Below are 114,630 nucleotides of genomic sequence, written 5' to 3'. Positions count from 1 at the left end.
TCATTAGTTTTTGATGTAGCACTCAGTGATTCATTAGTTGTGTCTGACACCCAGGGCTCATCACCACATGTGCCCTCCTTAATGCCCATCACCCGGATACCCCATATCCCACCGCCCTCCCCTCTGTTATCTTCAGTTTGTCTCCCGGAGTCCAGAGTCTCTCATGGTTTGTCTCCCTCTCTATTTCCTCCCATTCCGTTTTCCCGCCCTTGCCCTGTGGTCCTCCATGCTTTTCCTTATGTTCCACATATGAGTGAAACCCTACAATTGTCTTTCTCTGCTTGACTTATTTCACTCAGCATAATCACCTCCAGTTCCATTCATATTAATGCAATTCTCAACTTTCTAATTGTACAATACATTATTGTCAGCTATAGGTGCAACATTGTACACATAATTTCTAGGGTTTGTTCATCTTGCTTAATGGAAACTTTCTGCCCAGTGATTAGTAACTTCTCATTTCCCTCTACCCCCAGCTCCTGCCAACCACCATGCCATGAATTTGACTATTTTAGATACCTCATATAAATGGAATCATGGTGTTCATCTTTGGAGCTGGCTTATTTCATTTAGCATAATGTTCCCAAGGTTCATCCATGTTGTTGCATACTGAAGAATTTCCTTCCTTTTCTTTTCTTGTTTTTTTTTTTTTGAGGCTGAACAGTGTTCAGTGTATGTTATATACCACATTTTCTTTATCCATGCACCTACTCTCCATGTTTTTACTATTAATATCATTCTTTTATTTTTTTATTTTTGTTATTTTTTATTTTTAAAGATTTTATTTATTTATTTGACAGAGAGAGATCACAAGTAGGCAGAGAGGCAGGCAGAGAAAGAGAGGAGGAGGAAGCAGGCTCCTGCTGAGCAGAGAGCCCGATGCAGGACTCGATCCCGCGATCCTGAGATCATGACCTGAGCCGAAGGCAGTGGCTTAACCCACTGAGCCACCCAGGCGCCCTATTAATATCATTCTTGATCTATGTTTTTATCTTAATTTCTTGGGTTATAGTCCACATGAGAGAGAAAAGGAGGAGATGTGTGCTTGTCACTTTCAGTATGTATGTCTAGTTTTTTCCACAACATTTGAACTGCTTAACACATCTCCCAACTGTGAAAATGAGATCCTGTTTGGCTACATCGCTAACAAGAGCTTCTGACTTTTTAAATTTATTACTGAAAAGTGCATTCATTCCTACTGTTAAGGTTTTGCTTCTCCTATCAGTATAGGACACTTATGTTATGATGTAGATGCAGCATGCTTCCCACTTTGTTTTTTAATGATTATAAATATATACGCAAAGAAAAAAGACTAGGAAAGATAATGGCGATTCCTGGGTAGTAGGGTTCTAGGTAATTTTAATTTTCTTCTTTGTATTTTCTAATTTTAATTTTTTAGAACAAGTCTATATTACTTTTAAAATGGGAAAAATATATCATTAAGGGAAACCAAATACAATATACAGGGAAAAGCATATTTCATAGTAAGTATAAACTAATGCTTATTGAAACTAAAAGATAAAATATTTGCCCATTTTATACATTTTCCTTTTTTGTTGTTGTAAAACATAGGGTCATCAATGTACAGAAACCTATTGCATTTATATACACTGATAATGAAGCAGCAGAAAAAGAAATCAAGGAATTGATTTTGTCTACAATTGTACCTAAAACCATTAGATACCTAGGAATAAACCTAACCAGAGAGATGAAAGATCTGTACTCTGAAAACTATGGAACACTTATGAAAGAAATTGGAGAGGACACAAAGAAATGGAAAAGTATTCCATGCTCATGGATTGGAAAAACAAGCATTGTTAAAATGTCTATACTACCCAAAGCAATCTACACATGTAATATAATCCTTATCAAAATACTACCGGAATTTTTCACAGAGCTAAAACAAACAATTATAAAATCTGTATGGAACCAGAGAAGACCTTGAATACTCAAAGCAATCCTAAAAAAGGAAACCAAACCTGGAGGCATCACAATTCAACTTCAAGCTGTATGACAAAGCAGTAGCCATCGAGACAGTATGGTACAGGCACAAAAACACACATAAATCAATGGAACAGAATAGAGAGCCCAGAAATGGACCCTCAACTCTATGGTCAACTAATCTTTGACAAAACAGAAAGGGACATCCAATGAAGAAAAGACAGTCTTTTAAAAAAACAGTCTTGTCAAAGCTGGACAGCAACATGCAGAAGAATGAAACTGGACCACTTTCTTACATCATACACAAAAATAAATTCCAAATGGATGAAAGACCTCAATGTGAGACAGGAATCCATCAAAATCCTAGAGGAGAACAGAAGCAGCATACTTTCTGCTCTCAGTCACAGCAACTTCTTTTTTTTTTTTTTTGTTACTTATTTGTATTAATATATAATGTGTTATTTGCCCCAGGGGTACAGGTCTGTGAATCTTCAGGCTTACACACTTCACAGCACTCACCATAGCACATGCCCTCCCCAGTGTCCATAACCCAACCACCCTCTCTACCCCAGCAACCCTGAGTTTGTTTTGGAGATTAAGAGTCTCTTATGTTTTGTCTCCCTCCTGAACCCATCTTGTTTCATTTTGTCCTTCCTTACCCCCCACACCCTCCACTCTGCCTCTCAAACTCCACATATCAGTGAGATCATATGATACTTGTCTTTCTCTGACTGACTTATTTTGCTCAGCTTAATACCCTCTACCTCCATTCACGTAGTTGCAAATGGCAAGATTTCATTTCCTTTGATGGCTGATTATATATATATATATAATATATATATATATTATATATATAAAATATATAATATATATATACCACTTCTTCTTTATCCATTCATCTACCAATGGACATCTAGGTTTTTTCCATAGTTTGGTTATTGTGGACATTGCTGCTATAAACATTCCGGTGCACATGCCCCTTCGGATCACTACATTTGTATCTTTAGGGTAAATACCCAGTAGTGTGATTGCTGGGTTGTAGTGTGGCTCTATTTTCAACTTTTTGAGGAACCTCCATGCTATTTTCCAGAGTGGCTGCACAAGCTTGCATTCCCACCAACAGTGTAGGAGAATTCCCCTTTCTCCACAACCTAGCCAACATCTGTTGTTTCCTGACTTGTTAATTTTAGCCATTCTGACTGGTGTGAGGTAGTATCTCACTGTGGTTTTGATTGGTATTTGCCTGATGCCGAGTGATGCTGAGCACTTTTTCATGTGTCTATTGGCCATTTGGATGTCCTCTTTGTAGAAATGTCTGTTCATGTCTTCTGCCCATTTCTTGATTGGATTATTTATTCTTTGGGTGTTGAGTTTGATCAGTTCTTTATAGATTTTGGATACTAGCCCTTTATCTGATATGTCATTTGCAAATATCTTCTCCCATTCTGTCAGTTGCCTTTTGGTTTTGTTGACTGTTTCCTTTGCTGTGTAAAAGCTTTTGATTTTGATGAAGTCCCAATAGTTCGTTTTTGCCCTTGCTTCCCTTGCCTTTGGCGATGCTTCTGGGAAGAAGTTGCTGTGGTTGAAGTCGAAGAGGTTGTTGCCTGTGTTCTCCTCAAGAATTTTGATGGATTCCTGTCTCACATTGAGGTCTTTCACCCATTTTGAGTCTATTTTTGTGTGTGGTGTAAGGTATCGGTCCAGTTTCATTCTTCTGCATGTGGCTGTCCAATTTTCTCAACACCATTTGTTGAAGAGATTGTCTTTTTTCTGTTGGACATTCTTTCCTGCTTTGTTGAGATTAGTTGACCATAGAGTTGAGGTTCTATTTCTGGGCTCTCTGTTCTGTTCTGTTGATCTATGTGTCTGTTTTTGTGCCAGTACCATACTGTCTTGATGATGACAGCTTTGTAATAAATCTTGAAATCTGGAATTGTGATGCCACCAACTTCAGCTTTCTTTTTCAACATTGCTCTGGCTATTTGGGGTCTTTTCTGGTTCCATATAAATTTTAGGATTATTTATTCCATTTCTTTGAAAAAAAATGGATGGTATTTTGACAGGGATTGCATTAAATGTGTAGATTGCTTTAGGTAGCATAAACATTTTCACAATATTTATTCTTCCAATCCATAAGCATAGAATGCTTTTCCACTTCTTTGTGTCTTCCTCAATTTCTTTCATGAGTATTTTATAGTTCTCTGAGTACAGATTCTTTACCTCTTTGGTTAGGTTTATTCCTAGGGTTTGGGTGCAATTGTAAATGGGATCGACTCCTTAATTTCTTTTTCTTCTGTCTTGCTGTTGGTGTATAGAAATGCAACTGATTTCTGTGCATTGACTTTATATCCTGACACTTTACTGAGTTGCTGTATGAGTTCTAGCAGTTTTGGAGTGGAGCCTTTTGGGTTTTCCACATATAGTATCATATCATCTGCAAAGAATGAGAGTTTGACTTCTTTGCCAATTCGGATGCCTTTTATTTCTTTTTGTTGTCTTGATTGCTGAGGCTAGGACTTCTAGTGCTATGTTGAATAGCAATGGTGATAGTGGACAGCCCTCCCATGTTCCTGACCTTAGGGGAAAAGCTCTCAGTTTTTCCCCATTGAGAATGATATTCACTGTGGGTTTTTCATAGATGGCTTTGATGATATTGAAGAATGTATCCTCTATCCCTATACTGTGAAGCGTTTTGATTAAGAAAGGATGTTGTGGGACGCCTGGGTGGCTCAGTTGGTTGAGTGGCTGCCTTCTGCTCAGGTCATGATCCTGGCGTCCTGGGATCGAGTCCTGCATCGGGCTCTTTGCTCCGCAGGGAGCCTGCTTCTCCCTCTGCCACTCTGTCTGCCTGTGCTCGCTCGCTCTCTCTCTGACAAATAAATAAATAAAATTAGAAAATAAAATAAAGGATGTTGTACTTTGTCAAATGCTTTTTCAGCATCTATTGAGAGTATCAGATGGCTCTTGTTTTTTCTTTTATTAATGTAGTGTATCACATGGATTGATTTGTGGATTTCGAATCAGCCTTGCAGCCCAGAAATAAATCCCACTTTGTCGTGGTGAATAATCCTTTTAATGTACTGTTGGATCCTATTGACTAGTATTTTGGTGAGAATTTTTGCATCTCTGTTCATCAAGGATATTGGTCTATAATTCTCCTTTTTGATGGGGTCTTTGTCTGGTTTGGGGATCAAGGTGATGCTGGCCTCATAAAAAGAGTTTGGGAGTTTTCCTTCCATTTCTAGTTTTTGGAACATTTTCAAGAGAAGAGGTATTAATTCTTCTTTAAATGTTTGGTAGAATTCCCCTGGGAAGCCGTCTGGCCCTGGGCTCTTTTTTGGGAGATTTTTGATGACGGCTTCAATCTCCTTACTGGTTATGGGTCTGTTCAAGCTTTCTATTTCTTCCTGGTTCAGTTTTGGTAGTTTATATGTCTCTAGGAATGCATCCATTTTTTCCAGATTGTCAAATTTGCTGACATATTATTGTTCATAATATGTTCTTATAATTGTTTGTATTTCTTTGGTGTTGGTTGTGATCTTTCCTCTTTCATTCATGATTTTATTTATTTGGGTCCTTTCTCTTTTCTTTTTGATAAGTCTGGCCAGGGGTTTGTCTATCTTATTAATTCTTACAAAGAACTAGCTCATTGATTTGTTCTACTGTTCTTTTGGTTTCTATTTCATGATTTCTGCTCTGATCTTTAGTATTTCTCTTCTCCTGCTCGGTTTAGGCTTTCTTTGCTGTTCTTTCTTCATCTCCTTTAGGTGTAGGGTCAGGTTGTGTACTTGAGACCTTTCTTGTCTCTTGAGAAAGGCTTATATCTCTATATATTTTCCTCTCAGGACCACCTTTGCTGTGTCCCAAAGATTTTGAACAGTTGTGGTTTTGTTTTCATGAATTTTTTCAATTCTTTAATTTCCTGATTGTCCCATTCATTTTTTAGTAGGATAGTCTTTAGCCTCCATGTATTTGAGTTCTTTCCAACTTTCTTCTTGTGATTGAGTTCTAGCTTCAGAGCACTGTGGTCTGAAAATATGCAGGGAATGATCCCAATCTTTTGGTACCAGTTGAAACCTGATTTGTGACCCAGAATGTGATCTATTCTGGAAAATGTTCCATGCGCACTAGAGAAGAATGTGTATTCTGTTGCTTTGGGATGGAATGTTCTGAATACATCTATGATGTCCATCTTATCCAGTGTGTCATTTAAGGCCTTTATTTCCTTGTTGATCTTTCGCTTCGATGATCTGTCCATTTCAGTGAGGGGGGTGTTAAAGTCCCCTACCCCTACTACTGTTGTATTATTGTCAATATGTTTCTTTGATTTTGTTATTAATTGGTTCATAAAACTGGCTGTTCCCATGTTGGGGGCATAGATATTTAAAATTGTTAAATCTTCTTGTTGGTAGGTCCTTTAAGTATGATATAGTGTCCTTCCTCCTCTCTTATTATAGTCTTTGGCTTAAAATCTAATTTATTTGATATCAGGATTGCCACCCAGCTTTCTTTTGATGTCCATTAGCATGGTAAATTATTTTCCATCCCCTCACTTTAAATCTGGAGGTGTCTTTGGAGTTTCTTGTAGACAGCATATCGATGGGTCTTGTTTTTTTATCCATTCTGATACCCTGTGTCTTTTGATTGGGGCATTTGGCCCATTTATATTCAAGGTAACTATTGAAAGATTGGAATTTAGGGGCGCCTGGGTCGCTCAGTGGGTTCAAGCCTCTGCCTTTGGCTCGGGTCATGATCCCAGGGTCCTGGGATCGAGCCCCACATTGGGCTCTCTGCTGTGCAGGGAGCCTGCTTCCTCCTCTCTCTCTCTCTCTCTGCCTGCCTCTCTGCCTACTTGTGATCTATGTCTGTCAAATGAATAAATAAAATCTTTTAAAAAAATTATTGGAATTTATTGCTGCTGTATTGCCTGTAAGGTGATTGTTATGTATATTATCTCTGTTCCTTTCTGGTCTTTGCTTAGAGGACCTCTTTCAATATTTCCCATAGGGCTGGTTTGGTGTTTGGCAGTGCTTTTAATATTTGTTTGTCCTGGAAGTTTTTTAAATGTCTCCTTCTATTTTCAATGATAGCTTAGCTGGATGTAGTATTCTTGGCTGCATATTTTTCTCATTTAGTACTCTGAATATATCATACCAGTCCTTTCTGGCCTGCCAGGTCTTTGTGGATAGATCTGCTGCCAACATACAGTGTTGGAAATATGACCTCTTACCCTGAGCTGCTTTCAGGATTTTCTCTCTGTCACAGAGACTTGTAAGTTACTATTAGATGGTGGGGTGTGGACCTATTTTTATTGAGTTTTGGAGGGGTTCTCTGTGCCTCCTGGATTTAGATGCTTGTTCCCTTTGCCATATTAGAGAAATTCTCTACTATAATTCACTCCAATATACCTTCTGCCATCTCTCTCCTTCTTCTTCTTCTGGGATCTCAATTATTCTAATATTGTTTCATCTTATGGTATCTCTTATCTCTTGAATTCTCCCCTCGTGATCCAGTAGTTGTTTGTCTCTCTTTTGCTCAGGTTCTTTATTCTCCATCATTTGGTCTTCTATATCACTAATTCTCTCTTCTGCCTCATTTATCCTAGCAGTAAGAGCCTCCATTTTTTTATTACACATCATTAATAGCCTTTTAAAATTCAACTTGGTTAGATTTTAGATCTTTTATTTCTCCAGAAAGTATTTCTCTATTATTTTCCAAATCTTTTTCAAGCCCAGCTAGCACCTTGAGAATCGTCATTCTGAACTCTAGATCTGATATGTTACCAATGTCTGTATTGATTAGGTTCCCAGGTATCGTTATTGCTTCTTATTCTTTTGTGTGTGTGTGTGGTGAATTTTTCTGCCTTGTCATTTTATCCAGATAAGAATACATGAATGAGAGAATAAAATACTAAAAGGATGGCAAAGACCCCAGAAAAATGTATACTAATCAAATCAGAGGAGACCCAAAATGGGGGGAGAAGAAAGGTGGGAAAAAGAAAAAATATGTATATTAGACTGGTAAAGAGAATAGAGCCACCCACTTGATTGTGGGTGTATTCTGGTCTCTTAGAAGAAACTACCTCCCAAATTTTTAAGAAAGAAAAACTTATATATATACAAAAATAAAGGTAAACATGATGAAGAGATGGAATATGACTGTAAAGATGAAAATTTAAAAAAAATACTAAAAAAGGAATTGATAAGATAAGTTGGTTGGAAAAAGGAAGAGAAAAAAAAAGAGAGAATGTGATTAGGCTGGAGACTAGAACAAAGCCATGTGCCATATTTAGCGTATATTTTGATCCATTAAAAGAAATTGTATCCCAAAATTTAAAGAAAAGAAACCTATATGTATACAAAAAATAAGGTTAAATACAATGTAGGGATAAAATATGACTATAATATGAAGATTTTAAAAGACTTTTTAAAAAGGTATTAAGATAAACAGTTAAAAAACATTAAAAGAGGAAAGAGGAAAAGTTTAAAAATAGAATAGACAAAATTTTTTTAACTTAACTTTGCAAGACTAAAGGATCATGGGGGGAAAAGCCATGAATTCTACATGTTGCTTCCCCTAGCTCTGGAGTTCCTCTGTTTTCTTTGATCGAGAGCTTGGTCTTGGCTGGATGTTCTTGCTGATCTTATGCAGGGGTGGGGGACCTATTGCAGTGAGTCTCAAATGTCTTTGCCCAAGGCAGAATTGCACCACCCTTGCCAGGGGCCAGCCTAATTAATCTGCTCGGGTTCATTCTTGGTAGCTTTTGTTCCCCAAACACTTTCCATAGAGCTTTGGAGAACAGGAATGAAAATGGTGGCCTCCTAATCTCCGGCCCTATAGGAGCTGAGAGCTCGCCCTCCCCCGCCAGTGCACCCTCAGAGAAAAGTAGTCAATCCCTCCTATCTCCCTGGTCTCCGGCCACACTCTGTGCTCACCCAGCCTGTGATGGAGCGTTTCTATCTCTGGCACATGACCTCATTCAGAATCTCCAAACCCAGTGGATTCCTGCTATGTGCTCCCACACAACTCCTCCCAGAGGAGGAAAGAGGGGAGTCTCACTGGATCTGCTACTTGTGGGGTCCCTGCTTGAAGACCAGTGGCCTAACTGTGCCTTGGATCATGGTTTAAGGTAACCCCAAGCTGAGACCCCACTGCTCAGCTCCATCTCTGTAGCGGCTTACCTGTTCTGATACCTGGCAGCTCTGCCACACTCAGACACCCCTGGTCTTTCTGTAACCCTGCAGGTCCTGAGACCACACTGTCTTCATCAGGGCTCCACCCCCGCTTAGCCACTGGAGTGATGTCTGTCAGTGGAGCAGACTTCTAAGAGTTCTGATTTTGTGCTCTGCTGCTCCACCGCTTGCCAGGAGCTGCCCTGCCCGCTCCCCCCCACCCGCCCCCCGCCCAGTCTACCTTCCCATTGCTTTGGATTCACTTCTCTGCACGTCCTACCTTCCAGAAAGTGGTCGATTTTCTGTTACTAGAATTGCTGCTTTTCTTCTCTCCGATCTCCTTTTGAGTTTGTAGGTGTTCAGAATGGTTTGATAACTATCTAGCTGAAGCTCTGGAACCTGACATCATTTCAGTCTGCTACTCCTCTGCCATCTTGCTTCCTCCCCTCTGATTTTAGAAACTTTTGAAGTATGTTAAGTGTTCTTAGTAAAACGTTCAGTCCTCTTATTTTTATGTCATTAATGGTTTTCTAGTAACCAAAAACCAGTTCTGAGGGACTCGTCTCTCACTGTGCAACCTTTCAGTTGTCTGCTAATGTGCATCTATTCTTACTCCATTAACACCACCCTTTCATTTCAAACTGCAGCGCTACCAAGCAACAGAGATCTGATTGCCTTAGAGGTATTAAAAACCTCCCACACAGTTAGGGCCATACCCAGCAAGTGTTCCCGAATTTAAGTTTCAAGTTGTAACAAACACAGAGTTGTACTGAAGCTAAAACTAGAAGCAACCAAGGTGTCCCTCAATAGGTGAGGAGATGAACAAACAAATTGTGGTATTTCCATGCAACGACATTCAAGGATACAAATGAACTAAGAATCCACACAACATTATGGATGGATCTTGTAGGCATTTCGGTGAGTGAATGAAGTCAGACTAAAAGCCTACATAATGTAGGATTCCATTCATTAACAGTCTGGAAAAGGCAAAACTAGAGAGGTAGAAAACAGGTTTTTGATTGCCAAGAGTTTGGAGAGGAGGAGAACTTGGCTAGGGAGGCCCAGGAGATTTTTCTAGTGAGACAGAGCTAATCAATATGGCACTACGGTGGTGATATATGATGGTATGCATTTGTCAAAACCCTTAGAGCTTTGCAGCACAAAGAGTAAAACCTTAACGTATGAAAAAAGATTTAAAATTTTTTTAAAAAAAATTAAAAAAATTTTTTTAAAAAAATCAGCCAGGAAGTTGGAGGATCCAAGGGTGAAATTCAGATTGTGGGTAATGGATCGCACTGTATTATCAATGGATGATATAATGTCCCTGAAGGGAGTGTGGGGAAATGAGGCTGGCTGAAGTAACTTTGCAAAATGGTGTTTTGTCTGGTTAATAAAAAGCTAAAGACAAACCAGTACATAAATCCTCTACTCTGGTTGTTTCCCATGGAGGCACAGGTACAATTCTGATACTGCTGTATAGGTCTGCATGGAGAAAGGTAGTAAATGGATGGCAGATGGTGGGAGCCAGGTTCCCACCTATAGTGGGAGGTTGTAGGGGGATGCTACAGAGAAGCAAGGACAGGATGCTAGAATGACCCATGTGATAATGAATTGGAGTTGGAGATACCTGTATGAACTCGTGTTCAGCTAATACAGATAAAGGTGGATAGATACAGAAAAAATTACTGATATGTGTATGCATGGATTGGTATTCATGCAGATACATCCTAGCTCTGTTCACTGAAGGGGCCCAGAAACAACTGTAGCCCAATAGCAATGAACATACCCAATCCCGTGATACTGGTTTATAAGGCTATTCTCTAATCAAAGGAGCCAAGGCTCCTTGGAGAAATAGCTGATTCTAGGATGGTGGTAGGGAAAATCCAAGATGAATCTGGAATGGCTTATAGTGCTGGAAAGTAGGGAAATGCTAAAATAAATCCCCAAATGATGGGGGGGGGCGATATCCAAAGGATACAGGAGCCAATCTGAAATAGTTTCCAGTGAACAAAGGTGAACCAAATATGCAATGCTAGTGTTGGATTATAACCCAAACTAAAAAAGCACTATCTATGTGTCCATACTGATATACATAAATGATTGAATAAATAAGTAAATATGAGAGGAGAGAGACAAATCTCCCATGTGGAAGAATTCCAAATAATTTATGTAGATATCCTGCCCTTAAATAGGTGAAACATAACTCCCTACTCTTTAAGCACGGGCTGGGCATAGTGCAAGAGAGTGTGGTATGGAAAGGGCAGGTGGGGAAAAGTAATATTACAGTGAAGAAAGCTGTTAAACACTTCCTCCAGCCAGGTGACCAAAGTCAACATCAAAAGTGATAAGTTACATTGACGGAATGTACTCTAGATATGATGTGAGGAGAATGGGGCCCTTGACTTCTGTGGTGTTCCTCTCCCCACACCCTTTTATAAACTCATGTTTGAAAAAGATGATCACATGTGGGGGTGCCTGGGTGACTCAGTCAGTTAAGCATCTGACTCTTGATCTCAGCTCAGGTGTCAATCTCACGGTCATGGGTTCAAGCCCCACACTGGGCTCCATGCTGGACATGGAGCCTATTTAAAAAACAACAACAACAATAACAACAACAGATGTAAATCCAGTACAACTCCAACAAAATTTTTCCTTCACAGGTTAATTGTAAAATCTATACCAAAGAACAAAAGGCCAAGAATAGTCAGGATAATGACAAATACTAATGATACAATAATGAATACAGGATTGACCCCACTCCCCATGAAATCAAGACTTATTATAAAACTATAATTATTTTTAATTTTTTTATGGAATATATTTGACATAAAGTTATATGAAAAAAAAATCAGCTCTATCCCAACTATGGACAGGCTAAAAAATACCTGACTCTAAACTTCAAAACTATCAGGGTCTTCAAGGTCTTTCCTTGTCTTTGACAAGGAAAGTCAGGATCTGTCACAGCCAAGATGAGTCCAAGGAGGTATAATGACTAAATGTAATGTGCTATCATAATGTGATCTTAGAACAGAGAAAGGATAGTAGGTAAAAACTAAGGTATTCTGAATAAACTCTGGACTGTAGGGAATCATAATGTGCCAATATAGCTTCTCAAATTGTAACAAATGCCTCATTCCAGTGTGTGATGGTAACAGTGGGAGAAACATGGGACACCAAGGAGAGGAAGTTCAACCAGAAATCTCTGTACCCTGTAATATTTTCTCAACTCTGAAACTATTCCAAAATGAAGTTTATTTCAATAATGATTTGCATGTTTAGCATGTGTTTAGTTTTTACTGTGATTAAGGCATGGGAGAAAACACAGCCGTGGAGGGAATGGGGAAAAAAAAAAATCCCTGCCTCATGAACTAGACATTCGAATGGGGGTGGGCAGACAAGGAGCAAAATCATTTCCTGTATGAGCTGATGATGAATGATATGAAGACACATAGGTAGAAGAGATAGAGATAATGGGAATCTGAGATATATATATATATATATATATATATATATATATATATATATATATATATATTTATATATATATATTTAAAGGTTTTTATTTTTATTTGTCAGGGATAGAGAGAGAGGTAAGCAGAGGGAGAAGCAGGCTTCCTGCTGAGTAGGGAGCCAGATAGGGGACTTGATCCCAGGATCGTGACCTGAACTGAAGGCTTGACGCTTAACTGACTGAGTCACCCAGGAGCCCTAAGAGCTGAACTTTTTAAACAGGAGTATTAGGACAAGAGCAAGAAAGAGGATTCATACATTTTTCAGGGAAATTGTTTTTTAAGGACCCAAACGTAGTAAATGGTACATTCTCTCCTACCCTCCATTACTCAGAACAGGGCTCCCTCAGGCATGCCCAGTAGTTGGTTTCCCTGCATGGTGCAAAGACACGTTGTATATCTTTTACCCATTTGGGTTATTTTTCTGCCAAATCTGTGCTGGTACCAAGTGAAGGAAAAGAGAATTGTGTCGATATAAAGAAAGTTATGATTACCTCAAACTATTTTAGGATTCTCTTAACTTGTATATTTATGGTAAGTTCAGGAAAGTAAGTAAATGCGCCTTCAATAGAAGTACATATTGGATAACTCCTGAGTTTGCAAATCTGTTTTTGTCCCCTTTATTTCTCAGGGCATCTGTGGCCTATATTTAAATATAGCTTTCGTCCTCAGTTGGTGAAAACATTCTTAAGCATGATCAGATAACACCAGTGATAATAAAATGGGCATTTTCTATTTCTGTACGTTATTCATGAAATGCAGTGTAACTTGATTAGACGGCTAGAGATCATGTCATCTATATTAAGAATTCATTGGCTCCAACATATTAGTTTTCAGACTTTAGCAAAGGGACAACAGAAAGGCTAAAATAAATCAATAAGCAAAATCAATCCGCGTAAGAACAAGCTAATACACAATCAAGGACAAAAAAATAACCTGAACTCATGTATCTGATGAGAATAAGACCCTTGAAAAGCAATGGGGTAGAAAGACGAAAACAACAACAAAAAAGAGAAGCAGTGTGGTTGGAAATTAAACAAACCAATCTGTAAAATAGACATGGTCTCAGAGCATGTGGGGGCAGCCTGAAGAAGGGTCCCTGTACTTGTTGGGGGAGGCAGCTTGAGGAGGTCAACTCTGGGTGCTACTTCCTCTGTGCGTTGCCAGGTCTGTTGTATCCCGTTTGTGTATGCCCACCTTCATGTCTACCCACGAAGACTAGGAACTCTTTTTTTTATTATTATTATTAAGATTTTACTTATTTATTTGAGAGTGAGCATGAGAGGCGGGGAAGTGGGGAGAGGCAGAGGGAGAGGGAGAAGCAGACTCTCCGTTGAGCAGGGAGCCCCACACAGGGATCGATCCCAAGACCCCAAGATCATGACCTGAGCCGAAGGCGGACGCTTAACTGACTGAGCCACTCAGACGCCCTAAGACTGAAGACTCTTCCGTCTTTATGACTTCAACATCTTGGTATTTTGGCACACAGTAGATGCTCTCTCTTCCCTTCCTCCCTCCCTACCTTTCTCAGTCTCTCCTTATATATTTTAAATTACGTGTGTGTGTGTGTGTGTGTTTAATTAAATGGTAGTAAAAGATTAGAAGTTCTTAGCGTTCTGAGACCATATGCCTAACAAAAAGCTCAAAGCTCAGCAGGAATCCTGAGATGGCTAGGATTCTATTGAGGCTTCAGGACTGAGTAAGATTAAGAACTAAAGTCCCAGGGGCACCCAAATGGCTCAGTCATTGAATGTCTGGCTTGGACTGGGGTCATGATCCCAGGGTCCTAGGATCAAGCCCCGCATCGGACCCCCTGCTCTCCGGGAAGCTTGCTTCTACCTCTCTCACTCCCCCTGCTTGTGTTGTCTCTCTGTGTCAAATAAAAAAAAAATAAATTCTTTTAAAAAGAAGAAGAACTAAAGTCCCAAAGTTTACAGTAACTAAAAATTGTAGCACTTCAAAGATAAAAAGTGGCTGGAGGAAAAATCCTAGGGCGGGATCCTCTTAATTCAAGGTGAATGCGCTTCAGCTCTGAATTGTGGCCGGACCAGGTGGCTCAGGGCTGTGGTCAAGCAGGACGTGAGCTAGGATCTCCAGGAATTTAAGGGTAATAAGGGGCAGGAGACATAAAACAAGGACGAATAACTACAATACAGGTTAGAGGATCTGCCCACTGAGAAGCGAATGGAAGTGAAGCTAGATGAGATTTGCACCTGGAGACATGGGAGGGAGGCAGCTGAGACGGAACAAAAGGAAGGAGGAAAGGGCGGGGTGATGGATGCAGTTTATGGAGACGTGGCTTTGATATATAATTCACATTCCATACACGGCACCCCCTGGAAGTGTACAATTGAGCATTTTCTAGTATAGTCACAGACCTGTGTGTCTATCAACACAATCCATTTTAACGTTTTCAGTCCCCTTAAAAGAAACCCATAGGTATTAGCCATCAACACCGGCCCCTCCCCCATCCCTAGGAAGCCACTCTGTTACTTTCTAATTTTTTGCCTCTGATTATTTGTCCAGACATCTCATATAAATGGACTCATAGTATGCGGCATTTTTAATTCCTGGCTATTATGAATAGTGCTTCTATGAACATTTGCATCCAAGTTTTTGGGCGGATGTATGTTCTCTGTTTTTTGGGGGGTATATACCTAGGAGCAGCATTGCTGGGATATATATATGATAACTCTATGTTGAACCTTTTGGGGAATTGCCAAATTGTTTTGCAAAGCCATTGAACCACTGTCTATTGTCACCAGCAAGTCAGGAGAATCCCAATTGCTTCACACCCTCAATGACATTTGCAAATTACCTGTATTTTTCCATACAGGCATCCTAGGAGTGCGAAGTGGCTTCTCGTGGATGCTTTGACTTACATTGTCCCTGATGGGCTGATGGCATTGAGCGTCTTACCCTGTGCTTACTGGCCAATAGTGTAACTTCTTTGGAAAAATGTCTATGCAAATATTTTGGGCCCATTATTAAATTGAGTAATTTGTCTTTTTATTGGTGAGTTCTACGAGTTCTTTATATATTCTGGCCCCAAGTCCCTTACCAGAAATATGATTTGCAAATATTTTCTCTCCTTCTGTGGGTTGTCTTTTCTTGAAAATATCCTTTGAAGCATGAAATATTCTGATTATGAGGATATCCACTTGATCTATTCTTTCTTTGGTTGTTTGTGGTTTTGGTGTCATACCTAATGAACCATTGCCTAACCAAGGTCACAAAAGATTTATGCCTCTGTTTCCTTCTAAGAGCTTTATAGTTTGAACTATTACATGTAGATCTTTGATCCATTTTGAGCTAATTTTTTAAAGATTTATTTATTTGAGGGAGGGAGAGACAGCGAGAGAGGGAACACAAGCAGGGGGAGTGGGAGAGGGAAAAGCAGGCTTCCCGCCGAGCAGGGAGCCCTATGTGGGGCTGGATCCCAGGACCCTGGGATCATGACCTGAGCTGAAGGCAGACACTTAACCGACTGAGCTACCCAGGTGCTCTAATTTTTATATCCAGTATAAAGTAAGGACCCAGCTTCATTCTTTTACATGGGGACATCCTATTGTCCCAGCTTCATTTGTTGAGGAGCATATTCTTAAATTGTCTTTGTATCCTTGTCAGTAATCAATTGGCAATGATTTTCTAACTGGTATCCTCTCATTTCCCATCCTACCACCATCCCCCGCCCATTCAACCCCTACCCATGCTGACACTAGAGTCATCTTTGAGGTCATAATTCTGATGTATCCCCAAATCTAATGATCGTTGCTCTATCTTTTTCCTTTACCTTTTAGCAATATTCAACATGCTTGACCAAATTTCCCTTCATGAAACACACTCTTCTGCTTACTCTAGGAGAGCACACCCCTAATTTTCTTCACGCTTCCCCAACCCCTTATTCCGAGTTGCTTTTGCAAGATCCCACTGCTCTGCTCAATCTCGAAGTGTTGGGACTGCCCAGGGCTCTGTCCCTGGACCCTTGTCCCTCACAGATTCTCTCTAGAAATCGCCTCCACTCCCATGGCTTTCATTACTGTTGACACTGATGACCCTCAAAATTTTATCTCCAGAATTAACTTTTTCAACTGAACTTCAGTCCGTATACTTAGCCCTCTACTTGTGTGGCATCATAAACATAGGATGTCCCAAACAGTACTTTTGAATCTCTTGTATCTCCCATCAGGGCTCCCCGTTTTAGTACCAAGATGCTCAAGCCAAAAACCGAAGTCACCTTTGTTTTCTTCCATGATTTTACCCCCACCTGTCATCTCTTAGCAAGACCTAGTTCTTCGTCCTTCAAGACATAGCCCAAGTCCATTCACTTATCTTCATCTCAATCACCACTGTGTTAGGCCAAGCCACTATTATTTCTTTCCCAGGTGACTACAGTGGCTTCCTAACTGGTCTCTCTGCTTTAATTCATCACACACGTGCACATGCGCATGCATGCGTATGCGCACACATGCGTACACACACACACACACACACACACACACACTCCATTCTCCATACAGTGACAAGAGCAATCTTGTAAAAACATAAACCAGATCGTGGTATTCCTTTACTTAACACTTGTCAATGACCAGGGCACCTGGCTGGCTCAGTTGGTAGAGCACATGACTCTTGATCTCAGCGTCCTTTGCTCAAGCCCCACACTGGGTGTAGAGTACACTTAAAAAAAACTGGCAATGGCTTCCCCTGGCACATAGAAGAAAATCTAAATCTATCGTATCCTACATGCTTCATACACTGAGGACTCTGCCTATCATTATACCCTGATGTTATACCAACTCCCTTCTTGCTCACTGTGTTCCAGTCACTGTAGCAGGATTTCGGTGTCTGACACACATGGAGCACATTACGGTCATAGAATCTTGCTTCAGCTTTTTCCTCTGCCTGACAAACTCTTTCCCTCCACATCTTCCCGTGGTCAGCTCTTTTTTCCCATTCAGTTAGCACCTTAAAAGTCATGTCCTCAGGAAGGCCTGGCTTCCCAAACTAAATGAGCTCCTTTACTCAATTCTGTCACTATACTATCACTTGGTTACATTTTCATCAAAGAGCTCATCACTACTTGATATCTTCTTGTATATATACTGTTTTTTAAAAAGATTTTATTTATTCATTTGACAGAGAGGGATCACAGATAGGCACAGCGGCAGGCAGAGGGAGAGGGAGAAGGAGGCTCCCCGCTGAGCAGAGAGCCTGATGTGGGACTCGATCCCAGGACCCTGGGATCATGACCTGAGCCGAAGGCAGATGCTCAACCAACTGATCTACCCAGGCGCCCCATATATATATACTGTTTTGTTCATGTTCTCTTTCCTCTCCTCAAATTCTCAAGGAAGATTGATGAGATCAGGGACCTCATTTCTCCTTGGCAGCACCTAGGATATATAGTTCATAAATACTGGGCAAATTAACTCTAAATTAGTAACAAGAGTGAGAGGTACGAGCTAAAGAGTGAGAGAGAGAGAGATTTAGGAATATTCACGGGTGTAGACATTGACGATAGCAGGTTGGAGGGCTGAGTCTTGACTGATATGGGCCTCAACTGAAATATCATATGATGCATTACTCTGGGTTCTCCGGAGAGACGGGATCAATGATTATTTAGCATTGACCAGTTCCCAAATCTGCTGAGTGAGTTGGCAAGGTGAAGCCCCAGGAGGGCCTATGGTGTAATTTCAGTCTGAAAGCCAGGAGGCTTGAGACCCAGGAAGAGCTAATGTCTCCGTGGAGTCCAAAAGCAGGAGAAAGCTGAGGTCCTAGCTCACAGGCAGTCAGGCAGGAGGAATTCTCTCTTACTTAGGGGAAGATCCACCTCTATGGTCTCTGCAGGTCTTCAACTGATTGGATGAGGCCCACCCACATTAGGGAGGGTGATCTGTTTTACTCTGTCTATGATTCAACTGTAAATCCCATCCAGAAACACCCTCCCGGTCACACTCAGAATAATGTTTCATCAAATATCTGGGTAACCTGTGGCCCAATCAAGTTGCCACATAAAGTTAACCATCACAAATGATAACTTTCTTATGTATCATTGGCTATTTTTCAAAGAACATTCACACATTTCTTCCCATTGTCTTTACAGCCACTTTGTATTTTGGGAAGGGAGGTATTAAACCTAGGGAACACTGAGCCTCTAAAAGGATCACTGAGACGGAAATCCAACTCTCCAGATTCCCAACTCTATCCATCAGCTCCAATTCCACTCCCAAGGAACAGTGGACCATTAGACAGTCTCACAGAAATAATAGGGACTCAGGCGATCAGCATGGAAACTGAAGAAGGTATTCCCTAATTGACCAGACAGGTCCCCACAACTTGTACATTCTAGCATTGTCTGCCTGTGGTTTTTGCCCATATGTGGGCTTAGATGAGTAGCTTCAATGTTTTGCTTTGCAGCTTGTCTGGGGGATATAGAGGGCACTCAGTGCCTAGCTGCAGGGGAAAAAGAGAGTGGGAAGTGTGTATGAAAAAACTTGGGAGGGGGGTAGAGGTAGGAACAGAAATAGAAGACAGACCCACTACCTCAAGTGGCTTTATGCAACCAGAATTCAGTGGGAGGAGATTTATGGATAACCGGGAAAGACAAATAGAATCAAAGGATGTATTCTTTCCAAACAGCCCAGGATGCCCTATCTATCCAGTCAATAGTTTTTTGAAGATTTATTCATTCTTTTTATTTGAGAGAGAGAGTGCAAGCGAGGGGTGGGGCAGAGGGAGAGGGAGAAAGAAAGAAGCAGACTCCCCATTGAGCGTGGAGCCCCATGCAAGGCTCGATCTCACCATCCTGAGATCATGACCTGAGTCAAAACCAAAAGACAAGAGAGCTGAAATCAAGAGCCACCCAGGCGCTCCCAGTCAATGTTTTAATTCTTTAATCTTTTTTTTTAAAAAAAGATTTTATGTATTCATTTGAGAGAGAGAGCACAAGTTCGCATGTGAGCACGAGGAGGAGGGTAGAGGCAGAGGGAGAAGCAGGCTTCCTGAGGAGCAGGGAGCCCCACGAAGGGCTCGATCTCAGGACCCTGGGATCATGATTTGAGCTGAAGGCAGACGCTTAACAGACTGAGCCACCCAGGCCCTCCCAGTCAATATTTTAACTCTTTAATCTCTGCCTTTCCAATCTTAATTCCAACCTATGCATATTTTCTAGGGCTCATGATGTTACCATTCCTGAACACGGTACAGCGGTGAATGTCAGTGAGAGCATTCAGATGAGGGCAGAACCTCCCAGAAATAGACTTACAAGTTTTAATGCAGGAAATTATTTTCTCAGGATTAAAAGAAATAAATGCACATAAAATTCTGCCATGCTGCCTTACAGATGCCAGTCAGCGCAAACATCCCCTTCCTTCTGGGTAGTTTTCTTCTTGGACTGGATCGATTAGTTTAGTAAATTACATATTAAGAGAGTGGTACGGTGTAATGTGTAACCTTGGCTCGGTTATGGGACCTCTCTAAGCCTCTATCTCTCCATCCATAAAATGGGGAAAATAGAAATCTCCTCCTCTTGGCATTGTTTTGGGGCTGAAATATGATACTGCCTTTTGTGCTCAGCACAATTCCTGGTGCATGGGAACAGGTCAATAATATTAGCCCTTAGCGTTTAAGGTGAAACAAATGCCATTACAGAGGAAAGCAGCAAACTTCCGTTTATAAGATAAATCAGTCATGGGGATGAAAAGTACAGCACCAGGCACATAACCAATAATACTGTAATAATGTTGAATGGTAACAGGTGGTGACTCCCTTCTCCAGGGTAATGTATGGAACTGTCCAGTCACCAGGCTGCACATCTGACGCTAATATAACATTGCGTGTTACTGATATATTTCAATTTAAAAACATGTCTCTGAGGTTCTTAGAGGAAACCTGTAGAGGCTCCCAGCCAGGACTGCAGCCCTGTTCTGCCCGTGGCCGCAGTCTGCCGGGAGAGGTAGGGGACTGCAGGAGCCCCACCCCCCACCCCCCGCCCCGTGATCAGCCCGCAGAGAGCCTTGGCATCCCGCGCCAGTGCCATGCGTCATCAACGAGCCGCATGGGGCCACTGAGCCCACGCCTCCTCATCGACATTTCTGTTCCTGTGCTCTTTGCATTTGGAACACAAGCGGGTGCTTTGGTGGGGGGGGGCGCCCACACAATAGCTCTTTGATGACTGATTCTGGGACAATTAAAACATCCACTCTGATCTTGCCTTTGGCTTTGTGTGTGTGAACCAAGACGGAAGCTTTGTTCTTGGAGGAAGAAAAGGGGGGGGCGCTGCCTTTGGAGCCTGGAAGCCTGTCAATTTCGTATCACTACAATCTGGGATTGAAAGGCTATGCGGCAAATTGGTCATTTTGACCAAAATCGTCAAAATGACCAATTTGCCGCATAGCCAATGCAGTGGGGTGGGGTGGGGCGGCCTAGTCCAAGCACAACCAGCCCTGAAGTTGGCTTTCAGAGTCTGGTGAGGGGAAAGGTTTGACAACTTTGTGGAAGCTTGCTGGCAGACTTTTCTTTCTCTGGAGGAAAAAAATGAGAGAGAGAAAGAAAGATAAAGGAGGAAGGGGAAGGAAGGAAGAAAGAGAGACGTGCAATAGGAAACATCTTGATTAATGCCGTATTTCTAGAGAAAGAAACTAGCAAAATAGCCTTCAGTTTGAGGACTGGTCAGTTCCACTGGCTCAGGGTGTCAGAGTGACCAAGAGACGCCTACCTATAAGGGACATAGGACCTGCAGGGAGCCCAGGGGGGCACCCACGTGGCCAGAGTGTACTTTCTACTGACAGCAAGGAACAACATGGCTTTTCTAAATGGGTTGGACAAACCATCCCATTAGCATAAACTCAGAGAACCCTGGGACACCTCTGCCCTTAGCGGAAGTCTGACAAACAGAAGGGCGTAAAAGTGTAATCCATTGCTGACCACACGCTTAGGGCTGGTCCTTAGCTTTGAAGATGCAGAAATTAGATTGGGTCACCGCCTCCCCCGCCAGGGCAATGAGGTTTCCTCACTAACCAAACTCATAATAGACTGATTTCCAAAAAGCTTTCGAAAAATAAATTGGAGGCTGGACTTCATCGTGATTCACAACCTTTGGGTACTTACCATGGGACATGGACTCTGAAAACATTCTTTGTGCAGTTTATTTCATTTAAACAATTTCAATTAAACAATTTCATTTAAGAAAGTAATCCTGTGATACAGTATGAGGTTTCTCCCTCATGTCGTAGGTGAGGAAATGGAGCCTTGGGCAGAGGTAGGAATCTACACATGATCTGTAACAGATCTGCGTGACTCCCAGGCCTTTGGGACAATCTCATGTTATAAGAGTAAGAGCCCATTCCTCCAGCAGCTCAGGAGAATATGGGAGGGGAGAGAGAGAGAGAGAGGAAGGCCAATTATGTGGAAAACAGTCTCTCTCCTCCTGCCTATGACTCAGCGACAGCTGTGACTCACGGAAGACTGAAGGTCACTGAGCAAGTTGGAAACGACCCTGGACTTTAGTACGAGAGCCAACGCCTGAGTGCAGCAGCGAGGCTTGTTATCTATGGCTCACAGCCCCTCCCCCAGAATTCACCATTTTTCAGTCTTTACTCCTACGTGTTCTCAGCCAAATATGATCCAAGACAACAGATAAGGGACCCAAGTCTTCTGTGTGGGGGCTGCGGAGGGTAGAGGTGGGTTCCGAGACCCCAGGGGGAATTGACCAAGGAGCAACTTCCAGGGTCCAGAAAATGGTCTCAGCACAGGTGTGGTTGGCAAGGTTGCAGACTCTGGCCCCTCTGATGGGGCTGATGTTGATCAGGTGACAGACTTTCCTCCCACCAGCCACTGAGGAGATAGAATGTGTGTGTGTGTGTGTGTGTGTGTGTGTGTGTGTGTGTGTGTGCGCGCGCGCGCGCGTGCCTGTCACTCTCCTTCATTGTATGACCCAGACTGGAAGCAAACTTCTCTTAAGTCAAACCCCGTTCTTAGCAGCAGGTGCAAAATTAAATACCCGCCTTATATAAGGCTCTGCAATCCCCCACACTAAATGGAAGTGGGTTGGTTAATCTATTTACATCTGGCTTGCTGAAGTGTCGCTGGGATGAAAGAAGCTAATGGTGGGTGTTCATTTCCAGCAGTCTCTGTATTGAGCATCGGCTTTCTACCTGACACTTGGAGGCCAGCTGGGAACTTATGGTTGCTGTCATAGGTTGCGGCGTCGGGGAGAAGGAGGGCAGCAAGCGATGGAGCCACTGGGCCCATGAGCCCTTTTCACCTTGGCAAACCCTCTGGTCCCCAACCTCAGCCTGGTTTTAGTTTGGGGGTTGTGTGTGTGTATGTGTCTGTACAGGAACTTCCTGGTCTTGCTGTGTGTTCTTGCCACACACGTGGCTTTACTCTCAAGTACGGTGGGCTTGCACTCTCCTGCCCCCTTGCCTTCCAGAAAAAGGAGCCCCGGGCCCTCTTGCCAGGGTGGCAGATCCTCGGGAAATCACCCAGGCCAAGGAGCACCAGGCTTTTCAGACTTCAATCTTCGGCTTTCTGCTTTGTCAGGTTCTGCCCTTCTGTTTTTCCACCCCCAACCCGAAGACAGAGACCCAGCAGAGATGCTCTCGAACCCTGTACCCTTCCACCCTGCCCCAAAGGCCCTCCTAGCAACAGGGCAGCCTGATGTGACCTCAGGCATTAGTGAGTACCTACTTGCCTCCTCCTTGGTGAGTGGGTTGTAACCGTTGCTTATGCCAGTTACAGAACCATTGGTCAGCCAGTTCCCATAAGGCTCTTCTCTGACCCAGTTGCCCCCCATGATGTAATGATTTCATAGGCTCCGAGAGACACAGCTGCCAGGTTGCTATAGAAACCTTTGCTCTACTGACCTTTTGTTTCCCCCCTAGTAAAAAGTTTGTGGGTTTGTTTTTTTTTTAAGTTAAATTAACTCTTCAATGAGGGGTTGGGTAAACTTTGAGTATAATGTGCTCTTTCCCAGTGGGGAATGCCTGGGAGTCTTCTACCTCAGACAAACTCAGTTTGTCTCCCGGGGTTTTTGTTTTGATCCTGGATTTTTACATTTTCAGTCAAATCATCCTACAGAGTTTCCCGGAAGGGGAAGTAATCCGGGAATGACCCCTTCGCTGTACGTGCTGTGGCTCAAGGACTGACTTCCGCATCCTGCTTGGACACCACAGACTGGAAGGGAGTGAGGAAGAGACAGAGGGATTGGTAAGACATGACAAAGGAAGGTGGGGGCCAGCAGGAGTCAGACGAGGCTCAGGTCACATTCAAAACACTCTCAGGAAGGATTAGGCTCTTGACCCAAGGCCACTAAAGTTGCCACTGTATCTCAGGCTGCCTTCTTTGTTTCCAAGTCCTTGAGAATCCACGTTTACACAGAAATCATGTCCTGTCATGAGTATCCACCAGCCTTCACCACCGAGTGCAAGACAAGCTGGACAGGCCGGAGGGGGCGCATCCCAAGGCAGCTTCTGGATGAGGAATGAAAAAGGAGGACCTCAAAAAGAGGAACAAAGGGATGTAGGGAAGGAAAAAGAAAAAGAACTCCTCAGGCCGGGTGTTCCTCTTGCCAACACCTCGGACGGCCGGGTGGCTGGAGCACTGCTCAAATTTCCTGACTCCAAAGAGCCCCGAGACCACCCCCACTCAAACTTCCATGTCCCTGACACTCAGTACTGTTTGTAGTTGAGTGACTCTGAGGATACAGCATCGACCTGAATCATAGGAGTCAGTGGCCTCGATGAGAAGCCATAGAAACTATCTTTCACAGATCTAGGGAGAAGATGCATTTATGTATGGGTTCTTAGTAGCTCCCAGAGTCCCTGGGGGGAGCTAGGGAGCCATGTCCAGGTCAGAGCAAGCAAGAATGTTGACCAGGACACTGCAGAACTTACCCGCTCGGGACTAGTTCTGGGCACCCAAACGGCAGTCGGGCCCAACTGACACCATCACGGCTGAGCTGGGAACTTCTTCTTGATGCCCCCATCACTGCTGCTAGAGAGGCCTCACCTCCCACCCGTACTTGTCAAGGGAGGCTTCCCCAAGTCCCCCCAAGGAGGGGGTTTAGAGTTGGAGAAGGGAAAAAGAGGGACCGAGTGTGTTTGCTAGGGCTCCCGTGACAAAATAACACAGACTCGGGGGGGCTTACACGACAGAAATGGATTTTCTCTCAAGATCTAGGTGTGGGCAAGTGTGTCCCCTCCTGACTCTCTCCTTGGCTCGAGGAAGGCCGCCTTCTCTCTGGGTCCTCACGTGGCCCTTCCTCTTTTTTTTTTTTTAAAGATTTTATTTATTTGAGAGAGAGAGAGCAGGAGCTGGGTGAGGGTCAGAGGGAGAAGCAGACTCCTCACTGAGCAGGGAACCCAAGGTGGGGCTCGATCCCAGGACTCTGGGATCCATGACCCAAGTCTGAGCTTCTGAAGACAGAAGCTCAACCGACTGAGCCACCCAGGTGCCCTGTGGCCCTTCCTCTTATAAGGACACCTGTCAGATTGGGTCAGTGCTCACCCGGGCAGCCTGGTTTTACCTTAATTACTTTTAAATGCCATATCGCCAAATACAGTCACATTCTGAGGTCCTGGGGCATTAGGGTTTGCACATAAGAATTTTGCAGGGGACACAGTTCAGCCCGCAACAGGGACAAATGCTTATTCCCCAAACTTGGGGGAAATGGGTAAGATGGGGTTGTTGGAGTGAGCCCCGATCCCACTTCTCCAATGCCAGCTACTTTGGCTCCTCTCCCAGGTCGCTATCGAGGCCCCAGAATGCTTTGCGGCTGCACTTTCCCAAATTAAAACACCTGGAGTTCTTAAGCCTCCTGCTCCCATATTCTTGATGAACTATTAAGACTCCAAACTGGCACGGCTAGTGGCCCACTGCTTCAGTACAAGGATCAACTCGCCCCCTGAGGATCAGATGGGTGAAAATATTTAGGAACATTTGACTATCATGTTCCTCGAGACAAGTTCCGGAGACAATGATTCAGAACTCAGTCCTGCTACCCTTGAAAAGGTCAGAGTGTCTATGCATCACTGTTCATCGAAAAATGCCAGGGACAGGTATCAGGTTGTCATGATAGGAAATACACTATTTTCTTTCTGCAATGTACTTTAAGGTCAATGAGGAACACTAACCCAAGAATTATCAAGCTCTCATTTTACCAATTTCCACAATCCTGTTTTGTAAGCTGATAGCCTTTCATTTCCCCCGCACCCCGCCATGCATGGCTGTTGGTGGAACTGACCTAGCTGAAGGGCTGTTTGAAAAGAACGAAATGAGGTTATTTTGTTTATGAGCCCACACACATACGCCTCTGGGTTCCATCTGATGACCTCTTTCCTTTAGCCAAGTAGAAACAATGTTCTGTTCTTTAACTGCCCGGCAGTTAAGTGTGGGAGAGGTTGGAAGAGGCACCATGCTATTCCTGGCAATGGAGGGGTTTTGAACAGTGGAGGCCAAAAAGGGGAGAAGATAGTCAGACTAGACTTAAAAAATGGTCACCGTGGCTTTCTGAGTTGTGTTATTTAAAAAAAAATTTATTCTTGAAATATAGTTGACACACACGATGTCCTATTTGTTTCAAGTGTACAATACAGGGGTTTGACAATTCTACACATCGAGCTGTGCTCGCCCCACCAAGTGTGGTCTCCATCTCGGGTTGGGTTTGGTTTTGGCAAAGCTGAAATCTATGGGAGTCTTAAGCTCAATGCAAATATATGTTAGAAAGCTGTAATGAAACTCTTTGATAGAGTCAGGCGTAGCTGGTTTGTGGGAGATGCTGGGCCAGGCAGAGAAGGATCAGACATGCAGTGTTCGGAGGCTATTGGGGGAAGAGGGGAACTGAGACCAGAAGGACAGAACAGTGTCACAGAAGCCTCAAGAAAATAAGAGCTAAAGGAACAAGGGAGGGAAACGAGTGGAAATATGACTCTGGCTCCGAGATGAGAGGGCACAAGTGCAGTGAGTCAAGGACAGAGACTACCAGATGAATAAGACAGGAAGTGAATGTCCACATGGGTGTAGTCTAGACCCTAGAGTCAGAGAAGGAAAATTTCTAAGAAGGGCCCGGGTCGGAAGTCAGAGAGCAAATAGAGCATGTCGAACGATGGAGACCTGTCAGGGGACCGAGAGCTCCCAGGTACGTGCGCCCAACTATGTGGCTTTTAGCTGATTCTCAAAGGCAGAACAACTTAGATACATTTTCTCTTTACACAGACCAGCCCCAGAGAGATTTGATGAGTATTTGCATTTGTCTGTTTGTTAGACAATTCCACACTATAGTCCCACAACCAGCATGCCAGGGAGACTAAGTCAGAAGGAGGTGTGGCGGGCAGTTCTCGAACTTCTCAAACCGGGGAAGTTGGGAGTTTGGGTCAAGTCCAAATGTAACATATTGTCCTGAGGTGCTGACCCACCACCAAGTCCCCGGAATATAATGGGCTCTCAAGTTCGCCTTGGCGGTCTCAAACAATTACGGCTTAGAACTTCCTGTCAAAGATGGTGGACTTTGATATGAAGCAAGTTCTTATATAGATAATACATGAATGGACTTCATAGATTCAGAGGTCTGTAAACTGTATAGAGAGTGTAGTTTAAATAGTGTGTGTGTGTGTGTGTGTGTGTGTGCACGCGCACATGCGTGTCTGCGTATATCTTTTCCTAGAGACCAGATATATAAAGTTCCACATTTGTGTGTGACACAATCATGGTGACAATCAGCAAGTTATGACAATATAAAGAGCGATGAAATAAGGTTCAACCATTGGCTCAGATGATCAAAACGTCAGGACAAGATGGCATTGTCCTGGAAGATCTCTCAAGCTGGTGCGCCTTCTCTGGAAGTGATGGTGAGAGCCAGGGCCATAAAACTGAGTGGCACTGATGAATGCGAGTGACCCTCTGTCACCAGGAGCCATTCATCAAAGCACAACATGGGTGGGCAGCTGGGGCCGCCATCTGTCTTGCATATACCCACTGAGATTCACTCACAGGACTGGACGAAGCCAACATGTGTCATCCAACTTAAAGCTCACATTCCATTTCCAGAGCGTACAGCACATAGCTCAGTACAAATTAATTTTTACATAAATCCTAGCTTTGTCTTAGCCAGTATTGTTGAATACTTTGGGAAGGACTGCACAGTGGCATTGGTTGGGGACTTTTGCAGCTTCTGCAATTTTCTCATGCACCACTCAAGTTCAGCCGTCCGGCTAAGCCTCTACATGTGCCATGGCACAATGGCCAGGCAGAAGGGAACAGGTTGGTTAGAGGGAACCAGGGCTGAGCAAGGCAGAGCCACGGGGAGGGCCATGAGGACGGCTCTGATGGGAGAAAGCTCCCGGCTATGGTGAGGAATGATAGAGCCCTGGAAGCAGACTGACTGCCTCACTCATCTCTCCCTCCACTGCTCTTTTGCTGTGTGCCTCTCAGGAAGGTCCGCAACCTCTCTGAGCCTCTCATTGACTCTTCTATGAAACGAGGATGGTAATAGTATTTGCCTTATAGAACTGTTGCTGATTGTTAAGGTACATAGTAAGCATTCAATATACACTAGCTACTGCCAACTATTATTATTATTATTATTATTATTAATCCTTGTGTGGTGGTGGTGGTGGCGGAAGGAAACCTCTCTAGCCTGGAGTTCCTGGGTTGGGGACAAAATGTAAATCCATTCTGTCACGACCTCAGTGGGATGAATGGGATTCGGTGGCTTAACTTCACTGAAATCCTAAGCAGGGGAATAGTTTCAGCCTTGTGATGTGGAAGGATGACCTTAAGCAGAAGCGTTGGAGATCATAGTCTATCGTGTACATTTCAACAGCCTCTGGAAAAGTGAGTGGAAAAATCTCACTCCATCATCCCATCATGGTGTCTCCAGGAGATCTCTGCTAAAACACAGATGACCTCAGAGCCCAGACCGGAAATCTAGACTCCTGGCATTCTGCTTGTCCGCGTAAATTAGTTTTCAGGATGGCTATTTTCCCGGAGAACAGCTATGGGCATCCGAGGTAAGCTCAGGGAGGGAGAGAGGAGAAAGACCCAGAGCCGGTGGCGTGCTGGTAAAAATGTAGCCAACGGCCCTCTGGGAGGGGAGCCCTAATTTCTAGTGGGGTGTAAACACTCCCACCCTGGCTGATTTCGGCCACCGACCTGACCTGTCACTGGACAGGGACTCGGAAAGAGATGCTCAGTGGCGGGCCATTAGGTAGCCTTTCCACCCACTGGAGCCAGTACGACCTGAATAACTTCAAGAGCGTAGATAAGAGTAAAAAGTAGTATAGGGATTAGGACACGATAAACTTTGAGTATTTATTACTTTGGTTTTAATGTAATTTATTTAATTGTAAGTTGATACAACTTTTTTTTTTAAATAAAGGCTGTGTTTAATAACTGGCTTGTAATATTTCTGACGTCTTAACCATTGGCTCTCATTCCGCCAGTCCCTCCCTGTCCTCCTCGGGTCCAAGCCCTGAGGGGGCTGTTGGGCTCAGCGCCGGGGGTCAGGTTGTGCCAAGAGGGCTCCCGTGGCCGTTACACAATGAACCCTGACTTGGTCAGCGAGCAGGGCTCCCATTCACTAGTCTTTTCCCCCTCGCCTAGAAGCCTGCTGCGCAGGCCTCCCCAGGACCAGCTGGGGGTTCCGATTAGGATCAAACAAAAGCGTGAGAAACTGGGTCCCGTTTCCTATCACGCCATCCGCCCTGTGCTCTGCCAAGCTGAATTTCTCACAATTTTCCCTTTGTCTGGCCAGCCCTCTGTAAGACCACCAGATTCTTTCACAGGTTTCTTCTGCCTGGAATGTTCCTCAACCCCTTTCCGTTCCTTCATCTGGATAATTTCTCATCCTTCATGATGCAGCTCCGGCACCACCTCTTCCAGGAAGCCTTCCCTGAAGCCCTCCCCAGACGAGATTGGGGGCCTTTCCTCTAGGTGATGCTGTGTTTTCCTCCCGCAGTTGTGAGTCTCTCAAGGACATGGACAGTGTTGTGTTCCTCTCTGTAGCCCAATGCCTAGCATAGGTGTCCTGTAAACATTTGTTCCATTATTAGGTGAGCGAGTGGGAGGTATACACGCCCGTGGAGAGCCTGAAGTAGAAATTCCAAGTGTAGCCGAACCCTTATCTTCCAGGCGGTTCCTATAGGTGGAAAAGCCTCTGGCGACCACCCTGCCATCTGAGCTTTAAGGGGGATGTGAGGGCCAGAAGACTCCTTTCCCATTTCATTCCTTTTTTGAACATGGGCTAAAGATTTTATTTGACTCATTAATTAATGAGGGAACCAGTAAGATGTTACAACCTGCTCCGAGGAAAATTCAAAGAACCTTCTTCCACTGGAAAATAGTCGTTGTCCATGGACTTACAGCCCTGCCTTGCAGAGGGCCAACGAAACCCTCCGCTTCAGGCATCTGGCCTCTGGCAGGAAGGACTGGGTGGACGGCCTTCTTGGTGAAGCTGTTTCCACCACGGGCTTTAAGAACATTGAAGAAAGATAGAGACAGCCTAGGCACTTGCTGAGACCATCAGACCCACGAACCAACCCTGAAATCTGTTGCTTCCGGTCTTCCTATTAAATAAGATGGTAAATGTCTATTTGATGGGAGGGTAGGGATAGAGGAAGCTTTTTGATGACCTGTCCTCTGAAAAGCAAGTGTGTTTTGACGGCCTGCCCCAGAAGGTCGTATTTGGACAAATGTGAACAAGGACAGGAGATCATGAATCACCTTCTAGATCACAAATGCAGTAAGTAACAGCCGCAAAATTCTAACCTGAAGCGTCTGACTCTAGAGTTTGTCTCTCCTAAGCAGCCCTCAGTCTTGTGGGAGAGACAAGCTCCTTGGATAGAGAAGCAGTCTGAGGGGAACAGGTGAGGCAGTATGGGGTGGGGCAGGGCGGAGGAACCGGAGCGCAACCACAATCCCCCAAAGGGCCTTACCCAATAGGCTATAGCTGCTTTTACACAATTTGTTGCTCTTCCCCGTGAAAGTGCCATCTCCAAGATGCCCCCCATTGGAACATTCGTGGGGTGCGGTGGGGCAGCTGGGAGCACCACTAGTGTGTAGTGTGCATCCGATAGGAGGCTCTACATTGGCCTTGGCCGCCACCTCATGGAGAACAATACAGGCCGGAAGCAGGAAACTGAGCTAGAGGGTTTCTTAAGGCCTCTTCTGGTTCGGGGAAGGATGACTCTAGAACTATGGGGTTGCAGCCTCTGGATTTTCTTATTCGAATTACCCTCCGAGTCTCCAAATCTCTGTCTGTCTTTCGGTGGCAGAAGATTCTTTAAGCAGCGACAGGTGTAGGGTGGAGGAAGGGCGAACTGGGCAAGCCGTGGGGACAACCAGGGGACCCCCAGAGTTTGTAGTCACTAAAGAGACACGCTTTCATGGAGGAGTGCTCCAAAGACGGAAGAGGGGCAAGCCTTTTGGGGCACTAGAATTAGAATCCAGGAATCCAGGCCAGCCACTCTCCTCCCCATGGCTCAGAAAGAGAAAGCAACTTGTGGAAGGCCACAAAGCTGGGAAGCAGGGAGGCTGGGCTCGGAATCCAGGCTGTCTGAGCCCACAGTGTCCCCTCCTTGGTAAAGGGCGGGTGCCAACAGCACCTGCGTCGGGACTAAATCAGATCATGCTGAGCTCCGTGCCCAGCACGTAGTGCCCATTGGATACATGGGAGCTGCTGGTGCCGCTCTTCTGCTGTCGCTATTTCTGGAAGTTCCCCCCACGGGGTATCTGCAAGCTGAGTCACTCTCCTGGGTCCGTGCCACTGCAGGATAGGGGACTCATAGTAGCACTTGAGGGTGTGGGCTCTGGAATCAGGCCACCCAGGGTTTTCACGGGGAGGACCACAGGCAAGTGACATCACCAGCCTGTGCCGCAGTCTTCTCACCTATAACCTGGGAAAAGACATCTACTTTGTAGGTTATAGCGAGGATCGAATGAGAAGCTAAATACTTAAAAAAAGAAGAAAGAAAGAAACCCCTAGAAAAGAGCCTGGCATGTGAACATTCAACAGACATCAGCTGAGCTTGTGGATGCCTGGGGGTGTAGGAACAGGACTCCTTGTTTCCTGAGCACATGCCCACACTTTGGGTTTGGGCATAAACGGCCTCCCCAATCGGGCCAGAAGACCAAACCCAGTGACTACGAGAAGAGGATGCATGAAGTTGTGGCCAGGAGGAGGCGACTTGGGTCGTTCAGACTTCAGGAGCCACTCCAGTCATCCTGGCTAGCCATGATCGAGTGGACTCATCTGCGTGGACAGCCCCAGCAGAAGGGCCGGAAGCCACATGTGGACCCAGCGCTCCCCGTCACCGCTGGTCATCTTGTGAAAGAGCACGTGTGCACTTGAAGGACGAGCATGTGGCCCTGGGAATGTAGCAGCGTATGGGGGGTGGCGACCGATACCCTGATAGGCCAAAGAGGTGGTGATCTCCCCTGCCCACCCCCTGTGTCTGCCAGATATTCCCCTACCACACCTCTAAAACACAAGAAGCAAGCTTTTGAGAGCAAAACCAGACTTTGGGTGAGTGGGTTATTTCAGGACTTAATGTGTTATATTTTGTGGCCTCCAGAAATGGCCCCTAGGGACTCACGGGGATCGAGGCAGCGCTCTGCAGCGGGGGTTGGGGCCGGCACTTTAGTAAGTGGAGGAAAGCGGTTTTCGGGGCACTCTAACGCAACGATGCTACTTGCTAATGCATGTGTATCCAAGCGGACAGTAAACATGGACGGCTGGCCAGTGACAGCATAGGGCGGGAAGGGAAAGGCAGTCACAGAAAACCAGAAAGAATGGGAGAAAGGGGTTCGGAGATCCAGAGGCAGGGCTCCTGGGGGCCGGGACCCTCCTGCCTTGACCAGGGCCTGCCTTTACATTGGGCTGAGCATGGACAAGGCCAGCTGGGAAATTCCTGCATTTCTTGGAAGAAGCCAGCATCGGGAGTACCGACACCGGCCCCTTCCTGTCCCACCTCAGCCCCTCCCGGGAGCGATGAAATCCTCGCAAGAAGGGAAAGTGGAAGTATCTAGTAGCCTGTGGGTCTAGGGCATTTGTTCTTTCCTTCTCTGCTCTGATCTAATTTGGACACGGGGAGTTCCTTCCAGGGAGGCATCTTTGGCCGTAGAGAACTCACGGGAGTGGAGCCAGGGTGGATCCCAGAGGAGAGGAAGTAGAAAGTGTTGGCTTTGGCTTTGCCCAAGGCCGGGAGAGCAACTGCAAACCAGACCTTCCTTTGAGATGACCCAGTGCAGTTCTCCAGAGAGAGTTACGCAGGCATTCTGGCCGGGACCGCCTGGGAGGGAAGACTGTGCCTTTGGCCGGGGTGCGCTCCAACTCCTGACCACCAGACGGGGTGGACTGGGCCCGGAAGTCCAACAGAGCCAAGTGTTTCCTCTGGGATCTACTTGGCCAGGAGTTCTCATTTTTCTCAATTACACAAAAGACCCTGTTACACGAAGGTCAAGCCGAGTGGGATTTGCTATCATTTTCATTGTCCCACTCCACTGTGTTTTGTTTGCCGGGGGGAAACAGACCCTGCATAAAGTCTTCCGTGGCAGGAGACTTAAAACTGGTACTGAAAAGATGTTGCTGAGTTGCACTTGCCGAACCTAGCTCGGTCAGTATTGCCCACTGTCCCAGTTTTACCAGTTTTCCCATCAAAGGGTTCACGCTTTGGGCCTTAGCTTTAGCCTATCGTGGAGAAACAGTCTGACGCAAATAAAAACACATAACTTGCTTTTCACATTTTATTTTGGCAAAGAAAATGGTAAGTAGTGTATTCTGTTTGAAGCAAACCCAACAGATGAACGGATCTGCAAACAAACTAGGGGTGGGTTATTGGCAAAACACTCAACATAAGTCTTTAAATAACAAGATTTTTTTTAAACAATTTTTGCATTTTTGAAAGACAGTTTATGGCCAGGTTTTCAGAACACATCAGTCACATTAACTAGCTCACACCGGCCTCACTGTCAGATGCGTGAGAGCTTACTGTTTGAGTGAAAATCTACTTCCTTGAAAGATCTTCTGATCAAATGTATTTCAAGCAACAGGAACAAGACCAGAATAGATGGTCCAATAGCTTTCCCTTCTATTCAGCTTCCAACAAAATGATGACTTATTTAGGCAATTCCTGCCCAAAAGTTACGGGTTGAGCTTTGTTAGATATAAAGTGAAACGATAGGAAACATTTTTTAATGCATGAACATCTTTCACAGCAAAAGTCTATATCAATCACATTGTTATTACAACATAGAAGAGTTGAAACAGCATTTTGTACAGATTTGGAAGAAAGAAACCCATAAAGAGAAACCAAGCATATAGAGGTAGTTGAATAACAACAAGGGGGCGGGGAGGAAGCATTATCTTAATTTCCCTTCCAGTTCATTACAGCGGGAAAGTAAAATGGCTGCTGAACAAACAAGCGGGCTAACAAGCACACCCACACATTTGCCACTGTTTGCACGGCCTGCTTGAGATTTTAATCCTGGCAGGACTGAGCGCGGCCTGAAAAGATGGAGCTAGTGTATCTAAGATAAGCCTATGATGCCACATTGGCCTATTTGTGCTCCTTTTATTTTGCTGTTTATTGTTGTTGCTTTGACAATAGAGAAACATTAGGCGATTTTTAACATGACGCACAAGCTACCGTGTTGCTTTGTAAACTTCTGTTAATCACATTTGCTGCGACAAATTTTTAAACAGCTACAGAGTCGTGAAGCAAAAGCTTTAGAAGGACACCAGGAACGGAGATTACAGGCACTTCTCTCTCAAGGTTAACTTAGCGCATTGAAAAATAACCACTTGTAAGTGAGAACAACTTCATTTCACCTCTGGATGTGTATCACCAGGATTATTAAACAGTTGAACAGTGGGAGCTATCGTTCTAAGAGGAACTGAATGCGTACATTGTACGTGACTCCTTTTCCTTGTCTCCCTCTGCACTCAGAAAGAAGGGGCACACACTGTAGCCCATGCAGCTGGCCTGCTTTGCAGAACTGCTTTCAATCTTAAATCAAAACCTCACTCCTCAAGCCCCAGATGGGCTGAAAATCTGTCCTTTTCCATTATCTGGGCTGCCTTCCATTTGCATCCTTATACGCCTCTGCTACGATTTTGCCTCAATAAACAGAAACGGATGCAAAGTCAACATGTTGGGAACTCAAGTTCTGAGTCCTTGAATGAAGCTCCCAACCTGGAAATGGAGTTGGCAGGGGAGCACAGTCCCTGATGGATTCTGGTCTATCCACAGCATGCAATCTGTTTGACAGTAAGAGACCCCTGGGTGCTGTGAACCAGCCTCAGGAGCTCCACGGCTCTGACGGCCAGTCACAGGGGATTATCTGAGCCCAGGCCAGCCCCAGAGGCAGAGCTAGAAATGCCATGGGGCTAGATGCAGTCAGCCTTCAGAAAAGGCAAATTCTCAAAATAGTCAGGTCTCTCGGCCCCATTAAGTCAGGGGCAGGTGCCCTTTTCTCCAAGTTGTCTACAGAAAATTAGTTTAACATTTTTCATTTTCTACATTTTGCTGGGTATTAGCTAGCAGCAGTAGTACAGTACAAAGCAGAAAGGCATCATATCTGCTTGGTACCTAATATATATATATATGCACACATATATACATATATACACATATATACACACAGAAAATAATCTAGGTATAATCTAGGTTAAAACGAGAAAATTATCCAAATAAATGGCACAGTCTACCAAGGGGGAAGTCTTGTACTTCTGGCCTAGATTTAGCCTTACGTCTTTTCTCTGTACAATCTTCATACCCAAGCTTGGCAGCAAAATCAATTTATAAGTGGTGAAAATGGTCATGTTCAGCTGACTACCCCATTCAAGTACATCCCAAAGAAAGTCAAGGCTCATCAGCCTTGCATCTGGCCTCCAACCACTGCTGACACAAAAGCTTGCTAGAAAACAACTCAAATGTGTTTTTAGGCTATCGAGAGTACAGTGCAATTCTCCCCAGCCAAGATCTACATTTGTTGGAGTTAGGTTCTCATTTATCAACATAAAATATTCTATACTGTAGAATTTTACTTAAAAAAAAAAAACCTTCCCTTTCTACTTAGATTAAGATGTATGAGGTAACTGCATTTTACTTAACCCCCAACTGCCATTTGAATCATGAGCTTCTGAGGTGCACTTTCGTGACTTGGTTGCCTTGACTATCTAATAAAATTATGTGTAACAGAAACTGTCCAAAGTGTTAAAAATCTGCGAAGTAAGGGGTTCAAGATCAAGCTTGGCTATTAACTGGCTGTGTTATCTGGGCAAAATGTTAAACATTGTAGGGCCCCAGCCTTCTCATCTGTAATGTGGGGATGATAACTGATCTCACAGGGCTGATGTGGAAAAGAAACGATTGCACAAACTTGTGTATGTTCGTGGAACGAACCTGGAAGCACGTGGCTCGGTGGCCAGTACTTACTAGGTTCACAATAAACTTCTGTGGCAGCAACATAAAGAAATCCCATGAACTAATAATCACAAAAGTCAGATTGTAAAACTCGTCCACTCTGGCATGGCCAAGATTTTTAATATTCTTTGAAGAGCAAATGATGAGCTGGTTATTGAGCAAATGATGAGCTGGTTATGGAGCTAGAACTTAAGGCTTCCATTATATCAGAAATTCTAGACCTCCAAAGAGCACTACTTTTTAGTCCTATTGAAATAAGGAAAAATGTTCTTGCCCAGAAGTCTCCCTTGTCTCTAACCCTCATTTGTTCCCTAGCCTTTTCATTTTCCCAAACAGACTTGTCTCCAAAAGGAATTAACTGTAAAGCATCAAGTTATGTCCAAGAATCAGTGGTGCGGATCCCCCCAACTACGTTTCAAGGAGTAGATATGGGTCCTGTGTGTAAAGACAGTGTTTTATGCAAACATGGGCCCCTGATGATATTCTATAACTATGAATAACCTAATCAAAACTATTATTTTTCGAACCTCTCCTAGGCGCTAGACACTCTGCTAAGTGATTTACATAAATACTACCTTATATAACATTCATAACAACTGTATATGTGGCACTGAACACTGCCAATTCCTAGATAAGGACCCTGGGCCCCAGAAAGTGTTAAATCATAAAACAAGAACATCTACCAAGGGGAGATGCTTATGACATTTTCTTTGCTGCATTTGCACTAGATGATGGGAAAATATTTCACTAGAGTCCTAGTGCTACGACCTCGTGGCTGGGCACCAAGTGGGAGGGGGAGACTTTAATTTCCCTCTCCCTGAGCCCTGCAGAATTTGCCTGGGCAGTAACCACGCCTATACTTCCATTTTTCACTAGCCTGGTCTGGCCGCAAACATCATGCCTGGTAACATAACACTCTGACAATATAGCATCCATTTGGCAAGTGCAGAAAAGATCCTTGAGTTTCTGCTTATGTGAATCTCTGTTCTGTTGCCTTGGATCATCTCATTCTCCCTTCTCTGTTTCTGGATGGAGGTGGTGATGAAAGAAGCCAGAACGGTTCCTTGAGGCACTAAGCCCTCCTCAGAGGGGTGGAGGGACCACTGGCCTCACATCGGGTGATAATGCACACGACAGTGTGAATGGTGGGACTCACTTTTTGCCTGTCCTAATCTCTTCACCCCATTGTCATTGTGACACACCATCCTCAGGGCATTTTTCAGGTTCTCCCAGCACTAAAGGAATCACACTAGCACTAAGCGGGCTAAACAAGACCTCCCTCTTACCTTCTTACCCATTATCCTTCCCCTGTACCCTCTATCTTTGGCCTGTGGCGTTTGGGAGGGAAGGCAGTGCTTAGATAAAATCATGGATTCACTATTTCCTTTAAAGAGTTTTACAAACCGAAAAGATAGTTTTTCTGGGTTTTTTTTTTTAAGGGTTTCTACCTTTTCTACTGCCTTCATTGCATTTTAATAACAAAGAGCTCTTCTTCCTGTGTTTGCACGAGTGCTAGCCAGGTCATGATCCCCAGAACCCTGAGAAGAGGTGGAGTATGGAGGCTATGATGTGCCAGACTGAAAATCATTCCCTCTGAAGGGTTAAAAATCATTCTGCCTCAGAATCCCACTCCTAACTGTACTGGGGAGACATGAGGTACACTGTAATTAGATTGTTGAGATAAATGCCTACAACAGATTGTTCTGAAAGACACCCCTCAGATTCATCTCTTGGTTGAAAGAAAGTCATTCCTTCAGCCCTACTCCATATAACACAGAGAGAATGGGTTATTTTACCTCACCCTGGCTTATTCCATAATGTATGCCAAATCCCTTGCGTATCTTATATTGTTGAACCCAAACTGAAAGCCAAATGGAACCTGCGAAGATCAGTAATCTCTATGTGACCCTGAACTTCCTCTAACCTTCCAATGGGGTAGATCCGGAAATCGATCGAGAACTGGTTTAAGAATCACAGTTACATGTGATAAAAGCAAAAATGGCACATTTCTAGTACTGTTATTTCCCCCTTGGTACACGGTAAACCACGTTAATAAATAAAGTAACTGGCTTCTCAGTAACGTACACTTAAATAGTCACAAACACACATGTAGAAAAAAGGATACTGTAGTGCAAAAAATAAATTATTAAAACGGATAGAACGATGAACCTTATTTTACACAATGCTGTATAAACCCTGAACCATGTGGAATGAGAACTCAAGTCAGTGAAATGACACGACGTTATTAGTATCTGTGCGTCACATTTCAACCACACACTTAACTATGCAAGAAAGAAAATTAAAGCAAAACCACTTTAAACTTTCGGAAAAGTTTATGTCGAAATCAAAGGAATTTTTTTCTTCTGGGCTTTTAAACACCTCTGCTGAGCATGTCGTTGTGCAGCATGTCAAGAAGCATCTTAAGACAGAAAGTTTCAAACAGGTCCCATGCTTTTGGTCTTTCTACACATTTTCTCTCTGTGACCAACAGCAAGGAAATGCCTGTTTGATACTTCCTTCTGTTAAGATGTTATTGCAATTAGATATATTTACAAGATGACTCCCCCAAGGGCGGTGGGGAGGGTGGGCCTTCCTCTTCAGCAATCCACTCTCACTAGTTTTGGTTTCGGGATATAAAGGCCAGGACTCGCCGAATGCCGTTCAGTCTATCCTTTAAGGACCTCATAGCTAGGAATGGGAGCTGAGCTCGGCTTTCCAGTGGGAGAACCGCTAACGTCCACCAGCACCAGGCTGGGCCATTTGGGTTAACCTATAACAGAGAAACACATGGGTTCATCCCATTTTCACAGAAGTGAGCTCAGTCTGCAGGTTTCCCACACCGCACGGTAAACGTCGCAGGAGGAACTGCTTCTGTGTACGGCAGACGCTGCTGATCACGCCCAGGTCTAAGTCCCCTTATCCGAGCTGGGCGTGTAGCCACCCAGAAAACAAAGGCTGCCTTGAGCCAGGGGAGGCCACAAGACCAGGTTCTGGCTAATGAGATGTAAACAGAAGTTCTATGTGTAACTCCTGGATCATGCGCCGGGAACAGGTCCTGGGCCCTCCACCTTACTCTTTCTCTCCCCTCAGCTCCCGGCCAGAGCGTGAACATGGTGACGACCAGCCTTCTTCTATCAGAAAGACGGGGCAACATTCTGAGGATGGTAGAGATCTGCGATGTAGGACACTGGATCTCTGAATGATCTCATGGAACAGAGCTGCCCTAGCCCTCTATCTGGTTCAAGCCACGGTTATTTTTGGTAGTTGTTAAAGCAAACAAATCAATATCCTAACAGATGCCCTATACCTCCCAGCCAGTGTGATTCTGTGAGCTAGAATATCTACCACTCAGTCTGTTCCATTTCAAAGATTCTGTTTAGGTTCTTTGGACTGACACCTACCACCTGTGGGCCTTCAATTCCCACGATCCCTTGGGCTCGGCATGTCTCTTAACTCCCTTTATTTCCCTGCTCCTGGCTGAAGGCAATATAGTTCCCACATGCCATGTCACTCTACCAGGCCACAGCTAGCTTCTCCTCTGAAACCAAAGCCTATGATCCACAGCCCCAAAGCACAGCAATCCCACTCTGCAAAAATTCCAGTTAGAAAACACATTCACATTAGAAATGTATTCGGTCCCCAGGTTTCTTTTTTAATAACGACCCTTCCCATCCCACATGAGTCCTTTACCGAAATTCAGTTTGTCAGCAGCGTCTCGGGTACACGTTTTAGACACTGGTGACTTATTTCCTGTGAAGCCTGAAATGAGCTCTCGACTCGCAACTTCTAGAAGATGGGTTTAGGACTATACAGAACCCCACTCTGGTCAGACCACCTACATATTTGCCTCCAAATTGGTTCACCTGATTCTCCCCAAACCTTGCTGCCTTCTTGGCTTCTCTGTGCCTGTAGCTTCTGAATTCTTCTTTGCCCCTCACTGTGAGCTGTAACAGGCTCTCCCTCCTATTATTAGTTCTGGATATGAAATTGACATATTCTAAACTATCCTTCCCAGGGCCATTAACAAAGACATTTAAGGTGATGTTAATACTTGCAGCTATTTCTGAGAAATCTCCTCCCAAAGCTTAGAAAATTCTTATTAATGGGACCTCTGGGGCTGCAACACTGACTGGATCAAACTGGATGATTTTTTTAATTATTATTATAATTTTTTTGCTGCTGCCAAAGCAATATGATAATGGTTCTAATAAGAAAGGAAATGAGCCCAAGATTTCAGCTTTCTGTGTCATGGAGCCCTTATGAATCACTCTCTGGCATCTGTGTTTTTTCTTGAGGAAGATGCTGTGTCATTGCTGATTGCTACCTTCTGCCTGACTGAGGAAGAATGCTTTCCAAAAGGTGAAGGGGAACGTTACACTTGATCATGAGCTTGCTCATAGCTCTGACGTAGTCCTGAGTCACAGTGGCCCAGAGCCAGGAGCTGGGTCACTGGGAAGCACTGACTGGACTTTCTCCCTTCAACATTCATGCCTTTGCATGGGGGGGGGGGGGGGGTAGGTGGGAAAGAGGCACGTTTGTGGTCTGGAGAAAGTGAGACATTTCAGTCCATTAGGGAACAGACCGGTGTTTTACAGCCCCAGATGCAAGAAGAAGAGGGGACTTGGAAGACCTCCTCTCCCACCTCCCTCATTTCAGAGCTGGGAGAAAGGTTGAGAGAGGAGAAGGGACTTATCCAAGGTCACACAGCTAGAGTGGTAAGGACCAGTCTCTTGGCAGGGAAATCAGAACATACATATTCCAACTTACTACTGTGACAGAGTCAGGAACGAGTGAAAGCAAAGAATCAAGGAAGTCATGGAAGTGACGATGTAGGGAGCCAGCTCAGAATGTGGGAGAGGTGATCGTGGGCAAATATTTAACTAGCTTATCTCCAACCTGGTCTTAGAGAGAGAGTATTGTCTGATTTATACCAGGCAAACAAAGCTTAGAGAAACTTAACTATCTCCAATTTCCTGAAAAGCTTCTGATCTGCAGCTTGATCTCTCAAGTGGACCTGTCTCCCCAGGAAACAGACTAATCCAGTAGAACCTAATGAACTGCTTTCTAGTATAATTCAGTCAAGGGTAGATTTAAAGATTGGGTCTGTTTGCTCAGGACCTGCTCACCCCTGATGAGAACAATGACAAGGGTCTAGACATACGAGGCTAGGGAGAGAGGGACCCAGGTGTGAGAAGATTCCGGGGTTTGCAGTTCGAATCCTGTAAGTTAGCTGGTCCCAACTCCCTGCTCCTACAGCAATGGGGAAGAGAGTTATGGGGCTCCCCAGAACTGGAAACCTTTGGTCTCAGCTCCCAGGATACCCTTCTCTTAAGCCTGGCCTTTGCGTGAATCTTGTCACTCCCACATATTACTGTGGTGTGACTCTGGACCCTCACTCAAAGTTCTTCTGTTGATAGTGTTTGTGTTCTCAAACTCTCACCTGACTTCTCTCTCAAAACCTGTCTTGGATCCAAGTTCCTACTGCTTTACTTTACTTCTCCAATTCTGACTCGGGATCCATCTTCCTCTTTGTTCCTGGTCTGCCAAATGGCAACCGTGCACCCACCTGATCCCAAGCCCTAGGCTCTCTCATCCAGTGGGGGCAGTCCATTACAAAGAGCATATTCATGTACCTGGGGATCAGCATCTTTCTCTGGCATGGGACCGAAGTGACTGATTATCCGATTCTTCAGAGATGATTTGAGCGAATGAAACCACGATGACGCTTGCTCATAGACACAATTATGCAATCCCATGAGCTCAGCATAATCGTCTCCTTGAACCTGAAAGTACCAAAGTGGAAATGAAGCACTCTGTACCTTCTCCACCACTCCCAAGGCTGCTGCTGACACGAACTCCCTTGGGCATCCAGCCTGCCCCCCTAGGAAGGCTTGCCCACCCGGCCTTCTCCAGTGTGGTATGTGAACGTCTCCTCTGCCAGAGGATGGGCTGTGCATAACTTGTTGAGGGGCAGGAGGAAGGATAAAGTCTCCTCTGGGTAAATTAGCTGAAACAGCAAGACAGGTAGGAAACCAGAGGGGCACACTGGCTTGAGTGGAGGCATGCTGTCCAACTAGCTTACGCTGCTTTACGCCTCTCTCCTTTTCATGTTTTATATCTGGTTTCCCATTGCGCACTGGCAAAAGAGACATGAGTATGTCTGTGTCTCACTGTGTAACTCTATTTTGCATGTCAAATACATTCATTCACCAATCAAACATTTACTAATCTTGTACCATGTAGTGAATGTAAACATAAATGAACGTGGGATTATTTACCTTTTCTTCTACCCATTAGTCCAGAACACCAAAGATTAACTGGACATGTTATTTTTCTGCTTTATGGTACGATGGGATTTAGGGAAGAACTGTTAAGCAGGCTGCACGTTTAAAAATACAAATGTACGGGGGCACCTGAGTAGCTCAGTGGGTTAAGCATCTGCTTCGGTTCAGGTCATGATCCCAGCGTCCTGGGATCAGGCCCCATTATCAGGCTCCCTGAGCCTGCTTCTCCCTTTCCCTCAGTCTGCCATTCCCCCGCTTGAGCTGTCAAATAAATGAATAAAATATTAAAAAAAATACAAACATACATGTGAATCTACAATTATCTCAAAAGACAAACTTGGAAAATATAATTAAATTGATACATAAAATGCACAAGTGTAGCTCTCGCTCCTTATCTACCCCTTGACATCTGTGGCAGAGACCTGACTCCTAGGCTGAACGGGCCTCTGCGTGGTTGGTCTGGCTTGCCATTTCTCACGCATGAATAGGACTCAGCAGCTAGGCAGAGAAAGCCAGGACATGGAGCGCTCCTGGTGCCATTCTACAGCCAAACAGCAATCCAGCAGCATTCAGTGTCACCATAACAATTTGGTGAGAAATCCCAAGGCCCCCAACAGCGCTGAGAAATTCTTTTGCGAACATCTTTGTGGGCCAAGCTACAGTGATAGCCTGGCCTTGGGATTCGTGGCACTGGCCGTTCTCACCTTTTGGTCTTCAATGTATTCAATGTCAGCTGTATTGTAGCCATCTCGGTGGCCCTGATGGAGGACCCGGAATCGCCTCTTGCCTATGCTGTCCACCACTGAGCGGCCGTCAGCAAAGAACTGCACATTTCTGATCTCCAGGATGCAGCCGTATTCCGCGAACCTGCTTAATAGGGTATGAGTACAGACGTAAATCCTTGAGTCATTTCTGTGCCCTGGCCCTGAACCATTTCTGTAACCCCAGGCTGTGCCTCGAGGGACTTCTGCCTATTTGCCTGTGCTGGGGTCCACGGCGGCAACTATACAACAGGCAGTGTCTGTGCAAAGAAAAATGTTTATGCAATAACATAACTGCTCTCGTGTATGGAGCATACACTGTGTATTAGGTACTGTGCTCAGTGCTTTATGCACGTTAACTCGCCAACCCTCCCAACAAGCCCAGTGAGGTAGGCACTATTGTGCCCACTCTGCAGATAAGGACACTGAGTCACAGAAGTAACTCGTCCAAAGTCAAACTTGCTCAGGCTGGAGCTAGAATGTAAAGCCAGGCAGTGTGACTCCTGGGTCCACAGTCTTCCAGTGAAACAAACTGTAGAGTAAATGCCACTCGTTTAACAGACTAATCCTGGGGTTCCTTTATATAGGCAGCCTATTACATGGTAGGCTAGGGGCCAGGGAGACCGTGGTCTCTATGAACACTCACGGTCACGGACTGACTAAATCTCAGGAGCTGTGTCTCCCCGTCTTCTGGGAGCGCCCCAAAGTCAACCCAAATCCCTCTCCAGCCAAGCCTCCCTTCACCCTCCATAGTTCTCCACTTACCCTTTGACGGGATCTCCAAGGCACATGCCGAACTGCCTTGTGCCTGTCTCGATGCATCTACGAATCATCAGGCGGTAACAAGGCTCGAAGATGTGCAGGGGACAAGGGACGGTGGGATAGGCCATAGTACACACGAAAATAGGCACGTTCTTATTTAAGCTGTCAGGAAGAGCAAATGATGTGGATGTCTCAAAGCAATGGAGCAGAACACAGAAAAGTTGGTCAAATGTCCCCTTGTGGTTCCCCCACAGGAAGGCAAGGAGACCTCAAATTTCGATGGCTGATTAAAAAAAAAATCCTGAGATGCCACGGACACTACGGGCTGAATCCCATTACCTGGTGCAGAGGTTAGCCTAAGCACTGAGAAATTGAAACCGATATTCTATATGTTCTAATTTGCCTAAAGACGTCCTCTAGTACTTTCACATGGTGGGTGATAGCTATTCCTCAATCTTTTTTTTTTTTTTTTAATGCTCTCTACTCAAAACAATCTCTTCAGATGTCGTGCTGGTGGTAAAAGTGGACCCAGCCCTCCAGGGGGATGGTGGGAAAATCTCTGCAAGGTCTCCATCAGCATTTCAAATTTACAAAGCCCCCAGGAGACCTGCTGGGCAGACCCAGCCAGAAGGACGAGGGAGTAGCAGAGAGGTAAGGTGCTAGTCTAGTGATGCTCAAAAGCTCCTGTGCATCAGTCACCAGGGGGCCCTCAAACCAGACAGTGGGCTGCAGGACCCCTGAGATACTGATATATTAGCTCTGGAGTTAGGACCCAGGAGTCTGCCCTTCAACAAGTGCCCATGAAGAAGCAGACGCACAGCCTGATGGGAAACCACCAACCGGCCCAGCGCCTCCTCCATCACCGTTCTCTTCTTCGTCTGGTAAATCCAGTACTGGAACTTATCAATAGCTATAAGACCATCTGCCCACATCCCCGCAGTATTAAGTTTAGGACTTCTTTAAATAGATATCCCTCTAGTATACCCCAGTGTTTATTCATAAGACACTAAGTGATATTGGAGATAAGGGCTCAGAGAAACTCAAGGCAAATTTAAGAATCAGAAATAAAGATGCCCAGAGTAGATCTACTCTAAGTCAAGGAGAAAAACAAGGATTTAATTTCTAGCTTCTCAGGAGAACATATCATCCGAAGTGAGAGGGTCGCTCAAACGAAGCTGTGGCAGTTCAGAGGTGTTCTCTGTAAGGGGGGCACCTTTTGCCACCAGGCACTGGCCCCCAGAATGCTGTGAGGATTCTAGTGGGGATGGGAAGGCGGGAGGCAGCAGTAGAAGAGGCAGAAGGGAGAGACTGCCTCCCGCTTTTTCCCAGTGAGCTGCTCTTCCGGCGGAGGAGCCCTCCTTCCTTGCCCCCTCACCCTGCCTCCCCCACGGGCCAGGCAGAGGAAGCACCGAACAAGCAGCAGTCTCACTATTACCATTACCATCAATTAAGTACTTACTGTGCACTAGCTCATTTAATCTTCGCAAGTCCGTGAGGTAAGAACGGATTATTCCCAAGCTACAGATGAGGAAACTGAGGTCCAGAGAGGTCAAGGGACTTGCCGGAGGTCCTGAAGTATACTCGCTTTGTGGCAGAATTGGGTCACAAACCCAGGTCTGGTTGGCACCAAAGTTCTTAACCTCACAGAACCTGCTTAAGTATTTGCAGTCTTTTGTACACTCCATGAGTTCCCCTGATTAGCTACTCCAAATTTACTCCTACCTCCTACCAGCAACACCCAGGCACAAGTGCCAAGATGTGACCTGGTCAATGGTCTGTGGTGCGTGGGTAAGCGCTGAGCAACTGGCTTCTGGGGGAAGCTCTGGCTTACAGCATTTGCCAATTTCTATAGTGTAGATACTCTCACCAAGGCCAATGTCAAGCTACCAAAATGAATCATCAAGTGAAAAGTTAGGAAGAAATGTGCACATTCAGTTCTATGAGCCTCTGTGGGTCAAACTGAAAAAGAAAAAAGAGAAAACGTGCATATACATACTTAGAAAGTTCTTCCATTTCTTCTTCATAAAGCCTCCTTCGTTCCTTGAGTTCTTCTGGAAGGAATTTAGCTATTAGCTCTTCCATTATGACATTTTTGCTGTATTTTCTGGATGCCAAGCACTAAAGGGGGAACAGGGCAATGAAATACTAATCAGTCTTCAGAAAAACACAAAGCACGCCTGCTTTTGTCAGTAGGATAGTCGAATGACCCACATATTGGAGTAATTTGGACCCATGTATTAGCAGGTGATAAATCATACTGCATATATTCTCTGGATATTACATGTGACTAATTACTTTTATAATTAGGCAAAAATATTTTAACAAGGGAAAAAGACCTGTGTTGAAGTTCTAAAAATCTCATAGCTTCCCTAAAATGCTCAAATTGAGATTATGTTCTTGTGAAAAAGGTGGGAGGGCAAATCTTTCCCTTTCCTTTTCTGGTTACTGCATTTACAAGCTCATGAAAATGGTCTCCATCTGGGATATACTGAAAGTCTGGTCAAAATGTTTGGGGCATGAAAAAGCCATTTTCAAACACTGATCTTTTCCTGACCTGTCCCATACCCACGGCACCCCACCCCAATGCTCGGCTTCTGGATACTGTCAGTCTAAATATTCCCCCCGCCCAGCTTTAGCTAAAAACAAAACAATAACTAAATACTGGTGATTTTTTAATCTGTTTTTTAGATATATCATCTAGGTTATCACTGAAATTATGTTATAAACCATGATTTCAGAGCCAAACTCAGGTCCATTGGTCACTACTATCCTCGCAAACACCCCTACTCCATACATATCCAGGGATCCGTAAGCAATGGGAATTTAACTGTGTGAACCAGACAATGAGAGTTAAAACATCTGCGAATTGCTTGCTACGGACACTACCCATAGAGACCCAGCAGGGGGAGCTCCTGGGTATAAAATTGCTTGTTGGAGACCCTTTTTCCATTCCCAGTATGGGCTCTGTGTGTCTATTCTGCAGTGAACGTGATTGGCATAAAATATTTATCGCTCTTGGACACAGTGTAAGTGCGCCCCTGTGCCAATACACAGAGACAGACAAGAATATTTTCTAGCCCCTGAGTCTGGGACCCCGCAGCATCTGCTCTTAGGATGCCTTCCCAGCCCCTGCTACCGCCTAATGGCGGATCAGCTGCTTTGCCCAGTCCCAGTCTTTGGGGAAAAGCAATGACTCAGGAGGTTGCTAATCCAGACTCCACCGCTGATGCTAAAACAGAAACCCAGGAAAGGCACATACTGAGATGTTAACAGCGGTTTTCTCCGGGTGCTCAGCAAGAGCAGGTTCTTCTTTCTGTTTACATGAATGTTGTAGTGTTACCACAACACACGTGTATTGTTATGTATAAGGACCATGGGCTCCTCACCCACCATCAGGCCAGCAGATCCCACCCACTGATCTAGACGAGGTGTGACAGTTAGCCTCCCCTCCAACCCTACACACACCCCCAGGATTATCCTGGTTGATTATTTCACTCCATTCCCTTTGTTCAAACGTTTGGGTGTTGGGAAAGCTCAGCAGGTGACTTTTCTGGACCTACATTCACCTAGAGACAGCCTGGCATTTCTGCCCTCTCCTTGGGGACAACAAGGGTCAAGGAACTTTAAGAATGACTATAATGTGTCGTGCACAAGTCCCCAGGGGAGGGAAAACAAGATGGGCTCCCAGGTGCTCCTGTGCTACAGGAAAGTCCTCCAGTCCACCTGAAAAACAATGGTGGCAGCCTGTGTGGTTCCTTCCGGAGGACCTGGAAGCTGCAGAGCTTTTCAAGTGGCCAAATATCTGCTAATAAGTACAGCAGCTCACGGGGGTGGGGGTGGGGGGCATGGAACAAGGACTACACTGAAGGTCTGTGAGGTTTTTCTGGGGACCTGGGAGTGATACCTTCAAACCACAGAATAAACAAGGATGGTGAGAAGACATCAGCACTCATCTTGTCCAAGCCCAGAGAGGACAGAGGATTCACCTAAGATTGCAATGGCTTAGCACCAAGATCCCTGTTTGTCCTCAATTTAATCCTTTTGGTTCCATCACAAATTAGTTTCACTATTTACAGTTCATAAAAACCTAGATGTTGCCCCATTTTCCTGAAGGACTTTGTGAAGAGCAGAGGGGTAGCTCTAAGACAGGAAAAATAGATAGATGGCCTGAGGGAGTATTTTGCCCTAGCACAGTGCACTGGCTTGGGATCCAACAGGACACCATTTTGGTATCCAGTTCCAAATAAGCTAACACAATCAAGACAGAAAGAATGTCTTACCTGTGCAAGACCATCTTTGCACAGTGGACACTTTGCATTGTGATCTAGGCATCTTTCAAGGCATTTTAAACAAAATGTATGTCCACAAGGTGTTGTGACTGGCTCATAGAATAATCTGAAATTTAGGAATCAAAATGGAAGAAACATGCAATAAGATGAAAAATAAAAGACAGAGCTAGTCAATGTTAAGGTTTTACAGTATTGGAAAATTCTGTGTAAGGGGGGGGGATGTCTTTCCTTTTTAAAATAATTCCCTGCTGTTGCTGCACTTCAGAAAAGCATTTGCTTTTTTATTCCTGAGCTGGATTTTTTAAAAAATGCATTTATCAACATTTATGACATAGCTAGATCATTTTGTAACATCAGTTCTAGTCAGTCTCTTCTGACTGGCATCCAAAATGTTTTTCCCTGTCAGATCCCAGAAAAATAGAGATTAATGCCCAGAGTGTCTGAATAGATTCCGTTCTAAAATATTTAGCAAACCTGTTCACCTAAAGATATGTAAACACACACACAGATAAACACACACACTCTGTCTCACACATTTACTCATTTAAGTACTTAATATCATATGTACAGTGCAAAAAGACTTGGCTTGTTTGCTAACCTTGACTCCATTTTTCACCTAAGCAATGTTTACTGCCTGAAGGATCTCAATATTGCACCTGTAACAAATAGATGACTACCTTTTGTATGAATGGATCATTTTCTTAGAAGCAGTAGAGTAATACTGTCAATGTGTTTATTGATACACACACACACACACACACACACACACACACACATGCATATGCAGATCTGTCTCCATATACTTCAATTAGATCCCACTTTAATTGCTTTGCAGGAGCTGGATATTTTCAAAGCAATCTGGGGAATCTTTTAAAAAAGCTGTTCTATACATTCAGAGATTCATGGATTTACTTTGCTTAAAAAGAAAGGCTCACCTGCAGCAGGACCACTGGGTGGGGGCAGCTGAAGATGGTGGTTCAGAAGTGGGGCCCGCGCTCACCAAAGGACAGACAGAAGGGAAAGACAGATGCCTGACCAGCCTCTTTTGACCTCACAGGAGTGTTCAGTTGAGAGGAAGAGGCAGCCAGCCGCACAGCCCCCTCGTGTGGCCAGGAGGTGCAACAACAGCCTGGCGCACAGAGCCAGGCTGAGCAGAAGGATCAAAATGTCAGAGAGGAAGAGTACCCAGAAAAAAACTGAACCCCCCCAACCAGAATGAAAGTGAGGTCCAGAGGGGAGGAAGTCGCTTCTAGTTGGCAGATCAAAGTCTATCCAATGTCCACCTTCCAGTGGCGTGCTCCCTCTGTTCAAACAATGATTCTCGACCACTGCTGTTTGTGAGAATCACCTGGGGAGCTTTTCCTTTAAACAGCTTTACTGATGTGTAATTGACATGCATGAGCTGCACATACTCCAAGTTTACAGTTTAGTGAGTTTTAAACTATGTGCACACCTATGAAACCATTTCCACGATCCAGGTCATGAACATATCCGTCACCCCCAAATACTGCCTCATGTTCCTTTGTAAATCCTACCTCCTGCTCCCCTCTCCCAGCCTCCACCACCATCTGGGGAACTTTTAAGCACCATACAGTTGCCAGGGACCACGCTTGCAGAGATTCAGATCCGTTGGTCCAGGGTAAGGGACAGGCATCAGGATTTTTTTTTTTTTTTAAAGCTCCTGGGTGGTTTTAATTAAAGTGCAGCCAGGATTGAAAATCACTGGATTCCACAATCTTACTAATCTCTGCACAGATGAATCCTGTACTGGTCTCCAAACTGAATTATCAGAGCCACCTGTAGAGCTTCAAAAACAGACACCGTGAAGCTCTACTGGGTCAAGTGTGCGATTTAGCGGGTCAAAGGGAGGGACAGAGATTTGATATTTTTAACAAGCTAGTGAAAGACTAGCAGCTGCTGGCACATTCCCCTCCTTCTTGATTAAAAAAATTCTAGTGGAATTTGAGGGAAAAGCATCTCGTGGGAAAGAAATGAATAGTTTCTTAAGAGAAATCAGTTTAAATTTAACAAGCTATCCACGAAACGGATTCTCACTTACTCATTTAGCAAACGTGCTCTGCGTGCTGACGCAGAACTAGGTTCTGGCAGTATGACAAGTACAAGAAGGCATCTGACTTCTAGGAGACGAGAGGACACACACTGAACAGGTCATTGAAAAAGTGAATTTAATAAGTCTGTACCAGTACAAATAATAATTTTTAAAGTGTTGAAATTAGAAAAAAAAATAAACAATCACATGAAGGTCTGGAGTAGGAGAGAGACTTTTGATAGGTTCACTTTTTCTACATTTTGAATGTTATATTCCTGTTTTAGAAAGCAGCTCATTTGTTTAACAGAATTAATATATTTTAGTTATTAAATTGGGCAAAAAGTTATTTGGCCAGTTATTAAATTGGCCAAAAAGTAAGATTAATTTTCAAAAAACACTATGATGGCGGTCCTAACCAGTGTACTAAGGAAGAAGAAAAAAAAAGTATGAGGATTAGAATGGAAAACACCAAATCTGTCATTATTCACACATGGTGTGATGGTGACCTGGTCAAATCTAAAAGAATCCACAGAGGGTACTGGGTGGCTCAGTCAGCTGAGTGTCCAACTCTTGGTTTCAGCTCAGGCAGTGATCTCAGGGTCATGGAATTGAGCCTCCTGTCAGGCTCTGCGCTCAGCAGGGAGTCTGCTTAAAGAATGACTCCCCCTTTCCCTCTGCCCTCCCTGGCTCCTTTCTCTAAAACACATACATTTTTTTAAAAACATTTAAAAATCTACAGACTGATTATTAGAATTTGTAAGAATTGATAGTATTAACAAGGATGTTAATAAATATACATACACACACAACTGTATTCTATACACCAGCAAAAAACATAAGAAAACCCATTTTTAAAAAGGCAACATTTACAGTCACATTTAGAAATCAAGTGTCCAGGAAGAAATCCAACAAAAGCTGTACAAGACCTATGATGGAAAGAACTATAAATACCTCATTGAAAGGAAGTAAAGAAGACCCAATTAATCCCGATAAAAATCCCAATGGCTTATTTCAGATGTTTGTTTTGACTTGACAAGTTGATTTCTAAATGGTATAAGGCAAGGCAAAGGGTCAAGAGGACCGAAGACACTTCTAAGGGCAGCACTGTGGGAGGACTGGCTCTACCAGACGTCAGACCTTATTATAAAGCTGTAGTGATTAAAACAGTATAGGGCTAGCACAAGGACAAATCCGTAAATAGACTAGAAAGCCCAGAAATAGACCCAGACCCAGATTCTTCATTTATGACAACTGTGGCACTTCAAAGCAGAGGGGGGATTTTCAGTACATGAGTAGCATTCTCAATAAATGCCATTTGGGATAGCGGGCTGTCTGTATGGGGAAATGAAGTTGGGCTGTTCTCACACCATACACAAAAATCACTTTCATGTGGGCTGGAAAGGTAAATGTGAAACAGTGAAGCTTTTAGAAGACATAACAGAATATCTTGATGATCTCAAGGTAAAAGAAAAAAAGATTTCTTGGGCAAAACACGCACAAGGAAAAAAAAGCCACTAACTATAAATGAAAAGATTGATAAATTTCATTGCATTAAAACAAAGAACTTGTAAGTTCTTTAAAGGATGCCATGAAGAGAGCAAAAAGGCAAGCCACAAGCAGGGGAAGGTATTTTTAGCACACATGACTAATGGGGGCTCGTGTCCACAACATACATAAAGCTCCTAGAAGTCGGTAACAAAAAGAGAGATAACCCAATCAAGATGGAAAAAGATTTATATGTACCAGCATACATAGAAACTTCTCATAGCAACGTTGTCCATAACAGCTCCAAACTAGAAACAATCCAAATATCCTTCTGAAATAGAACAGAGGAAGAAACTGTGGTAGATTCATACAACGAGCCACTATACATGAATGAAAATGAACAAACATCACCAGTATGCAGTAACGTGAATAAACCTAATACTGTGGAAAAGAAGCCAGAACAAAAAGAAATATGTTCTGGATAGTTCAATTTATATGAAGTGTTTTAGAAATAGGTAGAACTAAATTATACCATTTAGAGATGCATACATGGGTATGGGGTAAAACTGTTTTTAAAAAAGAAGAGAGAAAAATCAAGAAAGACAGTGGCTTCAGTGGGCAAGGGGCAAGGAGATGTGATCCAGAAGTGGCCCACAAGGAGGCTTGTGGGGGTCCTGGCCACATTTTATTTCTTGAACTGAGAAGGACTGTACGAGTATCCTCCCTACAGAATTTTGTTAAGAGAGTACAATTTTAATTTTATGTACTTTTCCACCATGTGTGTTTCACAATTTAGAATGTTTCTCACAAGTGTGATTTGCAGGCGGATTTGGAAACCATTGCCATGAGCTCCTGCAGCAGCCAAATCCAGAAAGTCCCACTTTCCCAGTAATTTGAGTCCTATGAATCTGAAAATTTGTTACACACCTTAGTCAATGACACTAATGATGATGACGATTGAGGAATCTGTACCTGCTGAACTGTTTTTTCCTGAGAACTTCAAAATCGGGCCTTTTGTAAAACAGCAGTGGCATCACTGGCTAATTCACTGCAGTAAATACTGACATTTAATGAGCAGATGAACGAAACAGACCCAAAAGGAAACAGCAACTCTCAGCAAGAACTGTGATTAAAATGCCCCCCGAGCTGAGTGGTCGCAGACGGGAAGGCTGCCAACAGACACTGCATAGTGACTGTTTTGAAATAATTCAAAGTTCAGATGCTCAGAAGATATCACCTTTTAAGACTCAAGTCGCTTCTATATTCGGGGCTATGCTGCTCCTCTCCAAAGAATGATGGAGTAAAGTGACAAGAGACAGAGGGAGTATATTTCTCTTGCGGTTCTTGGTGTGTGTAATACTGTTTTTCAAATAAATTAACTTCATGTATTACTACTGAGGAAATTAAGACTCAGACAGGTTAAGGGACTTGCCCAAGGTCAGACAGCTAGCTAGGAGGTAGCAGGGCTTGGGATGTGAAGTCACACCTTGTTCCCCAGCTCATCTTCCTTCTCCACTATATGACACAGCAGCGACAGCGTGCACACCTATATCTAGAACAGACATCATCCATCCGTGTGTAGACATACCGACAACACAGTTCTCTCTCTCCCCATTCCAGAGAGAGAGAGAGAGCGAGAACTCTGTATATAGAGATAGAGCTAGATATAGGTATATACTTGAAGTCCTCTCCATTTTATTTACCACTAGGTAATGATTGCAGGAAACACTTGAGGGAGACATTTATAAATCAGAGTAGAGTCAGATTTTCTCACAAGAAAGCATTTTACATTGTCACAGTGGTGGAGTAAACAATAGTAATAATAAATGCTTTCAGTTACATGTCAGCCCAGATAAAATGCTTGGCTTGTCTAGAAATAGCTATCTTTTCCCACCAGTTACATCCTTGTATTGTGTTCTTTTGCTGCTATCAAAGGAGAGCGAAGAGGGAATGAGAAGGAGGGGGGTGGAGAAAGAGAAAGAAAAAGAGAGAGGGAAGGAAGGAAAGAGATGGTGGGGCCGACTCCTTAACACCCAGCTATTTGAGTAGCTAAAACTAGGTTAAATACAAAGTTTTCATTTCAGTTGACAAAGAGGTCACTGGGCCATTAGGTAACTGGTTCAAATATCAAGCATTCTTGTTCCACATCTCGAAATATCCTTGTCACCCCAAAGGCGATGTTCCACAACAGCCCCAGAGGGGGCCCCCACTGGCGAGATTCCAGCTGGCTAAATCTCAAGGGGTTTCCAGTCACGAAAGACTGGGGGACAGAGTTCTGAGGGGTTAGAATTAGGAAACAACTTCCCTCAACAGAGCTCTCCCAATTCAGCCAGGGGGACTTGGGAGACAGGGAAGTGTCTCATTACGACACGCTCCAATTCTTATCCCATTCAATTTTTCCACCCTTTTGCCTGCAAGATGTACAAGAGGCTCCTGGGTTTTCCTCTAGAGTCAGATGAACTTCGCACTCCAACTTGTCTTCTACTAACGCAGTGCCACAGGACTGGATTTCATTCTAGAGACTTGCAGAGGAGGTACAAATGTCTAGTTTCATGACCCAGTAGATGGTTTGAAAATATCTCAACCCTTAGACACCCTCTCCCCCAAAGACACATGAGGGTCATAATAGAACCGGACAATAATCCTAATGACAATAAAAAGGAAAAAAAAATCACTAGAGGTGGAAACAGGAACTTTGACAAGACTGTATTCAAACAAAGCATGCACAAGAAACAGCTTCTGTCAACATCTGATTTCTGCCTTACAGATAAACCCTGTTGGGAGGGTGTTTCTGACCCAGGACTATAGTTTTTTTTTAAGGTTTTATTTATTTATTTGAGAGAGAAGGAAAGAACACAAGTGGGGGGAAGGGCAGAGAGAGAGAGAGGCAGACTCCCCGTTGAGTGAGGAGCCTACATGGGGCTCGATCCCAGGACCCTGGGATCATGACCTGAGCTGAAGGCAGATGTTTAACTGACTGAGCCACCCAGGTGTCCCAAGGGCTACAGTTAAGAGCCTTGCGGCCAGAAAAGCTCTCTGGACTTGGCGGGTTCCTCTGCACTCTGAAGCAGCTGGGGTCCCCTTAAAAGTTACCAGCCTATATACTACAGCTACCCCAAACAAAGATGGGCTTTTGTTTTGAAGTCTCATTTAGAACAGAGGGGCAGGATAAGGGAAATAATGGCTTTTAAGCTCAGGGTGAGCAAACCAGAAGGGGGTCTTATCCTCTTGGTGTTTATTTCTTGGAACAAATTTCTAACCCTTCTCTGAAGCCCCCTGTTGAGATCAGGGACAAACAAGATGAAAGGGAGAAAGCAGAGGAAACAGAACAAAAGAACTCCAACCTCAGGATTCCGAGCCCTCGGCAAAAACACAAACAGGATGAGTCTGTGTGTTTGATTTTGCGTTGGCTGGATGCTGGGAGGAGTATTAAGGAGGATACGTCCAGCCAAAGACCTGGACTTTCTGAACAAGCTAAACCAAGTCTAGCAAAGTCTGACACCTGAAAGACTGTGGCTTAGAGGAATGATGGCGGAGGTCCCCTTCTCTGCCTGGAAGCAGACGTTCTGCCTCATATCCTGGCTCCTCCGTGACCCACCTGACGCTTTGTTGTGAGGGGGACGGGGAGCTGGTCAAAGGGAACTGGTAACATGACCCACCTACTCCACCTAAAACTCCCCGATTGTATCTGGAAGGCTTTCTTTTGGTGCTGCTGTATTCATCTGCCAAACAGTTCATTTTCAGGTCTGCCCAAGCTCAGAAGCAAATCTGACAATTCGATTTTTTTTTAAGATTTTATTTATTCATTTGACAGACAGAGATCACAAGCAAGCAGAGAGGAAGGCAGAGAGACAGAGAGGAGGAAGCAGGCTAAGCAGAGATCCCGGTGCAGGGCTAGATCCCAGGACTCTAAGTTCAGGACCCAAGCCGAAGGCAGAGGCCCAACCCACTGAGCCACCCAGGCAATTATTTTTAAGAGAAATTATTTTTAAGAGGGAGAAAAAGTACATGTCCAGGTAATGGGCTCCTTACTCATTTTTATGCGTACGGTAAAAGTCCTCCCAAATACAAAAGCACATGATTGATATGGAAGGCATACATGCTTGCAAAGGGCAAGAAAACACCCCAGGATCATTGGGGGTGGCGCTGGATCCCACTGTGTGGTAGACCACAGGATTTTTCTTAACATCTCTTGGGTCAACCATCTTAATAACTTTTATACAAATGTCTCAGCCTTCTTTTAATGCTATTTTGGGGGAGGGGAAGCACTTTTGAGAATCTACCGAAATCTGTGGACCTTTGGAAACACACACACACACACTCTCTCTCTTTCTCTCTCTCTCACACACATATACATTTTTACATACAACTTCAGGGAATTCACAGATCTTTTAGAATCCATACAAAGAACTTCCTCAGGGGTCCGTGGGCTTAAAGAATCTCTGGTCTAGAAAAAGAATTAACATACATGGAGTATTTATTATGTCCGGCACTATTCTAAGTGTGTTTTAAATAGATTCTCTCGATTAATCATAACAACCTCATAGGCTGGGTACTACTCTTCTCTATTTTACTGATGACAAAACAGTGGCAGAGAAAAATCACTTGCTCTAGGTCAAACAGCCAGTAAAGCGGCAGAGCCAGGGTTCAAGCCCAGGCCATCTGGCTTTGGAGCACCTCCTCACAGCCACAAAGTCACAGCTGTGAAAGGAACCGAACTAAAGTCTTTTTTTTCACACAGCCCGAGCTTGTACCAGCTTCCTTTTTCCCGAGGCGGGTGGGCAGGTGTGTGGATAATTCGCTTCCCCACTGGGTATAAAAGGGATGCCTGGCCAAGTGATATTGTTCTGCTACTGTTCAAAATGAAAACCAGTCAGGCCCTCCATTTGGCTTCCAAAGAACAGGCCTATGGCATTGACATTAGCCCTTGAGCTTTGGGATCTTGATCTAGTAGGCGAGACTGGTTCTAGGGTCATGAACTCAAATATCTACAAGGTACCAGGAAAATAATGCAAATATGAGACACAGGCAATTGAGAGAGAGGGGAACCATGGCCAACTAGAGAGTGTCTCTCCTCTCTCTAAACATTCACATTTAACAACAACCCCCCTCCACCCAAAAAAAATCCCATGAAGGCCAAACCAAAGACATTCAGAGTGTGGCCCTGAGTGTGAGCTCTGAGTAGACCATTTCCTTCCCACTCTTTAGGTATCTCCAAGTCAGGAGTGTAGGGAATATAACCTGTAAGCAAGGGACACAAGCTAGCCCACGTGACCAACAACAGCGTGATTTTCATTCTGTTAGAACCATGCTTTTCCGTGCTAACCAACCGAACATAGGTCACTAGCCCAAAGGTCCGGACTCCCCAGAAGAAGAAGCCTCGGGCAATAAGTGATAGCCCCCATCACATACCTCATACACAGGGCGCATTCAAGGTCAGACGCATCCACAAAAGATGGCAGTGGAGCACTGACAGCAGCTTCGGCCCCCTGCTCAGCCAGAGGATCTGTGATTTAGAAAGCAGTAAGTCAGAGATGGACCAACCTTACTTTCACAGATAGCACTTCTGAGGCAAGAGAACCCCATGGGTGTTTCAGCTTGCCGCTCTCAACCTGCCTCCCAGAGGGTAGATGCAGTGGCCACCCGAGCCACCGGGAGTGGAATACCCGGAAAGAGGCTTCGGGAGGCTTCTGGCAGCCCCACAGGAAGAAAAATGTGAGTCTGGGAATATCCAAGAGCCCTGGGGACTTGACTCCAGTGCAGCGGGCACCTCACTCAGCAGCAGCAGCAGCAACAGCAATTCCATGGCCTGAGCCAGGTCTTCAAGGCTGATACTGAATCCCGGCCCTGGCAGCCTGTCTTGGAAAGACATGAGGCTGCGGCTGCTGCTTCTGATGCCTACCACTGGGCACCCAGCTGGGAGGGAGGAGGGCAAGGCCTGGTCACACCACCCCGTGCCTCCATTCCTAGAATGGAGACGAGGGTAGGGGCAGGTGGGCCTGGGAAGAGGCGACACCGCCAAGGGCGTGAGGTGTCAGTAGTCGATACGGGCCCTGACCTTATGCCTTGGCTTTTCCTTATTATTAGTGAACCCCAACAGTGTGCTAACAACCATGTGGGCTCTTTCAAAGGCCTCACGGCACCCCGAGGTGGCACAGCTCGGTGCCAGAGCTGGGCCACACGCCCAGAGTTGGCAGAGCCCGCCGAGCCCCCCATGGAGGCTAAGTGACCGGTAGATGCCTGTGAGTCCCGGCCCTGCCCCCTCCAAGCCCCTTTCTCCCTGGGGAGAGTCAGTACCTGGCTTCAAGGCTTTCGCAGGCACCTCTGGATCTCGGGTTTCAATTTGACAATGCTTCCTTTTCTTTTCGTGGCATTTGCCAGCCTTGGTGGAGGCAGCTTCTGCAGAGGCCGAGTCCCCCTTCTCCGCCTTGTCTCCTGCCTGGCCTTTCTGGTCGCCTTGCTTCCCCTCCCCCTCTACTTTAACTGGGTTTGCCAGGCTGCTGCGGTCTCCCCCCGCCGCTGCTTCCTCCTGACTAGAACAGCGTGGGAGCTCCGGGTTGTCCTGGACGGAGAAAGAGCCGAATGTCAGTATCACCTTAGGACCAGCATCGTCCTCTGACACTGCTACCGACTGGGGACAGAGAGAAAACTACGGAGCCCTGATCACTGAGTAGACACACAGCTTAACTGGGGTGGGGGGGCAGTCAGAAGACATACTTCCTACTTCCGACCACCCAGAATCGGCAAAGAAGGCATGCCGGGCCTGGGTGAAACGGAAGAACTTCCCTAGGCAAGGACAGAAAAGCGCGTAGAGGACAGACACCTTGGGCTGTGGTAAAGGGGACAGATAGAGAGTGGGGCACCTTCCCCTCTCCTGGGCAAATCTTTCCCCAGTTACCACCTGAGGGAAACCAAGGCACGCAGTGAGCGTGGATCCTATCACCCAATCTCCTGCCGCTCTCTCTGCCACTTGAGGCTATCTGAGAGCCCCACCTCCAAAAGGACTTTCGCTAAGGCTTTGGCACAGGTGTGTTCACAGGCCTGCGGAGTTCCCTTGGGTTCCAGAGCTCTGCGTTATACCGGTCAAAAGAACTCCGTGTCATACTAGCCAAAAAACAAACTACTCTTTTGACTAGATTTTGAGTGAGATGTCTGAAAAAGAGACAAGTCACTTGGCAAAACGACCAATAATGTCTCTAGTCTTTTCAAGACTTTTTGTCCAGGAGAGGGCATTTGAAAATGGATCTAGAAATAAATCCAGTGACAAGGTGCTTGCAGATTTATCTGGAGAACCCTGAACCCTGCTCTAAATCCATAGTCCGCAAGTCCCAAAATGCTCATGTTGTTTTCTTTCCCTTCAACCCCTAGCTTCTCCAAATAGTAGACAGACGGAAAATGGGGAGTGTGTAGTCGGGAGAGAACGGTGAGATGAGGAGAAAAAGGATATGGGTTTTCTCGGTCTCTAACCTGGGGAGATCAGGGGACCTGCAGCCCCAGAGCCGTGTGGCACCCTCCACTTCCTCTATGCCGCAAGCACTGTCCACATGGGGGTACACTGCTTTGCAATGCAAAGTTTATGTGGAAGCCCAATTCCCCTTTCCCCACAACTGGCTCTCCCTGGAAAGCCAGGGGTGCTATTTTCCCTCACTTCTGATTGAGCTGCAGTGAGAAGTCACTCCAGGCACTTCTTCAGGCAGCTATTAGCGTTCTCAGTCATCTACTGATGATCTCAAACATTACTGAAATGCACTAGGTGTTCTCTGACTTCTGAAGATACTCGGTTCGGCCCCGTTTTTTGTTTTTGTTTTCTTAAGAAAGGCACGCCTGCATTTTATTCCTTTTTAAGAGCGGGGAGAGAAGCAGGGAAAAATATAAGTTTCCTGCCTGTCAGAGAACCCAAGAAGCCCTGGAGATCACAGGGCTTCCACACAGGGGAAGAACACACGGCAAGGTTTGGTGCGTGCAGGGAGACCATTGCCTCAAGGTGCCTGGGTTTTCAGGGCTAAATTCTGTCTTCAAGTCTGGACTTCTGAGCCCCAGCTTCTGCCCACTTACTCTCTGCTGAGAAAGCCAGGGCCTAGAGCCCATTCCTCCGTGGTGCTGTTTTCTTGTTCCCAAAGATGGGCACAAATACCCATCTCCCTCCCAGGGACTTAACTCTTCCCAAATTGCTTCCCTCTTCCCAGCTGCCACTATGTCCTGGAAGTCTACTGATGTGTAAGACTCCGTGGGGGAATATAAAATTACCTCTACTTGGGGATCAAATGGGGTTGTCTTTGCACAGGGAACTCAGCTGGTGCTCAAAGACCAGCAGCTTGAACAAACAAAAAAAGCAGGAAAGGAGGGGTTGTTGGGCCTCTTCCCAGGCTCCACCCCTAAGCTGATAAAGCCGCCTGGATTGAATGGTTCCAGGGGAAGCGGACCTACTCCTTTTTCTTTCTGTCAAATCTCTCAGCTGGATCTGATCAAGAACTGAAAAAATGAAGGTAATAAACCAAACCCCCCTGGGACCATGCCTGAAATCCGGTTTTATCTGTAAGAAATAACCTTCTAGCAAAGAACACAACCACTAGTGAATCCATTTCTTCCTTCTCAGGAACCGAAGGAGAGGTAGGGCTCACTCCCACGTTTGCCCACACAACAGCCAAACGAAGCATCGCGAGCGAGCTGGGTGAGTTGAGTTTTACCTGTGACAACTTTGGTAGATTATGACTGGTGCCTTCAGTAGCCATTGATTCTACGTGTTCCTTTAATCTAGGGTGAGGTGCCAACAACTTCAGGATATCGGGAAAATGTTCCTGAGAGTCCCCCGGGACTGATGGTGAAAAGAAACTAAGGAGAAGCTGTGACATAAAACAGAAGACTTCACTGCTTAAGTTTCTACAGGTGCTTGGGTGGTGGGGGTGGGGGAGGGGGAGGCAGGGGCAGGGGACACAGCTCGCAGGGTGAAACTCCAGGGAAGCAGCCTGGAACCAGACACCCCAATGTACCAGGGCAGGGGGCCTCAGTTTGGCGTGCGCCCGAGCTACCTGGGGAGCTAATGAACACCCCAGGTTCCAAGTTCCCACGCCTGGCTCCCCCAGGTCTGAAGTGTGGCCCTAGAATCTGGATCTCAAAATGGCATCACAGATGACTTTGTCATCCTAGCCAAGTTAAGAGCCATCACTCCCATGCTACCATTCAGTAGAAATAGCTGCAGTGGGAATTCAAGACCTATCTAGGAGGAAAGACACAGAGAGGTGAAGGCAGGAGGCAAACAACATGGTGGGGACCTGCAGTCACGTCCATAGCAGCCCCGTGGGTAGAAGCCTACACACATCCTCTAGGTTCCTCCATGTCTTCCCCCTACCAGCCCATTCTGCCTCCTCCTCCTCGGACCAACCTCCTTGGACCTTTAATCCCTTCCACAGTGAAGTGGTGGGAAGAGCAGAACCCAGCCTCTCCTCCCCCATTCTGGCCTTCACTCCTGGGTAACTTCAGGTACTGGAGGCGCGCAGGCTCCTGTCTGGGGCAGGTTTCCCTTGTGGTTGGAGAAGGTGGGGAGCAGGGGAGGTGGCAGGTGAAGACACAGAAGACCCAGTAGGGTCTGGGAGTCAAGGATATGTGTTCTCGTGCAGGCTTCCCCACGAGCTGCCCGCATTCTTGCTTCAATTCTCCCCTGTGCCAGCACGGGTTACAGACAGACGCGTGGACATACTGTATATAACACGAAACACAAGAAAGCAGCTCACTTGGCTTCCAGCACACATGGAAGTGTTTACCACTGCGCAGACGCTGCGGTGTCTGGAGACCCACTACAGGGCGCTCCACGCCCTTGCTCAGGGGAACAGGGTATGAACTGATCAAGGGAGGCTGACAGAGACTCCGACCAAACTCTGTCCTGTTTCATTTGTCCCCTTGCTGGCCCCTAGCAGTGCCTTCATGAGGCTCTTTGAGATGTCAGCACTTTCCACAGAGCCAAAGCCTGCTCAGTGTCCAGCGCCAGCTCCAGTGCCTCAGCTCGGGCCCCCCGATGTCACTGGTCCATTCGAGCTCTCTGCTGCACCATAACGGAGCGCCTTACACTGCTCGGTCTCGCCCGAGTCTCAGATCGTGCCACACACCTGAGTCCTTCTCCTTAACCAGGTGCCCAGCTTCTGGAGGCCCATGACCGTGTCCAGTACATACTCATCACCCCGGATGGAACTGAACTGAGACACTTATCCATCCCAGGGCCCAGGCAGAGGCCAAGCGTTCAAGTCCCAAATCCTCAGACAGATCGCAGTTTCCTTCCAGCTCTGGGAAACCCACTTCCCAGGTGGAAGTTGTTGCTGAAGGAGTGAGGCGAGGAGGTACTTACAGTGCCCCGGGGCCACAAATGCCAGCTTTCAGAGGCCCCTCCTCCCCAGGAACCAGAGCTGGCCTTCCGAAGCCCCCCTGAGGGGCCCAAAGGACCAACCACTTCTGAAGTAGTGTCCCTAGGATTCTCACCCAAAGAGCACGGGGCTTGCTTGCCGGGAGGAGCACCGGCTGATGTATGCAAGTGTTGAGTCACTGTGTTGTACACCTGGAGCTGATGTAACAGTGTGTGTTAACTAACCGGAACTGAGAGAAGAACTTTTGAAAAGAGAGCATGGTGCTTTTCAGTGGCAGCCGCACAGCATCCCAAGGGACACGGTTAAAAGGGCAGAGCATGGATGGGGGTGGGAAGGGGGCAGAGGGGAGAAATTGAAGGAGACAAGGCAGAAACAGCAACAGCACTTCGCTTCTTCCCTTCACTACCTAAGACTGCATTCTAGACCTTCCCAGAGGCTTTGGGAAACAAAACTTGGGGTCAACACTGAGTGAGAATAATCATTCCACACGAAAGAAAGTCATTTCCACTTCAGTGTCAGCCTTAGAAAGACCCGAATGGATCAAGAAGGGGAAAGAAAGAATCCGAGGTAAAAACAAACACTAAAAAGAAACCTAGGCCTGGGAGTGCCTAAGGGAGCCGATTCCTGCTGAGTGAACCTGGACCACCTTTGTCAAATCTTCAACCCTGAAACTGCAACGGGACAGTAAGTAAGAAAGGCCGAGGGCCCTCGGGGTTCGTATACGGCTGCCATGGCCTCATCACAGTCAGTGGAAATTCGCCTCTAAATTCTCCGCCCCGTTTCAGAACTCCAGGACACTCATCATGGGCATATGTGCCCTTGTGTTGTCTGGCATTTTTAGTGCACTGTATGACACATGCGGGGCTGGAGGGTCCTTGAGGACCGAGACGGTGGCTTATGCCTCTTTGGGTCTCCAGAGCTTAGCATGGCCCTTGCCCCTATCCCGTCAGGCGGTTGAGGAAGTGACACTAGCAGGTCTACAAAAGTGGCTGGCAAGAGAGGTCGACCCAGCTGACGACACCAGAGGCTCTCAGGCCAAGTAGGAAATGGAAATGGATGAACAGGAGTAGAGAGACCACTCGCCCCTGGATCTGACCCCTGCCTCTGCTGGCCTTTGCACGCTCTGCCCCCAAAGTCAAGATTCTTCTAACCAACCTTTGGCCATCCCCCGCCCCCAGAACCGGATGGTGCCACTGCTGCTCTCCACCCCACCCCCTCAGCGAGCACCAAGCCCCCTGGCATGTCCTCCTGGGACAAAAGAATGGTGGAATGGCTAAGAAGGCAGACCCTGGAAGCAGATGGAGTTGGGTTTACATGCCTTTTCAGCAATCACCAGCTACATGATCTCGGGAAGTCATCAAACCTCAGCTTCCTCATCTATCTCCTCGGTAACGTGGGGGATAAGTAACCGCAGCTACCCTCATAGGAATGCTGTGGGGGTCAAATTACATCCTCCACAGAAAGCCCTAGCATAGTGCCTGGTACACTGGAAATGCTGGATAAATGTTAGGTGTTGTTATTATTATTATTATTTTTATTTACACCATGGACCACACTTAAGATTCACAGCCTGGAGCAATTCTTGGCCACCAGTACTCCTCTCAAGGACACCCTGTCCACTTTTAAACCAGGCCAAAGCAACCTTCCAGAGAAGAAATCTGTGCAAGGTGCAACCTCCAGAGCTTGGCTTCTCCTAGTTCACTGATGATGCTAAAGATTCCTTTCTGGAACCTTCAGAAAGCAATCCTTCTCTTGCTCCCTTTCTTTACCCACGGCTCTGCCAAACCTCGCTGGGACAGAGGCACTTGAGACAGGTGGTGGACCAGGGGGAGGAGCACAAGGAGGGCAGAGGCCACCACTGACTCTCAGCATTCGACTTCCGGGCCAGTTAGCCCCACCGTGAAAGCACACTGTGGAACAGAAAGCACTGCGCTCCCAGAGCTGGGGACGCTTGAGCCCTTCAGGAGGGTTAATGTTTCGTAAATTAACAAAACGAAACAAAACCACCACATTCTCCGGGGATTCAAGAGTTGGAATGACGGCTTGGATTATATCGTCATGGTCCCTGACTTACATTCATGAGACAGTGTGTGTTCTATTTCTAGTGAAGACTGAAGGCTGGAGTTCTGCATATAGCAGGGGAGATGGTGACCAGCATCCATTCCTGGCGAGGAGCTCACCCGGTGGGGCGGGTGAAGCTGTGACAGCCAAAGCAAAGTTCTACAACTCTGGGCAGCCCCGCAGCCCTGACCTCTCCATCAACAGCCAGATCCTCCTCAGTGAGCCGCCACCCCCATGTTAACTTGCCTGGTTTGCTTTGGGTGGTTTTCCTACTCACAACCCAGACCCGGACTAGAAGAAGCAAGAGTATTCCTCGGAGGCTCCTCCAAAAATGCGGGAACGGCTCCATCGGATTGCACATGCCAAGAGGATGGTGTTTCTAGGCAATTGGCTCTTGTGTCTCCTTCCTGCCCCCTTAACCAAGGGAGCCACCCACTCAGGGCCCTAAATGCCAGGGACGGCAGTTCCCTCACTTCCCTCTTTGGAGAAGACAGAGAAGTGGGAGCCCACTGGGCAGCTGGACCTGACATCATCTCAACTCACCCTCTGGGCTTCAGATCTTGCTCTTTTGTTCTTTCCATCCAGGGACACACAATACAGAAACTCCCTTAGTGCTTCCTCCACCTTGCCTAAGGTGGCTAAGGCTTGTGCTTTTCTGAAGTGTGCCTGGAAGAAAACATTAGCATTCAATCTTGTTCTTATTCACCTACCGACTTATTGACCCTAGCCGAACACTTAATGAGCAGTCATTACTGTGTGAAGGGTTTTAGAAGGACTGCCTTTCTACCGTCCTATCGTGTAGGCAAAAGTTCTGAAGCCCATTTTACAGATGAAACCGAGACCCAGAAAAGTGACTTGCCCAAAGGTAGTACAGCTAGTAAATTGTGGACTCAGGGTTTAAGTCTGGGACTGGCTGATACCAAAGTCCAGTTTCTTAACAACTGTGCCAAATGACCTCCCGCTGCCCCACTGTTGTAGTGGGGGCACTGCCAAACACAGCAAGAACCCTCATTTAAGCACGTACTAGTCCAGCTTCCAAACCCACCCAGAAAGGCCTTTCTATTAACTAGTCTGTCAAGCAAAGACCTAGTCCGCATTACTGGCTGAATGATCGCCTATCCTTGCTGATCATTTTTCAGAAGAGGCCCAAGGAAAGGACATGACCTCCCCAAGACCTCAAGGTATAATTAGTGGCAAAGCTGGAACTAGAACTGGGGTGTAGGACCCCCAGAATGCTCTTCCCCGCAAAGCTGATTTCCCTTCAGAGGGCCAACCAGAGACTGAGCAAATGCTTTCCCTCCTGTGGGCTCAGCTCACTTCTGTTCCCTTCCCACACCTTTAAAAAGTATAAAGAAGATTTGGGGGCACCTGGGTGGTTCAGTTGGTTAAGCATCTGACTCTTGGATTCGGCTCAGGTCCTGATCTCCTGGCTTGTGAGATCTAGCCCTGCATCAGGCTCCCCACTTGGTGGGAGTCTGCTAGAACATTCTCTCCCTCTGCCCCTTCCCCCCACCTTGTATGGGCGCGCTCTCTCTCTCTCCATCTAATAAATAGACAAATATTAAAAAAAAAGTATAAAGAAGTTTTAGGGCTCTCAGAGGTCTCTGCCCAACTGTCTCAGCAGAGAAAGTCTTGAGGTAGCAGAAGAGCATCCTGGGGAAGAGGGAGGAGCAAAAAAAGAGGTGAAAAGATGGCAACATTCTCTCCATGCCTTGGGACAGGTGGCCGTTGCAACTTGGCTGGGAGGGCGTTGCTCTTGAGTCATCTAGGGTGCCCTTCGGGGGCCTGCTCCCCACTCTCTTGCCTCTATGGCTGACCCTGAGTCTAACTTAGAGAAGAAAACGATCCAGGTTGCACCTGCTGGGCACTCCCAGCTTCCCCTCCTAACATGCTTCTACAGACCCTGGGGTGGTGTCCTCTGGCTCTGGCCTGGCTACAGGCTCCATAGGCAGGGATCTGCCTTCTTGAGCTGTGGCCTCTGCTCCAAACCTCTTGAGGTCCTCTCCTATGCCCCCCACCCTCTTCCTGGAGCCTAATCTTGGCTGATACCTGAGTATGATGATACGATGATGGCTTCCTTCGTTGCTCCTCCCAGCACCATTTGCCAGGGGTCCCCTGGAGAAAGGCTTGTATGACATTTCAGGACAGCTAGAGGGGATAAGTGTTGGGAGACTGGAGAGGCCTCTAGGACCCCTCCAATCATACCAAATAGCAGCCCACATATTCCACTTGCTCGGGACAGCCAGCCCACCCACTGAGAGCTGTGCCACCTGCAGGATAAGTTGTAATACCACCGCACCTGGCTGGACTGGCTGGACTAGGGCTGCAGGAGGTGTACCTCGCCCCTAGGGGCATCGTACACAGAAATGATGAGAAGTATGCAAATTGGGGTATGGGCTGGTTTTGAATCATATGGATCAGTTCAAATCTTCTCTCAACCCTCAAGAAAATACCATTTGTTCTCTGCACTGCCTCTCCGCTTACCCCAGCAATTTGGGGAAATGAAACTCCTGTTTACAACTTCCACCAACTCTGATTTCACTGGGGAAGTCACTTTTCCCATTTCATCTTAAATGGTCCGCTACTCCTTAGCCCTGCTTCCCACTGCACCATGAAGGCTCCCACCCTTAGGCCCTAGGTTTAGGGTGGGAGCAGAAGAAGCTGCAAGGGAAGTCTTACCCCCCAGGCAGCTTCCTGACCTGCACAGCTATAAAGCAGATATGTTCTCACTGAAGCTCCTTTGGGTCAGACACTGGTGACTTTTAGTAAACCGTAAATCTGTCCCTTGGGAAGGAGCACATACTACTCCGCCATAACCCATGAAAACCTTCTCATCAAAGTACGTAAGAGCTTCCCTCTGACACTAACGGCTCAGCACGCAGGTCCACAAATGCTTTATCTGAGGTTCCCAGTTCCAGAAACAGTCTGATAGTTCAAAGTTTCACAAGCTCGGCATCAGAAGTTATTAGGTGGCAAATATATATGATATAGAATATGTCATAGTCTCCATCTCATTTAGTGTGAATTTTCATGTAAGGTACGGCAGAAATATTAGTGTGTATGACTGTGGGATGTTGTCCAGAGCTCCCGGAGGGTGCCACCTAGTATGTGGTCTTTCTGAAATCAGAAATATTCTGGACCCTGAACACTTCTGGCCCCATGGGATTCAGATAAGGATCACAGATCGGAACCTGGGTAAGGTGGGTTTCTGAGGTGGCATCCTGGGGGCTGTGTAGAGAGAACATTGCACCAAGACCTAGCAAACGGCAGAGCTCCCAGAATGGCCTCTCGATCACGCTCACCTGTGACCCTCACACCACATTCCCCAGGAGGCAACTGGGGAGAGAGCAAGAGCAGTGCTTTGCAACCCAGGACCCTTGGGGTCCAGAAAGTGAAGCGACTTCTCCATGGCAATTTAACTTGCAAGTAGTAGAGCCCAGGCTCAAACCTAATCTCCTAAACAAAATATGGATACGTGGCTAAGGGCCAGTCCTGAGGCCAGAGATACAGAAAGTGACACTTTGCTTCCTAGCATCCTGAGAGGTGTCTAGCCTTTCTCCAACCACCCTTCGTGTGACCTAGATGTTTGGGGATACCAGCAGGCTGATTATATGAAAGACTCGAAATAACACAACCAGCCAGCAATACTTCTCTCACATTCCTCTTTCTACTGTCCCTGAAAATGACAGACCATATAATGCTATGTGCCAGGCATTGTTCTAGGCATCCTACATATATTAGCTCATGTAATCCTCACGAAGGAGCCTGTTAAGTAGGTGCTTTAAACACCCCCCCTCATTTTATAGATGAGGAGATGAGGCACAGAGTGGTTAAGTAATTTGCCCAGGGCCACAGAGCTGGTGGAAGGAGCAGAGCTGGGGCATAAACACAGGCGGTTTGACTGCCAAGTTCATGTGCGAAGAGTCACAAAGCCTAAGCTGCTCAGCAGGCCATCAGGTGAAGAAGTAAAGTGGGGAAGAATCCAGTTCCCTTGCAGACCTCTGAGTCACCCTTCGCCAAGGGATCCCCAGCTCCTTAGCAGAGCCTTTTCCCTGCTCTGTTTGAGCTCTAGTGCCCCAAACCCTCAAGAAGGCAGCTGTTCCTGCCAATTCCCATCTATAGCACAGCCCATTCCCCAGCCTTCCCATTCCACTCACCTTGAAACCCAGTGGGCGGAGCTTACATGCTATTTCTGCATCATGCAGCGCGTCCTCATGAGACTCCAAGGTGAAATAAATTTGAGACCGGTTGCTATAAAGCAAGTGGTCATTTGGAGCTGCCAGAATGAGGAAAGAAAAAAAAAAAAGCTCTCATTAGTGGTCCCAGGGCAAAAACTAAGTCCTCTACTGAGAAAGGGTCTTGAGCAAATGGCAAGTTATCTAGGATTTTTCTACTGGGGATCCAAAGGGTTAGGCTCCATTTCCAGCCCTGATGTTGCCCTGCCACACTACCCCCTGCTTCCCAGCCACTCTGGGTCTGAGCTTTCCCAACTATACAGAAACAATTTTTTAAGTATGTTTACTTCCATTTATTTATTTATTTATTTATTTATTTATTTTGACAGAGAGAGGAGGAGCAGTGGGAGAGGGAGAGAGAGAATCCCAAGCAGGCTCCACACTCAGGTCTCCATCTTATAACCCTGATATCATGACCTGAGCTGAAATCAGGAGTCAGATGTTTAACCAACTGAGCCATCCAGGCACCCCATAAAGAAGTGATTTTTGCTTCTTTCTCAAGTGGTTCTTTAGTGGGCCCGTGGGGTCAGCGATGCATTAGCCGCTCTGACATGGGCCAACCCTGGCCCCCTCCATCGCGACTATGCATGGCTACCCACGGGCAGCCTGGCTTCTGAGGGAGGTATCACCCATGAGGAAATAGGCCAGGGAGGAGAGAAAGGGAGGTGGCCAGATGTGACCCCCAGGCTGCCCACCAGGAAGACAAGTCCAGGTTAGTCTACTCATGACATTAGCAACACCTGTCTACCAAGCCCAGTGCCTATGACGTTCTCTGAATGCACTTGCAAGGCTTTGTCCTCTCATTAGATGGCCAAATGTGAGTGAACCTGAACAAGGCTGCTGGGAATGAAGTGAGCTTGGCTCTCACTAACACTTTGAATCGCTAGATGCCAGGGCTGGACAGGCCTTTAGAGATCGCCTGATTCAACCAACCCATTCTTCAGATGAGGAAAATCAAGCCCAGGGAGCAGAAGGCATCTGCTCCGAATCATACAGCTTGCCGGTCAGACCTTGGAAGCGTTGAAGTTGGGGCGGGGGACATGTTCCTTTTTCTGAAAGGTGTGCACTACGCAGAATAATAAGGGGACACTGGCCATCTTTCAGCGCAGAGATACTCACCTACTGGGGAGGCCCCTTACCTCTTAAAAAGGTAAGGCTGTCACGATAGTTTTCACCCTGATGGCTCAGATTAACAGAGGTGAAGGAAGAAACTCCCAGTGGAAAAGCGGTGGCAGCAACAAAGGGGGAGGAAGACAGCGGGGAGGGGCTTTCCTGGCCCTTGAGGTATGGCTAAAAAGAATGGAACCTCCCTTGGAGATCTGGGTTTAAGTGACCTCCATTGTCTCCAGGTTGCCCCGCTCCTGCCCAGGGACTGGGCTCCAACACAGTTCGCGAGATTTTTCCCCAGGGCCGTGCAGAGGACTTCCTTGGGTCCCCATTACCCGCTGTCCAGACGTTAGCAGAGTTTAGAGTGTATGCCAGCCCCGTGCCGGCTCCCACCGCGCCTTGCCTGCGCACAGGATGTGCGTGGGGTGTGGGGGGGTATTACCTCGTCTGGCAACCTTGCACCGCCAGCCCGCGCTCCTCCCCCTCCCCTACTACCTGTTGCAAATTCGGGTAGCGAGTCAACACGTGGAGCCTCAAGCCCTCCCCCACCTCCACCCGTCGGAGTTGGGCTCAGGGCGCCCTGGGATCTCCAGAGCCCGGTCTGCCCGGCCCTGCCGCCTCCTCCCCGGCTCGCTTCGCCGGACGCCGCGCCCCGCCCCGGCCGAGCTCCGGGCGACCGGCCAGAGCTAGGCACTACCCGCCCGCGGCCGGCAGCCACTTCCTGGGTTGGGACGCGGAGGGTCGGCGGGAGCGGCTCCTCGAGGAAGCTCGGGCGCCCCGGTGCGGCCAGAACCGTGGGGCTGCTCACTTTGCCCTTGAAGCCGCCGAGCCCACCTGTCCGTCCTCCCGCAGCGCGCGGCAGCAGGGGACCGAGACACGCCCCCCTCCATGGCCAGCCCGCGGTCCCCGGGGATTCCCAAGCACTTGCGCCGCCCGGTCGCCCGCCGGGTTGGCGGGGTAGGGGTGCGAGGAGAGGGCGCAGGCGGCGGGCGGGCGGAATGGGGGGGGCATCTATTTCAGCCAGGGATCGTGTGATAGGAAGCGGTGACAATGAGTCACAGGGCAGCGGGGCACGAACGCTCCCCTCCCCCCGCACACGTTCGCGGGATGGTTTCCGAGGCGAGCGTGGCCCACTTCGGTTACCTCAGCCGTTACACAATCCCGCCCGCGCGGAGGAGGGGCCGCCCGGCCCGGGCCGCTCGCGGCCCTTATGCAACCAGTGCTCTCCTGACCTAATTCCACGCCGGACCCACCCCACCGGGAGCCGCGGCCCCGGAAGGGCCGATTCCCGCCATCGCGGCGGCCCCGGGCCCGGGCGCGAGCCGCAGACGCCCGCGCCGACCGAACGTCGCGGGCCGGCCCCGGCGCCAGTGTGGGCAGGGTGAGAAGTTCCTCCGCCCGCGGGGAAGGTGCGGGCAGGTGCAAGAGGAGCCCCGGCGCGCGGAGGGAGAGGGCGGAGGGACAGACTCTGGCACCGCGCGACCCGACGCAAGGAACGGGGCGGGGTGGGGGGAGGAGGGGGGGGAACACAAAGATGCGAAAGGCCCGCTAAAGAGACAGAGAAACGGTGACCCTGACAAAAGCTGACGGAGAGACTCGGGAATCCAACCCACGGGGAGACACAGAAAAAGACAAAGAGCGACAGGGACAGACAGGGACACAGAAAGGGCGAGAAATGGGTAGCGACCCAGACCAAGTTAGAGTCCGAACTCCAGACACCCCTCCCCCACTCCAGTCACGGCTCGTTCCCCCCCACCCACCCACCTAAGGTCCCCCGCGCCCCCTGGGCCCCGGTCCGCCCCCGCAACACCCGCCGCGGTCCTTCCCCCCTCCCCCCCCACCCCCCGGCCCGGCCCCGCGACGCCGCGGGCTCACCTAAGCGCACCGCCTCGTTGTACTTGAGCAACGCCGCCTCCACCTGGTGCTCGCGGTACAGCCGGTTGCCCTCGTGCCGGAGTTGCGACGCCCGTGCGGGGCCGGGAAACAACTTGCCCAGGAGGCCGCTGAGCACCACGTTGACCCGTAGCGGCGGCGGCGGTGGCGGCGGCGGTGGCGGCGGCGGCGGCGGCGGCGGCGGCGCGGCGTCGGCTGCCGCCGGCGGCTCAACTCGCCGGATCGCGCGAGCCCTCCCGGCGGCCACCATCAGCGCCGAGAGCTTGACCCCGCACAGGGCGCAGCGCCGGTCGGCTGCCCGGCCGCGCTCCAGGCACAGCTTACAGAAGGTGTGGCCGCATGACAAGGACACGGGGTCTGACAGAAACCCATGGCACTTCCTGCACTTGAAGCCGTCCCACACCTCGGTGGCGGCAGCGGCCGCTGGCGCCCCTGCCTCTCCCGCCGCCGCCTCACAGCTCGCCGCTCCGCTCCCGTCCGGGGGCGCCGGCGGCAGCACCTCGCCCTGCGGGACGTTCTGGGCCAGGCAGCGCACCAGTTGTTCCAGCTGCTCGGCCACCAGCTGCTGCCGCTCGGAGAGCTGTCGGTACACCTCGAAGGCTTCCCGGAGGCGGCCCCCGGACGCCAGGGCGTCAGCCTGCTCGAGCAGGACTTTGTACTCGGGGGTCGAGGGACTCGGAGGCGGCTCCTCTGGCTCCGGCTCCCGAGCGGCCAAAGGTGCGGAGCCTTCCGTAGCCGCCCCCGGCTGGGGGCCCATGCCTGCGCGGGTCGCGGCTGCCGCCGGCTCCGCCAGTTCTAAGTTGTTGCCGCCGAGCTCGGCGGTCACGCTTCGCATCTGTCCGGTCTGAAGTGAATCCATAGAGAAAGAGACAGGCGCGCAGGAAGAGGCGTCTAGGGGCCGGAGACCCAGAGCAGAGAGGAGGGACTGAAGAGAATTCGGACAGCCACCGCCGCGCTACCGCGCGCCGCTCGCTGCCGCGCCTCCGCGAGCAAGACGCCGGCCGCCTCGCGCCGACTGATAACTGTCCTGTCTCAGCGAAGTGTTATATAAAACAGTACCACGTGACGCGCCGCCACGCCGCTCATTGGCCGGCTGCAGGGAAATTGTTACAAAACCAGACAGTTTTGTAACAGTGTTGCGATTGCTTCTTTTGGCTTTGCTTTTCTTGGCGTCTTTTTGAGGCTGTTTGTGTTTATTCTCCTCTTTATTCCCACACCCCACGATGTGGATGCTTTTCTGAGGAGAGGGAAGGGGGGAAAAAAAAAAAACCCGAAGTCTTCTCTCGGGTTTCTCCGTCAGCGGAGCCTACTCGATCCCACCTTCAAAGCCGCGGGCAAACAGGTCTCCTCAGCCAGCCGTTCGCCGGCGGTCCCCCCGCCCCCAGCCCATCCCTCGAGACGCAAAGACCCCGAGCGGCGCAGCCCGCCAGATCTCGGAGACGCGGAAGGCTCGCCCGCCTAGGGGCTACGGTTGACGGTTGACGTCTGCGGAGGGAAGCGTGCTGGGACAGTCCCCGGGAAGCCCACACGCCCCTCTCTCTCCAGTTCCGGCCGCGGCTCGTGAGCCTTGGGAGCCGCGTCCCGGCTCACATTCGGGGTCCCTAGCCGCCTTCCCCGGGGAGTCCCCCCCCCCAAAGTTAGTGAGTGTGGTCATCCGAAGGCGCTTCTGTGCTGGGAGCCAACCGAAGCGGCGGGCCCGGGAGAGTTCGGTTGGACCGCGAGGGACCCGTCAGGAAGATGCGCTTGCCGGACGGGCCCCAGGGGTGGAGCCTCGCGTGCCCCGCGACTCGCGTCTTTCCCGCCAGCGCCAAAACCTGCTGCACGTGGCCCTGGGCAGGGGGATGGGGGGCACGAGAGGGGCTCCGGGGGGAACCACGAGGGGGCGCGGCCACGAGAACTCCGCGGGGATCGGCGGGTCCCCTGGGAGCGTAGGCGACCCGCAGGCGGGACCGGAACCAAGAGCGCTCCTCCCGGGAAAGTCCGCGCGTCCCGGCGCGCTCGAGCTGCAGGCAGAGCTGCCTCCAGCTTCGCTGCCCCGAAGCGCCGCGGTCTCGGCCCCGGCGCGCAGTGGGGAGGTCTGTGTTCAGGCCGGTGTGCTGGGCTCACAATAGCCGTGCTCCCTCGAGGATGCCCCGCTTCCTTCCAGAAGGCCCATGTGCACTGCTCACGCCATCTCTCCCCACCCAGAAGTTGACGGGAGCCACACGCGCAAAACGAAGAGTCTTCAAGACCTCAAGAAATAACGCATGTCCCCTGGGGTCTTGCTGCTGCGAGCAGGGGAGCGGGGTCTGGGCTTGCCTCTGGCTCCCAGAGCCTCCACAGCCTGCAGGCTCTGAGCAGTGCCTGGAGCCGCGCTCAGGGGCCCAGCGTCCCGCCCCCCCCAGCATCTGAAGACCTCCAGCTGGCTCCCGCTGTGGCCAACTCTTAATTGAGGGACCTTGGGCAAATGACCTAAACTCTAGGAACCGATATTTGGGGTTCTGAATACATGTCAGGGATGACCTTAGTCGGGATCAAGTCATGTTTCAGAGCTGGGCATCACAGGGCTCTGTCAGGGCTCTGTGTCTCTTTAGGTTGTCAATCCCTCCAAACAACACCAAAATTTAAAAAAAAAAAAAAAAGTACACCGTCGTGCAGGGATTTCTAGAGCCATCCTCTAGAGATACAGGACTGGGGAAAGGGTCAGAGGGGAGAAGGAATGCTGGGGACAGCGGGGGGGGGGGGGGGGGGAAGAGACCAAGAAAACAAACCAAGGAGCTCAGGATGTAGCCATAAAGGCATAAGGTGCTCAAAGGAAAACTTGGCTTGCAGCTCTAGCTTTGCCATGACTTGCGAAGAGAACCTGGGCAAGTCCTCCATTCAGGCCTTAGTTTCTCCTGATCATCAAGGTTCTCTCCAGCCCTCGCCTTCAGTGACTTCTATCCTAAGACTCAATTTCATGATAGCAACTCAACCACTTTAGTAAAAGACTAGTCCAGATGCTGGGGGTGGGGGGGTGTTGGTTGGTGGCTTGGACAAGGGGGTGAAGTCAGCAGTAGCAGAAGGGCGGGGGCGGCTAGACTCCTGTCCTCATCAGGGTCAGGCCAGAGCTAGATTTTTTTTAAGATTTTATTTATTACAGAGATCACAAGTAGGCAGAGAGGCAGGCAGAGAGAGGGGGGAGCAGGCTCCCCGCTGAGCATAGAGCCTGATGCAGGGCTTGATCCCAGGACCCTGAGGTCATGACCTGAGCCACTCAGGCGCCCCAAGAGCTAGATTTTGAAGATAGAGAAGTCAGGGGACTGGACAAGAGGGAAGGAGATGGCCAAGCCAGGCAGTAGAGGAGAAGCTGCGGCTCCCAGTAAAATACTAAAGGAAGCTCCTTTCACCCTTCAAATTGCTCTGCTGTTGAATGGGCTCAGTCTTAGTCCATTCAGGCTGCCATAATAAAATACTATATACTGGGTGGCTTATAAGAAACAGAAATTTATTTATCACACTTCTGGAGGCTGAACAAGACCAAGATTCCAGCAGATCTGGTGTCTGGTGAGGGCCCTCTTCCCAGTTCATAGACAGCCATCTTCACCAGCTGTGTCCTCAAATGGTGGAAGCCTGGATGTCTCCAGGCTCTCTTTCATAAGTGTGCTAATTCCATTCATAAGAGTGAGAGCCCTTTTGATTTAATCACCTCCCAAGTGCCACACTTCCAAATACCATCACACTGGGGATTAGGTTTCAACATATGAATGCGGGGGACACAAACATTCAGTCTATAGCAGGGTCCCCAACATTATCTGTCTGCTCCTTTTGACACCTTTGAGGAGGGACAGTCTGTAGGTAATGGGTGGGTAATGAGATGTAATGAAAGGGCCATGAGACGGATAATGATGAAAACTTAATTCAAGATCTTTCTCCCTTTGACAAGTTTTTAAAAAGATGTTGGTTACTGCCAGTTGTCTTCTGGATGCAGTTCTGAGATGAGCCTTGTTCCCTGGACCACCTTGATGAGTAAGCAAGCATCCTCTGGGTGAGAGATTTCCCTCCCTTGTCCACTGGGGTTGGAGGCGGGAAGAAGACCAAGGCAAGGCAGGCAGCAGGTTTCAGTCCAGCAGGCGTGGTGTAGAGATGCTCTCAACAGGTAGCCCCCTTCGGCATCTGTGTGTGCCTAAAGCTGACCATGAATTTCGTCAGGAACGTTAACAGCTGCCAGGGTAATGCCGGGTGCCCTGGGACCCAAACCAGGCAGCGCCACATACTCAATTAACAGACAGACTGCATAAGAGTTTTCCATTGTATCTGCATATCAGGACTGCCTGTAGGATAACACCAAAGGGGCTTCTGTGGAATTCTGGAAGACATTACGACAATGGCTTTCTTTCCTTTATTTAAAGTGAACAAACATTACCGCAATATACATTTGTGGACCAACTCAAAAGCCTCCTATTCCAAACTTCCCTCTGCTCTCACTACTTGGGGCTGCGTAGAAGGAGGGGACAGGGGAGACCGACAACATTTTTTCAGATGCAAATATTCCCTTTGGAGTGCCTGGTGCTTCAAACCACTGTTTATTTATGCTAGTATCCCCCATGCGGCAGGGTTGATCTGCACATCCTTTTCCAGTGACTATAGCAAGTTTTCCAACTGGGCACTGAAGAACCTCTCTGGGGTCCAGAGGAGACAGCTGGCAGGGCTTGACCCCCTAGCTCCCTTCGCCAGGGAGCACAGCAGCTGTCAGTCTGTCCATTTTGTGGTGAGCTTGAGGTCAAATCTCACCGAAGAATGGCTTTCCCTTCTTTAAAATGAGTAGTCTGAAAAGACGAAACCAGAGAGGGAGACAAACCATAGGAGACTCTTAATCATAGGAAACAAACTGAGGGCTGCCGGAGAGGATGGGAGGGGGACTGGGGGGCTGGGGTAATGGGGTGATGGGCATTAAGGAGGGGATGTGATGGAATGAGCTCTGGGTGTGACATGCAACTGACGAATCACTGAACTCTACCTACTAGAACAGAAAATAACAACACACTATATGTTAACTGGATTTAAATAAAAATGAATAAAAAGTTTGGAAACCATGGCCATTTTCCCATATTCGTGGAGCATCTTCTATATACCAGGCACTGTTGTAGGTGGAAATACAGCAAAGCAGCACTTGGCTCCCAAGTACTCCCTTTACAGAGGGTTGCACATACTTTTCCCACACATTTTAATCCCAGCTTCCTAGACGGACCAGAAGTTCCACGAGGGCAAGACTAGTGTCTTGTGTCCTTCATCTCCTCCTCAAAGGACAGTCTTTGTTTTTGATTTGGTTTGGTTTTAGAGGGGGAAGGGGTATGGGGTGGAGGGAGAGAATCCTCAGGCAGACTCCCCGCTGAGTGTGGAGCCTGATGCAGGGAAGGGATCCCAGGACCCTGAGATCATGACCTGAGCTGAAATCAAGAGTCAGATGCTTTACCCACTGAGCCACCCAGGTGCCCTTCGAAGGACAGAATTTGAACAGATCTTACTGAACACAGCAGGGGACATTTGGGTTCTGGATGGGAGAGTGCAGAGAGACAAGAGGACATCCAACTAGAAGGTCATACCTTTGCCCTGGGTCATTCACAGAGGAGATAGTGAAGACGCAGATAATTTTAAGCATTGACAGTCCTGTGCTCACTTTGGCAGCACATGTACTAAAACTGGAAGGAGCCGAGAGTCCCATACAACCCTGCACGCACGCACACACATATACACACACACATATGTGCACACGCTATGCCCAGAAGCTTGGCCAAAGCACTTATTTAATGTTTACTTGAGTTTCTCATTTTATGAACTGGGGCTGACCCACCAGTTACGCAGCCTTGGGGCACTTGGGTGGCTCTGTTGGTTAAGCATCTGTCTTCAGCTCAGGTCATGACCCCAGGGTCCTCAGATCAAGCCCCACATTGGGCTCCTCGTTGAACAGGGAGCCTGCTTCTTCCTCTCCTTCTGCCTGTCGTTCCCCCTGCTTGTGCTCTCTCTGTCAAATAAATAAAGAAAATCTTTAAAGAAATTATTTATTTATTTAGCTTTATGGCGCGGGGGGGGGGGGGGGGGGAGCTTTAAAGGCACTAACATGAAAAAGGCTGCCCCTTGCTATCTAGAGTAGCCAAAAGCCAGAGCTAAAAACTAAAAGTATGAAAACTTCACCAATCAGTCCTGGTTTCACAATTGAGGGAACTGAGGGCTAGCGAAAGCTAGTGACTTGCTGTGGGGATCCATGAGACAACCAAGATTGGAAGCTAGGCCCCCTGCCTCTGTCTAACGTTCTTTCCACGTGAGCAGAAAACTTCCAAGGAACACAGAACATCTCCCCAAATAAGTTAGAAGTTATTTCAGGTTTCTTACATGATTTGCAATTCAACAAATGTTTATTGAACATATACTATGTTCTAACGGAGCTGGCATTTGTGGGCAATAATAGAAGGGTATGGCACCATTCTTATCCTCCAGTAGCTAACTGAGGAAACAAGAGGCAAAGATTTGAAATAGTTAGGTAAAAATAACAGGCAGTATGTGAGAAGTGCCAAAACTGGGGGAACAGCAAGTCCAAGCGAGAGCTCAAAGGAGACAGACGGCACTGCTTCCCATCTCATAGTGAAGGTGCCTTTAAGCCAGGCTGGAGAGGATTTAACTAGAGAAGTTAAAGACCACCTCACTTCTCAACTCGAGGGGGTTCCCTTCACATCAGAGGCTACCTGGCTAGGGAAAGGGAGATATTCAAGGAAGCTGGGCTGGTCAAGGCCCAGGGATTTCTATTTTTAAGGGCTACCCATGTGATTTTGATGCTTAGTTAGATTTGGGGTTCACTCATGTAAAGGATAATGCAGAATAGATTGGATAAGTACACCCCAATCCTTCTCTCTCTAGCTCACCCTTAGTTTCTCTGGGCGGTGAATATCAATAATTCTTGTCTACTTTTTACTGAAGGGAAAACTGAGGGTCCAGAGACTCCCCCCGCACCATGCCCCGAGACTTTCAATGATATGTTGAACGTCATTCGGCAAGTAGTGTGGTCTCTGGTTTCCTGCCAACCAGTAGAAATAAAAATATCAGAAGCTATCATCTCAAGGAAGATTTTGCTTCATTTCTCAGCAAGACAGATCAGACCTACTCAGAGTTGAGTAGGCTGGCCGGGGGACACAAAGGAGCAAGTCTCTGGAACTGCCAGGTGTGTGGGACAAAGCCCAGGCTGAGGTTAGAGACTGGGAGCTCTGAGTCCTAGCTTTGCTGTGTGACTCAGACCCAGCCACTTCCCCTCTCTCTTGGTGTGTCCTTCGCCTATTAATAACGATGTTCAGCGTCACTGTTGGGATTAGCTACCAGTAATGGCAAATGCACAGTACAGTTAGTCCCGATGTGATTCCTGGGAACAGAAGGAATCCACAGTCATCTGTCAACTGTTGTGGGTAAAGTATGTACCGACTGCCTTCAGAGTAGAAGTGCTTTCTTTCCAGGAGAGTAAGCTAAAGGCCCGGGGCTGGGCCCTGCCCTCTATAGGGGTACTGGCCAGTGTGGGGGCCCTAGAGTTCCTGGCCAAGAGCTGTCTGGTCTTAGGAGGAAAAAGAAATAAAGGGCAGGTTATCTGGAGGGAAAACAGCAAACATCCATCAGAAGGAAATTAACCTGAGAACTTTGGCAAGCCTGGTTAATATCTGTCATAAATTGTGGTGAAATATACAAAACATGAAATTGACCATTTTAACCATATTAAGTGTCTTGTTTGGTGGTATTAAGTATATTCGCATCATTGTGCCACCAGGACCATCACCCACCTCCAGAACATTCTTCATCTTGCAAAACCAAAACCCCGCACCCGCTGAACCGCAACTCTCCATTCCCCTCTTTCTCCAGCACCCCCCACCACTATTCTACTTTCTGTCTTTATGACTCTGGCAACTCTTAGTCACTTCAAATAAGTGCAACCACATGGGATTTGCTTTTTGTGGCCGGCTTACTTCACTCCATAAAATGTCCTCAATATTCATGCCATAGCATGTGTCAGAATTTCTTTGCTTTTAAAGGCTGTGTAATAGTCCCCTATAGGTACATACATCTTGCTCTCTTGCTTGTTCATTCATCAGTCAATGGACGGCTGGGTTGCTTCCACATTTTGACTATTGCAAATAATACTGCTATAAACATGAGTATACAAAGCTCTTTTCTAGACCCTGCTTTCACTTCTTGGGCTCCATACCCAGAAGAACTATGGGATTATATGGTGACTGGCTGGCAATTCTATTTTTCACTCAAGGAACCACTATATCGTTTTCCGCAGTGGCTGCACCATGTTACATTCCTACCAGCAATCCATAAGTGTTTCGATTGCCCCATAGCCTTGTCCACACTTGTCATTTTCTGTTGTTTTCTTTTCATCAGAGCCATCCTAATGGGTGTGAAGTGACATCTCACTGTGGTTTTGATTTGCATCTCCCTGATGATGAGTGATTTGAGCTTTTTTTTTTTTAATTTGCTTACTGGCCATTTGTATGTCTTCTTTGGCAAAATGTCTGTTCGAGTCTTTTGGCCATTTTTTTTAGATCGGGCTGTTTATTATAGTTTTGTTGTTGAGTTTTAAGACTTCTCTCTATATTCTGGGTATTAATCCCTCATCAGACATGTGCATTGCAATTTTTTTTCTCCCATTTCCCCCATTCTGTGGGTTGCTTTTCACAGCTGATAGTGTCCTTATCTGACAACCTTGGGAAAACTGGGAGATGTCAGAATTCAGGTTGGTTTTTTTTTTTTTAGATTTTTATTTATTTATTTGAGAAGGACAGAGAACTCAGAGGGAGAATGAGAGAGAGAGAAGCAGACCCCTCAGTGAGCAGAGAGCCAGACTCCAGGACCCCTAGAGATCATGACCTGAGCCAAAGGCAGATGCATAACTGATTGACCCATCCCAGTGCAACTAGAAGTCGGGTTTGGACCTTGAAGAAACTGGATTCACAATCGACTTATTTGATGTTGTGCAAGCTACTTAACCTCTTTGAGCCTGCCTTAGTTCTTCCATCTGAAAAATGGGGATGATGCTTAGCATAGAACCTAGCTTGTAATATTGCTTTGATGATGTGTAAATGAGATCGTATGTCTCAAATCTTACCCCTGAACCTAGCCCAGACTAAATAGTCAGTAAGTGGTAACCTTTATTGTGTTTAAGAAGGAACCAGAATGATGTAAGTGAAATGTGATCTTCGTTATTATCAAATGGGTGAGTAGGCCAACAATATTACACCACCAACCCAAACACAGTAATATTACACAATAATTAACACTTGTGTAGCAAGCTGCAATTTACAAAGCATTTAAACATTCATCATTCATTCAACAGGCTCCACTGGAAACATGATGGGTAAGGCAGTCGCGCAGAACTGAGTGGGACTACCATGGGAAAAGGTGGTCTTAATCAGGACATGAGTGCTAAGAAGACAGAAGCATGGGGTGGGTGCTGATGGGGGGCACAGAGAAGGTGAGTTCAGACCAGGGGAGGGCTTCCAGGTGAGTAACATGGACCAAGGATTCGCAGGATTACGGGGTTAGGGGGAGGAAAGGTGCGCTGGAAGGGGCTGAGCATTTCAGATAGAGGAAAAAGCCACTGCAAACTGCGGAGGTGAGAAAGGCTGGCTCGCTAGGGAACCGCAGCTAGTGTGTCATGGCTGGAGCTAGCATCTGAGTGAGACAAGTAGTAGGAGTCTAGAGAGGTGGGCAGATGCCAGGCCATGAAGGGCTGTGTAGGCCAGTGTAAGGACTTGGGATTTTATCCCGAGAGGAAGAAGATGCTGTTGAAGGGTTTAAAGCAGATTCATGATGTGACTGGCTTTGCTGTTTAGAAAGATCTTCGGCTGCAACGTGGAGGAGAGCGGAATGACAAAGCCCAGCCTGGGAGAGACCAGGTAGAAAGATGAACTAAAGGAAGGACAGTGAGGTGAGGGAGAAATGAGGGCTCAAGGGACATTTAAGACAAAATGGAGCAGATGTGGGGACTGATTAGATGACCTTAGTTCACTCTTTGGGAGCAATTTAGATGTTAGCATCATTTTTTTTTTCATTTAAGATGAGTAATAGAGGCTGAGGAAGGGGCAATGATTTGTACCGGGTCCGAGAGCCAGAAGGAATCCGATCAGGACTCTGGCATTCTACCCGGACATCTCTTTCTCGCACCTCTAGAACAGGCCGTTAGATGAGTTTCTAGATCTTTACTGTAAATCCCTTTTAAGGAATTCAAGTCCTGTTTCCCCACCGACTGCTTTGCAGCATATAATCATTTCAGAAGTATTTTATCTGAGTTTTTAATTGGTTGTCAGCGTAGGATGTCTTCACACCCCTGAGCTTTAAGACATTTTTTCCTTTCTTTCTACTTAGTGTTTAATGAGTAGCCTGGAAGCAAAGCCTTCTATCCCAGGGAGGCTCAGATGAAGAGTCCGGGGCTCAGAAAGAATGAGCCTAAGTACAAGGCTTGGCCACTAATTAGCCGCAGGATAGAACAAGTCACTTTCTCTAAACTCTCTGAAAACCCTAGGGACTAGAACATATGAATGCATACTCACTCAAATTCAGGAGCTTTATGAGTCTCTTCTAAAGTAAGTATGCCTTCAAACTGTGAATAGCCACTCTCTCACGAATCTTTTTGGTAAGTTGGGTTTCTGATGCCGTAATATGCTTACAGCTGTTACGGATTTTCCCCAAAAGTCTGTTTGCTCAGCAGGGAGCATGACGGCTCTGTAATTGCTAAGCCGAGTGTTATCAGACTTAACTGTCAACCAAGACGCATGGGTTTGTTTGTATTTTTCTATGCACTTGTACTGCTAAGGCTCCCTTTCTTGGGCAGGTTTTGCGGGGGGAGAGAGGAGTACAATTCTCCAAATTATAAAACCAGAGGCGGGGGGGGATAAAATAAATGAAGGTGAATTTACGGGAAACCCAGCACCTAAAGGCGAGGTCCAGTCCTGAGAGGCCGGCCCTCCTGAAGGTCCCCTTGTGTCCCCTGGCTTCCGCCAGCAGCAGGAGGGGCTGGGCTCCAGGCCCGTCACCAGAGGGCTTGAGGCTCCTGCAGGCGCATGCCCCCCCCGCTCCCCCTCTCCGTGTGGGGAGCACCCACAGGCCAGTCTGGCTGTGACACGGTGGGACTAGGAGGCCAGGGACAAGCCGAGTCAGTCTCTGTGCAGGGCCCGGGCAGGCTCTCACCTGCAGGTTTCGGCCCCTCGCCGCCTGGCATCCCAGCACCTCGAGCATCTCCCCGGGCCCCAGGAGCAGAGACGTCACAGGAGGCGTGGAGAGGATCCCAAGACAGAAACGGAGAGGGGATAAGGCCCTTGGTAAACAGTCAAGCCCTAGGAGGGTAGAAGAGAAACGCCGTTGAGAGGACAGTCATTCCAAAGCTCCTGGGATTCAGTCAACAAACATTTGTCTAACACCCACCTATGCAAAGTCCCCACGACTGTTACAAGCTTGAAGTTGCGGCCATCCCCCCTGCCCCATGGCCTGTGCTTACAGGGGCCTAAACACAGTCCACACAGGTCATTGTCATTCTGGAGAGGCTGTGGGGGTGGTGGGGTGGGGCGGGGAGCAGACACAGGAAAGGAGGCTGCCTGGAGGTAGTGACTTTTGGGCCCAGGCTATAAAGGAGAGCTCCAGATGGGTCTTCAGGGAGTGGCCTGAAATTGAAGGGAAACCTCTCCCAGTTGTCATGGCCCTGGGTCCTTCTTCCTGTCCAACTCTGACCCTGGAGTCAGGTCTGCAGAGGGGAAGGACTTGACCGCTTCCGTTGACCAACGGGGGGAATCGGGCAGGAAAGGAGAGCACCTTTCCCTAAAGAAATCTATCGTGCAAGTGTCTTCCTCTCCAGACCATGAACTAGGGCAAGTACAAGACTTAGGCCCCTGTGAATCCCCAGCCACTAGCACAATTCCCAGTTTATAGTAGGTGTTCAATACAGGCTCAGTGAAGGGTCTGGAATATTTGTCCCATAACTTCAAGTGGACAGCCTGGCTTTTCATGACCTGGGAAGACACTTGTTTTCCTAGAAAGAAAAAAAAAACTGTCTTCCTGGGAGCATTTGATTTTGCAGTAGGCAAAGGGGCTGCCTCGTTAGTCGTGGTGCTCATCACAGGTTCCCATCAAATCTGTCCTGTGATCAGCACAATATCCCAGTGCTTTGCCCCCTCCAAGACTCGGGCTCTTCTTACAACCAAGGAACCTCTGAGGCCTTGTATTCGTTTTAACACACACCCTGTGGAGACAGTGTCCTGCCTTCAGTGCCCCAACCCAGTCAGGGGATGCTGCCTATCTTTTGAAACCCAAATTCTTCCTCTCCTTGGAAACCTTTCCTGAGAAAAGCCCACACGCTGTGACCCCTCCTGATGGTCTTGGCTGCACACCTGAATGAGACATTCGACAGGTGATCACACACGAGTCAGAGATGTTTTGCGCACCGCCTTTTCTCCCAAACAGATGAGGAGCCCCTTGGTGCCAGAGATGATGGCACCTGCTTCTCTGTCCCCAGGAATGTCTCCCAAACGAGCTCTGCACATAGGTGTGCAATAAATGCTTGCTGATCGAGGGAAAGGCAGAGAGCAGAGACAAAGCCTTTGCTTTGTCTATGACTGGTTAATTAAAATTCTACCATCAGGTTGCCCCAGAAGCTGGACAGACAAGGAACCAAGCTGTCTCGATTCTGGATTAGATATCAGGAAGTCTTTGGTCCTGACTCTGTCACTAACCAGCACGAACTTTGGCAAGCCAGTCAGCTGCTTTTGGCCTCAGTTTCCCCAGTTAAAAAAATAAAGAAACTTCTCTCTCTCTGTCAAATAAATAAACAAAAATATTAAAAAAAAAAGGGGGGGGCGCCTGGGTGGCTCAGTGGGTTAAGCCACTGCCTTCGGCTCAGGTCATGATCCCAGGGTCCTGGGATCGAGTCCCGCATCGGGCTCTCTGCTCAGCAGGGAGCCTGCTTCCCCCTCTCTCTCTCTGCCTGCCTCTCTGCCTGCTTGTGATCTCTCTCTCTGTCAAATAAATAAATAAAAATATTTTTAAAAATAAAAAAATAAAGAAACTGCTACTTCTGGCTAAGGATTTGTCTTTAACCCCCTGGGTGAAACAACTGGAGATAAAAAAAAAAAAAAAAGGACAGTATGAAGCAACAGTTTTCAAGACAGTAGGCATTAGGCAACAAAGGACGGTGATCCCAGAGAGAAAACAAGGCAAGCCCTATGAATGCCTCAGCTTCTTTTTAATAGTTTTGCTGAGATGTAATTGACATACCATGCAATTCACCCGTTTAAAGTATACGGTTCAATGGCTTTGAGCGTATTCACAGATATGTGCAAGCTTCACCAATTTTAGAACATTTTCATCGCCTCAAAAAGACACCCCATACCTTTAGCTGCCTATTCCATATTCCCTCCAGCCCTTAAACAAGCATTAACCTACCATCTGTCTATAGGTTTCCCTATTCTAGACATTTCAAATAAGTGGGATCATGTAACACGTGGTCTTTTGTAACTGGCTTCTTTCACTCAGTATGTTTTCAAGATTCATTCACGGTGTATATACTTCATTCCTTTTCATGACCAAATAATATTCTGTTCTGTAGATATAGCGCATTTCATTTCTACATTCTTCAGGCAACGGACGTTTGGGTTGTTTTCACCTTTTGGTTATTATGAATAATGCTGCCACGTACGAGATTTTTTGTGAATATATATTTTCCTTTCTATACCTTGGAGGAGAATTGCTGGTCCATATGGTAACTCTATGTTTAAATTTTTCAGGAACTACCAGACTGTTTTTCAAAGTGGCTGCATTATTTTAAATACCCACCAACAACGTACAGGCATTCTGATTTCTCCACATCCTTGCCAGTACTTGTTATTATCTGACTTTATTTTATTATAGCCATTCTAGTGGGTATAAAGTGGCATGGAGTTCATGGTGGTTTTGATTGGCATTTCTCTGATGACATTGAGCAAGTTTTCATGTGCTGATTGGCCATTTGTATCTCTTCCCTAGGGAAATCTCTTTTCATAGCCTTTATCCACTTTTTAATTGGGTTTTTTCTATCTGTATTGAGTTATAAGAATTCTTTATATAGTTTAGATACAACTCCCTTGTAAGATTAATGACTTCCATATATTTTTTCCCATTCTGTGGGTTATCCTTGTGCTTTGATGAGTAAGCACAGAAGTATTTAATTCTGATGAGGTCCGATTTATTTTTGCCTTTTGTTGCTTACCCTTTTGGTGTAATAAAGAAAAATCTTTTGCCAGGGTGCCTGGGTGACTTGGTCACTGGGATGTCTGACTTTTGGTTTGGGCTCAGGTCATGATCTCAGGGCCAGGAGATCAAGCCCCATGTCAGGCTTGGTACTGGGTGTGGAGCCTGCTTAAGAGTCTTTCTCTTCTTCGGTTCCTCCCCCTTCCTTTACCTCTCTCTCCCTCTCAAAATAAATAAATAAATAAATCCTTTGCCGAATCTGAGGTTATGAAGATTTACCCCTATGCTTTCTTAAGAGTTTTATAGTTTTTTAAAAGATTTTATTTATGTATTTGAGAGAGAGAGAGAGAGAGAGAGAGATCACAAGTGGAAGGAGAGGCAGATGGAGAAGCAAGCTCCACACTGAGCAGGGAGCCCAATGTGGGGCTCAATCCCAGGACCCCGGGATCAGGACCTGAGCCGAAGGCAGATGCTTAACCAACTGAGCCACCCAGGCACCCCAAGAGTTTCATAGTTTTCGCTTTCATACTTATGTTTTAAAATCCATTTTGAGTTGATGTTTGCATATGGTGTGGGGCATGGTCCAACTTCATCCTTTTACATGCGGTTATCCAGCTGTCTCAGCACTATTTTTGAAAAGACTATTCTTTCACCATTGAATGATCTTGGCAATCTTGTCAAAAATCAGTTGACTGTAGACACATGGTTTTATTTCTGGAATCTCCATTTTATTCCATTGACTTATATGTCTATCCTCATGCCATTACCATACAGTCTTGATTGTCATTGCTTTGTAGTAAATTTTAAAATTGGGAAGTGTGAATCCTCCTACTTTGTTCTTCTTTTTCAAGAATGTTGCGGCTATTCTGGGTCACAGGCAACTCCATATGAATTTTAGAATCAGCTTGCCAATTTCTAAAATGAAGTCAGATGAGATTCTTCTAGGGATTGCATTATAACTATAGCTCAATTTGGGAAGCATTGCTATTTTCACAATATTAAATCTTCCCATCCATGAGCATGGGATGTGTTCCCACTTAGGTCATTCATTTCTTTCAACAGTGTCTGAACTTGTTCAGAGCATATAAGTGTTATGCTCCTTTTCTTAACTTTATTGCTAAATATTTTACTCTTTTTGATGCTATTGTAAATGGAATTTTTAAAAAAGATTTTATTTATTTGAGAGAGAGAGAGAGAGAAAGAGAGGGAACATGAGCGGGGGGAGGGCAGAAGGAGAAGCAGGCTCCCCGCTGAGCAGAGAGCCCGATGCAGGACTCACTCCCAGGACCCTGGGATCACGACCTGAGCCAAAGGCAGATGCTTAACCGACTGAGCTGCCCAGGTGTCCCCTTGCTGAACTATTTATTAGCTGTACGTGTGTGTGTGTGTGTGTGTGTGTGTGTGTGTGTATTCCTTAAAATTTTCTACATACAAGATCATGTCTTCTGCAAAGAGAGATAATTTTACTTTTTCCTTTCCAATCTGGATGCCTCTCATTTCCTTTTCCTGCCTAAGTGCCCCAGTAGAACCCCAGTAAAATGTTGAGCTGCAGACGTTTTGTTCTGTTCCTAATCTTAGGGATAAAGCATCTATTCTTTCATCATTAAGTAGGATGTTAGCTGTGGGTCTTCTGTAGATGTCCTTTGTTCCCTTCTATTCCTAGTTTGTTGGGTGTTTTTGTCATGAAAGGGTGCTGGATTTCGTCATATGCTTTTTTTTCTTTTTTTGCATCTATTGAGATGATCATGTGATTTTGTTTTTTATTCAGCTGCTATGATGCATTACATTAATTGATTTTCAGATGTTAAACCAACCTTTTAGTCCTAGGCTAAATCCCACTTTTCATGGTGCGTAATTCTTTTCATATGCTGTTAGATTCAGTTTGCTACTATTTTGTTGCAGATTCTTGTACCCATATTCATAATAGATAATGACATCTAGTTTTCTTGTGATGTCTCTGGTTTTGGTATTAAGATAATCAGGGTAATAGCAGGCCTCAGAATGAATTGGGAAGGGTTTGATCCTTTTCCATTTTTGGACAAGTCTGTGAATAGTTAGTATTTGTTCTTTGAATGTTCTTATAATTCAGTAATAAACCAACTGAACTTGGGGGTTTTCCTTCATGGAGAGGTTTTTTTAAAAAAATACTAATTTAATCTCTTCATTTACAATACATCTATTCAAATTATTATTTTCTTCTTGAGTCAGTTTCAGTAGTTAGCGTTTCTCTGGGAATGTATCCATTTCACTTATCTAATTTGTTGGCATATAATTATCCATAGCACTCCTTTATATTTATGTAAGTTCATTTCTGATTCTAGAAATTTGAATCTTCTCTTCTTTTCTTGGTCAACCTAATGAAAGGTTTGTCAATTTTGCTGACAAAAGAAACAGATTTTGGTTTCATTGATTTTTCTCCATTGTTTTTCTATTCTCTCTCCCATTAATTTCCACTCTGATCTTTATTATTTCCTCCTGACTTGCTTTAGGTGGAGTTTGCCCTTATTTTTCAGTGTCTCAAGGTAGAAGATTTGGCCCAACTTCCTGCCTTCAGAAAGTTTTCCAGGATACGAAGGGGAGCTGAGGCAGAGCCTGGCAGACTCCCTGAGCTGAGGACACCAGTCAGAGAGATCAGGGAACCAAGTCAGGTAGAGCTTGTGTGTTTTGTCCGGGTTTTTGGTTGTTTCAAGTGAGAGGGCAAGACCAGTCCCTGTGACTTGGTCAGAAGTGGAAACTGCAAAGTTTAAAATACACAGTTTTAAATACAGCTAAGCTGCATTTAAATCTCAGAGTGGATTTTCTAAAAAGAAGAAAGGAAAGAAAGAAAGAGAGAGAGAGAGAGAGACAGAGAGAGAGAGAGACAGACCGAGAGGAGAGAAGCCGGGGGAAGAGGTAAGAGTTTGTGCAACTGGATAACAGAGACAAGGCTGGTGTGATCAGGGGTGGAAGCCATCAGATACACAGGATTCCAAATTACGAAAAGAAAATGTATTTTCTTTTCTCCTTATTGAGATACAGTATGCACCTAAGGAAGACTATTTTCTTAGATTTAGAAAATCACCAGTGCATGTTGATGTTGTACCATTGTTAATTTTCTCTTATTTTGCCCTGCAGTTGGGAGGAAGGAGAAGGATGGGGGAAAAGAGAATCTGTTCTTTGCTCTTTTTAGGGTTTTTGTTTTGCCCAGGGACATTTTCTCAACGCTGATACTGACTCCAAATTTCATCACTCAAAAAGTGATAGCCACTGACAACTGACTTTTATCCTAAATTCTACACACATATTTGCCAACATTCATTCAACTTAGAAACGCGAGTGTGGACAGATTTCTTTTTAGGTAAATGACGCCCAGTGCGATCTTTCCATACACTGTATGTTGCATCAGCAGCACTTGAAAGCTTTGTAGAAATACAGAACCTCAGGCCCTCCTCCCTGAACAAGTAATTCTTACGCACATTACACGTTCAGACACATACTGCTGCAGAAAGCACAATGATCAATGATGTGTGTGTGTGTACACATATATGCATCATATATGTATATAATATATAGTATTATATATATTATATGTGAGTTGGGTATAGGCACGTATGGGAATGAGCCACATAAATGTAGCATCTGTAGGCTCTATGGCAGACCATCTGTTTCCAAGTTCATTCACATCGTTCTTGGGGAGGATTCAGTTTTGCATAGGCTGTTGGACTAAAGATTCGTTTCCTACTAAACTGTTGGCTAGAGGCCTCCCTTGAGTTTTGGCCATGTGGGTCTCCCATACAGCATCTCATCACGTGGCAGCGGGCTTGATCAGAGCAAGTGAGAGGGCAAGAGAGAATGCCAGCAGGATGGAAGTCGCGATCTTTTGTAACCTAATTGCAGGAGTGACATCCCATCACTTTTGTCATGGTCATTAGAAGCAAGTCACTAAGTCCTGCCCACACTCAAAGGGAAGGCCTGAATACCAGAAGATGGGGCTCAGTGAGGGTCTTCTTTGAAAGCTGCCAGTCAAAAGCAGAGGGTATCCATAAAAGAGAATTCTAGGGTGTGGGTACACAGGGGGCTTCGATTGTATCTGTAATGCTTTATTTCTTAAGCCCAGTAGTGGGCACGTGGGTATTTATCGTAATATTTTATGTAACTTCTTTAGGTCTGAAATATTTCCTAACAAAGAAAAAATGCAGGGGGGGGTGCCTGGGTGGCTCAGTCAGTTAAGCATCAGCTGTTGGTTTTACCTCAGGTCATGATCTCGGGACATGGGATCCCGCCCTGGGTTGGGCTGGGTTGGGCTGTGGGCTGGGTGTGGATCCTGCTTGGGATTCTCTCTCTGTCCTCCCTCTGCACCTCCTCCTCCTCCTCCTCCTCCTCCTCCTCCTGCACTTGCTCTCTAATTGAAAAAAAAAGAAAAAAGAAAAAAACTACAGTTGAATGGGCCTAAGCACTGAATCTGTTTAAGAAAAAAAGGATGAAGGAGTGGTTATTCAGAAGAGGGAATGAGAGAAGGTTGAGGGCCCAGGGGCTTGAGGATTGATAGACTCATTTGTACTTTTAGTGAAGGCTTTCTAGATGCTCTCTAGTTAACATCAGTGCCTCCTGCCTCCCATCTTATACAGTAGCACATCTCACTGTCTGACATTAATATTATGTAGGTGTGTATGTGTGCATCTGTCCACCCGCCCCCCCCCCAGGGATTGTCAGGTTCTGGAAGGTTCATATCTCATTGGATTTTCTTTCTCTTTCTAGCCTATCTCATCGAGCACTGCACTTTACACAGTGCCAAATGAATGCATGCAAACCAAATTGGACTGAATGCTTCCCCATCCCCATTCCGACATTTGTGTTAAGAGTTTAGAGACATTATATCTTAGAATCCATTAAGGCCATAACCACAGAGTGAAACAGAAGGCATAAATCCCTTTGTCACTGTCATTAAATAGAGAGAGCAGGAAAAATAAGTAATTACCCATATAATGTAGTGAGGTATCACAAACTCCTCTCCCAAATAATATATTCCGTACCGTGAAGCCTCCTCTTCATTTATAGAGCCATTTCTTTAGGCTAAGGGATTATTTCCAATAGAGCTGTTAAAATATAATCTTCAAATGGAAGCTAAATAAACCTTAATGCAATATTTCTTAATGTCTACAGGGATACAGACCTCTTTGAGAATTTTAAGAACCCTGTGGGTAGGGATGGCTGAGTGGCTCAGTCAATGAAGTGTCTGATTTCAGCTCAGGTCATGATTCCAGGGTCCTGGGATGGAGTCCCATATCCGGCTCCCTGCTCAGCGGAGAGCCTGCTTCTCCCTCTGCCTGCCACTCCCCCATGCTTATGCTCACTCACTCTCTATCAAATAAATAAATAAAAATCTTAAAAAAAAAAAAAAAGAACTCTGTGGATACTCCCCACTCCGTAAACAACATTTTTCAATTTCAAGGATTTGTGAACTTCTAGAGAAACTTCTACCCTTGCCCCTCAAAGAACTGAATCAGGACACTGAGGGAATAAATCAGCATTCATGGATGTTTTAAGGTTGAGGGGCCGTAACGGAGAGCTGGTGATCAGGAAGCAGGACCGTTGCCTGGAGAGGGGAGAATTAGGTGGGACATTCTTCTTTTTTTTTTTTTAAGGTTTTATGTATTTATTTGAGAGAGAGAGAAAGACAGAATGAGCAGGGGGGAGGGGCAGAGGGAGAGGGAGAAGCAGACTGCCTGCTGAGCAGGGAGCCCGATTCGGGGCTTGATCCTGTGACCCCGAGATCATGACCTGAGCCAAAGGTAGACACTTAATGAACTGAGCCCCTCAGGAGCCCTTAGGTGGCACATTTCAACACAGAAAGGACCTGGGCCGCCCCCAGGTCACATCCTGACTGAAAGGGCCTGGGTTTAGGGGAGCCCTGGGAAAGAAAGCAGGGAGACAAAAGGATCACAACAGTAGGGAGTCAGGATGCCTTGAGATCCTATGAAAGAACACTGGAGTCAAACTGTCATTGAAGCAGACTTCTTAGCTGTCGTTGGTGAAAGTGTCAGTTTCAGAACCCTTAGGCAGTTCCAGGTGAGGCTGGAAACTCTAGGCGTCATTATTAGTGTCCAGAAAGGGTGTTGATCATACGCATGCTCAGAGGGCACATTTCCTTCCCAATACTTCTATGCTTTATGATCGCTCTGCTCACGACCCAGGTAGCAGAATAAAGCACTTCACTTTAGGACAAGCAGGTAATAGCCTGTGGGGGGAAATGAAGACGGCTGTCGGGTGCTCGCGCTGTACAGCTCAGGATGGGGTCTTGCCTGTTACCAAAATAGGAATCACAGACTCGAAGCAGGAAATTCAGTTCAACTAAGGGAACCTGGACAGATGCCCCATCTAGCCTGCGGCCCCAACGACCCCTTGCCGTATTCTCTCCCCCTTCCTGAAGAAGACATGTCTGTGGCCCCCTCACAGGTCTCTTCTTAAGAAATGGCATTGCTGGGGAGCCTGGGTGGCTCAGTCATTAAGCGTCTGCCTTTGGCTCAGGTCATAATCCCAGGGTCCTGGGTTCGAGCCCCACATCAGGCTGTCTGCTCAGCAGGGAGCCTCCTTCCTCCTCTCTCTCTCTCTGCCTGCCTCTCTGCCTACTTGTAATCTCTGGAAAATAAATAAATAAAATCTTAAAAAAAAAAAAAAAGCAAAAGGAGGGGCACTTGGTCCTGGGATGGAGCCCCGCATTGGGCTCCCTGCTCAGCAGGAAGCCTGCTTTTCCTTCTCCCACTCCCCCTGCTTGTGCTCCCTCTCTCTGTGTCTGTCAAATGAATAAATAAAATCTTGAAAGAAAAAAAGGAAGGAAGGAAGGAAGAAGGGGCATTGTTAACTCTGTTGGAATGGTGGCAGGCAAGGAATAGCATGGCAACCCCATCTTTTTCTCCGGTAAGAGAGAAACCTTTCAATCCACACCCCACCCACGGCTTATCCCTTGGGCCCAGAAGCACAGAACCTGCCATGTTGGAAGGGCTTGTGGGCTCATGCTGTTTCTCTTGGCCATTACTTTAACCCCCCCCCCAAATAATCCCTTGACTTCTTTGAACTTCTTGGAAGAGAAATGATGAGGAAGGGCCAAGAACACACAGCTGACCTCACCGCCTCATCTCTCCACTATGTGAAGCTTTTGGGGAATCCATAAAGGAGGCCCAGACACAGTCTCCGAAGGGGCTTTAATGTATTTTAAAAGTTTTCAGAAACAGGATTTACCAAATGTTCAAAAATAATTTTGATGAATCACAATCGTGAAGAAACAGTTTTCTGTCTTTATTACAAAGTTATTTTTAAAGCGCTTCTTCATGAATCATGCAAAATAGCTGATTGCAACAGAAATTGTCATCTTCACAACTATTTCTGAGAGAGGGAAACTCTAGTTCAAAAAAGGCAACCAATATTTTAATTAAAAGAACGATGTTCTGCACAGTAGCATAAAGGATACAGTAATGAAACCATACGCTCCCCAAATGTAAATTATATCATTATTTAAATTACTATTCTTAAATTCTGATGCCATCTGAATCCACAGTGAAGCTCTAAATTATCTTGGCAAATGGCAAATCCCTCTAGATTATTCTGTTCTTCCCAGATCAGAGCAACATTATATCTTAGTTTTTGAAATCGGAACCAACTTTTTTTTTTTTTAAGATTTTTATTTCTTTGACAGAGAGAGATCCAGCAGGAGAGGAAATACAAGCAGGAGAGGGGTGGTGGGAGAGGGAGGAGCAGGCTCTGTGTGGAGCAGGGAGCCCGATGTGGGGCTTGATCCCTGGAACCTGGGATCATGACCTGAGCCAAAGGCAGACGCTTAAGGGCTGAGCCACCCAGGAGCGCCCCCCCCCAAATTTTTTTTGAGGGAGAGAGACATATTGATTATAAGGGTCTATGAATTATCTGTCCATGCTAGCTTCTATTCCAAGTGAAATGAGGAACACTGAATTCTTTCACAAGCATTAACAGCACATACCATTTCTTTGTTAAAAAAAAAAAAAGTAAGAATTTTAGAGGAAGAATATTATCTCTAGTCTCAGGTCCTTCTGTTCTCACTACCATGAATACCAAGCATCTGGTTGTACTGACACTCATAGTCTCAGGACACAATGTTTTGAATCGCGTGGAGGGCATTCAGAGCTTCTAGAACTACACTGAGATGCTTATGGCTACCAGACTCCTCCCTGTCTCAGATGTTTCTTGCACTGCGACAGTTGGCCCTATATGCTAAGCACTTTACCCATAAAGTAAACACAATTTATAAAGATTAACACAATTAATCCCCCCAATGACTCTATGTTGGGGTACCAGTGGGCTGAGTAATGCGTCAGAGACTATGGAGCTAAGTTAGGTGCAGAGCTGGGATTTGAACCCAAACAGTCCAGCTCCAGAGTAACGCTCTTAACCTCTAAACGATATGCCCCGCTCCCTAGAGCAGGCCTTCAGTAATTTTCAACACAAATGCTTATTTGTTGGATCTTTTTTCTCTAAACGCATATTGGACCTTAAACGTCTCAGTGAATGTAGATTTCAAAGTTACTGTCCTGGGAAGCTTCTGCTGCTCAAAACCTTTTGTGAATTCCTTCTTTGGAATCGTTTTGAGAGCCTATACAAGCCACAGAAGTAAGGTGCCTGTACGAGCCACAGAAGGAAAGCAGTGAATCTGTTATGACGACCCCTCCTCTTTAAATCAAGACAGTGGGGGCACTTGGGTGTCTCAGTGGGTTGAGCCTCTGCCTTCAGCTCGGGTCATGATCTCAGGGTCCTGGGTCCCCACATTGGGCTCTCTGCTCAGTGGGGAGCCTGCTCCCCCATCTCACTCTGCCTGCCTCTCTACTTGTGATCTCTCTGTCAAATAACTAAATAAAATCTTATTTAAAAATAAATAAAGACAGTGTTACTCAGTTTGGTGAATACCTTATTTGCCCAACATGTTTCCGAGTGACATTCGTTTTTCTGAAAATTGCATTCTCTACTAAAAGAAGAAAGACTGGCCATGGTAGAACATAGTCCCAAACTATGATGCACAGACATTTTTTAGTTGACTAACCAACAGCTACTGAGCAACTAGTCCTGGAAGTGCCTGGCCCCAGGGACACAGGATCAAAGGGACATCTTCCGACTCTCAGGGAGCCCTCAGCCAGGGAAGGGAGACAATCAGTGTAGTAAGTGCTTTGACCAATGTAAGCATGGGATGCCCAGGGTGCCCAGAAGAGGGGCCTCCAACCCAGACATGGGGCGAGGGCCAGCTTCCTAAAGGAGGAGATGAGGTCGAATTTTAAAAGATAAGTAGCTGTGGCCACACGGAAAAGAACCAGGGCACAGACTGGGAAGGTGACGCCCCTAACTAGGAGACGATGTCCTTGGACAAGCTCACCCCTACCCTCCTGGGTTTCTTTTCAGAAGGCGATAACCACATTATTTTATGTTCACACCTGGGATTCGAGTTGTGTTTGCCTTTCAGGGCAACCTGGAAAGATTTGCTGATGGTCATTTAGAAGTTGCCCGACTCTATGTGGCTTGTTTGCTTTTGTAACTGAACCACGTAGAGGTTTTCAGGTTTCCGCAGAGTTGGGCTGATGGAATGATCAGAAAGCAAACCGGTATGCTAAGGAGGACACTGTCAGAAACTCCTCGTACGTTGCAGGTACACGATGACCATTTGAGAAACAGAGAAAGGAGTGAATCTTTAATATCAAGTCTCAGTAACTTAAAAAAAAAAAATAGCTTGTTTTCTTCATTTCCGGTGAGCCAAGCTAAGAGAGAACAACCCACACATGGAGAGGAACGGCTGTCCTGGTAAAGGCTTATAGTTTTCTCGAATATCAAGTTCAAGGACAGTAACCTGGAACCATGAGTGGGAGATACAGTAATCCAAGAAGGGGTCATTCTCTTCTGTGGCTTACCTTCCCTTGAAAGCCAAGCTACCCAGGGATCACACAACAGTGTCCTTGGCGGGGGTGGGGAGGGCTTAGGGGATGGGGAAGTACTGTCTGACACAGTGGGGCTCAGTGCTTAGAGATGGCGACAGATGGTGAGAAGTACAATAGCCTGGTCGTGGGCTGAAGCAAGAGTTTGAAGGTCCTCTTCTCCGTCGCCCTCATCCTCTAGGAGAGAGCAAGAAACAGAACACGTCAAGAGGAAGCTGAGGCAAGGCTTAGGGAAGGCCTCAGGCATGGGTTGCTGCCTGGGAAGAACAGGCTTTCCTGGGATTTGAGAGCGAAAGGATCCTGAGTAGGTGGACACACCGGGCCCTTGCTGAAGGAGCTACAGAGAAAGTAATCTCATTCCGGGAGAGTCGACTCAGACCTCCTTCACCGTGGAGCCATGCAGACATGGCTCTGCGGGCTAGGTTGGGGCAACCAAACGTTGTCCGTCCCCCCTAGCGTGTCCTTTTATTGACCCTACCATGGCACCAAAGATACATCCATTGCTTTTCCTCTTCCGGAACATTCTAAGCCACCATAACTCACTCACAATGAGCTTTGGTTACTTTTTAAGATAAGCATTTGTTGGGGCGCCTGGGTGGCTCAGTGGGTTAAGCCTCTGCCTTCGGCTTGGGTCATGATCTCAGGGTTCTGGGATCCAGCCCTGCATCAGGCTCTCTGCCCAGCAGAGAGCTTGCTTCCCCCCCCCCCTCTGTCCACCTCTCTGCCTACTTGTGATTTCTCTGTCAAATAAATAAAAATAAAATCTTTTTTTAAAAAAGATAAGCATTTGTTGAATGCCCAGAGAAAGGGCCACAGGACCAGGTGGGATAGATGCGGAGGAGGAGAAAATACTCCGGGAGGCTGTTGCTGAGATGGATAGATCAAAGTGCCCAGAGGACGCTGGTAAAGAAATGGCTGAAACAAAATAGTGTGTCTTGAACACCTGTAGTGTGTCCGGTGTTCTCATAGCTCCTCACAAAAGAACTCTGGGTAGTAGGTATTACTCTTTCCATTTTTACCTGGTAATATTCTGAGGATTAGAGATATTAAGTTATTGGCTCGGACAGCTAGGAAGTGACAGCTGAACCCACGTCACAGGGATTCTCAGTACGATCGCCGTGCTGCCTTGAGGATGAAATTGTCTGAACAGATGTGTCGGCCAGGGTCTGACCGGGAGCAAACACTGCGTGAGCAATTGGACCAGCGGGGATTTACTATAAATACAAATACTGTATAGTCTTACTTATATGAGGTACTAGGATAGTCAAATTTATAGAAATAGAGAGGAAAATAGTGGTTGCTGGAGGCTGAGGGAGAGGAAAAAAGTGGAATTATTTCATGGGTATAGAGTTTCAGGGTTTCTTTTTAAAAGATTTTATTTATTTATTTGAGAGAGAGAGAGAGAGAGAGAACATGAGCAGGGGGAGGGACAGAGGGAGAAGCAGACTTCCCCACTGAGCAGGGATCCCACTATGGGACTCGATCTCAGGTCCCTGGGACCATGACCAGAGCTGAAGGCAGACGCTTAACTGATTAAGGACCCAGGAGCCCTAGAGTTTCAGTTTTACAAGGTGAAAAGAGTTCTAGAGATGGCCAGTGATGATTAATGTCACTGAACTGTGCACTTAAAATGGCTTCGATGGCAAATTTGAAGTTATACGTATTTTATCATGATTTTTAAAAATTTTAAAAAAGCAAAAGTAAAAAAAAAAAAGCAAAAGTGAAATAAAGATATACATAAGATTTAGACATACATAAGATTTAAAAGTCATCATTGGGGCACCTGGGTGGCTCAGTGGGTTAAGCCTCTGCCTTCGGCTCAGGTCATGATCTCAGGGTCCTGGGATCGAGCCCCACATCGGGTTCGCTGCTCAGCGGGAAGCCTGCTTCCTTCTCTCTCTCCTGCCAGCCTCTCTGCCTACTTGTGATCTCTCTCTCTGTCAAATAAATAAATAAAATCTTTAAAAAAAATCTATAGAGGTGACCATGGGAATACAAGATTGATGTCCAAATTAAAAAAGTCATCACCAGCAGACCTGAATTGTAATAAATATTGAGGGATATCCTTTAAGCAGAAAGAAAATGAAACCAGATAAAAATATGTGGATCTATACAAAGTAATAAAGAATATTACAAACAGAAACTTTATGAGTAAATATATAAGATATTTTTCCTATTTCCTAAATCTCTTTAAGAGATAATTGACTATAAACAAAAATAATAAAAATGTATTGTGGGCTTTACAACTTATGCATAAGTAAATTATATGAAAACTATAGAACAGGGACGCCTGGGTGGCTCAGTTGGTTAAGCCCCCGACTCTTAGTTTTGGCTCAGGTCATGATCTCATAGGTCCTGCGGTCAAGTCCCATGTCAGGCTCCATGCTCACTGGGGAGTCTGCTTCTCCCTCTCCCTGTGCCCCTGCTCACGCATTTTCTCTCTCTCTCCCTCAAATAAATAGGTGACTCTTTCTTAAAAAGCTGTAGTATAAAGACCAAGGGGGAAGTAGAGGCACACTATTGTAAAGTTTTTACATTATTTATAAAGTGATAGGATATCACTTAAAGGTAGATGATGATAAATTAAAGCTCTGTATTCTAAACTGTGAAGCAATCACTAAAATTAAAAAACCAAGAATGATATCCAACAAACAACATAAAAATAAAAATGAAAACATTCAAGTAATCTGACAGAAGGCAGGGGAAAAAACGAACTACAGATGACCCAGAGAGAAAACAAACAGCAAGATGAAAGATTTAAACCTAATTATATCAATAATCACATTAAATATAAATGATCTAAGCACCTTATGTGACTTTTCTACTGCTACTATAACAAGTTACCACTAACTTAATGGCTTACAACAACATACATCACCTTATAGTTAGTTCGTCAGGTCAGAAATCTGACACGAGTCTCACTGAGCTAAAAATCCAAGTGTCAGCAGATCTCCATTCTTTCCAGAGGCTCTAGGGGAGAATCAGTTTCCTTCCTTTTAACAACGTCCAGAGGCCGCCTGCATCCCTTAGCTCATGGCCCCTTCCACATATTCAGAGCACACGACTCCAACGTCTGCTCTGTCATTACCTCTCCTTCTCCCTCTGACCCTCTGGCCTTTGTCTCTGTAGACTTTGCGATTCCATTGTGCCCACCCCAATAAGCCGGGATACGCTTCCCATATCAAAATTCTTAACTTAGCACATGTGCAATGGCCCTTTTGCCATGTTAGCTTAATATTTTATAGGTTCACAGGATAAAAATGTGGACATCTTTGGGGGGTCTATTATTATCTACCATACACCTCAATTAAAAGGAAAGCACTGTCAGACTGGATAAAAAACATAAGACACAAGTGTATGCTGTTCACAATAGACTTGAACTATAAACATACAAATAAGTTGAAAATAAAAGGATGGGAGGGGCACCTGGGCAGCTCAGTCGATCAAGGTCATGATCCTGGGGTCCTGGGATCGAGCCCCATATCAAGCTCCCTGCTCAGTGGGGAGCCTGCTTCTCCCTCTCCTTCTGTCCACTGCCCCTCTTACTGTGTACACTCTCTGTCTCAAATAAATAAATAAAATCTTTAAAAATAAATAAAACAATAGGAAAAGATATACCTTGTGTAGTAGGCTGAATGGTGTCCCCAAAGATACGTCCATGTTCTAATCCCCAGAACCTGTGAATATCACCTTATTTGGCAAAAGGTATGATTTAACTCAAGCGTTTTGAGAAAAGGAGTTTATCCAGGGGAGCCCTAAATGCAATCACATGTACCCTTCTAAGAGACACACAGAGGGAGATAAGACACACACAGAAAAAGCAATATGAAGATAAAACACAGGAAGAGATGTAGTCACAAGCCAAAGAATGCTGACACCAGAAGCAGAAAGAGGCAAGGACTGGTTTCTTCCCTAGAGCGTCAGGGATGCGGTACTGTCTTTTCCTTGATTTTAGAATTCTCGCTTCCAGAACTGTAGGAGAATAAGTATTTTGTTCTAAGTCAACAAGATTTTGGTACTTTTTTATGGCAGCCACAGTAAACTAATAAACCTAGCTAACTAATAACCAGATGCAGGAAAGACAGATGGCTATGTTTATAACAAGCAAGGATATTTCCAACCACACAGTATTACCCAGGATGATAATAGTAAAGGGGTCAATTGGTCAAGAGGATAAAACGATCTGAATGTTTATGCACCTAATCATGAAGCTTCAAGTTTCAAAATACACAGAGCAAAAAGCATACTGGGTCATACTTAGTATGTGTTCTGACATCAAGAGAATTAAATTAGATTTTAATAAGAGATCTGGACACTCCCCAAGATATCTGGCAACTAAATAATAACACATTCAGAAATAACACGTGTCAAAGAAAAAATCAAAAGGGACATCGTATTTTTCACTAAATGAAAACGAGACCATAATGTATCCAAATGTGTCAGATACCTCGAAATAAGTATGTGGAGGAAAATTTATAGCACTGAATGCATAGGTAAGAAAAGAAAGAGTTCAGATCATTGATGTCGGCTTCTATCTTAAGAAACCAAACAAACTAAATCAGACGAAACCCAAAGTAAGAAGCAGCAGAAATCAATGAGGCAGAAAGCAGAAACTAAACAGAGAAGCTCTATGATCCTAAAAGTTGGTTCTTCCAGATAATGAGCAGAGTTAATAAAACTCTGGCTGGGCAGATCAGGCAAAAGAGAAAACACAAATTAATAACATCAGAAACGATAAAGAAGATGGCACAGCAGATTCTACAAATTTGAGAGGATAAGAAAGAAATATTATGAAAGGATTTATACAAGTCAAGAGATTTGAGGACTCAGATGAAATGGACTAATTGCTTAAAAGACACAAACTATCAAAGCTCATTCAAAAAGATACATATAACATGAATAGTCCTAAGCTTATTAGAGACACTGAATTTGCAATTATAAAACTTTTCACAATGTAAACTCCAGGCCCAGAGGTTTTCACTGGGGATTTCTTATTAACGCCCGAAATAGAAATAGTTGTCAATTTCATCCACCTTCTTCCAGAAAATTAAAGGGAGGAATACTTCTAATTCATTCCATGAAGACAGCATTACCCTGATACCAAAGTAAATAACATTATTTAAATAAAAAATTAAATAAGTAAAACTGCATGCTAATATCCTTCATTCACACAGAGGCAAAGACCAGAAATAAAATTTTAGCAAATTGAATGCAGCAATATGTAAAAAGAATAATATACCATTTGCAAGTGTGGTCTTTGTCAGGAATGCAAGTTTGATATACATTCAAAAATAAATCAATATAATGCACCATAGTAGCAAAGAAACGGAGAAAGGCCATAGGATCATCTCAATAGAGAGAGAGTCATCATGTGATAAAATCCTACGTTCATTACTGATAATAGCTCTGAGCAAACTAGAACTAGAAGGAAACGTCACCAACCTGATAAAGGGCATCTATGCAAAACCTCCACCTAATATCACACTTAGTGGCGAAAGCCCGAATGCTTTCCCTAGATCATTAGCCACAGAAGGGCATTCAGCACTGTCCTCGAAGGTCTGGCTAGAGCGATCAGGCAAGAAAATGCAGTAAAAGTCACCTAAATTGTAAAGAAGTACGATCTTCTTTACTTGCAGATTACCTGTTCGTATACAGAAAACTGACTGAAATCTAAAATAAGCTTCTAGAACTAACATGCGAGTTCAGTAAAGTTGTAGGCTATGCCATTAATACATACTTTTTTTTTTTTAACACTGAAAACCATTATACTGAACAACTGAACCAATGAACTGGAATTTTAAAATATCATTTACATTAGTACCTAAAATAGGGGGGCCTGGGTGGCTCAGTGGGTTAAGCCCACTGAGGTGGCTCAGGTCATGATCTCAGGGTCCTGGGATGGAGCCCTGCATCAGGCCCTCTGCTCAGGGGAAAGCCTGCTTCCCCTGCCCCTCTGCCTGTCTCTCTGCCTACTTGTGACCTCTCTCTGTCAAATAAATAAATAAAATCTTTTTTTAAAAAAGCATTTAAAAAAACAATAACACGTAAAATATTAAATGATAAATCAAACAAAAGATAGGCAAAATCTATACAGTGAAAAATATAACGTACGGCTGGGAGAAACTAAAGAAAATCTAAATAGAGGTTTTTACTTTATTCGTGCATCAGGCATAGACTGCACACTATAATTGTGACAGTTCTTGGTAAGTTTGATTGGTCTATTCACCTGTTTGTTTATCCGTTCACCACTGACAGATATTTGGCTTGTTCCCACTTTTTAGCTATTGCAAATAAAGCTTCTATGAACTTCTGTGTACAAGACTTTCTGTGGATGCATGCGTTCTTTCGTCTTGGGTGAACATCTAGGAGAATAATGGCTAAATCATTTCATGTACATGTTTAACTATTTAAACCACCACCAAACTGGGGCACCTGGGTGGTTCAGTTGGTTAAGCATCTGCTTTTAGCGCAAGTCGTGATCCCAGGGTCCTGGGATTGAGTCCTGGGTTGGGTTGGGGTGGGGTGTGTGTGGGGGGGTCCCTGCTCAGCAGGAAGCCTGCTTCTCCCTCTGCCTCTCTCCTCTGCTGTGTTCTCTCTTTCTTCCTCTCTCAAATAAATAAATAAAATCTTTAAAAAAATAAAAATAAAAATAAACAAAACTCCCCCACCAAATTGTTTACAAAGTGGTACCACTGACATCACCACCAGCTATGTAAGAGAGCTCAGCTTTATTGGCATCCTCGGCAACACTTGCTATGGCCATTCTTTTTCATTTTAGGTCTTCTGTTTGGTGTGTAGTGTTATTTCATTGTGGTTTTTAATTTGCATTTATCTACCTAGTGACCAATGGTGTTGAATGTCTTTCCATGTGCTTCTGTGCCATCTGTATGTCTTCAGTGAAATGCCTGTTCAAATCTCTTGCCCATTTTATATTGACTGGCTTGTTCATTTTCTTCTTATTGGGCTTTTGGAGTATTTTACATATTCCGGATGCAAATCTTTTATCAGGTATATGCTTTGCAAATATTTTCTCCCAGTCTGTGAATTACCTTCTCATTGTCTTAACAGTGTCTTTGAAGGAGCCAAAGTTTTATATGTTCATGAAGTCTAATTTATCAATTCATTTCTAATGTATTGTGTTTTTGGTGTCATATCTAAGAAATCATTGCCTAGCTCAAGGTCATGAAGATTTTTCTCCTGTATTTTCTTGGAGGACTTTTACAGTTTCAGCTTTTATATTTAATTCTATGATCCATTTTGAGTTAATTTGGGGGATGGGGCAAAGTATGGATTCAAGTTGCTTTTTTTTCCTCCTGCAAATAAATATCTAATAGTTCTAGCACCATTTGCTGAACAGGTTGTTAGTTTTCTGATAAATTGCCTTTTTGTCTATGTAAAAAACCAGCTGTCTGTATTTGCGAATATATTTCCGATTTCTCTATTTTGCCCAATTGGTGTATTTGCCTGGGTATCACACTGTATAATTTCTGGTCTGGCATAGGTATACACCTGTGAAACCAACACCATAATCAAGACGCTGAACACAGCCCAAAGTTTCCAAGTGTCCTTGGTTGTGATCAGTATCCTGATTGCAGTGAGAGTTTCATAGGTGTCTGCACGAGCCAAGCCGGAAATTGTAAGCTTTAAATACGTGCGATTTATTTTATGTCATTCATATGCCAATGAAACTGATTTTTGATAAAGGCGAAAAAGCCATTCGATGGTGTGTGAGGAAAGGTTAAGTAAGGCCTCACAGATTCAACCAATAAAGACACAATGAGCTGTCATTAGGTTCAGACAGTTTATTACTCATGCAGAGAATGAAAGGCAGAGTAGCTGAAGGTACTGGCAACGTACGCTCCTCGTCCCATGTGTCAGAAAGGACGATTCCAGAACAAATGTGCCTCCCATCCTCTCATGTTCTCAGTGGATCCCAAGGAGTTCTGCTAAGACTCAGATAAACTGGATGCCAGGGTGGCTCAATTGGTTAAGCATCTGTCTTCAGTTTGGGTCACGATCCCAGAGTCCTTGGAGGGAGTCCATATCAGGCTCCTTGCTCAGTGGGGAGTCTGCTTCTCCGTCTCCCACTCCCCCTCCTTTACCCAGCTCAAGCTCTTGTGTACGCGTGCTCTCTCTCTCTCCCTCAAATAAATAAAATATTAAAAAAAAAAACAACACTCAGGTAAATTGTAGGTCATGCCTCTGCTTCTGCAGCCCGAGTCCCCAGATTGCCATGACAGAGCCATTCCCCTGTACATAAAAGTCTCAGATCCTGAGACAGGCACAGGCTTCCCTGGGCAGAGCTGTTCTGCCCTTGGCCCTGCAGCTGCCTGCTACAGAGAATGCACATTCTGTGTGGCTTCGGATGGGGAAATCTGTGCCCGACCTCTCCGAACTCTGTCCCATGCGTAGTTTTCCTATGGCTTGTGGTATCTTTCGCTGTAATAAACCTTAGTTGTAAGTAAAGCCTGCAGTTGGTCTGGTGGGTCTATCCAGTGAAACACTGACCCTGAATGGTCGTGGGACCCCAAAATAGGTTCTTTTTTTTTTTTCAATCAGTGGTGCTGGTAAAATGAGATATGCAGAGGCAAAAACAGAATAACAAACCTAGGTCTCAACCTCATTCCTTACATAAAAGTTAACTCAAACTGGATCACAGATTTAAAAGCAAAATTATAATATTTCAGAAGAAGATGTAGGAGAAAATTTTCATGACCTAGCATTAAGTAAAGAGTTCTTAGGCATAACACCAAAAGTGAGACATAAAAGAAAAGATGGATAGATTGAACTTCATTGAAATGAAAACCTTTCATTCTGTGAAAGACCCTGTTAAGAGGATAAAAAGACAAGCTACACACTGGGAGAACGTATTTGCAAATTATACCTTTTTATAAAGGATTTGTATCCAGGATATATGAAGAATTCTCAAAACTCAACTGTAAGAAAACAACCACCCAATTTTTAAATGGGGAAGACTTAACAGATACTTCCCCCCAAATGACAGACAGACAGCAAATCAGTGCATGAAGGAAGGTTCAGCATCACGAGCCATTAGGCGAATGCAAATTGGAACCACAATGTGATGCTGCTATTTACTGATTCAAAGGGTTAAAATAAAGAACACAGATCACACCATGTGCTGACAAAGATGCCAACAAATGGACTTCTCTCTTTCGTTGTTGGTAAGAACGCACAATGGTCGGGCCACTCTAGAAAGCACTCTGGCAGTTACACACAGAGTTATCGTATGCTCAGTGATCACACTCCCGGGCATTCAGCCTGCAGAAATCAAAACGTATGCCTGCCCCCACCAAAACCATACTCAAATGTTCCTGGCAGCTTTTATCTGTACAGCCAATAACTGAAAACATACCCAGTAAATGTCCTTCGATAGGTGAACAGTTAAACACGCTATGGTCCATTCATACTGTAGAATACTACTCAGCACTAAAAAGGAACAGAGCACTCCTACACCAGACAACATGGATGGATCTTAAGGGTACTGCGCCAAGTGCAATAGCCAATTTCAACATGTTCTAGACTGTAAAGACAAAGAACACCTACTGGGTTACCAGGGGTTCAGGCCTGAAGGGGCAGCATGAGGAACTCCCTCTGCAGTGATGGGGCAGTTTGGTCTCACGGTTGTGGTGGTGGCCATCAAACAGATCTACACAAGTGACAAAGTGCCATACAGTCACAAAGGCACACAAGATAAAAGTGCGCGAAGGGGCGCCTGGGAGAGGGGGTGCACAGTCACTTGAGCGTCTGACTCCTGGTTTCAGCTCAGGTTGTGATCTCAGGGTCGTGAGATCGAGGCCCACGTCAGGCTCCACGCTCAGCACAGAGTCTGCTTGGAATTGTCTCTCTTCTCTCCCCCTGCCCTTCACCCCCTCCTTTAAAATAAATAAATAAATCTTTTTAAAAAACATAAATACATGTAAAAGTGATGAAATCTGACTAAGACCGCTAGTACAGTTCCCTGTATCGTGCCGATTAATTTTCTGATTTGGGTTGTGAAAGTTAGAGTTAGGAAAGATGTTACCAATGGCGGGGAGCTGTGGGGTAGGTACATGGAAACTCTCTGCAGCATTTTTTCAACTTCTCATTTCAAAATAAAAAGTTACAAATCGGGACGCCTGAGTGGTTCAGTTGGTTAAGCGTCTGCCTTCAGCTCAGCTCATGATCCTGGGGTCCTGGGTTCAAGTCCTGCATCAGGATCCCTGCTCCACAGGAAGCTGCTTCTCCCCCTGCTTGCTCGCTCTCTCTCTTTATATCAAATTAATAAGTAAAATATTTTTTGAAAGAGCTACAAATTGATACTCAATTCAGTTATTGGCAAACTTCTAAGTATATTGAGAATGACTTAAAAAATGTAAATCTACATCTTCAACTGTAAATTTTATGAAATCAAAATATGGATCAAGTATTTCTGGTGAAAATTTATCATCCAAATTGAAGTATGCTGTCAGTGTAAAATACACACCTGATCTCAAAGAATTCATATAAAAATAGCTAATCATTTTTATAGTGATTACATATTGAAATGCAGCAGATCAGATACATTGGGTTAAATACAATATACTGTTGAAATTAATCTCACCATTTCTTTTTACCCTTTTAGTGTAGCTACTAGAAAATTAAAGATCGGTGTGTGATTCACATATATTTCTATTAGACAGTGCTGCTGTAAGGTGTCCCAGAGGTAAAAACTTCAGGAAGCAGCCAGCATTCCTAGACTGGGGGGCCATGGGGGTAAGAGGAGAATTCATAATTACTAAAACTTGGGGGAGGGTCTCCATGGAGCTGAAACTCCGACTTCTGGGAAGGAGGTCCTTGCTAGCTGCTGCTGGGATCTCTCTTCTTGGAGGAGGGTCCCTGTATGCTAGGGCTCAGACTTTCAAGAAGGAGGCATAGACCAGTGGCATTGTCTCTGACGATGCCTAGGAAGGCCATTCTTCTAAGTGATGGGAACTGCCAACCAAATCGAGCTGGTGCTATAGGAAGGCACTGCTGTTTCCAGGGTGAAAGTTCACATATTTGATAAGTGGCAAAGCCAGACCGCAAACCCACAATGTCGGGTTCCAGAGTCTGTGCTCTTAGAAAGGCATATGCTGCCCTGCTTCTCGAAGGCCCGTGCTTCATATTCCCACAGCACCCTAAGAATACCTCGATCTTAGCACTGAGCATAATGGTTTGAAACTGTCTCTTTGGGGATGTGCCTGTCACTTCACCATGAGGGTCAGAAAGCTGAATAGTGTCCAAGGTGGTATGGGATTGTGGTTAGATCACGAAGGGATCGCCCCCAAGTCCTCACCAGTGGAATGTTGGTGGAAGGGGCATGTGCCACACTCAGGCCAATCTCAGAAGGTCACGTGCCTTTTCCACTCTTCCTCTCTCCCCATCTGTTAGTTGCTTGTCAGCATCCAGGGTGACCTTGGGCGCCATGCACTAAAATAGGACAGGACAAAACAAGGGTTACCTTAATGGGTATATAATTTCGCAGACACTATGTCTTGGCCCCACAGTGGAAGGGGGCATAGTAGCCTCGGTTGCCAGGAGATGGCCAAGGAGGTTTTTAAATCCACTAGCAGGGAGCTCACAAATTTCTTTTTTAAAGATTTTATTTTTAAGTACTTGCTACACCCAATGTGGGACTTGAACTTACTACTTCAAGATCAAGAGTTGTCTGCTTTACCAACAGAGCCTGCCAGGCGCTCTGAGCTCATAAAGTCCTATCAAAATTCTACTCCCACATACAGGCTGCATTTTGTGTAAGAAGTATTCATTTTACCTTTTGAACTTAGGGATTATTTAGCTGAAGAAAATGGATACGCTTCTCTTGAAGGTTATTCACTCATTCTAAATTGGAGAGTACTTAGCGTGGATAATGCTTCTGGTATAATATTGCAATTATGTTATAATAGTACATTATTAATGTTGTTAAGAAAATCTGTCTGGTTTTATGTAAAATACACATTCATGGGGTTGAAGATGAGGCTGAATTCTAGTGCCTCTCTCTTCGTTAGATTAAAAGCATTTTGTTTTTTCATATGCCAAATTATTTTTTAAAGATTTTATTTATTTATTTGATAGAGAAACACAGTGAGATAGGGAACACAAGCTGGGGGAGTGGGAGAGGGAGAAGCAGGCTTTCCCGCTGAGCAGAGAGCCCGTTGTGGGATTTGATCCCAGGACCCTGAGATCATGACCAAAGCCAAAGGCAGATGCTTAATGAATGAGCCACCCAAGCACCCCATATGCCAAATTATTAATAGCAGGTCATCTCCAGACTCTGACTAAAGTCACATATTAACATACAAATGTGAATTTCCACCATCAACTTCCTCCAACCAAGGTGTAAGAGGGACTGGCCCTCAGACACCAGTGCTAACACAAAGGATATTCAGAATTCTCTGATATGAGGGTTAGATTTGAGGAGGTGAAGGAAGTAGAATTTGGGGGGTTATTTGCTTTATTTTATTTTTTAGAGAGAAAGAGAGAGGGAACAAGCATGAGCAGGGGTGGGGGAGAAGGGGAAGGTCAAGAGACCCCCACTGAGTGGGAAGCCCAACATGGCACTTGAGCTTAAATCAAGAGTCAGATGCTTAACCAACGGAGCCACCTAGGCACCCCAGAAAACAGCTGCTTTAAAACCTTCCATCCGGGGTGCCTGGGTGGCTCAGTGAGTTAAGCATCTGGCTTCAGCTCAGGGTCTCCTTCCCCCTCTGCCCCTTACCCCTCTCATTCTTTCTCGCTCTCTCACACCATCTCAGATAAATAAAATATTAAAAAAAAAAAAACAAGAACAAAAGAAAAACCCCAACATTCTGTCTTGGGCATCTGAGTGGTTCAGCTGGTTACATATCTGCCTTCAGCTCAGGTTAGGACCCCAGGGTCCTGGGATCGAGCCCCACGCCGGGCTCTCTGCTCAGCAGGGAGCCTTCGTCTCCCTCTGCCTCTTCCACTTGTATCTCCACACCCCCTCCCCTGCTTGTGCTCTCTCTCTCTCTCAAATAAAAATATAAATCTTTAAAATAAATAAATAAATAAATAAATAAATAAATAAATAAATAAATAAAATCTTCCATTACAAGAGGAAGCCTAGAACCTCTGCAACAAAGTCATAAGATTGACTTAAATTCCTTTTTGGATTACTATCAAGTTTTAAATGTCTACCTTGACATTTTGTAATACCATGAAGACACTGATCAAATCTGTTCTTAGAAAGGTTACCAGTAGGGCGCCTGGGTGGCTCCGCTGGTTAAGCATCTGCCTTTGGCTCAGATCAGGATCCCAGGGTCCTGGGATGGAGCCCCGCATCGGGCTGGTTACTCTGTTCAGCGAGGAGCCTGCTTCTCCCTTTCCCTCTGCCTGCTTCTCTGCCTACTTGTGCACGCTCTCTCTCTCTCTCTCTCTCTCTCTCACTCTGTCAAATAAATAAATAAATAAATAAACTTAAAAGAAAAAAGTTACCAGCAACTTCTTGTGACGATCCTGTTGAGCGTTGGCTAAAGAGCACGGAAGAGAAAGCTGTCTGTCCCGGTGTTGGTGGAGTGATGGCAAGATCCAAGTGGAGAGATGTTCTGGAGTGAACATGTCTGGAAGGGCGATTTGAATGATTCTTTATCTTTCTCTACCTCTTGGCCAAGTTTCTGTGGGAGCTGAGATGGCTGGTGGCTGACAGAGAGATGAGGAAGAGGGCCGGAGCGGCTCTGAGGGCCAAGTACAGGCCCAGCAGCACTCTGACACAGTTACCAGGCTCCGGCGGGTGCTCTGCTCGCTCGCTCTCTCTCTCTGCACCTGCTGACATGGCCTCTTACACAAACCTTACATAAATCCTCAGTTCCCTTTCTCTTCACTGATCCCACCAGAATGCAGATTTCTGCCCTGCTCATTCTCCTTCCGCTGGCTTTCTCTCTCCTGGCACTTCCTACAACAGTATTTCCTACTTGGAAGGGACCTGACCTCCTGTTTCCACGTGAGCAGCTCTCAGTTCCCTCTAGCAAGTTAGGCTCAAAAGGAATGACATAGAGCTTGTAGATACTGGGATTAAAATTTATAAGCTTGTACAAAATAGTACACAAAATAAATTTATTTTTATTAGACTGTGTGTCAGTTTAAAAAAAAAAAAAAAAGGATTACAGGTAGTACCCACCAGTAGGGGAAGGGCCTAGCAATTCACCCAGAGATCAGCATGGATTAAGGCACACAAAGAGACTGAACTATTTGTATCTGAGATCAGCTATCCACCTCCAAAATAGTACCCTCGTAGTTTTCCAATATCCCTACAATTCTCACCAACAGGGTCACTCCTACTGGGCATTCTGAAGACATACAGATATGGGTTCTTAGAGCAAAGCAGTGACACTGTTCATATTTGGCCTTGGCCCAGTCCCTGCTCAACAACTAGGGAGTGGTTTAAACTCTCTGAACTCTGGTTTCTTCATCTGTTAAAAACAACCCTTTTCTCTTCTCTGTATCCGATTCCTTGGCATCCCTGAGTGGCTGGTATTTAATATCCAGTAAGAGGCCAACCGACAAGATGGCCTCTCTTCCCACTGTATCTACCTTTTATTTATTAACAGTCTCTTAGTAACTGACATCTGATGGATACTTACAAGTTTCACCTAAGCCTCCCACTAGTAGTAGTCTAATTATCTATTTATCTCTACGTTACCTGACAAGGAAATGGTCTGAGAAAGGTTTACATGACCTGCCTGCCATTATGGGACAAATCAGTGGTAGAACTAGGATCAGAAGTCCTATCTCCTCACCCCTCGCCCACTGTGCTTTCTGAGAGGTGAGCATTTCCAACCTGTGTTTCTGAACCCTCCATGTTTCTGACTGTCTGGACAGAAAAAGGGAGAGGAATCCCAGGCTTTGCACTGAGCCCACGACCACAAGCCTTTGCCTCTAGTTTCTTAGATGTACTGTGTGCTTTGACTCCCGTCCAACCCTCTTCCTCAACTCTAGAAGCCCTCACTATCCGAAGTCTACCAAACCTGACAGGACACCTTCTCTAGGCAGCCCTTCCTGACCAGACCCAAACCACAGTCATCATCCCCTTGCATAAAATCCTCAAGCACCTGAGAGTCCAGAACCCTCAACTAGCTGTGTGTTTGTGTGTGTGTGTGTGTGTGTGTGTGTGTGTGTGTGTGTGTGTGTTGAAACAGTATTAACAGTAGTAGCTCTATACAACAGATTTGAGGGCAAAAAAGAGAAAAATGAAAACATACCAAAATATCAGAGGTTTATTCAAACAGCCAGATTATTCTAGACTATGACCAGGATGAATAGAAATTCAGGTCAACTTCTTAACTTTGTCTATCCATCTAAAATTCTGAAGTAATCACTGGTGATAACCAGGTCAGCCTAGAGGGTCTGTGAGATCCTCCTGGAAAAAAGAATCCATGGTCTCGGGGCTGTCTTCCTTTATGAAGGAAAGTGGGGTCAGATATTACAGAAAGATCAGCCTGCTGAACCCCAATGAGGGCTCCCTTTAGCCCCAAGTAAACCAAGAAATTCTGCTTGAGGAGCTTCCTAACCCTAGCCCTAGTGTTCTGGGGGGTAGGGTGGTTTTTCTCTGAATATGACACATATGTCTATTCCAGATTTTCAAGCAGCATCTTCTACTGCTCTTGGGTGCAAGAAGATAGGTACTTCATTGATCCCTGGGACATTTTCGGTCAAAACTACACTACCCAAAGCTGACCTGGGCATGTCTGATAACTGTATTTTTCATCCAGTTGACAAGTGAAATTTATAGCAGAAGGGATCAAAGCCCTGGCATGCTGGGAAGGAAATGTACATGGGAATTCCAGAACTGAAAAGGCCAGTGACCCATGAGACTCAATGGCCCCAGGGGGAGTTTTGAAGCCCTTGTTCTGAGGAAAGGAAACGAAATGGGTTCTCTTTCATTTTAAAGGATGGGGAAATGGTTTAGGAGGACAAGACCCACTTGGAAGCGATGAGCTCTCTTGTAGTGAGCTTTAGCTATGTTAAAATGAATGGTGGCAAAGACCAGCACCATATGCTTGCTAGTTACTAACTGAAGAGCTACAGGGCTAGCTACTCTTTGGAGGTAAAACTGTTCCTGGGCATCCTAGCAAAGTGAGGTGGCACTTCCTGCTTAACAACAGGGGACCATTTCTGAAGTCATGTCTACTTTAGATACCAAGGTCTGTCTAAAGATTTCCATACTCGTTCAGTTCAACAATAGTCCTCCAGCATCTATTTCCCAGGGGCTAGTTGCTAGAGACGCAGAGATAATAAGAGCTAGTAGCAACAGTCAAGCATTACCAAGTGGTTTTTTTTTGTTTGTGTGTGTTTTTTGTTTTTGGGTTTTTTTTTTTTTTTAATTTTGAGAGACCCTCCGCAGGGTGCTCTACCTAGATCATCTTGTTTCATTCTGTCCATCACACTTTGGGGTGTTCTTTGCCCCACTTGGCCAATGTGGAAAAGGGCATGTAGCAAGGTTATGAAGTTTGCGTAAGGTCACAAGGCTAGTACACAGCAGAGGTGGGACTTAGTCCCAGGCATATCGAATCCCAAACTGTGTGATCTAACCATGACCCCACTCCGCCTCAGACTATTCGGCTTTCTGACCCTCATGGTCGGAAACCTGACAGTGTGGGTTTGCGGTCTGGCTTCACCACTTACCGTTTACGTGAACTTTGACCCATTAAACCTCCACGTGCCTCAGTCTCCTCATCTGAAAAGAGGGATAATAATAGAATCTAACTCCCAGAACCACAATGAGGATTCAGAGTGCTTAGAAGAGTTCCTTGCACATAATAAGCACTATACGTGTCTTAAGATAAATAAGCTTAAGTCTGAATGGGATTACAGGACAGGCTTCTTGAAAGAGCTGATGCCTGGGTTGAGTCACAGAAGATGAGTAAGAGTCAGCCAGGTGAAGCGAAGCAGCGAACGTGGGCCGGGCAGGGGGAGAGTGTGAGCCCAAGCCAGCATCGTGGGTGGGAGCTCACATACGCGCCGCTTGGTAATTCTAGATGGGAGCATAAAGTGCCGAAAGGAGAGAGGTGGGGGAGGGTTCTGGAAAGGCCTTCTACATCACTGGAAGGAATCTGGACTTTATTTCACACGGACCATGGAACCATGGAGATAAAGGGTTTCATTCAGGGGCACAGCATGAATAGATGTACATAGGAGGAGAGATTTGTTCTATGGTCTAAAACTTACTTTAAAAATCTTACATTAGGGGTACCTGGGTGGCTCAGTGGGTTAAAGCCTCTGCCTTCAGCTCAGGTCATGGTCCCAGGGTCCTGGGATCAAGCCCCCCATCGGGCTCTCTGCTCAGCAGGGAGCCTGCTTCCTCTTTCTCTCTGCCTGCCTCTCTGCCTACTTGTGATCTCTGTCTGTCAAATAAATATATAAAATATTTTTTAAAATTTAATTTAATTAAAAATTAAAATTAAATTTAAAATTAAAAATACTCAGCCCAGGGCACGTGGGTGGCATCATAGGTTAAGCATCTGACTCTTGGTTTCAGCGTCGTGACCTCAGAGGCATGAGATCAAGCCCCACGTCAGACTCCACACTCAGCGCAATCTGCTTGAGATTCTCTCTCTCCTCCCTCTGCCCCTCCCCTGCTATTTGTGTGGGCATGTGTGCGTTCTCTAAGAAAAAAAATACTCAGCACAGTGTGTGATACACACATACCCATGCATATATACATGCACATACGTATATAGGGACAGTCAATATCGGAACTACCCCAATGAGGAGCACACTCCAGCCGTGCTCACTGTGCATCTGAAAGACTAATTATGAACATACATTCCAGAAGCGGAACTGGAAAGCTTCAACCAATCTACCTAAATCTGCATGAGAGTGTTGGTTCATTAATACAAGGGATGTTAGAAATAAACTTTCATTGGTAAAATAAAAGTATTCTAGATTTATGGATCTGTACCACCATCTGCCCTTGCATGAAGGGGACCTAAGAAACTGATGAGCCCAGAGTGGCATTCTAGGTCTAGGAAGCCACTGGTCCTGTGTCCTGACACCTAATGGAAGATTCCATCGCCTGACCTAACCACAAGCTTAGCTAAACTGCAGCGACTGGGGAACTGCTAAACGTGCCTCAGTGAATCTCTCCCACGTCTCATGAGGACAGGTTGTAGGACTGTGTCTAACCACTAATAGATGTGTTTGGCAGAACTGGGTCGAAGCCCTGTTGTCTCTGGAATGGACCACCCGGTCAGCAGATTGCGCAGGACGGGGTGAGGATGACAACCCGCAGCCATCTTGGGTCAGTGGAAGCTACTGATGGTCACTGAAAACTCAGTGACAATGTGAGAGGCTAAAAAGGCTTAGCTCGATTTGCAGGAGGACTAAAGGAGGGCAAATACGGAGGCTGCTGCAAGTGGCTCAGTCAAGAGATAATGAACAAGAAGGTCCAAACGAGAGCGGTGCCAGTGGGCAAAAAGAAAATGGAGTCAAGAGCTATTGAAGAGGTAAACTCAGGAAGTCTCGGTGATCCTTTGGAATCCTTTGGATGGTAAGGTCTAGGAACAGGTTTGTAACAACATCTAGGCTTCTTGTTTGAGTGACTGGGTAGGTGTTGGTGACACTCCCTGAAGTAGGGGACAGTAGAAAAGCCAGAAGAGGAGAACGTTTGGGGGTGAGGCAGGGGCAAGCATTTTGAGAAACACTGAGCTGGACATCTACATGGAGACATCCAGCAAGCATTTGAATATTAAAGGCTGAAGCTCAGGGGAAAGTGCGGGCTTGAAATAGGACAGGAAGCCATCACGTGGGGGTAGAGAGTACTTGAAGAGCGGATGGTCCCTCACTTACCATAATACAAAGTCAGTAGATGATGGTTAAAAAGGGTCAAGAAAACAGAATGTGGAAACAGCATTGTGGTTCCTCAAAAAAGCAGATTGGGGAATTGTTGAACGATCCAGCAATTCCATTTCTGGGTATAAATTCAGAAGGGGTGTAAGCAAGGACTCGGGCAAGTGTTTACACACTTGTGTTCACAGCGGCACTTTCCTAACGGCCAAAAGGTGGACGGCTCAAATGTCCACCATGGAACAAAATACAGTGTGTGTATGTGTGCGTGCCCACGTGTGTGTGTATAAAATAGAATATCATTTGGTCTGAAAAAGGAACCAAAGTCCAAATTCACAGTGACAGGT

The 114,630-nt window shown here is 45.9% G+C and overlaps 1 protein-coding gene and 1 long non-coding RNA gene across 7 annotated transcripts; both read right to left on the bottom strand.

Moving 5' to 3' along the window:
• Window positions 1–37,479: 37,479 nt before the first annotated feature.
• LONRF3 (LON peptidase N-terminal domain and ring finger 3) lies at window positions 37,480–72,368 on the bottom strand. Of its 6 annotated transcripts, none has more exons than XM_032330425.1 (12): window positions 71,307–72,368; window positions 68,247–68,365; window positions 64,633–64,755; window positions 60,361–60,516; window positions 57,971–58,235; window positions 57,086–57,179; window positions 48,130–48,244; window positions 45,846–45,967; window positions 43,853–44,011; window positions 43,031–43,196; window positions 41,676–41,825; window positions 37,480–38,812 (listed from the first exon to the last, which is right to left on the bottom strand). In XM_032330425.1, the coding sequence occupies exons 1-12, from the start codon at window positions 72,181–72,183 to the stop codon at window positions 38,657–38,659; spliced, it is 2,502 nt and encodes an 833-aa protein (XP_032186316.1). In that variant the 5' UTR covers window positions 72,184–72,368; the 3' UTR covers window positions 37,480–38,656. The 6 variants fall into 6 exon arrangements, with proteins under 6 accessions (XP_032186316.1, XP_032186317.1, XP_032186318.1 ...); XM_032330426.1 differs by having other exon boundaries at window positions 43,031–43,193; XM_032330427.1 differs by lacking the exon at window positions 60,361–60,516.
• A 2,410-nt stretch (window positions 72,369–74,778) lies between these two features.
• Window positions 74,779–110,597, bottom strand: LOC116582741. Its single transcript, XR_004282508.1, has 4 exons — window positions 108,938–110,597; window positions 106,779–106,912; window positions 82,512–82,657; window positions 74,779–76,111 (listed from the first exon to the last, which is right to left on the bottom strand). It is a non-coding gene; the product is annotated as an uncharacterized LOC116582741 (long non-coding RNA).
• Window positions 110,598–114,630: the final 4,033 nt, after the last annotated feature.

The sequence above is a fragment of the Mustela erminea genome, chromosome X (genome assembly GCF_009829155.1).
Source record: "Mustela erminea isolate mMusErm1 chromosome X, mMusErm1.Pri, whole genome shotgun sequence".
Lineage (NCBI taxonomy): Eukaryota > Metazoa > Chordata > Mammalia > Carnivora > Mustelidae > Mustela > Mustela erminea.
Note: the sequence above shows the minus strand (reverse complement) of the source record. Positions and strands in the feature narration are given on the sequence as shown.

What these genes read in the sequence shown, in the direction of transcription:
- LONRF3 (XM_032330425.1), bottom strand. Translation starts at nt 72,183, where the DNA reads ATGGATTCACTTCAGACCGGACAGATGCGAAGCGTGACCGCCGAGCTC. An exon ending in GAAATGGAAGAACTTTCTAA is followed by an intron (nt 44,012 to 45,845) that starts GTATGTATATGC and finishes TCTTCCTGACAG; the next exon opens with CTTAAATAAGAACGTGCCTA. An exon ending in AGAAAGATGCTGATCCCCAG is followed by an intron (nt 38,813 to 41,675) that starts GTACATGAATAT and finishes TCTCTGTTATAG; the next exon opens with GTTAACCCAAATGGCCCAGC.